At 41.4% G+C, this 102,280-nt stretch overlaps 1 protein-coding gene across 1 annotated transcript; it reads left to right on the top strand.

Moving 5' to 3' along the window:
• Positions 1–11,795: 11,795 nt before the first annotated feature.
• Positions 11,796–78,914, top strand: st6galnac3 (ST6 (alpha-N-acetyl-neuraminyl-2,3-beta-galactosyl-1,3)-N-acetylgalactosaminide alpha-2,6-sialyltransferase 3). The gene is made up of 5 exons (XM_040143986.1): positions 11,796–11,988; positions 38,463–38,657; positions 44,067–44,476; positions 74,949–75,056; positions 77,727–78,914. The coding sequence occupies exons 1-5, from the start codon at positions 11,884–11,886 to the stop codon at positions 77,914–77,916; spliced, it is 1,008 nt and encodes a 335-aa protein (XP_039999920.1). The 5' UTR covers positions 11,796–11,883; the 3' UTR covers positions 77,917–78,914.
• The last annotated feature ends 23,366 nt before the right edge of the window (positions 78,915–102,280 follow it).

The following is a 102,280-nucleotide window of genomic DNA, read 5'->3' as shown; positions in this document are numbered from 1 at the left end:
CCCGCGAGCTGCAGCGACCGTGACAATGGCGCGTCGCGAGGACCGACGCGCGTCCGCCCCGGGGTAATTAGAGGCAGGCGATTCTCTCGTACCTGCCCCCCCCCCCACGTGGTCAAGATAAAGGACTTTCCCCCTGCAACGCACAGCCCCGATAAGAAAACGACACTTCAGCGGGAACAAATTTCCAACAACCGCTTTCATCAAATGTCAGACCGACGATGCGGCGATAACAGTAACTATGTGGAACATTATTATCTCCACGCACTAATTACTGCATCGTGATAGTGAGAGACTCGGTGCGTTTTAATCCTCTGGTGTGGCTCCGGATTCCTGCCTGGGGGGGGTTGAGAAACTTTTAGAAACTAAAGAAAATATAATAATGGCTACCGTCGATCATTCGTGGGAATCAATAAATGATCGACGAGTAAACAATCTGAAATGCTCTGATGTGAGACAGCATCGATAAATGTGTAAGTCCAAATAGCCCGCGGGCACAGACAGATTTGGAGACAGTGGGCTCCTGGACACACACACACACACACACACACACACACGCAAAATGTCGCCCACCCCTCCTGCACCGGAGCAGGACACCCAGCGACTGCATGTGACGCAGGTCTCTTTCCGGGCGTTTTGCATTTCTTCATCTTTTGGCCTTTTACCCCTCTGGTCGTTTTGTCTCTTTCGGGGGCTCACTTGCCGCGTCTTTGTGGCCAGCTCGTGTCTTCGTGTGGCCAGTTTGCTCGTCTTTGTGGCCATTTCGTGGCCCCCTTTGCCATCGTTTTGTGCCGCCTTGTAGTTGTTTAATTGGCTTTTTCCAACATGAAAAGTTAACGGACTTTCACACAGAGGCTCCGGTCCAGGGGCCCCAGGTAGGCCTGATAGTAACAACTAACCACCACGGCACTAACAAGCCAACTGCCCCCCCCCCCCTGGCCAAACCTCTGGTCCTGCTACATGCATTTTTAATCACGTGACGCTCTCGGTGCAGCGTGGACCTGCGAGAAAAATATCCTGGCAGCCTCGCGAGTTCTGTGTTTGTTTGTCTATGTATGTTGCCGATGGGGGAGCAGTAATCCGCGGGCCCCTGGTGTCCGGGGGCACACGCAAACGTGCTGGCTGTTAGGCTGCCGAGAAAAAAAACCCCCACCGGCTCTCATTAGCGAGGAAGAGAGAGATGAAGAGGAAGACAGAAGGTGGAAGAGGGGGGAGTGCGGTGGAGAGATAAAGACGGAGAGCGAGGGGGAAAACCAGAGAGGGAGAAGAGAAGCAGAGAGACAGATGGATAGATCACAGCTTTCACCTCTCGGTCCTGTTTGTTTGCACGGGGAGCCGCAACCCATTCCCCCCCGCTCCTCCTCTCGGTCCCGTCACCCTCCCGTTATCTTTCAGCACAAAATGCCGAGGATTAGTCCCGACCACGGCGGCTGCAGCCAAACGCCGCCGAAGCACGGGCAACGCAGGCAATCACTTAATAGATGCTTAATTAAACCGCCGCACTTGTTGTCTGCGAATGTGCCGATGACTCAGGAGTTTGGTGGAGAGTGGAAATGCTTTTTTAAAAAGTCGAGGCAGGAGGTTCCTCTTAAACTTTGTCACCAGCGACCCGGCGCCACACGTCGTCTATTACCGCCCCCCCCGACCAGCTCCGGCGGGCTCCGATTTTGCAGCTCGACACTCCGGCACGGACCCGGAGACTCTTGTTCGGGAGAGAGGTCGTTTCCGCCGGGTTCATAATTGACCCCCGTGTCACCGTGGAGATTCTTTACCAGAGCTTCCCGTGCGGTTGCTTTGGTCAAACTTGGGATGTCACACCTGTCACACAAAAATATAGGTAGAAAAATATTGAACATTTTGTTTTCAATCCTTTTTTTTTTTTTTACAGCGTTGTATTAGTACTTCTCCTGAAGCAAAGGATCTGAATACTTCCTCCACCACTGAGAAGATACACTATTAGTTAACAGGTGGATATGCTGTCAGAAAGACTGAATAAAATGACTTAAAAGCTGCCTAAGGGCAAATTAAAGTGGAAGAGTTTAACCCGAGGGCCGACGCCCCAACAGGTTATTTATTTCAATCCCGGTTCAACTTACAATATGACTATAAATGAATCTTGTGTTTTAAGATGAAACCATTACACGAGTTTACAGAAACGACGCAGCGTGCGAAAGGACACACGGTAATTAGATTTCAATGTACGCTTCTTCTTCGTTGGCAGCGAGACACAAATCTGTCACCGCGAGTCAAGATGATTCGTCCCCGTAAGCCTTCTCGGAAGCAGAGAGGAACATGGGGACAGGAGCTTATCCTCTGTTTCTGTAGCGGGGGGCGATCTGATGTGCGAGTACGTCCCCCCCTGTGCTGCAACGCTGCACAATAAGTGTGAAAGTGCTGCTTGAATTACCCTTTAGTCAGGTCACTGCCAGACTGCACCTGTGCTAGAAAAGCCAACGTTAGATTACTACTAAATTCTAAATGCTTCATTAAAAGATGATCAAGGAGTTAGTTACACAAGAGAGGGAAACGTAAACCGTCAAATTCAAAGGTCGTTTTATTTTGATCCCTGCAGGCGATTTGGTTGTTTGTCCATGATTTAAGTACAGTTGACTTGAACTGTAGTCGAACATTTAAATTCCCTGACACCTGGAGAAAAACTGCATCTGTTGGAGAAGACTGTGTGATGCCATCGAAAGCTCCAGAACAGCTACTAAATGGACCTTGTGGGGACATTGCAAAAGTTAATTTGTGGTTTTAATGTAGAAAACCTTTGGCGAGATTATTAAATGTTTTTATCGGGTTGATTTGTGTCTTTGAGGAGCTTGGGCACACAAAAAAACAGAAATTATATGACATTACATTACCCACGATGCAACTCCAACAGTTCAGTCAGCGACGCGGGTGTAGCAGTGGCTAGTGGAGCTAAAATGGGAGCCGGTGTCCTTTAAAACCTCAAGTCTCAGGTGAAGTCTCACGGCAGAAAAGTCAAAAATGAGACTTGAGTCTTAGTCTATTTTCTGAGAACAACCCAGGAAATAAGTTCACCGGCTTTTAGCTGTTGATGCTGTATGTGTCTTCACCAAGCATAGCAACAGTTACGACTACCATAGGCTTTCTTTGACTTTGTTTTGCGAGCGAAGTAAAACTAGTTGTAAAACTAGCCAGTTGGATCCGAGGTTATGCCAACAAAGCAAAAATAATAAAGTATCCATAGTGAAAATGTACGGAACAAAGTCTGGAGATGACATGGGTCTGGATCCTGATCAAGGGTTCTTCGCTCAGGATCACAAGAGAGACGATTCACTTTGTGATTCTGATGCGAAATGTTCTTAGTGCCGCACGTCATTAACGGGTCGCAGTGCCAAAAAATGGTTTTCCAACTCGCGAACACCTAAGGAGACCAAGGCCTGCGACGCGCTGCCGGTCTACAGACCTCTGTGTCGGGCTGGAAGAGACTGTGGAGGCTCGTGGTCACGAACAACTAGAGAGACAGATGAACGTTAACAATCCTCATTTGACCTCATTTGGGTTCCGCCATTTCTCCAACGCGGAGTAAAAAAATAAGCTGGTTCTCTGGCTTTGAGATTTACATCCATGGGTAAGATTATTTTTACTTAGTTTTTTTTTTCTTTGGTGCTGGCGTGAGCATTTTATAGACGTTTTTCACGTCTGTGCAGGACAAAAACATTCGGTGAGACTTCCTGTCGTTGCGCCTCATTGTTGTCTCTAAATGTGCCACCTACCGTCTGCCTTTTACTTAGAATGCTTTATTTTATCATTGTTTTCTTGTACACTGTGTATATATTTTTCTTCTTTTGTGTGCGACAGTCTCCTGTTTTACTGATTGTGTTTGTGCTCCCTTATGATTAGCCTGTGACAGATGCTATTTAACTACAGTTTTTGATTTGATATGATTCCCACCTTCCTCTCCATCTCCAAATCTGCCTCTCCACAGACTGACCGACTGGGACTGTGCACTCGTCCCCATCAGCTGGGAGCCTCCTCCGGTGTCTTTGTGTCTGCGTCTGTCAGCAGAGGAAGCGGGTTCCAGGGAGCGGCAGAGGGCCTCCCTCGCTCAGGCATCCTCCTACTGGGTTCACGGGACTCAAGCCTGGGAACCAGACCAGTGCCGACCATTCTCATCAAGGAAATGCACCCAGGTGCTCTGAAACTGAAATCCGAGCTTCGCTTCACAGTGTGGTGTCCGGTGTTTTTAGACAAAAGCTCTGAGAGGAGAAGTTCACGCTGAATTCTCTCTTCCTTTTTACATAAATTACACTCTGTTGATGAAACATTCGTAAATGAGGTGAACCTGAAAGCAGGTTTTTTTTCTTCTAACAGTCTGAATCCGTTATGACTAATAAATCTGCAGTCCACCTGTCTCGCTCTTGTCTGGCATCTTCACACTTCTTACCTCATTAAGTAGACAATATACTTTTAAATAAAGGCACGGCAGTTGTAAAACCAATTATGGTTCGAACTTTTAGCCTTCACGCACTTTTATTTTTACACCTTTTTCATCACATAAAGGATAGAAAGTTTCTGTGGGAACATTTTCTTCTGTGCTGTGTTCAGGTCTGAAGCCTCTCATCTCTCTGCAGGTAATTATTCATCATCTGTTCAGCCGAGACTCTATGAAATGAAGAAGTAGTGTAATTTGTGATGTGTTCCTTTGCAGTTACTCTGAAGATCTCTCTGAATCATGTTTTTAGCCACATTAGCTTGATCGCTCCTGCCACTTTTTTGCCAAGACTGAAGTGTTTCAATGACTCTCTGACGAGTTGAAATGAAATTGTTGTACAGACATTCATGGTTCTCAGAGGACGAAACCTCTCCAGCGCCACTGTGATGTTGACAGTTTTTGATGTGATTGAAATATCTTGATAACCGCTGAACGGACTGACGTGAAATTTGGTGCAGAAACTCAAAGGTCCTAGGGGATAAAATGTAATGACTTTGGTGATCCTCTGACTTTTTCTCCAGCGCCACCGGCAGGTCAAATTTTGTCCTCTCCAGAGAAATAGCTCAAAGTCTAATGGATGGACCGACACTAAATTTTGTTCAGACATTCATGTCTCCTAGACAATAAATCCTTATGGCTTTGGTTCTCTTTCTACTTTTCCTCTAGCGCCACCATGAGGTCGACGGTGAGATGTTAAACACAGTCAACATTGCACTGTATCTGCCAAACATCAGCACGTTAGCATTAACAATTGTGAGCATGTTAGCATAGTGATGTTGGCTTTTAGCTCAGAGCCCTGCTGTCCCTAAGTGCGGCCTCGCGAAGCTACTAGCGCGGCTGTAAGTGACTAAATCTATGCAGGTTTTGAATATAGGGTGTGTTCACGCCGGGGGGATGACATGGGTGGACCCAAAACAGCCAGCATTCATATAAAAAAAAAACCCCTTGATTTTCGATTCTGCTGTCAAGGGACACCACGTTCCCTGATTGTAAAACAGCTTTGTGAAGACCCCGGGAACTAGAAATAGCTATTAAATCCTCGCAAATGGGGCGGCACACATATTGTATCATTTTTCTTGTTAGTCAAAAATGCTCAATAATGGTGATTTCTGTGGTATACTAACGGAGGAAAAACAGTGTACTAAGGGTATAGCATACAGCATTATTTCCAGATTTGGTGTCAGGTGAGGTTTGGAAGAAAACGGCACGCGTTCACATGTGCCGCTAGATGGAAGTAAACCTGTCCGTCACTCGATCTACTGTACAAAGCTGAGACTGCCGTCCGAGGCCTGAAAAAAAAAAGAACCGTTTTTTTTTTTTTTTCAATCTTCCAAGCCTCGTGTCACCTTCCTCAGCTTTCCTGAGCCTGATAGCTCTTTATCACAGCCAAAAAAGTGACGGAGTATCATCCACAGTCTCTTAATCATCCAGAGGTAATTTCAGATGCACAGTCTGCAGATGACCTTGACTTTCTCTTTTTGAATGGGGTGCGCACTCCTGAGGATTTAATCCTTGCTGTGGCACTCTCAGAGTTTGAGGATTAGGTTTTTCATGCTGTGTTTGAAAAGCTTTAAAAGAAGTGAGTCAGAGAGAGAGAGAGAGAGAGAGAAAGAGGGAGATTTGGTGATAACCCGATAGAGCTATTGATTTGGTGAGAGGACCAGTTTCACACATGGCAAGATTCTGGAGAAAATAACTGTGAAGTTTAATCAATGTGCCGACAGCTAATCAAAAGAAGTGAGGTGTACCAGCAGCATGTGGTTACCTGCTTAGAGGGTTTATATATGTGTATGTGTGTGTGTGATTGTGTGTGTGTGTGTGTGTGTGTGTGTGCGTGTGTGCGTGTGTGTGTGTGTGCGTGTGTGTGTGCTGCGTATTCATCATTGTACCTCGGAGATATTTTGCTTGAAAAAAAAAAAAAAGAAAGAAAAAAATGTGTAAAAAAATTTTTAAAAAAAAAAAAAAAAAAAAAAAAAAAAAAAAAAAAACTTTTTTCTTTTTCATGTCATCAGGTGGGAAGGCAGGCTGCAGAATTTTTTCATTTTACTCCCAGGTCACAGTCATCAGAGCAGGATCAGGCAGGCAGCAGGATGGAGTCAGCAGACAGTGAACATCAGCAGATCATCACAGACAGCATCATCTCATCATGACACATGTGATTCCCACGGTTTCTGTTAAATATACAGAAAATCGTATCCATAAACTAAATAATTTCTCCAAATAAATGCTATCAATCTAGGTCAAACTGAAATATGACTTCTGGTTGTCTGTGTGGCCGGACCTTTTGTTTGCGTCTTTGGCATCTTTAAATGGGCTCACACATTTTATTCAAATCGTCTCCTTTTTTTTAAAATGTAAGATTAGTATAACTGGATTTGGTTGTGACTGACCTCCCTTAATAACCGTTTGAAATCCACCACCAGCAATGTGTTTGAACTGAAACACTCGAACATCCCGTACCTCTTCTTTGACACCCTAGCCAACGCTATTCATGTTCCGAAGAGAAACACCTTAAAGGTTTGATCTAACACAAACATTTTAATTTCAAATTCTGGTGACCAGCCACATTTGACGTCTCTTACCCAAACAAACATTTCTGATGCAAATGTTTCCAGGTTTGTGGGGATTTTTGGAAGAATTGGTTCCTGCTCCAAACGTACAATGTACAATCACTGTACAATCAGTACTAATGTTTTTAATCACAGTGCTGTAAAGGGCCCCCTGTATTTGATTGGAGACCAATGTCGTTGCCCCAAGAATGCAGATTGTATGTTATGACAGGTATTTTTATTGACCTCTCTTAAATTTTAGGGGTTGTATACGTGGCCTTCTACAAATCAAGCCCTTCTTTTTCCCTCAGAAAAGGTTAACATATCTGCTTATTAGTTTTTCACTTTCTACTGTCCCTGCCAGTTTAACTACTACAACTGGTTTAACTAAATGAATACTGACAAAAACTTTTAATGTAATCACAATATGGAATTTAATATAAACTGAGAACAATAATAGCTGAGTCTCTTAAGATTTCATCAGCTAATTTAGTGTGAAAAAATCACTCTAGTCCTGCAGATGCAATCAGTCCTGCAAAACATCTGTCACAGGGGAATTAGATTTATAACATTATTTGTTTATTTCTGCGGAAAGTTTTTGAGCAAACTTGAAAACTCATGTCCGAGGGAACAAGGCAATTAGGAAGGTAATTATTGCTTACAAAACCCTGTTGTAAAGCGTGGAGGGATAATACACACAACTGCAATAAAGAGGATAGTTAAAGCACAATAAGGCTACATTAAAACTGTAGTACTCCCGAAAGGAGTATTATGGGAATATTATACTCATACAATGGGCGATAAATATTATAAAGTACAACAAAGTCATTAAACAACCTAATGACCCCACATTGTGGCGATCCACTGGCTCGGTGGTCCACCTGTGACCCTGAACAACACAACCGAGGACCGTATTTATCAAACTTAAGAATTACACTTGAGTGAGTCCCCGTAGCGCCTCAGTCTTTCCTCAGTCCAGCGCGACAATGAAGATTGATGCTGAACCGGCAGTATTTCTTCTTCCACACCGGGAGGTCAACGGCTGCCGATGCTAACGTCGGCTACGCAGCGATGGCAGAAACTTACATATAGCACCTTCAACCGACTTAAAAGACCCCTGCAGCTCTCCGACATTCAAGAGGAATTTTGAGTCAAAGGAAGTTTGATAAATAGTTTTTAATTCTTAAATTTGTGACCAGGTGTAAAAGTGAAAGGTTTTTCCTTTTATGTTTCACTTAAGTGCAGAATTTTACTTTTAGCTGTTTGATAAATATGGGCCCAGTTACAGAAAACTGAAGCACGGCCACAATGGCATCGTTTTGCTCGAAACTCATAATGACTGTTCTTAAGGTTATCCCTGAGATTCAGTTGGGTGAAAGAAATAACTCGGCTCACCGTTTAATATTTCATGATTTAATTTAGATTCCCTATTTCAACCCTGAGTGCAACTCTTCGAGGCAAATAATCTCAACTAATGTCTTTCAGTTTTTCTCACAGGAACCCCGAAAAGGTTTCCAACACATCAGTTTTGTTCACTGCAAACACTTCGGCATTCAGGTGAATTCGGCACTCGAAGGAAACACACCATGTGTCTGCAGACCTGAGTTTGTGTTATATCTCTATACTGTCTCCCCACCAGAGCAGATTCTCAGACAGGGTTCCTAATAAAAACAGAGCTGATATCCTAGTAGCACAGCAGAAAAGTGTTGTGCTCATCAACAGGACTGATTGTGTCTTTTAGTCTAACATGATTATGTCCACTTTAGTGGTACTATAGTAGTAATACTATAGTTACTATATGTTTTGCACAGTATATGGTAGTTTAATACTTCATATGTTTTGTACTACTTGATGTCATGGGATGGCGTATAAGTAGCACGCCACTGTCAAGGACATTTTGCGAGTCGTGTCAGCCCATTTTAAGCTTTTTTTCGCGTTTCTTTTAACGCTGTTTTGGTTGGGGTCGGGGTTAGTCGGTAGAGAAATGACGCGGCGTGAAATGACACGCGAGAAGCCGAAAATGCATAGTGATGACGCGAAATGACTCAAGGAAGTTGGCGTGTTGTTCACACACCATTAAGTGATGGTGTTTTTTTTAAGTGATGGTGGCTGGTTTTGTGTACTCTTTGTGTGCGTCATGTACAAAAACGCTGAGTATGATTTACTGATTTAGAAATATACGGTTTTGTTTACTGCTAATGTTTACTGTTTAATGGAATATAAAATTTGTGTCAAAGTGGCTGAGGAGGACAAAATCTGAAAACAGTATGTTCAAATAAAGTCAAAAATGAGTAAAGGAAGTACTCTAAGACGCTGCTTCCTAAACTGATCACCTGATAAAAACAAGTACAATAAGTAAAAACAGAACAATGAAATTGCAGTGAAGGTGAGTGGAGTCATATGAACTACGGTATTCGTCAGATTTTTTATTCTTGTTGCGAATTTGTATTTATCAGTCAACCCCGTTTTCTGGTGGACTCTGACGCCACACACTGTTTTCTGTTGCCAGGGAACCAAATAACCGACATCAGATCTGCATCACCCACGGGGGAGGAATGAAATTTGCAGCAGTGCGGCTGCAACCCAACAGACTTGCATTATTAGAGTCAGCGGAGTGAGTCACCAGTAAAATTGAATTATTCGGGATTTTTTACATTCCTAGCCATTCCTATAAGGAGCCCCGCTGGTCCAACCCAGCAGCAGTGCCAACAACGTCAAGACAGCCTAGAACCTGGACTTATTCTTTCATATTTGTCGAGGGACTAATTTTCACAAAATATTCTTGTTTCCCTGATCTGATATCCGGTAAATTCTGTTTTTTGTTTTCCACATGATAATAGCTTGTTTTCCCAACATAATGATCTTGTTCTCGCAGGATAACCTGTTTACCTACTGCAAAATCTTGCCTTATCTAACAAGTTAATATCTTGTTCTAAAAACATTAAAAAGTAGTATAATTTGGTACACTGATTTTGCTGTACCATGACTTGTCACCTCATGAAATGTAACTATTACAACTGATAATTTTGTACTTTGTAATCTTCCATAATGTAATAACTTGATATCACAACATGTGGATCTTGTTCCTGCAAGACAACGACTGGATTTCACAAGATAAAAAAGAACAATGTTTTTGGACATTTATCTTGTTCCACCATGACTTGTTCCCACAGCAGTTGGATCAGACACATATGGTGATTTCTTTGGACACAATAACATCCATAATGTATAATTTAATAACTCATAAGCACAACATAAGTGTCTTGTTCCTTTAATTCTTGTTCTCAAAGATTAAAAAAAAAAACAACACATTTTCAGACGCTCATGGATTAACTTGTTTTTAGAGAGTAATATCCTGATCTCACACAAAAAAAAAAAACAAAAACTTCTTATATCAGGTATTAGGAAGATGTTATAACAATTTATGAATCGTATTTCCACAGGGAAGATATTTGTTTTCCTACAATAACATTTCTTATCAGTCAAAGCAGCTGTTATCAATATTTTTAAAAATATATTATATATATTTTTAAAACCTGAGTGAAAACTCCGCGATTTCGAAAAAAATCTCAAAATATTGCGAAAAAATTTTTACTTTCAGATTTGGCTGAGGTGAAAATGTTGGTGTATTGATAAAAGCAAAATGTCCTCTTCTTCTGCAGTAGTTCAATGGCACCCGACTGGAGAGTTAGCGCTTCAAGCTGTGTATCTTGAAAAACCAACTCTTAATATTCACATAACAGTAGTGGAGTGAAATATGAATTAATTTGCATTTTATTTTGCCAAATTTCTTGATATTCGTGTAAAATTGCCCGACATTTGGATGCAAACTCAATTAATGTGAAAGGGGTCGCTCGTATTGATGAACCTACAGAGAATTATCGCCCGAATCTGCAGCTCCTTTCAGTTTTACGGAGCTTTAATAGCGGGTTTCAGTTCGTTGTGTAGTTGACCGGCCGCAACTTTACTGTTTTGTTTCACTCTCACCGCTCTCGCACCATTGTTTTCGGCCTGCTAAAACCCCACTGTGCGCTCAGCACCAAACAGCAGACAGACACAGTTAGCAACTAGCTGGTGAACACAGCCGAAACATGAAGCAGCTAAAGAGCCAAATATTTCCGTCAGGGGTTGGTGGAGACCAAAAGCAGAGATAAAAGAGAGTGGATTTTATATCTAAGCTCACCAGGTGGCCACGAACTCGACTCCAAATGAATGATAATGTTGCTCTGTTAATGCCGAATGAGAAAATGTTCGCTGACAAGTTCGACATATATATACTTAAAAGGTGATGATGTGTGAACGCTCTGTTCACGATTTTTCAGATGCACCAATGTGACAAAAATATCACATTGCAAAAATTGCGAATGAATTGCCATAACTCATAGTATATCCACAACAAATGGCTCTTGTGCTAACAAAACAGAGGACCGACTTCTTATGGGAATTGTTATGGAAATTTTACAACAGTTAATGAATCATATTTAGAAAACTTCTTGTTTCCATAACAACACGTCCTCAAGGCTCGGGTTTTGTCTCGTTTTTATTACACTTTAATAATAAATATCCCAGAATGCGTTTCTTTTAGATTATGAACCAGCTCTCCCCACAGCAGCACGTTGTAAAGGCAGAAGTCAGGAGGAAATCAGCGGCGATCATGTGACTCTTAAGGGGGCGGGACTGCGCGTCTCTGCCGGCCAGTAGCAGCGCGGCGTCGGTCCAGGTCCCAGCAGCTCCGTGGGAGGAAAAAAAAAAAAAAAAAAAAAAAAAAAACCCAGAGAGGGGAGACGAATAACGGCACACTCTGATATTTATGGAGGCGATCCCCGCATTTATCGGCACCGCATCCGCGTCTCCGCCTGTGATGCACGTACATGAATGAACGCGTTTGGAAGCGGACGCGGTGAACGGCGCTTTGGGGCCGACGAAACCAAGCGGTCCACCATTGTTTGCGTAGAAATAAGAATGGCCTGGATGTGGAAGGTAAGTGGGGGTTTCTCTCTCACGTACATCCCAGTCAAAAAAAAAAGGGAGGGGGGGGGATCAAAACAAAACTAAACAAAAACCAAAAAAAAAACCAAAAAAAAAAAAAAAAACCCACATATGGAGCTCCTGACGCGGTTGGCTTTCATGTCAGTGTGCGTTTCAACAGATGAGGTGAAATGTGTGCAGGAAGCTGTGGTGGTGATGCTGCGTGGAGGTGATCCCCCCCCCCCCACACACACACACATCCTCCCCTCTCCTGGTTGCTGGATGTTCGCCTGTGTTTTTTTTTTTTTTTTTTTTTTGGGACTCTTGAATTTGCAATTTTGGTTTGTGCACATGACAGGAAACATGGGGGCAACCGGGCCCGTCGTGTTTGTGTTATGCCTTCAGTCTGTGTGTCGTTGCCCGTGAAGCAGGCAGATGCAGGCCGGCCGGCCAACATCCTGCATGACTTGTACAGGTGTTAACATGATGAGAGGAGTTAAAAAACACACACACACACACACACACACACACACACACACACACACACACACACACACGCACACACACACTCCCCTAAACAGGAGTGTTAACAGATAAGGAGAAAGTTAACAAAAAGTTGCTCTCTGACTCCCACTCTATCCCCCTCTCTCTGTCCTACTGCTCTCAGGTCAGTTCAGTTAATTTCAGCAATTTTCAAACTTACCGATGTTGACATGAGCAACAGTTGCCAGAGCTCAAGGTGTAGTCGGTTTTATATGACACAAAACACTCACACACCTTTGGGATTAGTGAGGGCTGCAGCTGACGTTTATCTTCATTGCTCGCTTAATGAACAATTTCAATAATTTCTTGTTTGTTTCTCTATAAAATGTCAGAAAATAGTGAAAAAAAATGTCCTTCAGAGTTTTCCCGGAGTTCGAGGTGACATCTTCGTGTCGTAAAGCCACAAGATATTCAGCTCACAATGATATAACAGAGAAAAGCAACAAGTCCTCACCATTGAGAAGCTGCGCCGAACAACATTTTTTTTCTTGATAAGTGACTGAAAAGGACTTTCTTAGTCAACCGTTTTGGCTACGTGATGGTGTGATGTCTTCACATTGCTTGTTTTGTTGAACCGACCGTCCAAGACAGTGATATAAAACAGAGAAAAGCAGAAAATCCGCACATTTGAGAAGTTGGAAAGGGCAAATGTTGGCTATTTTTAAGTGAATAGTGACAATCAAAATGGTTGACAGTTAATTTTCCATTGCCCAGTTAATTGATTAATTGACTAAACGTTTGAGCTGTATTACTGATTAATCTGCTGACAGTTTCTCTGATTTTTTTGTCTAAAAAATGTCAGAAAAAAAGTGAGAATATCAACCACAGTAGCAAAGACTTCTTTTGTGGAACCAACGGTCCCAAAGATATTTAGTTTACAACATAAAGAAAAAAATCAAATCCATCAAATTGATTTGATTTGAAGAAGAACGCAGCAGCAGTAGTTTTTTTTAATTGTTTTTTTTTGTTTTAACACAACTCGGACAATTCATTGTTTCAGCTAATCATAATCTCTGAATCTTCTGTTTTTCATCACCATCGCCTAAAACCAACAAAAACTTCTAAAAAGTGAAGATAATAAACAGAGAGTAACAGCCAAGTCTCACAGTAACAGACGGAAAAAAAAAAAGAAAAAATTTATTTTTTTTATAGTGACTCAAACAGTGAGTCAATTATCAAAATTGTTGTCGTCGATACACATCTGCATGCAACGTTTTTTTTTTTCTGACCAACAGTCAAAAGCTCAGAGATATTTAATTTACAATGATATAAAACAGAGAAAAGCGGCAAATCCTTGTTTTAGAGAAGCTTGCTCAAACACACATCATATGACTATCAGGGCACTCCCATATAAAGAGTGTAAACACAGCTTCACCGGTTCTCATTTGTGTATTTTAAGCACTGCGTTGTCTGTTATGAAAGTAAGTGTTTCAGAGTTGCGTCTTTTAACAGAGACATAGAGTACTGGCTCCTCAAATCACTCAAATCATGGCACTTGATCCCACATACACACACACACACACACACACACCATCTACAGTGTAAACACAGCTACAGTTGTTTTCATAGAAAATTCCGTTCTACATTTCATTTGTGTCCTTTCAGCACTATACTGTATTTTAACCTTCCTCGGCTTTTGTAAGTGTTTCCGGTCGCTAGGTTTGTTATCAGATAAACAAAAAAATCAAAGCAGGGCTTGGCGTCATAGTTGGAATCATCATCATGAAAATGAGAGGGATATTTTCTGATACTGATACTCTGCACTACGTGATTACGGTTGGGTATCAAACTACTCTTTGGTCACCAGCTGGAAATGCAGCCTCGAGTATCGAAAACGGTCACGTACTGAATGTTGGCACTGGATGTTTGTTCAGATTCTTAGTCTTGTTTTCTTATTCTTGGGCCAGATATTTCCCCATTAATAGGATGATTTTGCTAATTCAGACAGTATTTTATTCAGGCAAAGTTCTTGTATTGCTGCTTTCTTTTTTGACAAAACTAAACTTTTTTTTGTTGAATCTTTAAAAAGAGTTTTGTAAAAAAAAAAGAAAAAAAGAAAACTGTTCTACAAAATTCTTTAATGTAAAGGTATTAGTAGTATTAATGTAAGTTCTGGGTTTGGTACAGAGGCTGCAACTAACAATTATTTTAATAGTTGATTGATCTGCTGATTTTTTCTTGATTAATTGGTTAATTGTTTGAGGTATAAGATTTGAAAAAACGGGTAAAAAAAAGCTGCGAGTTCCTACGGCCTGAGGTTTCATCATGAGTGTCATTTTTTTGTCCGATCGACAGTCGAAAATCCAGGATTATTTAGTTTACAGTGTCACGCCCCACCCTTGAGCGGCCCCAACACTCCACCGCTGACCCAAATCAATCACAGAGAACACCTTGAAAACAACCAAATCCATGGGATTTATTAATATGAGTATACAAAACCACCAGGGCACTAAATCCAGACTACAAAAGAAGCCAAAGTCAAAAAAAAAAAAAAAAATCTCAGCCCGAGAGGCAGCAAGATCCCCACACGAGAAGCCTCTCTCTTTTGATGCTGGCACGGGAGCTCTCGAGCACTTCGTTCCCAGGCCAGGTGAGCCTTATAGATGACTGACCAGGTAGCACCTGGGCAGAGCTACAGAGAAGACAGGAGAGGAACAGGGACAGACAGAGCACCGGGAACATATACACCCGTAACAATGATCACTTAAGAAAAAGAGAAGGAGGAAAAACCTTGCAAATGAGAAGCTGGAACTCGGGGATGTTTGGCACTTGTGCTTGAAAAGTGACTGAAAATAGTTGCAGGTTATTTTTCTGTCGATTCACACTAATCTACGAATCGACTAGTCGTTTCAGCTTTTAACTGGTACAGAGACGTAGGTATTGTGTTGGCACGGTTGTTGAAAAAAACCGATCCCCAACCCTCATCGTGAAATGGCAAATGCATGCAAAATCGCATAAAATGAAACACAGAAAGCTCAGCAGAAATGTTCAGAGCAACGAGCCGTGCCCCACTCGTGCTTCACCAAACTTTTTATACGTGTAGAACAACTTTAGTTTGCCTTGAACCGTGCATTTGGACAAAAAGTTGCAGAGCGACGGCATAATAAGATCATGTGATCGCAGTAGGATTCTGCTGAAACGTGATAGATGCTAATATTGGATTATCGCCCATCCCTAATCCATAGCACAGTGGTTCTCGGCGCGTGCTGTGGCGGTAATTGCTGTCTTCATTCAGTAAAAGGTTGCTCTCCTCGCCATCCATCCTGCTGGCGCCTGTCACGTATTTATTTTTTCTGCAACATGACAGCAGGAGTCAGACCGTCCGTCACAGGTAACATACAGCCTTAGTTTGGTTTTGTCAGACTTAATGTTTTAGCCATATTTCATCGTGCCAAGGTTGGGGGCTTTTCGTTATTTAACAGCCCTTCGATTCCTGTCAATCCTCCGACAAAGGAAGAAATGAGAGGCTCTGACAGAAAAGCAATCCTTCAGCAACATGTCACTTTAGAAACTTTCGTGTCACATCCTTGTCAGCACATGTGGGCTGTTTTTGTTACCTGAGACAGCAGTTAATTTCACACTAGATTTGAAACCTTAATATTTTAATAAACTGTATTGTAAAAATATATAAAAAAAGGAAAATGTAGTTAAATGGTACAAATTGCAGAAGGGGTTTGAAGGAAATGTAAACTGGAAGTGGAACAAAGTAAATGAGCTGTAACTTTAAATTAAATGACACCAGTATTCCCGTTTCTTGTCGGTTGGGTTGAAAAGTGGTTTTTAGGACATAAATCCTGTGCAACACATTGTCAGACTCCAACCCCCATAATACAAATGAATATATCTTCATGAGGCCACCGCCCGAAAGTGTCGACAAGCCACAGCAAAGTGATTGGCTGTTTTGTAGGCTTGGGCCGTGTGAGAATTTGATCGTAAAATTTCCGACACCGCCCGGATTTCGCCCGCGGGCCGTCTTTGGCTCGCAAAAGCAGCCGGTGGACGCGTGTCCCGGCGCGACCCGTAGGATCAGCGGTCTGGACTGACAACCACATTTTTCTAACGAACGCCAAGTTACATCTCAGCAGCCCAAAATATGGTAGCGCAGTGTAAAGGTGCCTTCAGACAAAGCATGGTGGAGCAGCACTCTATGATTAGGTGATTTGGTTGGTGTAGCGAACAGGGCGGATGTGTGTCGCCTCAGGCTTTGCCTGCTCTGCTTTGTCGTCTTTCTCAACAGTTCAGTTTTTACACGGTGCCTTTTGGAAACTGTTGCTCCCCGCTGTTTTCCGTCTCCTTTGGGCCTAAATAATCCTGGATTTTTGAGGCCAAGAGCGACATCAGTATTTCAGAGTTTAAAGAAAAAGACAATAGTATATCCCCTGGTAACAAAAACTACACTTTTCTGATGAGGGTCCTTTACATTTTGATTATTGAACAATTGTGTAAGATATGTACTGAAAGAGACACTTTTAAAGTGGAAAAATGGACGTGTCGGTGCTTTCTGGTGTTTCTAAATAACCTCAGACATATCTTTGGTGTTTCTTTGCTGCATTTTCTAGTTTGTTATCGGCTGACATGTACAGGTTTGCCAGAAATGATATACTGTATTAGTTATAATAAAATATTGGCTGTCGATATCGGCTCTACTCTGTATCCCCCGAATCCACAACGAGGCACCATATACCATTTGCCACTTTCTTACTGTAAATAAGAACTTGTTTTTAACTTATTTGAAATAAATGTTATTTTATTAAGAATGAGTAAACAAAAAGTGTTGAACCATAGCATAGACATATGGTAGAATATATGCTGTATTTCAGATATGTTGTGAATAGTTTGCTGAAATTTTAAAGTTGATCTTTCATCTATTAAAGCTCATTTTTCTACCAATAAAATGAACAGTTTGTCAGTCGTGTGAACCCACCAACCAGCTTTAGTGTGGTTCATGACACGGAGAGTAGCTTTACTTGCACTCTGCTACTTAGTTCATGTTTTTAATTGGCGAGAGAGGCCAGCAGAGAGAGATCTGACGTGCAGGGGTCCCCCCGCGTTTGTTAGCTTGTGCTTTAATTGGAGTGAGTTCACGCGAGAAGGACTGTGCTCGAGCTGGGAACGGCTGCCGCTGTTACCCTTCCATCGCAACAGTTCAGGATGGGCCTCCCCATCGCTTCGCATCAAAAGATGGCGATGCTGCTGCTACTCCTAACTACGTATGGCAGAACAAGGCCAGAGCAGCGGGTTTCCGTGACGGGTTCGTGCGCGTTCACGCAAGTGGAAAGCACACACACGCGCACACACACACAAAGAAGATTTCCAACTAATTAATGCAGGCTCAGACAAACACACAGTCATTTGTGTGTGTGTCGTATGAGTAAAAGCTTTGGGGAATGCGGTGAGTGTCCCAGTTCTTAAAGAGTTTCAGGGATGAATGGCACTTCTCTGAGTCCCCCTTGTCCCGTGTGGTTGTGCTACAGCAGAAGGCAGGCTGATAAAAAGTGCCCTGCCACAGTTTTAGAGAAAGCACGGCACTGACAGGATGTTGAATCAGGCCGAAGCTCTGGTTTGTATCCAAAGTGTTATCAAATCCGCGCTCAGATTTCCCTTTGTGCCACTGGCTCCTTTTATCTGTTTCCCTTCCTGAGTGTCAAGTTTACATGAGAAATTTTGGAATCCATTGTTTCATACTTTTCAGTCTGGCAGCCTAGGGTCCTAAAGGGAGACTTAAATTCATTTTTAATCCTACAGTAGATACATCAGTTACTTATATTTTAATAGATTCCTTCATACAATAATGATCATTTGAAGTCATGATGCTTATGTAAGGTGCTTTATAGCAGAAGTTTAGTTTTACTACTTATAAATATGTAAAATATAAATCAATGCATGACGAAAAAAATCATATATCAGAATTCAGTGTACAACAGGAAACCAAAAAAATCATTGCAAGTTTTATGGGAAATGTAAAAAATTTGATTATAGCACTTAACACTCTACAAATTCTATAAAGTCAAATATTAAGATTCCTTTTTGCTAAGAAACCAGCATCTGTATCCTGTTTTGTGCTCGTTTTTGCTCAGGCACTTTTTTGGTCTAAATTTTAAATGGAAGAAATATAGATTTTTTTTAGCGAGCCAAAGTGAAATTTGAACCTCTGGGTTCTGTTCCAGATGTAAGAAAAACCTAAAAAATCCAGTTAACATTTGTAACTATCCAAATAACTAGAAATTCAGGCTTGGAGCAGGGCCTAACTCAACAGTACCGTAACTGTTTAAAAAAAGTATCCGATATCCTTTATTTACTATTCCCCGTTTTTTAGCTTTAATGAACAGGATTTGCCATAAGCCCTAGACCTTTGCGGGTGAACGCCGCATTCACGTCATGTGGGAGGGAAGGTGGTGATGGGAAAGATTCCCCTGTTTACGACTTGAGAGCGTTCACGTCATCAGACAAACCAAGATGGCAGCTGTCAGCCTTCTTGTGCTACTGCTTCTCAGGCGTTAATGGAGATCCCGGCTGTTTTAGTGAAGAAACACTGATAAAACAAAACAGAAAATGACAAACTTTAGCTACATTTCTTCAAAGAAGGTCGCACTACCTGGCAAGCAAACAGGTTGCCAAAAAACACAATTGATGGCAACTGAACAGGGGTGAAATTTGAACCAGTTGTAGTAGTTGAGTGACGGTTGTTGTACCGCATAGTGGAACATGTGAGGCTGAAAAATACGGTGCTTGTTCAATATAGCACTATATCTGTTGCATTTCAGCGTTTGATTATCTTTACTTTGCTAGAAATTTTCAGCACCATGTCGGATATATCGGAGCTTTCAGAAAAATTGGACTTTCCCAGCCATAATTATGACCCGGATGTTGACGTCAACGCCATTTACAAGGGGGAAACTGGTAATTACGGAAACTCCGATATGACGTGATATGACGTCACAGCTGGACAAAAGAGTTTGAGTCCATCGGCGAGTCAAGGGGTTACGGTTACTTCACGCGTCTGTAATAAGAGCAGGACAGAGGGGACTGAACGCTGTAGAAATTTGTAGACTGCAGAGATTACGATTGGAAAGTTGAAAAAATGACTTTAGAAGAGAGCGTCAGAAAGTTTTATGAATATGGACGAAACCAAGTTATGCTGACGTAAGCACTGGCCTTGCCGTGCTTGTAGTTTTTTCTTGGGATCCGTAGTTTTTTTCTGTGCTCACAAAGTAATTGTTAAAACCACGAAGTTTTCAATTTGCTGTAGTGGATCGTAATTTGGGTTATGTTAGGGAAAGTAATTTGCAGGAACACGCTTCATTTTTTTCAGAAAGACCAATGGAAAAAATCCTGAATGAGAGATTGCATTGAGTTTTGGGGGCCTTCTGGGGGCCAGTGGAAGCAAGTTGTTGAACGCAGTATTGATGTATCTGTGATGAACTTGTTAGCAAACAGTTCCTCCAGCAGCTATGGAGAGACATTACCATTCAGTTGTGTTTCTGGCCACCTGGTGAATGTAAGTCCAATATTCACTCTTTTAGCGCTTGCTTTGGTCTCTACCAACTCCAGAAAGACAATATCTGGCTTTTTCGTTGCTACGTTTTTCACTGTGTTCACCAGCTAGTTGCTTACTGTGTATGTCTGCTGTTTGGCGCTGAGCCGGTAGGGTACATTGGATATTTATGGCTTTTTTGCTCTAAACAGCTGCGTGCCGGAGTTGAAGAGCAACGCTAAGAGAGCGGTGAGAGCTAAAAACCGAGGTGAAACTCTCTGTAACGCTCTGCAAAGAGGGGGCTTCAGATTCAAATGATGTGACTGCAGAGTTATCACATTATTCAAAGTCAGTTTCCACAAATATGTCCAAAGACCGCTTTAATACTTTTTTTGAAAAATAGAAAAATATGCCCAATAGCTGCAGTATCATCCTAATTGATATTTCGTGACACACATGGTGGGAAGAATTCAAATTTTAGTTTGACTTTAACTGAATCCTCCTCCCGACTGAATGACCTAAAATAGAGTCTTTCGCTCTGCTGTTGCCATCCATTCCTTAAAGCCCTTTGAGCCAACAGGGTACCATTTAAGCGTGTGGCTGCTTTATCATGGTAATGTAACCTACATCTGTTGCTCAGACACACACACACACACACACACACACACACACAGACGCACTCACTGCTGCAGAAGCCAGTGCTAGGGGTTAGCGAATTCGCAGTGAAAAACCGAGGGTGATAACCTCCCTCCAGATCTGGCATTAATCCACGCAGTTGTGGTAACTGGGCCAGCGGGCCGACCCTTCGCTCGCACTGGGAATCTTACCAACATCTGGGGAGACTTAAAGCATTACTTGATCTCACTGCGTGCTGTCAGTCATGTTGTTCAGGTAGTCACTAATCCCGGGCGGTTTAATCATGTGCCACTCTGCCAATTCCGGCTGCTTGATCTCCGCTGACACGAGATCAATTGCCATCGCTTTTCTAGGCAGATTTTTTTTTTTGTCTGTTTTTGTGTCTGTTCTTCACCCAGATTTGGACAAACTACGAAGAAAAGACAGCCCAGACTTTAATGAGAGAGGTGATATTGCAGCCTACGAATAAAGGTTCCACTCTGTAATTGCAGTCACGGTCAGCACCATTAACATTAAGTGTCACTCGGGATATGTAATAATAAGGCCATTGCCTCTAATATTACTGTACTTGCATAATTGAAGCTGTGACGTTGAAGTTGAAGTTTTGTGACTTAAATTCTAAAACAAGAGGACAGAGCCAATATTAGTATAGAAAACAGTTCTACTAATCTTCGTTTGTTCTTCTGGACATCAGGAGGAAGTGCAGAAATTTAACTGGATTTTGTTTTTAAAGTGAAGATTGCCTTAGACCGCATCGATTTAAATGCAACCTCAGCTATCAGAAGTGAAAGGCCTTTACTGGAGTTATTCCTAAAGAGTTCAACTCTCGAAAACAAACCAGTGCCTCCATGTGTTCTGTTGTTTTTGGTGAAAAACAGAGATACTCTTATGTGAATTTTGGTACCAAATGGTGACGTGCACTCTTGTCTGCAGTATTCGTTCTGTAGTGAGAATAGAAATTTTAGTCACAAAGATTACAAAAAATAGTAGCAGATTTTCACATTTGATAAATCATCTCAAGCTGCTCTTAAATTATCTCCTTACGTCCTGCGATGTCCAAACAAGTAAAAACTCTGCTTTCAAAAGCACCTCAACATTAACTAAGCAAAAGTATTTGGCTTTTTGCCTCCCGAAATCAAACCGATTGTCTCTACATCGCCCCTTGTTTTGTGTGAAAAGCATTGATACTGTCAGTGACGTTTTATTAATTTGCAGTATTATGAGGGTATTTAGTGGGTGAGGGAACTTTAATCACCAAGATCAGTAAAATTGTATTTTTTATATCAGCGGTGCAATTTTCAGATTTCATAACTCATCTCAAGCTGCTTCTAAATTATCTTCCGACTCCCTCTGGGATTTTGATTTTCGTTCAGCCGCACTTTCTTCTGCTTCTTGTATTCATTTAAGTGTTTGTCTTGTTGGTCTTAAGTAGGATAATTGTCAGATAATCAGCCACGGTGTTCGTTTTGAACTACACCTGTCTGATCCGTCTGCAGCAACACACGTTCCGCAGCAAGCACTTCATGGATTAAAAGGTCACACACCTTTTTAGGATTAAGACTGGCCTCTTAACACTTCACTCTCCACTCAGATGTGAACTCCTACTTGTAGATAAAGACTGAATGACCGACTGAGTGCCGTCACTACAATCTGCGAGACAGAGCTGCCAAGATGGCAGATCGTTGGCGGTCAGATGGCATCGTTCGGTCCTGATGGGTCCCTGCCCGAAATCTGTTTTGGGTTAGAACGTAATCCAGGAGGTGATCTGCCAATTTACGGCGGTGTGGAAATGACAAATACTGGATGGACTTCACACTGTGAATGTATGAAGGATTTACCAATGGATGGTTAGTCTGTGGAGGGGTGCCGTGGGGGGGGGTCAACAAACGTTCTTATTAGAACTCGACCTTTTCTCTAGTGCCACAATCAGGCCCTTTTCATTTCTGTTTCCTTTTTGTTTTACATTTTCCATTTCCACTTTTACAGCTGCTTATTTTCTAGTTGGTATGTATAGTTAGTTAATAAATCTGCTGCCGATTTTATTATTTTATTTTGTTTTTTTATATCACTTGATGGAGGATAATGTTACTTTATTTTAATTGAAGAGGTTAAGGCATATATAAGTTATATTTATTTCAAATTATTCATTAATTTAAAGAGAATTTTCTTTTCAAGAATTTAACCATTAAAATGACATTTAAAATGTGAAAGATGGTCTTTAGCACATTTCTTATAGAAGGTATCAGTCTTGCATCAGATAGTGAATTTTACTGTTGGCAGAATGTTGCAGGAGCGTCTGCACAGTATTATATTTTCAAGGTTTGGCTTGGCCTGCGGTGGTGGGGCCCCATGTGATATCTTTTCACGGGGCCCAGAATCCCTGGCGGCACATCTGAGTCTGTGTGAGATGTGAGGTAGTGTGATGGCTGTGTTGAACACAGATGTCAGTTCCGAGGTATGTGTGTAGTAGGGAATTGAAATTCTTCCAAGGTGGCAAGAAAACCGACTGAACAAGACATTTTTCATGTTTTATGGTGCAGTAGAAAAAAACATCACAGCTGCAACTAACGATCGGTTGATCTTGATGAAAAATGCTCATCACGTGTTCAGATGTGTTGTTTTGTCCAACCGACGGTCCCAAACCAAAAGATAAGCAGTTTACATTAGTACATTATCTTATTCTGGACTGTTCATCAGACAAAAAAGCAATTTGAAGACGTCATCTAGGCCTTCAGTAAATTTGAATGAGCATTTTTTTTTACTGCTTTCTATTATTTTATAGCATCAGTTATTAATTGATTAATTGAGAAAGTGATCTGTAGATTAATTGATAAGGATAATAACCGTTAGTAGCAACAGCAATCAGTCATTTTTTCCCTAGTAGTTAATCGACCCTTTCGCCAGTCATCCTTTTTGTATCATAGGGGAGAGAATTTTCCACAGAGGGAAGGACAATGATTTTTTTAAGTTTTATGGCAATATTAATGCAATTTTAAAACGTAAATATGACAAACTACCAAATTTAGATCTAATTACGACACTTTGTGGGTATGAAATGTGAAAAATGTGTTCACTTGTTTTCTGTTCCGTCTTTGTCTTCGCTGGCACAATTTCAGCGCTCTGGATCACAAAATACTATGCAATTTGATCAACTTTTAATAGCATTTATGTCCTGTGTTAATTTCCTAACATAAAGTAGTTGCAGAGTCCTGCAACTCCCAGCCAGCTGGCTCCCAGCCAGGTCCCCCCTGGACATTGTACACTTGGCAAAGCCCGAGAGCTTGTTGTACTCCTGGCAAGGCCTTACTGCTTATTGGCACAGGGTTGATCCAAAAGCCCCAGAGGACACAGAGCGGCTGAGGCCATGTTTGATAAGGAGGTATTGTCTCCATGGACTTGGATGTGGCTTAGAAATGTTGTCCAAATGTTGACAAAAAAAAAAAAAAAAGAAGACGCACAGAATCAAAAGAGCAGCAGCGCGCGTCAGAGTGCGCGGAAAGACTGCGCATTAACTTAAAATGAAGCAGTTAACTTAATTAAAGAAATGGCTCAAGTGTTTGCCTCGGTCAGTTGTCTGTGATTGAAACACTGAATCCTACGTGGCTCCAGTGTTACTTGTTTGTACCTGACCATGTCCTTTTAGCTGCTCGTGGGCAGGGGCAGTAGAATCTTAGTTTGGAGTATCAATTTGGTGTAATAGGTTTATAAAGTCCTGTGGTCAAAAACGGTAGACAGATTGCACAAATTGCATCCTTGTTGTCGCTCACAAATGAATTCTTGCCCCAAGAATCCAATCCAGCAAATCCCCATTTGATCCAGGCTGGACACATCAGAAGTGCAGAATACCCTTGATCTCATGGCCACGCCGCTGCAATCCCATATGTACAGTATTTTCTCAACAGCTTTCCCAGACAGTGAGGTGGCAAGATTAGGCCTGGTTGTTACCCTGAGTTACGGCTGATTTTGTGCTGCTCGCCTTGAGCTTTCCGTGCTCCGCCCTTGAACCAAGCCTCTGAGCAAGCAGAAAATCCCTGTAATTGCATTAGTGTTGTTCAACTCCAAACTCCTTGCCACACCCGCTCCCCCCAGACCGGCTTGTTAGTTTAATTTATTGCTTTGACATGTTTTTTTTTTCATCCTGTTGCAAAATTGCGGAAAACACATACAGCATCAGATATCCTTGGCAAATATCCTAGCTCTGATTCACTCTCCTCCTCTCTCTCTTATTGAAGTGTCAGGTTGTGCTATAAAATCAGTGTTGTGTTCAGTGGGAGCCCGGTCTTGTCATAGTATAGGTCCCTTCCTGAGGGCTCTTGACAGAGCCAGCTAATAAAAGGTTTCAGTGCCAGCGTTATTATCCCCGGTGGAAGCCTAGCAGTGCTCTGGGCGCCAGCACTGGGAGGCTGATTGCCTCCGTGAACTGAAGAGGTTGACAGACACAAATAGAGCCTGGCGGTTAAGTGTGGGCATTAAATAAAGTGCAGTCAATTTTTTCATGAAATATAATCCCCCGTCCGCTTTTATGCTCGCCTGTGCCCCAGAACTTTCTGTTGTTGTTGTCATTATGAAAAAAGGAAACGGTCAGGGGTTCAAAATGCCACCGTGTACTCTGGGTAATGTTGTATCTGCTCAGCGAGCCTGCTGTTGTTTTGTAAGGATCCTGCGCTGCTGTGTGTCAGGTCATGCTGTTGCGTTTGAGGTTTCACGGGTAGTTTTGTGATGGTTTTGTCTGTCCAGATTTGTATTTTTGCCTGTTATTGATCTCCCAGGCGACTACAGGTGCTTGCTGCTGTTTTTGATTTTGTTGTTGACTCCAACACTGCTACCACCTCCCAGACCCTCACCCCAACACAAACATTAAATGCCACATTTCGCATCCCTCAGATTTGCCGACACAGCGCAGCAACTCCGCAGAGGCTTTGACGGAATGGACTCTGCAGACTTCATTGTTATTTTCCAGAATGAACACCTGCGTGTGCCACATAGCGGGGCTGTTGGGTTGCCTTCTATTCACCTGGGTGGTATGTTTATCATGTCTTTCACGATGCTGCTGTTCGAGCTCTCGGAGAACCTTCACAATTAGATTAATGAAAAACAAAAAGCTGTGCTGGCAAGTCGTTAGAGAAATTTCTGAAGCTTGGAACAAAGAGGATTCCGGTGACTCAGATTCTCTCGCCCCAAATAAAAAAAAAAACTCTGGACCATGAATTGGGAATGACATGATTTAAAAATATGTCTTAAATGCAACATATCTGTCATCTGATCCGGCATATCCTATTTGTTCTGCAGCTCAGAAAGATTAGAGCCGTCTTTCCTTATGCTTGGCACTCGCTGCCAGTTAGCCTCAGTACAGACATTGTTATTAGAAAAGATTTTTTGTCACGTGTCCTGAGATTCATCATTAATCATGAGGGAAGGAGCATTTTTTTCTTGAAAATGGACCAAAACAGTTAATGAATTATATAAGTCGGTGCCAACTGAAGGGGCACGCCAACAATTTTATAGATCAAGGATGAGTTTAAAAACAACCCGGGTGATGTCGTCAGGGTCATCTCGGGTTGGGTCATGGAGTTTAATAGATATGAAGACACGGGCATTTAACCAGGCACACAAACCACACAATCAAGTTGTGTTCTGGGAATCGTGGGCTCCAACATTTCTGGAGCTTGACCCAAACTAGGGACTAGAAGTCAGGAAATATCAGCCTCTGCAGCTGTAATTTCGACCTTTCCTTTTAGCCGTGCTAGTGGCACGGCTCCAGGAGTGACCGTCGTTCTGTTGGTCTGTTTGTCGGTCCGCCACTTTGGTGCAGACTGAAATATTTCAACAGCGAACAGAATTGACGTGGGGATGATTCCAGTTGACCCTGGTGACCCTTCTGACTTTTCCTCCAGCGCCACCATGATGTTGACATCTGTGGTTTTGAGCGAAATGTCTCAACCACTGTTAAATGGATTACCATGCAGTTTGGTACACACATTGATGTTCTCCTCGGAACGAATTGCAATCGGTTTGTTGATCCTCTGGCTTTTCCGCCGGTGCAACGTCAGAGTTCTAATTTGTCGATTACGGTTTAGCACCAAAACTAACGACATTCCCATCAGCCCCAGCTCCGCTTTGTGTTTTGTGCTAATCAACCAATGTTGGCGTGTTCAAATCTGCTGATAGTGAACAGGGTAAACATTACACCTGTTAAACACCAGCTTAGCATTAGCTTTGTCTCTGGGAGCGTGTTAGCATGCTGACGTTGCCTCGGGGAGCTGCTGGTATGGCTGTAACCTGTCTTTCACATGTTCCCAGACATTATGGAAGTACAATACTAAATACCTGTGGTATCCCTCCAACCTGTTTCAGCTCTAGTAAAGTGTGGGCAGTTTGTTAACTGTTGGTCTTTTTTTTTTTTTTCCGTCTGCCACTTCCGCTTCCTCCCCTTTCTGTTGGATGAAAGGACGGAGTGGTGTTTTTGTTTTTAAAAGCAACTTTTAAAAGTTACAGGAGTCGAAGAAGACACAAATAATCTTTCCAGCCAGAACAGTGCATTTGTAACCTCGAGGTGTCTCAGTCATCATCCCTCTGAGGGCCGAGCTCGGAGCAGGGCAAAATTCCTTTCATTGCCGAGCCACTTGGAAATTCAGTGTGCACGTCTGCTTTCTGTCTCCAGTAGTCTTTAGGAGAAGGCTCCTTGTCAGAGACATCTCTTTAACAAATAACACCTTTAGGAAAATCTCTGCAGAGGCCGGACGTCTGTTTAGTCAAGTAGAGAAGAAAATTGGCAACACTGTTTGTTCCCCGGTCTTGCAGATGATGTACTGCATCTCTCTCTCTCTGTCTGTCTAATCCTCTCAGATTCTATAGTTTGCACTGGTGATATACTGTATAAACTCAGATTTCTCTGTGTGAGCAGTCGTGCTGTGTGTAATCACCATCAATGAGATGAGGCTCTATTATGGAGTTATGGAGGGATACCACAGAATTTCAGTGGAAAGATCAGTTGTTAAATGTCAGTAATCCTGCACTGGCATTTGGCAAATTGAAATGGATTTTCTGCGGTCGATGTTTTTCTCAACAGCGAGCTTCCCCTCCCTGCCTTCGCCCTTCAAACACAAGGAGACCAGGAGAATAATTTGCTATTCTGCTGTAAAGTATATTCATATAAACACTAAAAATGGAAGTGTGGCATCTGCTCTTTATCGCACGTGCCTTTAATTGTGTTTTAGCACCTCACTTCCTCCTGCAAACTGGTCGTCTGCCGTCCTGAGTTGTGGCGTAAAGTTAGGACACCTGTGGTGGATGGAGGGCAGTGCTATACAGTAGCTTTGTCCTTGGCCAACAGTGCGTTCTTCCTGCCCACCGGCCATCTGCGAACTATAAGAGCCAGCACTCGAAAGCTCAGATATTACAGTATGATAAAGCTAAAATTGCTTTTGTCCTGAGTGAGCAGCAGAAGTCATCTTCTGTGACTGGCCGAATGCCGCGGGACATTCTGGCTCCAGGTTCCCTCTGAAGATAACCCACGATGATAGAAATTTTGGATTTTAGAGAATAGGGGACGTTTGCTTTTTGCCACATTCATTCTCCTTTTGGCCGTAAAGCACAAGTGACAGGAGCGGGTGGGCTGATACATGGAGCAACTGCACCTTCATGTTCAGGCTGTCCCTGTCTTCACACTGTGTTTTAGTAGCCTTAGCAGTTTCTAATTCTGCAATGGATGAATTCTGTTATAGGTCTTTTTTTTTTTTTTCATTCAGCTCAGAAGAAATGGGGAAGAAAATCTCAACAGCTAAAAATATTGGTACTCATACAGCTGCTGATAATGATCACATTTTGGCAACATCGGTTCAAGTCAAGTCAAGTCATAAAGCCCAAAGTCACAAAATTGTCTCACAGGTCTGACTAAATTGAACAACATATAGCCCCCCCCCATGTTTAGACATGGGGGGGGCTATGTTGCCTTAAAATAATATGATCATGATGTTTATTTTTATGATAATATTCCCAATACCAAATTAAAATACTGAAAATTATTTATTGTTTATTATCATCTTAGTTTAATTATTTACCCACTTTATTTTAAAAACAAAACTTTTATACTGTCCGACCATGATTTCTGGCTCTTGTCGAATTAAACTGGGTGCTTTTTCTTGAGATAGTGAAATACTATGCACCGGTATAAGCGTGAACGCCTCTCACCTTAAGCCCTGGATTTGGATACAGTTTGGGTCATGCTCTAACAAAGCTAGTTCATACGACGTGCCGTCCAACAACGTCGTAAATCAACCACCTATAGTTGTTCTGAACGGCCACATTTGAAGGTCGGGTTGAAATCCGTCCGTCATTTCATTTTAAAACGAAGATAAAAAGGTTCCAATTTTCAGAGATTTTTCATAGTTTCCTCCATTTTATGTACTTCAGATTTTTTTTTTATATTTAGGTCATGCGATGCTGAAAATCACACTTGTGTATATTTAAGGATTATAAATCTGTAAGTTACCATAAATTCAGCATGAAAAATGTTCCTGGTTGGACGTCAGAGTGAAATATGTCTGTTATGGGGCTGCGACTAACGATTGAATTGATCAGTTAAGGAAAAGACTGAGAAGTGCTCATCACAGATTCCTACAGCCCCAGACACACCCCTCAAAGAGCTTGTTTTGGCCAAACGACAGTCCAGGGGGAAATGGAGAATGCTTGGCCATTCGTTTGAAATACGACGAAATACTTTCAACGATGAATCGATTATCAAAATAGTTGCTGATTATTTCCCTGCCGATTAAGTATTTGTTTGATCGACTGATGGTTGCAGCTGTAGTTTGTTTTAGTCCACTTTGTGTGAGTGATGACTGTGGGAGAAGCTTTGACCATTAGTGGAAAGCACTCAGATCTTTTACTCAAGTAGCCGTACCGCAGTAAAAGTGCTGCATTCAGAATTTTACTTGAGTAAAAGTACAGAAGTGTGAACATCAAAATATACTTGAAATACCAAAAGCGACCCATTTAAGAATATATATTTATGTTATATATATTTTTTCTTATCGGATTATAATTATTGATGCGTTAATCTGTACATTACTTTTGATGTTGAGGCCGGTAAAGGTGGTGCTAATTTTTAAGTACTTTGAAATTGTACCTGAGTAGAGCACTTGAGTAAATGTACTTTGTTACTGTACTATCAACCAGTGGTTTCGTGTGTCGCACTATGTGTGTTATCCACCCGAGGTAATAATAATGATGAGATGAAGCGACGAGCCTTATCATGGGAGAAACAGTTGTTTTGGAGGAAATTGAGAGTGATGTCGGTCTCTCGCTTTGGCAGCAGAGTAACTTCCAGTCCAAACGTAAAATCTCTGTATGCTTTGTTTCCGACAGGTCCGCTCACACAGCTATTCAGGCTGTCATCTTCTTAAAGTGCCAAAAAGAGCAGCTTTTTTCTCATTTGAGCGAGCGTCAACCTGTGCAGCAGCGTGCGGCGCCTCGCCAACCTGTGTCCGTGAACATATGGTGCCGCAGCTTTTTTTTGTTTCCCTCAACCCAAAAGTTTGCTGCAAACAGAAGGGGGAAGTGAATATTGTGGAGTGTTTAATCCTTTATGCTTTTGGGGATTATGTTGCATTTGATATCACATATGCATTAGTCAAATGGGTTCTGACTGCTTGCCCTGACACAGTGTGCTGACACACACTTGCATGCACACACACGTTTATATCCATATCTACTGATTAAGACTTGGATTTGCAGTATTGACGTTTATAGCAATAAAAAAGCAAGTGGATGAAAATGGTGTTTCTTCCTTATTGTTGCCCCCTGCGGAGTCTCATCCACATAAAAACAAACGGATTCCTTTCTGGGTCCAGATTTAGACTCTGTGATGCTCTGTACCATAATGATCCGGTATCATGCCAACGGAGCAGATTAGTGTTCATTTGACCTGGATCGAGGGATTTTCTTTTCATATGTCACAGCTGATAAGGGTGGTATAAAGGGGAAGCAGCGTGAAACCGAGGGGCGGCGGCACTGGGGCATTTTGTTATTGCACCGGAGAAAGGAAGCACTGTGCCACGTATTGGGCATAACTGAAGTTTCATTTGCACTGCATGGACATGCGAAGCTGCGCCCCAAGCAAAAACTTATTTGTAATGAATTATAAAATACACCAAGAGGGACTGCAACAGAGGAAAGCTCCCCACTTGTCCTAATAGACATCTCCTTTCCTACAAATTGATGCCTAAACATGACTTATCAATCCTCCCAAAGGAAGGAAGGACTCATGTCATTGGATCTCAATCATTTGTCGTCCTTTTATATAAAGCATCACAGACTAATCGGGTCTAAATGGTCCATCGCCGTACACGTCATTTAATATTACATTAATGGTATATATATTGCGCTCTAATACACCTTCTGGGAAACTAATTTGGGACCTAAGAAAACAATCTCGCTGTAAGGTCCGCCCACCGGCCGTCGTGGAGCTTTCAGTCATATCACGTGATCTTAATCAGCAGATGGAGTTCGCTCAACTGTAGATGTCCACATTTTTTTTACCGAGCAGTTCAGAAACTATTCAAAATTAAAATAACCAGAATGGAATGTCTTATTTGGGCTAATCCAGCAAATGAAAAGCCTGACAAGATACTTTATCACACTGATACGATAATTATATAAAAATCCAATATCACCATTAAGCTGTTGTGCTAATTTATTTTTGAAATATTGCCCACAATAGTCTAAAACTCTTAGAGATAGAAAGAGGTAGCTGCAATCTCCACTGACAAATTGACTGACAAATTATGTAGGTCTGCAACTAACAATTTTGTTTTCATTATTGATTAGTTGGTTGAGTAATGTGATTAACTTATTAAACATTTAATCTATAAAGTGTCAGAAAATAATGGAAAATGCCCATCACACATGCCCAGAACCCATAGTGACGTATTCAGATGTCTTATTTTGTCCAACAGCCCAACAAAAAAATCCAAAGAAATTCGATTGACGATGATACAAAAACAGAGTAAAGGTTGATGATCATTTTTTTGTAGCTGGGTTAATCACTTAAGTTACCAATAGTTTTAGCGCTACAGTTATATCTTCTCACCGTATATAATGTTTTGTCCCCCTCGCCCTACATTGATGTCTTCTAATATCTTTTGATAGTGTCTGGAAGTGATGCTGAAGAAAACTAGAATTCCTGCACACGGTCGGCAGCTTGTACTCAGTCACTCACTCTGTCACTCACTCACTCACTCAATGGTGTATTTAAATATGTACAAGGGATTGCCGGATTTCGGGCCCTGCCCAGGCACCGAGGTCCTAGGTCTAAGACTTTTTGGTCTTCGAAGCTTTTCGAAGTCTCCGCCTGTTGACATTCGCCGTAGGTGAAAAAATGTCCAGGTCTCGCTGTCACTTTGGATCTGCCAGCAGGCAAATTTAACAAACTAAAACAAAGAGCGATTTGAGTGATGGTAGATTATGACAAATGCAGTATGTTGTTGGCTAACCAGGCGACTGACAAACACTCTGCAAAGTAAATGTAATGTAATGTAAATGAATGAGGTGGATTGTTTGTTTGTGTTTGCAGAGTGAAGGCTTGTCAGGCTTTGCAGGTGGCACCCTCCGTTGCGGTCAGTCAGAAAAGTAAACCTTCCCGCTGCTGGAGTCTGGCTCACTGATGCGCTGTAACTCGTTAAAAAAAAAGGGAGTGAATGTTCAGAAGGTTCCTCGAGAGCTCCACAGATCCTTTTTTTTTTTTTTTTAAAGATGAGGGGTTGTAGCCGGAGCTCCCCTGGTCCCGTCTGAATGCCAAATGACAGCTGTGTGAGGTGACTGCCCCCTCTGCTGGGCTTGATAGGGATCAGCAGGCTACAGACCTCCCAGATGAGTAATGAACTTCGGTGCTGCTTGTTCATTCAAACTGCTGCGACTCTGGCATCCATCCCTCTACCCCCTGAGTGAAAACAGCATGCTTCTGCGCTGCTTTTTCTCAGTGTTATTTACACAGAGAAATGCTGATTTTTGAAATAGTCCTAGTTAACGATTTCCATTTTATGCTATTTTATACTACTACTCGGCGAAAGGTCGCGGAGTAGTACATTTTTTTTCTACTACACTGCATTCATCTGTCAGCTGTAATTCATTTTGCAGATTATTTTTCGTACAATAACAGATGATGAGCTGCTAAATCTTGCAAAAACATTGTTCAGTGAAAAAATATCCTCTTCCCTCTAAGTTTTGTTTTCTTATGAAAAGTGAAAAAAAAAAAAAAAAATCTGCCAGTGTAGTTAGAATATTTCCACACAAATCAGCCTGTTTCACAAAATGTCTTAAGTCATAATTCTACTGCAGCAGTGTTTCCACATACAGACGTATTTCTGCAACATATTTTCAACAAGTTGGTTTAAATTAAAATCAAGTTCAAATGTTCTTGCAAAATAAGGTTTTTAGGACTCAAAGTCACTGATGGATTAAACAGCCCGACATGATACGAAGCTCAACTTTGACCAACTACGACAAAAGATGCTGCTCACACATTCACACAACAGCAATAATAATCCCACAATATACTGTATACAGCACTATGAAAAGGCCCATTTGGCATAACTAGTACTTTAAGCACATTTTGCTGATAATATTGATATACATTTACTTAATCAAGATTTGCGGGACTTTTACTCGGAATTGAATCGTTTTGCAATGAGCTATTACAAATTTTACTGAAGTAAAGGATCTTATTATTTCTTTCCTTTCACTGGAAACTGAAATGGAATGAAAACAAAAATGTGCCCGTGTGATGAATAAAAACCCAAAAGACTTGTGTAAATGGCTCATGAATGGAATTAATCATATTGTCATTAAACCTAATCTAATTGCAATAGCATCCACAAATGGTATTAATTCTCTTTCACAGTTCTTGTGGCAGTCGGAGCTCCTTTGGGCGAAATTTGGAGGGAGAATTTATGCGCGACCGTGTTACCAGCAGCAAAGAGTCAATCCTTCTTCCTCCTGGGATAAGAATAGTTTTTATATCTTGTACTTGGATGACTTTTGAAGTGAAACCTTTGCTGGAAAATATGACACGTATGAAGTAACGTGTCTGGACCCCACTCTCTCGATCTCAAGAGTGGCTCTTTGTTTATGTTCTTGTCTCAGTGTCCTGGAGAGGCGAAGGCTTAAAAAGAGAGGTGGGGAAACGGCTCGGTAAATATTTTCTCAAATGGCTTAATTGAAAATGGATCTAAACTGCTCGCTGGGCCGTGGTGGCAGGAATCAGGTACCAGGGAGGTAGCGCTTTTGCATTGCAAATGTAATTTTCTGGGGTTTTTTTTTTTTTTTTTTGCCCATGCCCAGGAGGCACTCAAAAATAGCTTCCAGATATGTTCTTTCATGAGCCATTTTCTACAGGTTGAGCCTCACATTATTCCAATACCCGTCGCGATTAGCTTTCTGGATTGAACTACAGTGTGGTCCTGTTGTTTACTGAGATGGAGCATTAGTCTTTGTAGGAAATCGTCTTCTCTTCATGCCCAGATGGGGGGGGGGGACTTTGATGGCACATTATATATGAGGAAATAAACAGCTAATGTGCTTTGAGTTTTCATTCATCACGCAAGTGAATGGGGCGCTACTTGTTGATTATTCTGTAATTCACAAATTTATTGCCTATTTGATGTACATTAAGTAGGAAAATTGCTGCAGTGATTGAAACAGAAGGTAATGCCTTGTTGTTTATTTTCAGACTATCCCTGTAGATATCAAATCGTGAGCAGAAAAAAATTCATGTTCTCACTCTAAACATGCTACTGCCGGTGATGGTGGAAGTATTCAGATCTTTTACGTGAGTGGTAGTACCACACTGTAAAAATACATTACAATTAAAAGTCCTGTATTGAAAATGTTACTTTAGTTAAGAGTATTATTAGCAAAAAAGTACTGAGTAAAAATACTCACTGCTGAAAATGTCCCCTCTTGAGTCTTTTATTATTAATATGGCGGTGACTGCTATTGAAGACACTGAGGTCTTGTCATAATTCGTCAATAAAGTGATTAGTCAATGGACAAAACATTAATGATCAACAATTTTGCTAATCAATTAATCGTTTTCGGTCATTTCTAAAGAGAAAATGCCCAAATGTTCTGGTGGCAGCTTTTCAAATGTGAATATTTGCTGGTTTCCTTCATCTTCTACAAAATGACACTGTGTTTTGGACTGTTGGGTCAGACAAAAGAAGATATTTGTCACTATTCACAGTCCTCTGAGCTTTTGTAGACCAAACGATTCATGGAGAAAATAGAAAATAATTGTTAGTTGAAGCCCTAGTTGTCTGCATATTCTCTGGGAATTTGGAGTTTCAAGCAGCCTGGAGGGAGTTTACAGTCTCCAATTAAAAACTTCGACATGATGGGTATTTTGTATATAATATTTCCCTATGGCATGTAGTGGAATAGATATATAAAGGAACATTAAATGGAAATGCTCAAGCAAAATACAAGTTTCCTAAATTTGCACTAAAGTACTGTACTGGAGTAAATGTACTTAGTTACATTCCACCACTGGCTATTGCTCAATCTCTGCACAACTGATGATTCAATTAGGTCATTGCCAAAAATGGACGAGGTGGCCATCAATAACTTTGTGCTAGTTTTCCCTCCTATGTGTAATGTGGTCTCTCAGGCTCACTGCAGGAGAGTCTGGTGCAAAATTGTGGCTGCCTCATGTCCAGGGTTTCAATGATCCCGCGCAGTCTGCGAACTGAGATCAATACCTGCTCAGAGTAGGTTTTAGCACCTTTAAAAATAGCCCCCTCAAAGCTTTTCGGTCTGATGTGTGTTAAATGAAACGTCCCCAGGCTACAACTATAAGTGCAGTTAATGGCCTACCTCCATAACTGCAGTTAATGGCCATCATTGTCTGATTTGATGGTTGCAAACAAGGTCTTTGCAGCAGCATATGGAGTCATATTCCTCAAGGAAAATGTTTTAACATTGACCGACGGCTCTGATGTTGAAACTTTATGGCCGTTCTACTGCCTCTCTGCTGATGTTAATGGTCCTCATTTCCCTTTACTCCAATACTGTACTCCTTCCTCGACGTCAAGCTTTTCAACCTCTCTGTCAAACGGCTCAACAGGCCGACTTATGATCACCCTGATGGATGAGCAAATGAGGAGAGGAGTCGTGAGTCTCGCACTCGAGCTTGCGGAGGTTCAGCGCCCCGCTACGCCCACGCAGAGCCCTCCAATCGCCCCCAGACTTTGACACATCATTTCCCCCGTGATTTGTGGCCAGATCGAGGTTGAAGGAGACAAGGAAATTTTCTGTCCTCATGAAAACAGATGGATGTTGCAGCGCCGCAGCCTGAACCGAGGGTTGTTTTTTTTTGTTTTTTTTCCTCCTCCTGAAGAACCATCTTGCTTTATAAGAGATTGGTTTCATGCTCCATAATGGACTCTTGATGACTAGCTATTACGGCACATTTTACGAAAATGACCCTCAATTTGTTTTCTCTTCTATTTGTTTTGTTTTTCTCTTCTATATTTTATTTTGTAAAATACTTAAAGCACAGAGTGGCAATAGAGAATTTCTCATTTGTCCTCTTTGTTCCGTTTCATTGAAGATCAAAGCTGAGGCCCCTCTGTTTGTGATCAAAGATGGGCAGTAATGCCATGACATGATGCGTGATGTAACATACACGCAACTGGTAAAAAACGATAGGCTTGTCAGGGCAGCAAATGGCGACCTTCTTTTACCCCCCCCCCCCTCATATGTTTGATCTCATCTCTGAGAAGTAAAGCCTGCGGTTGCTGCCCTGGGACGTTTGATGTTGGAGATCTGAGCTGGTGGTGGTGCAGGCACTTTGGCTTTGGGGGCTTCACCATTACGTTGCGCCACATCCAATCTTCTCAGCATCAGATAACTTAAAAGAATCTGTGAAACGCCACCTTCCTAACAATCCAGACTTTCCCACCGGTGTTGTTTGTTAGATTAGCAGCACGTTATTGAAGTTTCCTGGAAAAAAACAAAACAAAACAAAAAACATCACGTCTCTGACTCCTTATCACCTCAAGGCTCCAAGATGTTTTTGCACACCACATTTATTTATTTATTTTTTTTTAATCTCTGTCTCATTTTTGCTCTATCCCGTGCATTGATCTCCAGCCCTGCCCTGCCAATAGCCTCTCCTCTGTGAGACCTCTCCTCGTCCTCCATCTCTTATCCATTATTTATCACTCTCAGCTCCTTCTGCCAGGCGGTAATACCTCTTACCTCTAGATAGTCATTTGGCTGTTTAGCAATGTATGAAGCAATGACGCCCCAGCTGTCGCTTTATTAATTGAGATGCTGCAACAGCGATGCAGACTCTTGTATCTGTGCACAGTGGACGCTTCGACAAAAACAAGACGAGGAATCCATAGCCAGACAGAGCTAATGGCTCTGTGAGGCTGCACTTAAAATGCTGACATCAGCATATTAACCTACTCACAATGACAATGCTAACATGCTGATGGTAAGCAGGTGTAACAGTTACCATACTCACCATCTTAGTTTAGCATGTTAGCATTGCTAACATTTGCTAATTAGCAGTAAAGACAAAGTGCAGCTGAGGCTGATGGGAATGTCAGTAGCTTTGCAGGCATTTGAAAAAAAAAACAAAGTACTTGACAAAATGAAATTTTGAGCCTGAACAAAAGTGGTGGAACGACTGATCGACCCAAATTGCCGTGCCTAGAGCCATTCTGCTAGCGTGGCTAAAAAAAAAGCAACCAAATTAACCAACAAAAAAACAAAAAAAGCCAGCTGACAGAAACATTGTCTCCGGAGGAGAAAACGACCTTCTGAAATCTCTTAAAAGAAGCCTCTCAATTACCCAATTTAGTTACACGAAGAGCACATGTAATGTAACTACTGACAAATAGTACAGTGAGTGAGAGTTTTGACAAACTCACAGAAGAATATATTCAGAAAAAGATGTGTAAGATATGATATACTATTCTATCACCTGTGTACTGCTATACAGTGACACTATATTAGACAGTTTTTTTTTTAACCAAAATACTAGAGCTAAAGTTTTCATTTCTTTCAAGTATTGTCAACTAAAAAAACAAATCACTGAACAAATCACAAAAACAACTTTCACTTTGCCTATAGCATCGAATCACTGTTGGATGCAGTTGTTGCACCAGACATTTCCCCTGCATTGCCTCTCTGTGGCTCTGTCGTATCGAACGTTAAGGATCTTACTTGCTCTGTGACAAATCTTTTCATCACGGTTTATGCAACTCACATTACTGCACTTTGAAGCTTTCCCAAAAGTGTAACACAGTGTGATAATACACGGTGTGTATAATACATTTAGAAACAAATGCATCTTAAAACCTTTAAAATGTGTGTTTCATATATTTTTATAATAATTAAACTTTACATATTATATAAAGAGTGAGCAACGAAAATTTTCTTCAGAATTCTTACTTTTTCTTCCCTGGTTGTTCTATTGTATATTTGCTGTTAGCCACTGTATTTGTTGTTTTTATGCAGTGTATAATTGTTATTATGCAGGAAGTTTCCTGTTTCAGAGTATATTTCCTGCCACACAGTCTGCGGTGTTTGTCAGCCCTAACTGCTGGCAGACTTATGAGGCAGGTGGAAAGCCTCTCCTTTTTTGTTTACTCAATCTATTAAACTGCTGAAATTGCAGCTGGGAAAAAATTAAAATTTGATAAAACATTCAGGTTCATTTTATTATTTATTTTATTTGATTTATTTCTGGTTTATGTCTCTGCATTTCTCAGAGTTGTCCGACGTGCACTCTCTCTCTCTCTCTCTCTCTCTCTCTCTCCCTCCGCAGAGGAAGTCGTTGATCGCCACCAGTCTGATCGTGGCAGTTTCGCTCTTCGTGGTTGTGGTGAACTACTCGGAGAAGCCCTACTTCCTCCTGCAGCCTGTTTTCGGTCAGACGTTCAGCGGCCACTGGATGTTCTCCAAGCAGCCGTACAAGGCCTTCAAGCCTCACCTGGGCTACGTCAGCATCCCCAGGCAGGAGGTGAGGGGGCTTTAAGCACACGTGCACGTACGCGTCAGCAAACACAAGCCCACATGGGCAGATGTGCTGTGTGCTGTTTGATGTTTCTATCTGTAATCTATTTCAAACTGTTTTTTTAAACTGAAATGTGTCACTTTGTTTTTTAAAAGTATTGTAGACTTGTGTTGTCTGCATGGTTGGTCGTTGATATAAGACTAGGCTATGCAGTTTCATCTGCTTTAACCCGTGACTAGAGCTAAATAATGACAACTAAGTGCTGAGAAGGGACGAAGTGGTGAGATTTCAGTGATCGTGGCACGCTGCGAGAAACTTCTGAGTGTTTCAGGTTGTTCCATTTGTAGGATACAAAGTAAAGAAAAGCCGACTGACAGGTGTCTACAACTTCACAGGTGTGATCCTGGAAGCTTTGACTTTAAGCCAGCCAACAGTAACATCATTTCATGTGCTTTTTAATTAAAAATGGAAAAGCTTTTATTTTCACCTACACAGCATCTGACTTTGCGTCTCTGCTGAAATCATTTTTCCACTGTCCACTTAAGATGAAAGTATTAACAGCTCATGTTTTACAATTGACCTTTTTACATTTGTCATATTACATTGTGAGAGTTATAACTTACGCCGCACACGGGTAACCTTTTCTTTAATGTTGCATTCATATTCTGTAACCCTCCATTAACATTAACCTTCCATTACACAGCATAATGAAGGTGTATTCAAATGCACGGCAAAAGCACAGCACCTCCGTGAGGATTTGTTTAATTTATTATATCAGGATCTCTGAGATGGATCTGAAAACGCCTGTTTGGTGCCTCTTGTGTGCATAATTTCTTTGTAATTTCAGACACCCCTGTCCATGATCCTATTCTTCAGCCATCTTTCAAACAGCTCTGTGCTGTATATTCCCCGCTCAGTTTATGGAAATTGAAATATCAAAGCCTTTTAATTCCCACCACATCAAAATGTAAAAAAACCAAGCTGTGTATTTGTTGTTTGGGGAGGCAGCCGGCACAAACTGAAATTGTGCTCATACTGGTGGATGTCAAGTAGTCACGCAGTATATTTCGTATATTTCGCTCGCAGAGTTGCATGCAGCATTTCCGGCTGACAGCGAGTGAGTTTGTGCTTTCATTTTAGGTAGCGATGCATCTAGAGTTGAAGTTGCGATGGATGCGTTGGTCCTTCACGAGAAGTGGATGCCTTATGTTCAGCAGGGTGATATTGGCAGATTAATGCAGAGCGCTCTCCCCTGACTCCGGAGAGTTTCATCTACACACCGAGGGCCCAGAAGCAATCACGTCTTATACCAATCTCTACGTGTGCACCTCCTTCTGCCTCCAGACAAGCCTGCTTAAATCACTGCCCTCTCCTCATGGAGATTTATGCAAATCACAGGAAAAGAATGCTAGTTTCTGCAGCGATAGGCCTCTTTTTGGCTCAAATTACCCCAGCGGTGAGTTCTCTGAAGCCAATCAGAAGGGGGCAGTGATTGGCCCGAACGTGAGCGTCAAAAGTGTTTTGCAAAGCTCCTGAAATTTCTGACAGAGGATGGACGGAATTGTCGGGGTCTGGTCGAGGTGATACTCTTATGCTGGGCGTCGTAAGTGATTACACCCAGAGTGACAACCTGCTGTGTGAGCTGTCAGCATCTGTTGAACACATAGCAACACCTTAAGAAGCAGTAATAGTTCGCAAGGACAGTAAGTCAATCTTACCTGATTCACAGTAAGGTGTCATTTTAGGTGTTATAAACCTCTCGCAAGCATGTATAATGCATAACCCGGTAGCATGGGAATGGGCCGCCTTATTTTCCTCATTTGATTGAGTCTGTCTCCAGGAGTGATAAATTGTTCCCTCTGCTTTTCAGGTGAAATAGAAAACATTTGTCTTGCAGCACTTTACATTCATGCCTCTGGTGTATCACAGTCGGAGACAGAAACTCAATATTTTCATTTAGACCTGAAACCTCACAGGCTCTTTGAAATGTACACAATAATCAACATTGGGGAAAGTGCTCCTGTTTTTGGACAATTTAGATTGGGCTGCACTAGCTGTTCCTTCGCACGAAAATTTAATAATGGATATAAAGTTCCCCCTAAATTCTAGTTAGCCACAGGCTAGTTTCAAACCATGATTCTCAAAATCTGGTCGCACCATCGAAACTCAAGGAGTTTCTCAGCTAGTAGTGGCTATAGTGATGTGTAAATCAGTTGCGGGGAAGCATCTGTAGTGCTTCCTGATCAAAAGCGTTGAACTGTGAACAGAAAATCACTGCGGCATCGTGTGCTGCAACATAACTTCCAAAAACATTTTTTCTTTTTTTGGTGGGGCAAAATGATATACTAAACTAACCTGTAAATGAAAGTACAACTTTGTTTTAATTATGCATGCATAAATTGAGATATGTGCGTGTTTCAGGATTCGTATTCATGCAGATTAGGATGACTGTGAAATATCTGATTAAGCCAATCTGACTGACACTTAGTTTAACTTAATTGTCCACCATGTTTACCTTAATTTAAATGGGTGATACATTAGCAAGCCAGCGTTAGCTTTGTCATTTAGCCAGACAACGGTTACCCCTAGCAGTGACTTAAGTGTAAATATTTACCATCTAATCTCTGATGATATTTAACTCTGGACCTGGACCAACCGACAAACTGACCAGCCATCCCCAGGGCCATGCTGCTAGCGCGGCTAAAAACTAAACAAAAGCCTCAGCTCGTTTAGTTGAAAAAATGTTTTCATTGTTTCCATTTGTTTTCTGAAAATGGCATTTCAGACATAAACTGTATTTTTCTTGGTTAAATGTGCGTGCCCCAGGAGGAGTATTTGGAACGAATCACTTTTCACCTTGCAGATGGCTGCAGCTAATCAATGAATTTTTAAGCAGAAGGATTTCTAGGTCCCCGGGAGGCATCTTACACTGGCACTTGGCACATTAATGTAATAATTATTGCTTATTAATTAATTGTGTTTAGAGCATTTTAATGAACGTCAAGGTTAAGTTCACATCCCAGTGCTATAATTTAATGAAGACCGTGTCCAAGGAATTAAGCCCGCTTTTTTTAAATAACCCACTTTATTTTAACACACTCATGCATTAAAATCTCAGGCTTTGCTGAGTGATTTTGTACTTATCAGAGTGCCAAATTTACAGGGATTATAAAAGTGCTCTCTGTTTGCGATTATGGCACGCCACACTAAAACAGCACCATCATGAACATGAAACTGAAATGTTGAGTGGAGGCCATAACATTTTATTGATTTACAGGATGTAATATTCAGGGATTTGTCGGGAGCTAGATTCCAATCCTACCATATATAATGAATAATAATGCTCCAGCAGGGTTTGTAGTTAGGCTTTATACACTTCCTTAACGCATGTAAATGCGTGTGTTCATTTTTGAGACCGTCAACTATTCAGATGCCTGTTTTCATCTTTGAATAAACCAATTCTCTGCCTCATACAGTTTGTGCACAACCGCAGTTTTCTACCGTTTGTCACCGAGCAGCTCCGCTGCGGCAGTTGTGTGGTAAACGCCTTGCTCGGGTTTTCCTCGGCGGCGGGTCTTTCCAGTCACCAAGCCGTGTGCCTCGCATGCAGTTAGCCGGCCAGGATTCCCGACGGAGACCAGCCAATCTGTGTGTGCTGAGAGGCGTGATGGAGTTATGAGTTGGGCTGAGGGGAGCGGGTGATGATGGACGAGCTGCTGACAGCTCGAGGCTGCTGTGATGTGTGTCTCAACCACCCAGTAAATGGAGAGCTACCAGCCCAGGTCCAGGGATCATTTCGTGACCCATGATTGAATCCGTACATGGGAGAAAAAGCAATAGCAGCTAGCTCTGCTGTAGTGAGTCACGTAAGAATGATGTCTCACAAGAGAGAAAGTAAACTAAGCAGTTGATCTTCTCTTTCTTCTGTATGCCCAAGAATGAGTCATGTGAGCGCTGATTAGCCAAGAAGTTGTACCAGACTTTACTGGATTACCTTGTGGGATTGTGTTCGCACACCAAAACTCTAGTGTGTTGATTAAACGCAAAACATGTGAGGCAACGTTTCACGTTCTCTGCCTGAACAGATGGCCGGCATGCAACACGAATGCAATTTGTATTCAAACCAGTGACATTACAGTTATTCTCCATTAAGCAAATGATCAAACAGGGCTTAGTCATGACACCATGCTTTGTCTTTTCTAACTTTTCTTTGCATTCATTCACTTAAGCAAGTTTAATCTCATCAAAACAAACCAAGCATATTAGCTGCAATTAGGTAAATCTCTCATTTCAGATTCAGAGAGGGGTTTCTTCCTCTCTTGGCAAAGCGTAGCTAAGCACTATTATTGAAGATTCATTACAAATCCCCTTGCTCCCGTTAAGTATAATAAGGAATACAAAAAATATACAGTTAGATGAATGACGCAACTTCCTTGCCTGTCTGCTCTGCATTGTCGCAGTAAGTCTTTTCTTGTCATAACTCTGAGGTCCCGCATTCAATTAACTTAATCAATGTTATTTCTGGGCACAGTGACTTTAATCTTAGGAAATAAAAGAAAATTATGTAGGGCTGTAAAACCCTGATGAAAATTTTTTATTCATAATAACCAAATTTTATTTTATGTTCCGATCACACAACTAGCTTACCAAAACCTCACTTTAATATTATTGCAAACATATGACGTATATCACAAACTAAAACATATTTAGATAAAAATGAAAAACTTATTTAAATAAAAATCTAATTAAGTTAAACTAAAAGACGAAAACACCTTAAAACTGTCTCAAGTTCATTTCAACAGTAAAGGTGTTAATGGGATTCCTATCTTTAAAATAAAAAAATAAAAAAATTAGTGATTCATTTTAGAAGAATATTTATCACTTTTTTTCAAATAATAAAAGAAAAACAATGAGGATTTACATATGTTGTTTGTCTTCATTATGTTTTCTCACGGTAATTTCAAGACTTCTTGCATTTTTTGGCTTCTGAATGATGGAGGATGTTGCTACATACAGGCGGGCTTAAAAGCCTTGTTCTGGAAGCCGTAAAAGAAAATGATTAACAACTGTAGTATTTTACACTGATATATTTCCTTCCTCAAGTCTCTGCTCTAATTATGTATTTTTTCTACGCCTCTGTTGTGTGAGCTGTACCACAGACCTGCTGATGTTCCCTTGGTTACCCATAGAAGTTGATAAAGGTTAAAAAATTACTTATTGTCTCTTTTTAACCACAGCTGTAGCCTCGAGACCTGACTTTGACTCGTGACCCTGGGTCGCTGCTGTTGTTCCTGGCCCTGACCTCTAACCATTACGGCGCAGAGTGAAAATAAAATAAAAGGAAATAAAAAGACTCGCGTACAGGGACTGATAAAGACCTATAGTATTGTAACTGACTGGCTTCCTCTCCTCCAGCCCCTGAAGCTGCACTGTGAGCTCTGCAGCATTGTGTCCAGCTCGGGCCAGATGTTGGGGCAGGCTGCCGGCCCACAGATCGATCGTTCTCCCTGCATCTGGCGGATGAACAATGCACCAACTCGGGGATTTGAGCGTGACGTGGGCCGACGAACCACGCTGAGGGTCGTCTCCCACACCAGCGTCCCCCTGCTGCTGCAGAAGCCCCAGTACTTCTTTGGGCAGGGCAACGACACCATCTATGTCGTGTGGGGGCCGCTGCGAAACATGAGGAAGGATGGGAAGGGCATCGTGTACAACATGCTGCGACAGGCTGCGGAGAACTACCCTCATGCACGCATCTACGTCACCACAGAGGACAGGATGAACTACTGCGACATGGTCTTCAAGAAGGAGACGGGAAAAGACAGGTGAGTCGGGGCTCAGTCTTCTGTTTTTGTTGCTCCTGTTTTTGGCACCGCATCTCTACATTCCCCCGACCAGACCTCCGATGTATCACTCTGACAAATTTACCACTCAGCACTTTGACATTCACTGTTCTCTTCGCTGCTATAATATTGATCTCATTGATGCTGATGGTCCGCTCAGTGCTCTGTGCTTTCCTTGTCTCTCCTTCTCCCTTTCGTGAGGCGTTATCAAAGTGAGCTGCATAGCTTTCCCTTTTGAAGAGGATCAGCACGGCACTGGAGACAGTTTTCTAGAACGAAACTTTTCATGGGGAGCCTCAAAAGCATGCGTTGCCTGGCTTATAGACATCAGCCAAATGCTGGTCTGGGGAGAATCCGGTTAATGAGGTAGTATGATTCTGGCAGTCTTTCTAAACACTCTTGTAGAAGCTGGTCTCAACTTCTCTGACAGTGTCTTGGCACATTCTGAATTTGCAGAAATGGTGAAATTGCTCAAGCTGCAGATGAGTACAGGATGACCTGGAAAGTCTGCAGAGGATTGTTTCTTTGAAATTTATGATTGTTTGTTGGAGATATTTGGCACAATATACGGCACAGTTGCACTCAGTTATTTTAAAGACAGACCCACCTGGTTATTCCTTTCTCTATAAATTCCCCAAAGAGAATCACAGGTTAATGACTGTGACAACCAGGCTCCGGGCCCACTATTGTTTAGTATGAACCTCATTTCTCAGACTAGCCTACGGTCATTTCCATAGAGCTCCACACTCCTGTCTCTCCCACATGTCATCAAGACCTCTTTTAACTTCTTAAGAGGATTAACATGTTAATAGGCACAGCATCTATTCCAACTGAGCTCCATTGTCTCGCTCTTATTCAGGATGGCAGGGTTAACACTGAATTTCATGTAGAGTGTCCATGTTCAGCCTGGCTCAGCTTTTCCGAAGGTCCACGAAGCCCAGATAGAGACGTGGGATTAGGGAGGGATGCTCAGGGAGAAGAATGTCATTACAGGACATAATGCTTATGGGGGTGATGCAGAGCTTCAATCATTACTGATTGGCAACAGGGACCAAAACTCAGGGTATAACAACGAACTGCATCTAATGAATGTGCGATGAGCGCTGAGAGGGTTGTCTATTTTTCTGTGTCTCTGCCTGTCCATAACTGTTTGTGTTTGTCTGAAACCTAGTTGCAGCCTTTACATTAGCCTGAAAGACAGCAGTAGCACAGTATATTTTCATAATATACTAATCAGACAGTTATCATTATGGTGAGCTTATAGTGCATGGTGTTACTCCAGAAATAAAAATACAGCTTTTTATGTCATTCACTTAGTCATGCAAAGTAGTCCAAGTAGTCTTGAAGTCCACAGCAATATAACACACTCAAAAATCAAAAAATAAAGGTTTGTTTTCTTTAATAAACCCATGCAAAATACATTTATTAATGTTCACAACATCATAACACCCAAAACACTCTTACTGGAGCAGCTCATTTGCCCTTACCCCCACACTTGTGTGTTATTTCAGTGGTTTACTGTCAGTGCTTGGTGCATTGTGCAGGGCGTAATCATCAGCTTGGCGGAGATGGAGCAGTGATCAATAGCACAACTCTAATTATCCAGGTTGCCGTGAACTGCCTGCAGGACGTGGCGCCTGAGCCTCCAATCGCAGATCAGGCGAAACACAGCGCCGGCTGACAGACTCGCCAGTCGACCGAGTCTCCGTCTCTCAGCCAGTAATTTAAAACCAAATGTAAAGGGTCTGTCAGGGAGCTTGGTCATTTCTGCACAGAGATGTGGAAATTAAACTTGAGGAGACTCAGAGGTGGAGGAGTTATGATGATCTAAACGGAGGCTACAGAAAAAAGGGGTAAAGACCAAGTCAAGACCGGGACCACAGATGCTTTCAAGACCAAGAATAGCTAACTGACCGAGACCAAGAAGAAGCTATTTTCCAAGATTTTTCAGTAGCTGTCTCACAATGAAAAACCACACATTTTATATAATGCATCCTGACTTCTTTTTGGTGTTCTAAATTTTTCCACTGTTTCACTGAATAAACCAATTCAAAAACGGCTTAAAATTGGCATGTAAAATGGAATAGGGACACAATCACTGACTATTTTTCCACAATGTAGTCCTCAAAGGAAATCGAGGAGCCGCTCACAGCTTCAAGAAAATTTAAATGGATGGTAGTTTCTCTTCGCTAACTGTTACCCCAAAGTCGCGGTGTAACTGACGCATCTTGGGAAAATTTTTACATAATTTTCACAGTAAAGTACATTGATTCCAAAAAGCATACCTTGAAAACTTATATGTGTATTGTCAAACTGGGAATAAGTAGGTCTTGTAAATAACAGTGATGCTTAAGGAGTTTCTTTGATGGCGTACAGAGATGTGGATGAATTTGCACGGGCTCTGTTCTAAGCTTTTTCACATCCAAATGACCGAAAACAGGAAAGGAAAAAAATCCCTGTTTATGTATTTTCAAACAAAGACGAAGGCGTGTCTTGATGCCTCAGCTGTCTGAGGTGCAAACGTCGCTGTGACGTCCTGGATTCAAATTCAGCCAGGGACATTTGTCCCTTGTTGTCTCTGTCTCTCTTCGGTGAGCTACCCAGAAAAAGTAAAAATATCATCCGAAAGAAAAAAAAACTGAAAAAAGTTGAATCAATAACAGAAGCCAAGACAATAAAAAGTCTGACTACAGCCCAGGATGTAAATGAATTTGACAGGCGCTTAAACATAGGATTCATGTAATTGCACACCGCAGCTGGAAGCTGCACGTGCTGAACCTCTCTGTTATCAGCCCTACCTCCTGAGCTGCAGTCGTTGGCTGTCGGACCCCATTGGCGTGGCCCTGTTAGCGGCGGTAGATAACAGACCGTACAATGACACAGGACTTAAATCACACTGTCACTTTACAGCGCTGCCACCTGGGCCTGCGTGACCTGGGTCTAAACTTCCCAGCCAGCTGCTCCCTCATAGCATGTGTATGTACTTGGGTTGGTGTTTAGGTGGAGGTGGATGTGTGTGTGTGCGGTGTGTGTGAGGGTTTTCACCTTTTCTCTGTTTTTGATATTCCAGGTTAGAGTGGGCATTTTATTTATCCCTTTGTGTGCCTCTTCATTCCTGCAGTATGTTCTTTTCCATTGCACAGAATCAGGATTCTTTAACTGCTTTAACCTTTTTTTGAAATTTTCATTGAAAACGAACAGGTAATTTTCTTTCCGTCCTGATTTATTTATTTATTTTTTCGTATTCTTAAACCTTAAAGGCCCTGAAAACCTGAAAAAAATAGTAACGACCTTCCCAATCAACTTAGGTGAACTTTAATTTCAGGAGAATACAAGTGTGATTGACTGTAGTTGAAGCTCATTCACTACATTTCCCCCAATTGTTCTGTAAATCATACAGCATAAAATTAGATGAACATTTTCGTATTTGCATTTACTAAAGTTAATGGTGTCACATCGGTTTCAAAATAAACCCGTGTCCTGCAAACAAAGCCATCTAAATAACAAGACATTGACAACATGTAGCTGTTGCACCCCTTTTACTTTATAGACAAACTTTACACCTAACATCCCCGACACATTACACTGTATATTTGCAGCTGTAGTCGGCAGAAATGTTTGTCATTTCACCCTTGTGCTTATGCTTGTCCTGCACCGCACATCGTTATGTTCATATTTGTGCAGGAGATAAAACAGTATGGGTACCTACTAATCCAAAACATTACTCAAAAGCACAACTCATGGTCATAAACTCCACAGGTGACCTTTAATTTCAAGACAACACAGGTGCCCTTTAGTCATAGCTGATTTACTTCTTTATTCTCCAGTGTACATTTCAAACAGTAGTTGTTATGTATATTTCTTTTAATGGTGTCAAATCTGGCTCCAAGTGAACTCCTGTTGCGCCACAAGAAATAACAAGACACGGATGTGAAGGCAAAACCAGTAAAGGTCATGTTGTTTTCTGACAGTTTCCTTTTGTGGTTGTGCAACTCTTACAATGAAATAAGGATAAAAGAAAGGAACTGTGACTAAATGCTGATCTTCTAATTTGAGTAATAGTCTGTGGAAATTATTTTTCATGCTGGACCAGAATCAGTGGAAACAAACTGGAAGTCAACCTAGAAAACTGACACACAACAAACAAAAACACAGATGTTATCCTTAAATGGATCAGTCAGACGCAGGAACAAAAAATTGATATTTCTTCGACAATTTCTGATTAGGGGTAAGTCCATCTAATCGTAGATTAACTAAATAGCAGACGCTCCACTCTCTTGGGCCTCAGAATATGCGGTGAATTTTATTTTAATCTGTTTTTATTAGTGTGAATGTCACGGCTGTGTAATCATTCTTCATAGTCTCCAGTCGTCCACCTCATATGACTGTACGAACCCCTTGCAGTCAGCGCTTACTCATCTTAAAATAGCTTGGGTTTAAAATGAAACACCATTTATTTAAACAGCTACTGTCTGTTATAATCGCAGTCTAAGAGATTCTGTTCAATATTTGTGAATGTGAAGAGCTCTTTAGCAAAGTCATGTGTTGCAGGTCATTTTTTTTTTGTGATGTTGTCAGTTCAGAAACGCCTGAGGCTGCTCCATACAGAATGAGCTGGAGAAGGCAGAAGTGGGAAGCACCCATAGGGATTTTGTGGGGATGAGGGAGTGTTTTCTCCGGTTAAAACGAAAGTGCAATTCAGTCTTCCGTTCATTGTCTGTGAAAGAGCTCCAGGTTTGAAAAGTTTGAAAGTTTGGGTTTGATTTAGTTTCTTTTTCCACGCCGCAGAACTCATTTTCACATGAGAGCTACTGTTAGTGATGCTGGAGACTTGGGGACATGGGGACATTTTGCAGGTCGTGCAGTGGCTGCCGTCGGTTGTGGCTAGCTGCAGTTGAGGCAAAATGGATTCAAAGAGTGAGCATCGGTTGGCGTTGCTCCTAATTCTAGAGTGCAGGGTTATAAAAGTTGGATGATCACAATGCGACGCTCAAAACTCAGATTTCAGCAATGTCATAATGGTTGGTTCATGTTAGAACCAACCAAAGTTTAACTCCACACGTAAACACAGAGCAAATTTAGTTTTCCGGTCATGCGTAATGATGTGACAGTTTTTGTTCATTGGTGGCTCAAAATTGCCACGAGAAGTAACCCAGAAACCGTGCGTCGTAATGTTGATGAATAATGTTGAAGGGCACGGAAAAGTGAACTGTGGTCGTACAACTGAAGGGACACAGATGGGAATCTACATCATCTAATGCTGGCAAGTCCAGCTTGATGTAGACGGAGATGCTGGTCATAGGAGTATAGGAGACCGTTTTCATCGTTGAAGTTTTATTTTGTTCGGATCATTTTTGCTTTGATTCGTCACTTCTTGTGCAACTGGGCAGTACTGCATTCCTTAGTAACATGTTACAGTAATGTGATTACTTCACGTTTTAGGGATTACAATTTGAAATAAAGTAATTACATCACAGTTAGTAATCCCAGTAATGCTGTGTTACTTTGACATTTGGGGGTCGGCTTGTTCGCTGTCTTACCGTGACTTTGGTAGGTTACCATCAGCTTGGTCTCTGGACTGATCCTACATCTGCTAGCTAGGTTAAAAGGGGCTAACGGAGGGGGGAGGCAGTTAGCATCTACCAAACGGGGAGAAATGTGACTCCTGTTAATTCCAGAGTTGTCTTATTCACGTCCTGCGTGTTCTTACCTGGCTTACTTCGTTCGGAGTTGGAGGGGGTGTGAACCCCGCAGCTGAGTTCAGGACTTTATGGAGAGCTGTGTGCAGTTGCTGAGGCTAAACTAGCCGCTGGATGGTCAGTAAAGCCCCAGCCTGCATAAAACTTTACCTCGATGTTCCACAAAATCCAAAGTGTTTCCAAACAGAGCTTTTTAGATTGCTGACAGCGGCGGTAGTATTGCCACCCCCACAATCGAATATTAATTTTCACAGTCAAATGTCTGTTTTTTATACAATTTGATTATATAATTGAATTTAAAATACTCTTTGACAGCCCTAAAGGGCCCCACTGCCTCATTTGATTAACAAGTAAAGGTTAATGTAAGGCAGTTGCATTTTTAAAAAGGCAGCAAAGAGCCTTGCTTTTATTCATGACTTTTTTGTGTACAGTCTTGAGTCTAAACTGCTCCCACACATCTCTTCTCAGTTGTTTCGGTGTCTCAGTCATCTGTTTGCTTTAACAAGGAGAACAACCGTAGCCTCATTTGCCGAGGGCATTGTGCTTATACACTGTCAATTTCGGTCAGATCTTTGAAGAGAAAATCAGTTGTGCTTAATACATAAACCCGGTTTCACTTCAGAGACATGGGATTCTCTCTTCTCACTGTTGCCTCCTCACTTCATTGTGCTTTTCCGATCAAGAAAAATGGTTCCACTGCAGGTTTGAAATATTTGATATTCCAGACAAAGCAGATGAAAATGGCTGCCTGAACCTGAAATATTCTTACTCGAAGGGAGGGAATTTGGCAGAAAGCAACGGTCACTGATCCAATCTGCGATCCCAATCCCAATATGATTGAGAGCAGACACTGGCTTCAATGTCAAAGGACTCCCCACCTGTGCACAGGCTTGTTTACAGGGTGCGCAGTACGTGACTGTATCTGTAATTGCTTTGTGTATTGGATGTCAAGAGAAGAAACTGCAGATAGTTGGAACATTGCTGTGGGCTCATGTAAGAGATTGAAACAGTGTTTGCAGCATTACCACGTAACTGTGATTTCATGCTTATCACAACGAGCCGTTTAAAGAGAAAAGAGAGTAGGAGTATTCTTTATGTTTCTCTCCACATGGAGCCGTGATTCCCACTGTATACGGCCCTAAAAATAAGCACCGAGTGCGTTGCTCTCCATCAAAACTAAGAGTTTGTCACTGAGCAAGCGTGTAATGACATTACATTTCTGCGCTGAACGCTTGTAATTGCTGTGAAATTATCTTATTAAATGAAGCCACTGGAAACCCTGAAACACAAATAACCCGGCGTTCTGGGCTGTTCAACGGGTCAAAACTGGTTAATTCACAACAACAAGAAAGTCATCACAGTATGCGCTCCCAACGGAAGACCGGATCAGCGACTCGTCATTTTCTGTGTTCTTGTGACCCCGAAGTGAGGCATTTGTCGGCGGGAGAGAAGCAAATTGACAGCTGAGGGCGAAGAGCACTCTTCCTCAAAGCCCATTTGCAATTTATATCCTAATGACGTAATGGTTCCCGGAGGATGTTAAAACCATTAGCGGGGGGAGGGACGTTAGGTTGGTCACTGGATTTCCATTTGGCTTGTCAAAAAGGCAAAGACCCTTTTATCTTTCGTCTGTGTTGGACTGGGGGGGTTTGTCTGTATGTACCTTTAAAAACAAACAAAAAAAAAAACAGCTTGAGATTCATCACTCAGTAGCTATAAAAACTATATTGCAAATCATTTATAAACCAGGGTCTTTGGTCCTTTTTTTTTTTTTTTTAACTTACTTACTTTCCTTATTTACTGGCAATAGTAACACTCGACTGGCCAAAAGTATGTTGACACCTGAACATTACACCTCTAATACAACACAAAGGTTGTGTCCTTGCCACTCATCTAGGGAGGATTTCCACCAGAGATTTGACCCTGTTCAGTCACACGAGCATCAGAGGTTGGGTGCTGATGTTGGGCGATTAAGGGGGGTTTATAGATGTGCCTTAAGGAGCCCACTGCTTCACTGACATTTGCTTCCTCAAAAGTGTAACTACACATCAGGGCTACATTAGCTGATACAATACCATATGGTGACCTTAGAGCAGCTATGATTGATATTTTTATAATAAAAGTGCATCAAATGACAGTGTGAAAACAATGTGAAAGGTGTTGCTCAAATTGGTGAACCTACAGAATTTTTTCAGGTGAATGAGCAGCTCCTCTCGGCTTTACGGCGCCGTATAGTGAGTTTCAGCTCATTGTTTAGCTGTTGGACTGTTTTGGTTCACTCTCATCACTCTCATAGCATCGTTTTTGTCTCAGTTAGAGGTCAGCTGGTGAACATAGTGGAGTATTTAGCAACTAAAGAGCTTGTTATTCCCTAAGGAGTTGGTAGAGACCAAAAACAGAGGTAGAAGAGGTAGAGTGAATATTGGACTTGCATTCATCAGGCAGCCAGAAGCAGGACTCTAAATGAATGATAATGTTGCTCCGTTACTGAAACTGTTTGCTAACAAGTTTGCTAACAACAAAATGGCATGGTGATGGTATGGTATGTCAAGATTGTGTTCCAAACTTGTGCCACCTGCCCCCAAGAGGCCGTCTCCTTGTTGCTGCGTGTGTTGCCAGTGCTGAGAGTGTTGATAGTAAAGTCAACCTTAAGCAAGATGAAGAAAGGCTCGCTCACCTGCTCCTGTGCGGAAACACCGAACACCCAGCAAGCAAAAGCAAGAGTAACGATGTTATGTTACCACAACATTTTCACAGTGGTGGTCTCCTATTCAGAAGTTATTTGCACGTTCTGCTGTATAAGTACATATTTGTGTAGCTCAATGTCACTTTACATAAGTAAATGTAAATATTCTTTCATATGTAAATGAAAGAATGTTACTGTGGAGAATATAATTAAAACACGATACGGCCTGATCATGTACAATACGGCTCTGAACCGTACTTCAAAAGCTGACTACGGTGAGGCTGCCATTAACCCCCAACATCATGTATAAACCAACTTACGGCCTGACTCACAGTGGTGGTTCCAGTTCATCACAAAAAAGGTGTTGGATGTAGGTCAGGGCTCTGCATAAGCCAGTCAAGGTTTTCCACATCAAACAGAGAAAACCATTTCTTTATGGATCTGGCTTTGTGCATCATCATGTTGACACAACTTTCTGTGGCCAAAGGTTTTATTTTCTGCCTTTCTTCATACATTTTATACCTGATTTGATTTGCTGTGAAAATAAATAAATGTTCAAAAGAAAGAAAAAAAAGTTCTGCGGTTGGAGAATGGCAAATTACTTTCATGTCACCAACAATTTTTTCACAAAAATGATACATATTTGTCAGTCTTCATTTTACAGAAGAATGTTTTTGCTGCCTTGCTTTTTGAATAAAATCTCCCCTATGCAGTGGATGCCAAAAAAAAAAAAAAAACTTACATGAACTTACATGAATCGGTCATCCTGCCAGCTGGGCAGTAACGCTGGTAGACATGATGGTTAGCTCACAGCGTCACTGAGCGAAATCCCCCAAAACACACACCTGCATCATGAGACATGTAGCAACCCAGCCATCTAATACGTCTTATTGGATTAAATTCGTCTTTGGCTTCAGAAAAATAACACTCTAAAAGAGATTAAACATCCTCCTAACACGGAGCTCCACAGTGTGTCAGTGTGTATAAAGATTATTTCTGATTCTGTTTCACCAAGACAGTTTCTGGCATATTCATGCTTTTTATAAAGACTTTTGCCTTATAAAAGGGCTTTATTGTCCACATTCAGGCATAAGATGATAAGGTGAAACTTCAGTGGCCCCTATTGAGAAATTATATAACTGTGGCGGCAAAAAGTAATAGCATTCGGTAGGAGAAAAAAAGAGTACTAAAATATGCAGTAGAATAAAAAGTAGGTCATTTGGAACAGTAGACACAACAAGAACAATAATATAATTGACAATAAATTGAATAAAAATGGGTTTCACTGACATCCTACCTGTATATAAAGTAAAATGTTCATAAGCTTGTTTAGAAGAACACATCAGTTAGAGCTAAAACTATTTTTCGATGAGATGAACAACAAAATTAATCAGCAACTATTTTGATAATCAAGTATTTGCTGGGGTCATTTTTTAAACGAAAATCTGCGATTCTCAAATGTGAAAAATTGCTTTTCTCTGTTTTATGTCTTTGTGAAGCGCGATCTTTGGGTTTTGGACTGTTAAAATCAGACATAGCAAGACATTTGAAGGGGTCGTGTTGGCCTTGAGAAAATTGTGAGACATTTTTTTTCAGACATTTTTTTAGACTAAACATTTGTGAAAATAATTGTCAGACCACTCGAGCACGAAAAGAATTGCTAGCTGCAGCCCTAATATCGATACAGTGTTGTATCAAGGATAAAAAATGCAAAATACACGTCATAAATCGTCTGTCTCCAAACAACGAGAGAGTACCAGTATCTGCAGTGTTATGTTAAGTGTAAATGTAACAGTATGTAAAAAGTAATTTGAATTTCCGGTGATACTAATGGTCTGTAAATACCTTCTGTCTGATGCGTTGATCTGGTCTACAGATGGCCGTACGTATGCACAGAAAGTGTTGTTTTGTCCAGACCATTGCAGGGAAAAAGCAATTAATGTGACTTTGATTTTGAGCCAGTAGAGTGTGTGTGCGTGTGTGTGTGTGTGTGTGTGTGTGTGTGTGTGTGTGTAAGAGCTGGGTGTTTTGCCGTGAAGGTTAGAGCCTGAGAGCGCGTGAAACGTGGAGCGCTGTGGTCAGGCATGAGAGTGTTTCACGGGTATACCACTGTAAATTTTTACCCATTGCCCTCCCACTCTCTCTCTCCCTCTTCCTCTTTCCCCGGGCTGGTGTTTGACATTTTAACTGCAGCAGGTGCAGAATTCCAAGTTTCCCCACAGAGCCGATAACTTGATGTGGCTTGATGTCTCATAGATCCTCTAACATCTTCTGGCTTAAACGAGCTTTTCTCTGATGTTTAGGCCGACTAAAGACTTTGTTTCGTTATGCTCACTGTACTGTGGAATCACAATCAAATTATCTGCCCAGTAGGCCAAGACATAAAATGCTTACTGGTGCGAGACGGTCAAAGACGGATCTCCTATCAGTGTCCTCAGAAGGAGGAATGAGTGCAGCCACGAGGCTCAGTGCAGAGTCAGCCATAATGCATCTTGTCAGTGACATTCTGTTAAATGTTCAGCTCTAAACTGGATGTGAACTAGTCACTTCAGATTATAGTAGTACAACGCTTTGTGAAAAGGGAAGCATCACCTCTTGGCAGTAGTATTAAAATTTGCTTGTAAAATTGTCAAGGCAGCTCCCAAAGATTTGGAGCCTTTCAAGTCTCAGTAATGTTGATGCAATTCTTACTACGTTATACTCTGCATCTAGCCACAACTTGAGCCCTGTGTTTTTTTGCCTATATATTTGTTTACATTTTGGTAAATTGGCGCTATTAAAAGTATGCCGAATTAGGAATTAGCGGTTCCTTTTTTTTGCAGTGTTCCCATGGATATGCAGACAACTGTCACTGGATTACTTTGATACTGAAGAAAACTTAAACATGATGATTTTCAGGCAATGACTTATGGACATTGGAGATAATGATATCCTCGGCAAAAATGAAAAAGTCACACCGAACTTAAAAATGTGTGTCATGTCTGTGTGTTCAGATTTGAGAGAGAGATGAATGAATGAATGAATGAATGAATGAATGGGTACAGACAGACCAAGTGTATGAATGGACAAGGAGATCTGGCCTTGTGTAAATGTCTCAAATTACTGACTGAATTATGTGTTAAAGGAAGAATAATCACTGCGTTATTCCATCTGTCACACCTTTCAGATTTCTGATTTGTGTGCAGCATCACTCACCGTCCTCATAATGGGGTGTGATGAACATGAAAATGTGAAATCATGGCAGCATGTGCCGTAAGCCTCCTGTAAAACCAGGAGCTGTGCTGCATTGTCAGAGCGAGAAGGTTTTGCATATTAAAGTTGTAAAGCATTTCTTTGTGAGCCAACCATAAATCTTCTTTACTGTAAGACGGGGGACCCGGTGTTGCTTAAGAGCAGCCTGAGCAGTCGGGGAGATTTTAATAGTACCGTGGTTGTTGGGCTTTTGCATGGGATTACTCCCTACTGTGAAGCTCTTCAAGGTGTATTGCCAGAGAGAGGAGGCTGCTCTAAATTATTGAACAGTACAAGTGAGATTAATTGATTATTGAGCTTTAAAGCAATGATAATCAGTAGTTGTGTGTGTAATCCTGGATCTTAGGTCTATGTCTTTATCTCTGTCCCTGGAGAAATCTCTTAAATTGGTCCTCATCTGTTTTACTAATCCTTGGTTTTTGCTCCCCTGGTCTTGGACAGGCATCCCATTAACATGTTGGATAGCAGAGCTTGGAGAGTCTTACCCCAGACTGTTTTTCTACTCCCTCTGTTTTTGTTGTTGTTTTTTTTCCTGAGTCATAAAAATGACTCACTTACACTGCTTTAATGTGATGGCTGATCGTTGTATACCAAACCTATCCAGACTCCTGCTCACCTCTTCTGACCTTCCACAATTTGTTATTCTGCCTTTTCTACCAAACAAATCTTCATAAATAGTATATGGCTCTTGTGCACAGAGACAATGTTGTTTCTAAGGCTGGTAACGGTTCTCGGATAAGGGACCCAAGAGCATGACTCAGGTTGCAGATGTAAAGGTAAAGAGTCCTTACTCAGAAAAAAAACAAGGATACAAAAATCAGGCTGAGGCAAAATCCAACAAAAAAACACAGGGAAGGTCAAAAACATAGGCAAGGTCACACACATGATCAGGTTCAAAACAGGCAGGCAAAGAACAGATCACTGGAAAACTAAGGCACATGGCACAGAGACAATCTGGCAGAGAGCAAGTGGAAACGGGCGCTAATGAGGGAATGGGGAACAGGTGAACAGGTGAGTGGGGCGGAGGAGCAGGTCAGGTGATTACAAGTGGGACTGGCAGGGTCTGAAATGGAAGCAGAGTTAGGACACGTATGCACAAACAACTAGAATGAATGAATGAAAAGGATGAATGAGCAGACTGAAACACAAAAAACCATGACAGCTGAGTAAAACATGGCACAAACACTGCCACGATTGATGCTTTGAGGGCAAAGCTGTAAGGTGTTATGTAGTAAAGCCTATTCCTTATGCTGCTGACTGAAATTGGTTAAGATAAATGTCTCAACCTGCATGAGGCTTTCATTTCCAAGACACTTTATACTCACTTTTTGAATAATGCATAAATCTCACTCTTCTCTTTCAGCTAAACAAATGCTGTTTACTCCTGTGAAGTGAGTTAAGGTCTCGCCTGGGTCTTGGATAATGATGGGATTCTTTTACTCGGGGCTGTTTGTCAGAGCTTTGATAGGTGGAGCTAATAGGCTTATAAACCGTGATGTCTAGGTTTCTTTTTATCAAGATATTGTTCTATGAACTGCAGAAAACTGTCGCATGAATGACATTTGAAGCTCAGTTTCACAGTGCTGAAGTGAACATCGTATAGAGTATGAGATCTGAATTGGAGCTGCAAGCAACAGTTATTCTCAATTTTTTGTATTAATCTGTTAAGTAGCTTTTTCAGTGATCAATGAATGATTAAAAAAATATATATCCATCACCTTTTCCCAAAGCCCAAGGGGATGTCTTGAAATTGCAAAACCAAACCCAAGATATTCAATAGACCACGATATAAGAGAGAGAAATGCAGGAAATCTTCACTTTTGTGAAGCTGGAAGCAGTGAATCACACTAGTGTCATGGCTGTAGAGATGACAATGTCGGTCCAGCACTTTGATGGATTGCCATGAAATTTTAGAACAAACATTCATCCCCATCAGGTTGATGTAGGTCTGGTCATCAGGGCAAAATTTTGATATCATGGTTCATGACCAAATACCTCTAAAACTACCAAGATTTCCATCAGCCTCGGCTCTGCTTTGTGTTTAGTGCTAATTAGCATGGGAACAAGCTAAGCTAAGCTAAGATGGTAAACATGGTAGCCATTACACCTGCTTAGCATCAACTTGGTGGCATTGTCATTTTGAGCATGTTAGTGGGTTGACATTAGCATTTACCTCAAAGCAACACTGTGCCCTAAGTACAGCCTTAGAGAGCTGCTAGCCTGTCTAGAGACTCTGCAGAAGTTGTAAATTGAACTTAAGAGGAAGCTGGAGCTGTGATCGTTTGCGCTCTCAGGTTATCAGACAGCGCGGCCAAAACCAAACGCAACTCATGTCAGGCTCCAGTTCGCATTCAGTATTCTGCTGCTTTTCATGTCACTTTTATTGTCAAAGGCAAACGCAGAAATAACAGCAGTAAAATACATACAACACTGAAGATTTACTCAGACTCAAGGGAATTGGATGCATATTGTTCAGTGCAATTGACAAAGATACGCGGTAAAATCAATGTCAAATATTGAGTTTTACATTGAAAGGAAATGGGAAATGAAAAATCAAATATTCCCAATATTTAACCAGTATGAGGTACTTCATATTCAGTTTGGGTTTGGTGCAGCAGGGGAGGCTTTTTAAAATTCCTTTTGTTATTGGTGTTGCCGCTTTTTCCTTGTCTCTCTCAGAGACAATTCAGATTCAAACCTGCCATTCACGCTGTCTGTGATTCCGTCTCCCACCCCAAAATGAAACGGTGCAGGTTGTTGACAGGTGACAGGTGGCTTGTGGGAAGGTTGCTGGATGACAGGTGGCCTGTTTCCATGACACCAGAACACAGACTCATTACCGGCCCATGACTGGCCTGTGTGGGATAGCGCATACATGACGTTTGGGCAGTTGGGTAGCTTTGAGTCTGACACTTGCTCTCCATATGATTGGTTTCTATCTTGTTCATGTAGGAGTTTGGATTTTTTTTTTTTTTTTTTAGACTGAACTATCAAAATGGTCAAACAGTGAGTGTTGTCAGCTGTAGATACACACTAATGCAGGTTTTTTTTAATATGACACAGCTGTATAAAATCGGCAGTGGATTTAGATTTTTAGCCACACTAGAGTTCTAGCTCTAGGAACGACAATGTCAGTCTGTTGTTCACTGCTTGGGTCCAGACTGGAATATCTCCTCTACTGTTGGATGAATTGCCGTGAAATTTGGTACAGAGATCCATGTCCCCCCCCTGAACAGGGATTGTAATGACTTTGGTGATCCCCTGACTCTTCGTCTGGCGCCATCATCACATCAAAATATGAATTTTCTAATACTTTGGTTTATGACAAACAGTGTTGGACAGTAATGTGATGCTTAGCAACGGGTAATGTGTTTACTTTTTTTGAGTAATAAGTAGTGTAAGGGATTACAATTTGAAATTCAATTATTACATTACAATTAGTTATCCCAGTAACGTTCTGTTACTTTGACTATTTGGGGTTGATTTGTTCACTTTCTTAACAGGAGCTAAATAGGGCGGGTTTACAAGCTAAACTGAGATGGTGAACATGGTAAACATTATACCTGCTAAACATCTGCATGTTCATGTTCATTTACAGCATGTTAGCATGCTACTATTCACATTTACCCCAAAGCACAGCTAACAGAGCTGCTAGCATGGTTGACGACTCCGTATTTTTTTTATTTTTAATTTTATTTATTTTTTTTGTAGTGTGTAGTTGGCCATCATGGCGGAAGGAACATGAAACCATTTAAAAAAAAAAAAAAATCTTTAACTGGGTCTTCACTGGGGAGATCAAGTGTCCCCTGATGGTCTGAATGTTGTTTCAGAGCTTCTCCTACAATAAGACGATGAGGAAAAATTTAGTGCGGACACTGAATACTGAAAAGTCACTGTTGAGTACTGGCACACAGCTTGCGCTATTGATACCTAAAAATACTAAAATGAGTTGAATCCATGTTCTGTTCCGCTCATCTCGTGGTAAATTGCTGAGGATTAGCACGTCAGCTAATGTGCTAAAATGTAACAGAAATTATGCTTAGCGTTTGTGGTACACTTTGATTCACTGCTCAGCTCTAGTTGACTAATCTGGCTTTGTCTTCTAAAATGAGAGACAAGGTTACATAATCAGTTTGAAATATCTGCCCAGCTGTTCCAGATGGAACGGGAGAGAAATTTGCTTTGAAGTTTTAGCAGGGGTGTGACCGAGGCAGGCAAATTATCTGTGGGTGGTAATTGTGTAAAACAGCTATCAGTGCAGCCAGACTACTTTTGACTTTGACTCACTTTTGAGGCATTGGAGCGCAATCAGTTGAACTCAATTAAAAGAATAACTAGAAACGATATCACAAATCATACACACTTTTTTTTTTCTCCTATGGTAAAAATATTATCTCCTCCTTCCCTGGCTGTAGAAAATCAGGAACATAGTATTTTTATTATGTCCAAATTTGTCATAAAATTTGTCGGACTTTAGATCTTTTCATCAAAGGTAAAGTCACCTGGCAACTGTCTATTTTAGGGATTAAGAAGGATGATTCATTGTCAAAGCTATATGCAGCAGTGTAGTGAATTTAATCTAGCACTGAATGTGTTTAATGGCATTCACGAGTTTTGTTAGACATAATCATACATTTATTTTGCTCTGGGACATAGAGGAAGAAACGTTAGTTGTAAAACAAACAGCTCAGACAAATTCACCTCACACCTAAAAAGGGAAAAAAGAAAAAAAACAACAGAATAAGATGTAAGTGTGTTGTCTGCTCTGCAAGCCTCAGACTCGCTGGGGTGCTGTGAAATTAATGAGAGAAAACTGCTGGGTGGTGGTGGGCATAAAAGCATCAGATACCTTCTTCTGCTCTGAGAGAATTATTAAAGTGCTAGTTGCCAGGCGAAGATGAGCAGATCAGTGGAAGCCCCTTCCCGTCAGCTCCACATGTGTCAGGATGGCGGAAAGATTGCAGAGAGGATAAAGGAGGGAGACTGAAAGGGGGGGAAAAAATGTTGGTTTTTTTGTTTTTTGCTATTTAGCACCATCAGGTAGGTCATTTGGGTGTTTCTGTTTTTTTTTTTTTTGTCTTTAAATGCAACAGGGGACGAATGCGGTGAGTGTAGAGCAAGTAAGGATGATTGATGGTCTCCAGATGCGGTGTGTCAGTGAACACAGCAGCCTGGATCATGCTAACAGCACTGAGAGTCTGCAGGGAACGACATGTCAAGAAATGAGACACAACAGCCCTCCGCCTCGTCCCCGGTCGCAGATTTTAGATTCACAGGAGTAAATAAAGCCACAAGTATCTACTCCACGACGTTTTAAAGTGGTAGTAGATTAAAAAAAACAAATGAACAAAAATAAATCTCAGCCACATTTTTTGAGACCTCAGGCACTGTCACAGTAAACAAACGGTTTATGGGAGACACACAGTCAACATCAGTTATGAAATTACGTCCATCATCGTACTGGAAGCAGTCATCTCAATTGTGAACTGATTTGATGATTCTATTAATACGCCACATGTAATTAGACAGTTATATAGAATATTGACGCTCCATGCTTTCTCCATGCATGGTAGGAATACGATCATAATAATAGATTACATTTTTACATCATTTTTCCAGGTGACTGTCACACCGATGTGCACATTCTTGAAGCGTCCTCATTTCAGTCAGTGTAAACTTCTTAAAATCCGCAGCAGTAAAGTGCCCAATAAAAGCGGCTCATAACTGATAATGCACGAAGCCCCTTCAGAAAGCGACAGGGCACATCAGCAGACATGGACTCAGTGCCTTAGCAAATCCGCCACTTTTCACTTTCACAGCAATAGTGTTAATGAAGGATATTTTACTGTTGCACTCCCAGTTGTATTTTACCCTAAAATATCTCGTTGTGTTTTAGGGTAAAACGTGTCTTTTTACAGCGGATGATTATGACATTTGCCAAACCGAATGGGCAGACACTGTACATAACAATCTAAGTGGGATCTCACTTTAGAAAAGGCTGATAATGGTGACAGTGTAGCAGAGTAAATGTATCATCATCAACCGCACGCTTTGAAGCTCTGACATTTCTCCGGGACACTTCAGGGAATAGATTTCCACTCGACTTTGGTATTTTCGTATTATTGTTGTGTGTTGGCACAGAGTGCTCTGTCCTCTCCCTCCCGGTCTCCGTCATCACTAAAATGGAGCACAATTTGACAGCGCTGGCAGTAAGGTCAGAGTACCCGGGATTATTCAGTGGATACTTCACTTTACAAAATCCTCTGTGCATTATGTGATTGCAGCGTCTCGACTGTTGGCTGTTTGCTGGAGCATCAGCCTCCACACGGGGAGTTCAGAGCCTCGCTGTCTGCTTTTACCAGCCCTCTGCTCTCTGTCCTCTCTCCGCACTCGTATTGGCATCTGCTGTAGGAGCACAACGAGGCCATTAACTCGTGGGAGAGGGGAAGGCAGGGAACAGAGGGTCAGAACAGAGAGTACGGCAGAGAGAGGGATGAACAGAGCGAGAGGGGAAGAAGAAGAAGAGAGTTGAAAGGGTCAGAGGGAGAAACTGTGGATAGAGGGGATAAAAACAGAGTAATAGAGATTGAGTGTGAACAGGAAATAGTGGGGAAAAAAAAAAGGTCATCGGAGGGAGAGAATATTTTTAAAAACAGCAAAAAATGTTGAATCAGAAGCAGAGATTCCCCAGAGGACTAAAATCTGATATCATCAGGCCCTAAAGGCCAAGACCTCTGCCAAGGCCATTGTCAAGGAACATGCACCAGACTTCAGAGAAAAAAAAAAAAAATTCAAATTCATAGTAAATGATCTGGACCTGCCCCAGAATGTAATGGGTTCTTCTATGGCCGTAGGATTACTTTTTCCGTAATCCTGCTGACAAATAAACAAATAGACACGGATGAAAGCATGACCTCCGTGGCAGAGGTAATGACTAGTCACCAAGAAAAAGGCAATAAAAGTTATGGAATCTGGTTATTTCCCAAAGATCTGAAGACATTAGCCTAATTCCCTCATTTGGCTGCAATAATTATGGAGGTGTTTGTTTAAATAACAGCCTGAGGAAGGCTTAAAACATATCAAAGCAAGGGCCTTCCTTACTAACCACAATGCCTTTAGCAAAAATCTGCTCTGCCTTTTACCGAAACAAAAACTTCAGACCACATTTCCACCCGTGTGTATCTACACAAAAAAATAAGAAACAGGAAAACTTCTGCATGTTTGAGTAGACTCTGAGGATTTTTGATTCAATATGGCGCACCGAGCTAAAAATAATCCTATTCAATAGGAGCTAGGGGTAATGTATGCACGAGGGAAACTTGAGTGTGGAGTAAAGACTGAAAACTGAATTCTTGACTGGAAGAACTGGGAGGTGTGCACTTCGACGCTAGCATCAGTGAATAAGTAACTCTAAATTCCTGCTGTATGTATGCTGATTATCTGGTTTAGTTTTTTTTTCTACAGAGCAGTGCTGACAGGATAAGGCTGCTGTTTTGTTCTTCTTTCCCCGTGTCAATAAATCCCATGAAAAGACAATATTTTCACAAATATCACAAATATTTTATTTCATTTAAAAAAAAAAAAAAAAAAAAGGTTCAGTAACTTCCTAAAATAACTTGGCACCTTAGTTTTTAGCAAATGTTAAAGCGGGAGGAAAAAGCACGTTTGTTTTGGACTATTTTCAACTGCAGGTTAACGCGCTTTTGGGGCTCTAGTGAGTGTTTCCAGCAGCAGAGAGGTGTATGTGGGACTGCCTCAAAATAAACTACAGTGCCCATTTTCATAGTAATGAAAGGAACATGTCAGTCTGTGCAACAGTGTGAATCACTGATCGACTGTTTTTACTTACATCTGAACAAAAACGACGCTCTATGGCACAGAGGAATAAGACACAACATATCAGGCTTTGACTATACAGACAAAACTTTTGTTTGTTTTTTTTCATGGGTTTGTGAACAGTAAGAAAAATATAGAATATCATCAGCCATATCTTTTAACGACACTGAGAAGCACAGTCACGAATGAGCACTGCAACTGACAGTTTTTTAGAAGCAGGAGTATACACTATATACTGTATGTAACTTTATTGCGAGAAACTCTAGACTTGAATGAACAGTTTCTTGAATTATTGAAAGGTTGACAGAGCTGTTATGTCAAAATAGTAGTTTGTCTGGGCTTGCATTTAACCATTTAGAACCATCGTGTGTTGCCCTGACGTGAATGCATTTAGGTTGTGCTTAAAATGATTATGCTCTGCGGGAGAGGGTGAAATGTGGGGAGAGATTTGCAATTTTTAAATTTGCATAAAACTTTCCCTGAATGTTAAATCTACGACCAGAGTCCAATAAAAGTTGCAGAAAAGGTTTTTGCAAAATGTTGCAAATTCAGAAAAATTTCAGTTAAATTTTGCCTCAAAGGAAGACATTGGTCTTGTACTCCGATTCCTCTTAAAGATCTTTTCCCCAGAAGCTAAACCGGGCAGATCCTAATACAGTTACATGCAAAAACCTCCTGAGTAATCTGCCTGATGTTGTAGTTGACCCAGCGGAACGAGGTCTGAGAAAGCCAACAGCACAACCAGTAGGCTTGAGAGCCACAAACCTGCTTCATTCCTAACAACATTTAAATGCGGTGAAAGATAAATTCACTGCTAATAGGAAGAGAAGGAAAAAGAATTGTACAACCAGCCAATGTGCTCTTTGTTCGCAGGAATTTACAGCTAGCAAAAATGTCTCAAAATTAAAAGCAGAAAATTTAATCCAAACAAAACGAGGAACCTCGAGATTGAAAGTGGCCGCTTTATAAAAATGGAACAGTGGACCTTGTCTGTAATCAGTGCAACATGAATATTTTACAGTAAGCAGCAAGACATTTTCTGTGTTGAATACCATAATATAATAACGGAATTTCAACGAGGCTTTGAAAAAGTTATTTAAATTATCGTTTAGAAAGTTATTGTTTGGAAAAACAAAATTACTGCAGGGCTGGAAGCTCAGGAGGAAAGAGTAGAAACAGTAGAATCAATTTTTTAATATACATTAGCGGCCTCAATGCTTTACTCTAAGTATATAATAATCATTTTTTGATTTGTCATTTGTCCAAACAAATTAGACTTTTTGGACTGGACTCTGGACTAACTGGTGCTTTGAGCTTCTGCTTAGATGTATCTGTCAATTTACCAATTAAACTGTGATGAGTACATTGGGTCAGATTTATAATGCCAGTAATTTGATCCATTTGATTTATCGTCCAGCCCTAGAACAACATATAGCGTTTATAGTGTGTATATATTTTGTGTCATAGTCACTTTTCAAACTTAACTTTAATTTCATGTGACCCTTTTCTAACAGTCTCCTGAGAGGAGGCGTTGATGCAACTATGATCATTTTATTATTTTGTCCACCCCATTCAAACAGACACATTACCTCTTTGTACAATGTAATACACGTCATCAGCAGCACAAACTACAGGATCCACAATGACCTCACTGGTCAATCAACACCTCTTTAACACAGTTTCAACAAAAGCTGAACATTGAGACCATCATGACGGAGGATTTATTGCAGGACTGTTGTGTTAGACTGTATTAGTCTTTCGCTAGGTATTCCTGATAAACACACACACATATATAATATATACACAATATAAAAAATATACATGTGTTTTACACTAACATGTTATGCCAATAAAGTAGGTTAAAACAAAAGAGGGAGCAAGAGGAGATTGTACTGTAGTTTCAGTTCAGAGTTATTGGAGCTAAGTGAAAGGACAAAAGCGGCTCAGAGGAATACGCAGCGAATTTCTTTCTGACCCGACATCGTTCAAACGAAAGGAGGAGCTTCTATACATCAACAGGCGTCTTTTCTTCAAGGCCATTGTACTCTTCCTGGTTAATAATCGTCTTGCATACTAGTACAATAGTAAACAAAACTGGACCTGAGGAAAGAAAATTGTCTCTTTCATAATGCAGGTTGTGGAGGTCACCCCTCGTTGCCTCATGTTGCCTCTTGGCAGAATTAAGAAATGCCTCAGCAAGCATACGCTGCTGCATTGCTCATTTCCGTCATAAAAATAAATTGCTGTGCTCGGTGTAAAAGAAAAAATGTTACAAAAAAGCCGTTTTCACCCTGCAGCGCTGCTCAGGATTTTGTGGCTGTTTTCGTCCCAGGGGTTCCTCAGCTGGTACAGGGAGACAGGGTGTGTTGTTACTCTACACAGAACTCGCCCATGGGCAAATGCAATGGCTTTTCTTGTGGCCTGCTGTTGCATGAAGTAATCAATTAATAATGAACAGTCCTTAGCGTCGCGCTACAGCCTGCCTGGAGAATAAAATCACATATCTGGAGGAAAAATAGAGAAGAGAGGCGAGTCTGCTGTTCATGTTGCTGATGCTCGGATCACTTTTAAAACAGTGCATCTAGTGAAAAAAACCCCTCTTTAAAATAACATTGTTTGTGTGAAGTGGTTCGATGGTACTTGTGCAAACCCACACAATAGACAACTGAAGCGCCGCTTGAGTGGCAGTTTCTCTGAGGCAGAACAGAAGAGGTAAAAAGAGTCTAAGGTAGAGAGAGATCCTGATATAATGTCCACCCTCTTGTAAGAAAGGACGCAGACTTGGTTCGGTCTGATGAAAGTCTGATGAAATGCTCTAACCTGATGGAGGATGGATGTGTGGGAGGGCCCGGATAACTCCACGTGAAGCACAAGCTGACCTGGCTTAGGAACAGGAGGTACTGCACTGAACCTGCTCTTCAGCACCATAACAACAATAATAATAATATATTCCAAAGACAACAGAACAACAGGTTCTGAGCAGATCCTGAGCAAGAACCATATATTCCATTTCTGCTAGTAGATCCCTTAAATCCTACACAATGGTCCCCTCTTAATACTAGGCAAAATTTTTCTGAAAACTGTTTTTTAAATCTAGGATAATAAAAGCTATTGATTCAGCATCTTTTAAATGAATAAAGCAGGTCCTAAATACAGTTCAGTGAGCATAAATTCCAAAAAAGAAGAAGGGCTTAAGAGTTAATAGGTAATTAGTTGATTTGATGTAGTGAGCACAACAGGAAAAAAAGGAAAGGTTCGGTGAGGAGTCTGAAGAGTTTTCCTCATTGTGACATTATTTTGCTGGTTGCTTTGAAAACATAGTCAGTAAAATGTTTTTCTGTGGTTATATGAAACCTAAATAAATAACTTTTCAGCCAAATATAGCCCAGTTTTGAGGTACGATGTGGTTTTGGCAAATCCCCAAACAAACGCTTACTGAGAGGGCGAATAAGGTTTATTGACATAAAAAACAATTACTGTGAAATAACACAAAAGGGCCGTGGCCCAGGAGGCAGCGTGGGTCGTCCGCTCACCTGAAGGTCGGTGGTTCGATCCCTGGCTCCTCCAGTGTCCTTGGTCCTTGTCAAAGTGTCCTTGGTCAAGATACTGCCCCCGATGTAGCATTGGAGTGTGAGTGTGAGTGTGTGCGCGTGTGCAGATGTATAGAAAGCGCTGTATGTATAGAAGAGTTGTATGAAAGTGTGCGTAAGTAGGTGAATGTGGCATGTGGTGTAAAGCGCTTTGAGAGGCCGATAAGACTAGAAAAGTGCTATTTAAGTACCATAGCGCTGTTCTACCATTTAGTAGCTTTCGATAAAGGAACAATTAAGGCGTAGTCCGGTAATAATATGAAAAACTAGAGCAATATTATCTGATCTTTTTTGGCCACTTGGGGGAAGTGAAACAGGCCGTTAACACAACATTAACATATTATCAGCTAATAAAGCTGATATGGTGAATAGTTTTTTTTTGTCAGCTGTCTATCCACCTGATTGATTTTAAGTCCAATATTCACTCTGATTTTAGCTCTGGTTTTGGCCTCCCCGCCACACTCCTTAAGGAAGCTCTTTAGCTGCTAAATGCTCTGCAGCGTTCACCATTTGGTGTCTAACTGTGTCTCTCTGCTGTTTTGTTTCTGTGCTTGGGTGGGGGGAGCTTTTTAGCCGAAAAACAGTTGCCTGCTGCCGCTGAAAGTGACGCTGATTGGAGCAGCGAGAGCGAACCGAAACAGCAAAGTTACAGGTCAGGAAATCAAAACAATGAGCTGAAAGATGCTTTAAAGCTTCATAACTGAACTGGTGATAATTCTCAATGGGTTATTATGGTGGTATTATGGTTAACATGCTCCAACGCTTCAAAGACCTGAGGGGAGCAGCTGAGTGATAATTCTCTGCGGGTTCATCACTACGAGCGACCATTTTCATTATTTGAGCCATTTTTAATATAAAAATAATGATTAATATTGTGTAAAAAGGAAAACAATACATTTCAAAACATTTTTTTATAACGGCCTCAACCAAATCTGTTCAACTTTTTAGAAGAGTAGTTCAACATTTTTGGGAAATGCTTATTTTCTTCCGTGTTTTTACACTTTGCTTTTTTTTTCTTAAATTTTTTGTCTTAATTAACAAGATATGGTTTAATTAATGCGCTTTAGAGGTACTGGTAGGCAGATTTGGTCAGCTGTTTGTGCCGTGTTTCCAGTCTTTCTTCTAAGCTAAGCTAAATTTGCTGCTGGCAGGAGCTTCATATCTAGCGAGCGTGGTACCGATCTTCTCCTCTAACTCTCGGCAAGAAAGCAAATGAGCCTCAAAATGTCAGACTATTCTTAAATAATATTCTTTATTATTCTTAAAACCATAGTCATGATTTATAAGCTGCCAAAAGTCTCTGGACTTACTAACAAGCTTAGTTTTTCATTTGTTTAGATCAACGTTCAGGCTGAGCTGTTGATGATTGGACCAAGTGCTCCTTTGAAAGACCGGTAAAACAGAGACATTCAGGTTTCCTGCTATGATTATGGGAATATTTACATTTGCCTGATATTACATTATCATTTGATTTTGTTTCTTTTGTCGTGTAAGAGTTTATCACAGTCTAGATGATTTCTTTGCAGAGTAAGGATCAACTTCTCCCAATAGAGCTGAGTTATATCCCACTAAGTGTTTTTGACAGGTGTCGTATCATATTTGTGCAGCTGCAGAGGCACTATAAAGCACATTTCGTCTAAACCGGTCGTCAGCGGGGATTTTCTCACACACCTGGACAGCTCCCCCACTGTGAATGTCAAGTGCGAATTATTGAACAGATTTGTCGGCAGAGGAGTCTCTCGCTGATCCTGGGCAGTTCTCCACCGCTCCTTAGCCTCTGGCGCTCGGCAGGTAAAGCACAACAAGCTCCAGCTCAGTCAGACTTAGGGGATTATTTACTTAGACCTCGCTCAGAGTGTCTGACTTCATTTCTCAAACACCCTTCATTTCCCAGTGCCGATAGCACCGCAGCGTCCTAGCATGTCAGTCCCGATCACTCCTGCCTCACTTGTCTCAGGTTTGTGTTGGAGAGGGCAAAAAAGGATTCAAGACAAGATTTTTAAGTGTGTTTTCTCATATTTTTTCTTTTTATCCAGCTCTCTTTGTGCCCAAACATGATTTATTATGTTTCATTTTTCAACGACGCCGTGGCAGTGGGGACTAAAGGAGAGTTGGTAAAAAGCCAGACGCGTCGAACCAGACCTCCTGACACCTTTGTTTGCTGTCTTTGAGTAAAAGGGCTGTGTTTCTCTGCATTAAAAGAACAAGCAAATTGCATTCTCTCTGTCCTCAGGCTCTGGATGTTATTTGCCGCCCGCCAAAGCAGCTTCCCGCCATGCCTTATCTCTTGGCCGTGCAATAAAAGCATCCCTTCTACAAAGTTGTCCCATTATTATTGTCAGAGGTAAACACATTGCCGGTTGTAGACCTTGACTGCTATCTGTCATTCTCTCCGTGTCGCCACTTCCTGCTTTGAAATGTTAGCTCAGGTCAGCAGATCCCGCCCACTTTTATTTGTTCCATCAAGCTTTTCTTGCTTCAGGACATTCAGCTCTTGACTGGGGATGTGGCGCGTGTGTGAATGTATGCATGTGTGCCTGCGTGTCTACTGCTAAAGTGGCAAATGGCAAATGAATAATGCAGGGTAATAGTGATGTGTTGACAGCTCTGGCAGCTGAGAGCTGCCGAGCTGTGTATCAGTGATAATGTGCCATTTCCCGCCTGTGCTCCTCCACTCCCTTATTATAACAAATTTCATTTTTTTTTTTTTTTTTGTAATTTCACCTCCCCACAACCCTAGTGTCTGTGTGCATGTGTGACTTTGTTGGGCTATCCAAACTCCAAAGTCAAACTGCACTCGGGGCGTCACACGCGCATTGTACAGTCATGATGTCTGACACTCTTTAGTTTGGTGATTGGTTTCAGAATTAATTTCAGCTTGTTTCCGCCATTTGCACTCGGAGTTTGGTTCGGCATTGTGTGGTCACATTCGAGTGCATTTGAGTATTTGGAGTTGGCCCCACTGTATCTACTTAGCCAGTGAGGGAAAAAACATAAACCTTTTTCTTACTCTTCTACAGCCAGTTTGTGTCATAGCAACCACTAAGGATACTGAGGTCAAGTCTTCAGTATCTTACCCTTTTAAATGTGAGGATTTTTATTTTACTGCAGTGCATTTTTACATTGGGTTATTGACTATTATATAGACACACTGAATTTCTTTTTAAAAGCCACTTGGAAACAGACTGTAAACACTACACTTTGTGGCAGACATGTCTGTCTGCCCTTTGGTGCAGGCGCACAGTGGGTTTCAGAGCTTTTTAGAGGAACACGACGTTATTAAGGCAGCGAATGAACCAAAACGGCAAAGTTGTGGACCAGAAAACCAAAACAATGAGTTGAAAGAAGCTCCAAAGCTTCATAGAGGAACTGAAGTTCGGTGGTTATTATAGCTGCTTTTAAATAGGACTATTTTAAGCCGGAAAAACATAACAGGCAATATCCACTTTAGGAAAAAAAAGGTATCTGGTCAGAGTGGTCTGCACTTTAGGTGGAGTGTGGGCTGTTGGGAACAGTTGGACTCTCAGTTTCTAAAATCTTTGCTTCAACCCTGTATCCAGTGATACAGCCGTGATCCATTTTTTTTTTTTTACATGTCTTTAAAAATCACACTGTCAGCTACGTAGGTCTTAAGATCTAATCCTCAGCTGCACAGGAGTGCATGACACATGTCACTTGTTCATCAGCAGCAACACACCGAAGTTAATTCCCGAATAAACCTGAAGGAAAAACACGTAAATGCACCGCCTGCAGAAATCAGACTTCATCTGAAGTGCTGGGGCACCAAGAACACAGACGTCAAGAGTGTCACTCATAGTGTTTGACTGATCTCCAAAGAATGCAGAGTAGAAATGCCACGGCAGTTATTACACCACGGGTAGACATACTTAATGAGGGAAGAAGGAAAGCGGCAAAGAGCAGCGGTGGTATGCAAGGTGCTCATGTGGTTCGAGAGACTGTCCGTCAGCATCAAAGTTTGCAGGTTCATTCCCCGTCAGCACGTTGGTCTCGAAAGAGCTTTGTCACGTCCACGTGTCGTCGAGCAAGAAGCTGCATCCTCCACCTGCTCATTGTTTACCAGCAGCACAAATATAACCATGGGATGCAAAACTGTGGAACCTACAGTATGTAAATGTTTCTCCTGTCTGACCCCCTTGCATTTAATGATGCATGTGTTTGCATAAAATTTTGCAGCAACTCTGGAATATATTAGGATGTCACCGCAGTGTCTGCGTATGTTTGGTAAAGTCTGCTTTTTTGTGAACCCAGTGAACCCAATGTTAAACAATTGTCTTCTTATAATAAAACCTTTTTTTTTTTTAAAACTGTTGTTTGAATCCTAAAAAATATCCCTACTTGGCGGAATTTGATACTGTAACACTGAAAGTTTGAAATGAAAACGAGATAGGAGTCCCTTACCCATTTTTGATGGGCCCAGGGGGCTGCCATACTGATTTGTATCGGGTTTTAAAGATTTATATTGTGCAATTTTCAATGTTTTTTTTTTTTTTTTTTTTTTTGTCTGTCATCTTGGGACCATGTTTCATTCACCCCATATCATGTAGATCCATAGGTAAATCAAACCAAATCAAAAATGTTGAAAGGTAAAAGTATGTATAACTTCCACATTGTCAGTTTGACTCAGAACCTGCTGCACACACTTTATTTAAATGTCAAAATTTCAAACCAAAATGCAGCATTTTGGACAAAGCACGGTAATGGAAATCCATGAAGTCTTCCGCAACTTTCTCTCAGTAGACCCCTTTTTTTTTTTCTTTTTTTCTCCTTTCCCCCTCCCAGCTCAGTGCCATCATCCGCCCCCACCATCTTCCTATCTTTGCTTCAATAAGACCTATGTTCATAATTGCTTGTAATCATATTCCATAATTGTATATCATTTGAAAAACCTGGCATTAATGGACATCTGACGAGAGGCAAGAAATTAGGGGTCTTCTTCGTCGTCATGTTATATGACGCACACAACGAGAAATGTAGGAGAGAGACAATGAGCAGGCTGGACAAAGACTTGTATAGCCCGGGAAATTAACCTCTAGTTATCATTCGTCCCTGCATCGTATGCCAGCTGCTTTCACAGCAAAACCAGATAAGTGTTTTACAGTTAATTATTTGGGAGTCACAACAAAATAAAATATGTTAACCACACAAGAGTGGAAATTGAATCATTTTAATGAGCTCATGTCAAGCTTCTGGAGAGCTTTGTGTCTTAAGTCTTTTGCTTTTTGTAATTTGATTTGCCAGCAGTGCTCGAGTTAATAATGTGAGTTTACTGTACCTGTTTGGAGACCTCTCTAAGGCTTTGGTGGGCTGACATCAATCAGCCTTCATTCTGGATCATCCTACTGCTTTTCCGTCCAAGCAGGTCATTTAGATCATTCATAATGGTTGTTCAGGGTCCCCATGAAGCGGTCACGAGACAAATCTGAGGGGCGAAGGGAAAACACATTTCTGTTATACCAATTTATGCTTAGTCTTCAAAGATTCCCTCTAACGTTTTTTCGCTGCTGAATTAATGGATTTTACCTCTGAAAATTGACATAAAACAAGGAAAGGAAATCCCTCTTTTGTTTAACTGCTGACAGCTGGTAGACACATGCAACTGGTAATAAGAGGTGACAAACAGACATTCCTGTGTTATTTTTTTTAAGGGTTCAGAGGCCAAAAATGTTGTGAACTAAAGATTTAGATCATTCCGAGCCAGCGTATGTGTTGACCGCAGTCCAAGGTGCTGATCCTGGGATAGCCAGGGATGCAGGAGCTGCCAATGGTACTTCATACGACAACGGACAGTATTTGCACCGCTATCTCTGACACGAGGCATCACAGCTAACAGGATTTGCAGTTCCAAGCATTGGTTTTATTTTAGAAAACTTGACAGTAAATTTTGCAGTTTCTTTTTTGTTTGCTGTTTCTGGTCACTGTTTTCACTTCGGTCATCTCTTGTGGAGGACCACTTTCAATTAATCTTTTTTCAAATTGATTTTTAAATTCCATAATTAGTTATGATTATAAGGATGCAGTATTGATTTTTTTCATTTTATTTTTTCTAATCTTGCATTTAACTTATTTATTGATAGATTAATATATTGTAAATTCTTTGAATCCTTCTTATTGTCTATTTAAATATTAATAAATGAAATTTGTAATAATTTATTGGTGGATTTATTTATTCATTTTAGAGCAGCAACAATTAGTCGATTAATTAGTCGATCAGCAAGAAAAACAAAACGTTTTCGTTTCAGTCATTTTTCAGGTAAAAATACCAAACATTTGCTCATGCCGGTTTCCAAAATGTGATGGATTCATGGTCTTTTTGTCTTTTTATGGTAAACTATCTGCGGGTTTGTGGACTGTTGGATGAATAAAACACGTTATCTGAACAAATGTCCTTGGGCAGTGGGAAATTCTCACAGGCACTTTTCACTATTTTCTAACATTTTTCGGACAAAACACTCAGTTAATAGATTAGAACGTTTTTATAACCATTTACTTGACACCTGTGGTCCTCAACAATCTCTCTGCTGATACTGGCTCACACTCTTTTTTTTTTTTTTTTTCCCCCCCACATCATTATCAGTGTCATGCTTTGCACTTCACTTCTAAGCCTTTTTATAGTATTTTTTTGCATCGCTGGGAGGCAGGGGAGGCCTCAGGGAGCGTGGAGCCCCCTACCTTGCGGGGCTGGCGGTTTATACTTTATGACCCACTTCAGATGCCACTGGCAAAACCTTGATGCATCTCAGCTGTGTGTTCAACGTTTGAAAATGATCAAAGCTTACATTTTTTTTAACTTAGGTCATATAATTCATACACTATGAGTCTGATGCCGATGAAAGGATTTATACGTGTCGTCATTGATTGGCCTGCATCATTCACAGGGGACAACGTGCGTACTGCTGTCGGCTTGTTGTGTTGAGCTGTTCAACAACCCAAGAAAGTGTTTCTCTCTCATACTGAGGGCCGAATTTTACACCTTTTCTCAATGCACACAACCTCTTCAACTATTAATGTTCACAATAGTAAATGGGTCTTGAGAATGAGTGAAATGACGCATGTTAAAACTAAAGAGTATGACAGACGTATGGTTGTACATCTGAGGGCTGTCTTCCTCCTCTGTAGAAACGTTTACATTTAAATTTGCATTTTTGATCCCTAGCTGAGGCTTTTATCCAGAACACCCTACAATAAGAACATGTGTTAGTATAATTTCAACTCTCAGATCAACTGCATCACAAGCACACCAGAGTGAAGAGTACAGAGGTCAGAGAAAGAGCATTCTGGGAACTCTGTAGATAATGCAAATGATTTTCTTAAAGATTTTTTCATGCAATTGAATATTACAGTAAAGAAAATCTGTATTTGTGTGTTTGCAGGATCCAGTCCGGCTCCTACCTCAGCACCGGCTGGTTCACCCTCATCCTCGCCATGGACATGTGCAAAGAGATCCATATCTACGGCATGATAAATGACACCTACTGCAAGTAAGACACCAGCCAACACACACACACACACACACACACACACACACACACACACCACAGCCCCCACCCTTCATAGTGGGATGAAAAATGAACACATTCTGTCATAACTTGGAAAACTAGATTCACATTCATAGCACTGCCGGCCAATTGCAGCCTCCCGGAGCCGCGGACTGCCCTGTTGGAATCCATTTCCCATGCCTCAGTTTGGATTTAATGGCTGAATTTCTATGCTGAAATCCATATTGGGTTCTCTGTGCCGTGAATACCATTATGTTTCCTGCCTAGAATACCCAGCAGGCTTGCAGGGTCTCCGTCGCTGCGGGTAGCTGGGCTGCAGCACCCAATTCCTCCTCTGGTTAGAGTTTTATTTGTGTATCGGCCAGTCGTTTTCTCTCTGACTATCGGGTGAGCGATTACTGTCTGGCTGCGAGGCCATAGAAGGGATGACAAACAAGATGCTGTTGCTCCGGGCATGGTTGCTCAATCTCAAGTCATCTCAGCCTTGGACTCCCCCCTTTTCTCTCCTCATGTCTCCCCTTCGCTCTCACAGCTCAACGTGAGCTCTCTCAATCCCCCGAATCAAACACTTTTACTTAATGCACAATGAAAATCCTGCCTTTTATCCTCTTCCGTCTTCCCCGTGCACAGTAGGAGTTGAAATAAAACAGCCCCAGACACATGGCAGAAAGGAGTGATAATTCAACCAGCACAAAGGATTTTATGATTCAGTGAGACAGTTAAGGGCCAGCGTTCTCTGCCTGCCCGTCACTCACTTGTTTCCTTCCTTCCTGCGTGAGGCGGGAGGATATTGTTTCCCCGAGTTTCTGAATGAACAATTCAGTGTCACACAAAGTACTGTTGGCAGCCGAGTGCTCCACTACAATAAGAAGAAGTGATGTTTTGTGTGATGATGCTCGAAGATTTAGTCCGAATTGACCTCAGCAGTTGTGTGGTACCGGGACTTCAACAGGTGCTGCAGCGAGGGGGAAATTGAATTTATTTGTTAACGCTAGGGCGCACCACGGTGTGACACAAAGAGTGGAGAGGCAGTGATTGGGCTGTGTATTACTGTAAGCTGGCAGACAGCCACAGTCGCCTTCCCTCTGTGGACTCGCCGGCTGGCTGTTGTGATGGCTGTTTCTCCTCTGCCTGTGTTCCTTCTCCCAAAGAAATTGTCACACAAGTCATCCCCTCATAAAGCTGTCACTCGCTATTAGAAACCAGCTGCAGAATACACAGTGAAACTACTCCGCTGCACCTGTTTTTATTAATTCTGTGAATTCTCTTAACGATTTTAAGATGTAAACCGTAAACAGAGAGACTCATAATGAAATTCAGGTTCAGAATGGCTTTAACTATCCTTCTGTACATTACTGGATGTCTGGATGTTGTCAGATTTACTCCGGCTCAGTTCTACAAATAAATGCAGTTTAGTTAAAAGAGTATTTATTGTATATATTTTGCCGCCAACAGCAGCTTTTAAAATGAAAAAACCTTCTCCTGAGTGGAGAATTTTTCCTGGGGCAGCTTAGGTTCAAATTGCTGAACGCTTTCCTGAAGGATTTTCAGTTCAGTAGTTTAATAATTTAGTTTGCTTATTTTTTCACATAATAGTTTGTGAAGCTGAGCCAATCGAAACCAAGGACACTTGAAAGGTGCTTACAGGAATTTGTCCCAAACTGTCTGGACGAAAAAATTTTGAGAATGTCAAATATTACTTTCGATAACTTTTTAAGGTCTACTTTGGCAGGAAGCTTCTCTAGATATATTATGTCTTTTACCAAAAAGACCTGGCCAAAATGAAAGCATGAAATATACCATATGGCCAAAAAATATGTGGACACGTCAACATTACACCCAAATAGAACAGAGCAGAATAGAATAGAATAGATTGCTTTTATTGTCATTGCACATTGTTGTGCAAGAAAATTTGGTGTGTTGGAAGTGTCATTCCAAAACCATTGGTATTAATCTGCTGCTGCGACAGCCTCCACTGTTCTGAGAAGATTTTCCCACAAGATCTTGGAACCAGGCAGCAGGAATTTGCTACCATTCAGCCACAGGTCCAGCACTGATGTTGGACGATAAGGCCTGGCTCAAAGTCAGCATTCCAGTTCATCCCAGAGGTGCTGGATGGGGTTTTTCAGTCAGGGCTCTGTGCAGGCCAGTCAAGTGCTTCCACACTAAACTCAGAGAAACATTTCTTTTTGGACTTTGGGCTTTGTGCAGGAAGCATTTCATCACTTAGAAATAATGTCTCCATTACATAGTTGGTTCACCAGTATTTTTCGTCTCTCCTTGTTAAAAAGCATGTATCAGCCAACTTCTTCTGCGTTGCCAAAACCCGGCGCCTACATCACCCACAATGCAACTCGGTCGCCGACAATTTGGTCAGAGATTCAGGTGTGCTCTGCTAGTAAGCAGCTAATGTAACCTCTAACCTCCGTAACCCTCTAGCTGGGTTGAGGAGCGAGCGACAGAGGTCTGGTAACATCACTTCTTTCTAACTCCACACATCCCCAGATTTGTTTCATTTTCAGACTTGTAGTCTTCAGACCAAGCCGTCGATGCTTTATCAGATTTCTCACAGCTCCCTCAGGAGCAACAAAAGGCTTTTCCCTTTTAATAAACTGGGTTCAATAATGTTTTTCTTTCCTCTCTCCCCTTTAGGACAGAGGGTTACAGAAAGGTCCCCTACCACTACTACGAGGCTGGCAGCCGCGACGAGTGTGCAGAGTATCTGCTCCATGAGAGTGCCCCCTACGGTGGACATCGCTTCATCACGGAGAAGTCTGTGTTCGCCAAGTGGGCCAAGACTCACGCCATCAAGTTCTTCAACCCGCCGTGGCAGCTGTCGTGACCCTGGCCGAACCAGCATGGAAATACCACACCGTCGTCGTCGTCGCCGTCATCACTCAAGGACCCGCTGAATATCTACACAGACAGAAAGCGTGTTCCCTAACGTGCGCAAACATCCGTTTCTGCACAAATTCCACTCCGTATCCATAGAAAAAAAGTCGGTTTAGGGTTGTTTGTCAAGTCCTGGTTGGTTAGGGGTGTCGCCTCCAAAATCCAGGCACTTGTTCATTTGACAATGGCCACTCAATCAGACAAAGTCCATTAAGGTTTGACCAACCCGGACAGCACAAGCGTATCTCCTGCTCTTTGAATATTAAGTCGTCTTCTCCTGAATCTGAAAGCTGAAGGATGTGCGCAGCGCACTGCTCCGCACTGACCAGTCGATCCATTCGCTGCTCTGTGAGTTTAGCAAAGGATGGCTCGAAGATTAACTTTAAAAAAAAAAAAAAAAAAAAGAGAAAACAGAAGAAACAACCATCCCTCAGCTTGCAGTGACCTCAGTAGCTCAGATGTCTGCGGGCGCTGTACATTGCAAAGGCTGAATTTCAATTTTTTACAGGAGTGTAGCTGAAGACGAGCTCAGCCGCCGCAGAGGCAAGTCACGTTGCCATGGACGTCTGACGAGCTCGCCTGCTCTGTTTCCTCTGCGTGACTGTCTTCTGTCAGGCTGTAATTAATCTATAACGAGTATCATTCATGCCTTCATCTCTGACTGAGGGGAGTATCGAAGGCAGATGCTCTGTCAGTTTCAATTTTCTCTGCTCTGTTTAAAGACGCCTCGACAAACAAGGTCATTTGAAAAAGCAAACACAGGCGAGCAAAAAACAGATTTCAGTCCCACTAAACCAGAGGTGTAGATGTAAATCTGTTTTTTATCGTTATGCTTGGCTGTTATTCTGTGTGTTGACTCACACAACTTAAAGATGTCAACTTTTTTTCTTTTTTTCTTTTTTTTTAGTAATGCTGTGAAATTGAATTATAGGAGACATGCTCTGGCGTTGGCTTGATGTCCGGATGGTTTGGTTTATTTATTCTGCAGAGATAAGTGTCTAACGCTCTTTAACAGTGTGCCAGTGACTCTATGAGCATCACAGCATATAGAGCAGTGTGCAATTAAAAAACCCCATCCTTATGGAAGGAGTAAAGTCATTTGTGACCCCGCAGAGGGAGAGATTTATGTGTGCAGTGAAACCATTTGAAGTTAATTGTATTCTATTATCATTTTGTGCCTGCAATATACTCTGCAGTCCGTTGTATAGAGACAGGGGGAGATGCCGACTCTCCCTCTCTCTCGATCATCTTCTCGTCCAGCTTTGTGCCTCTTTGTGTACAGTATCACTGTGTGAACACATCTTCCCATTTGTCTTTGGACACAGCGTGCGTGTCTCCTGGTTCAGGCTATTACATTTGAATGCATCTGTTCCAGGACAGTGCAGAATAATCAGTGAAGTGTTGAGGTGTGTTGGGGCGGGGGGGGGCTGTGATTAGTGTCACGGTCAGAGTCGCAGCCCAGAGGGAGAGGGGAGGACTGCAAGGACTCAGACTTCTAATTTAGGCGACTTGATGCACAGGGTCCCTGACAACTGTAATATACTGCAGCTGAACTTCACAATCTTACTCCTACTGCAATGTACTTTTTACTATCACACTGGGCACTCCATTTTAAGGCCATTTCTCTGAAGGGATTGATTAAAACTTAAGCACGAAAGTTCCTTTTTGGACCTTGGAAACAGTAGTTTGACAAAATTCGCTTTTTCCAGAGCTTTCAATTAAAAAAGACTAACTAAAACTACAACTGGGCTAAATTTGTTTGCTGCAGTTTTTACATATAAACATTGTTTCAGCAACACTTCACTGACTACATTTCAATGTGAAGTATATACAACTGAAACAGTGAAATATATTCTTTGAAATGCCTTTTGAAGCAATGGTTCTTTGTAACATACACGTCTAGAAAACCAGCCTTTCTCCACTGCAGGAAGTTTTCCGAGAACCTTTTGAGAAACTCAGAAACTTAACTTTCGACCAAACTATTTCAACCAGAGGAACACGGCTTTGAAATTAGTTCAAATTAGTTTAGTGTATTCAACCACGGGTGAATACCATTATTTGTGGTCGAAAGTCCCCGGAAACCCCGTGGGTTTCCAGGCTCCCTTTCCACCTCTGCACGTCTTCTTGGCAACATTCATCCAAACCTCAGTTGCACGACAGAAAATTACAAAGAAAAACTTAACTCTTGTAGTGTGTCATCCATTCTCTCCACTTTATAATAAAGTGCTATGGATGAAATGATAACAGCTGCAGGGCTTGCATATCAACAAATACATCTCCATGGCAACTAAGCAAATTCCTTCTCCTGAAAAAAACAGTGTGACATGGTTGAAAGCTCCAGAAAGAGCTGTTATGTAGAAGATTTGGGATCGTTTTGTCAAATTCAGCCCAGTATTAACTCAGACATCTCGACATATTTCGACCTGCAAATCACCAGAATCCTGCTCACTGGGGTTTTGCGCGTCAGCTGCACGTTTGGAAACATGTTCGGCATCAGGAACAGAAAAATCTGATCTCTCCCCGTTTCCCCTGCGCTCACAAAGACTGTCGTACAACTCAGAACTCGATACTCGTCTGCCCTCTTGTCACCTTTTCACTCACTGTAACTCAACCTGGCTGACGAGAGCATCAGCAAAATGTAAAAACGCCCCATTTTAAATTCCTCCCGGTGTTGCTCAGCAGATAGGAGACGGCCGTAACATGGGGGGGGGGGGGGTGTCACGGGTCAGAGAGCACGAGAGGTATTCAGTCTCAGCTGTGGATCAAAGTATACACCACATGATGTATGTAAAGCAGAAACATCTTCCACTATTATTTTTCCTGTTCAGAAAGCCTGAGGATGAGATCGGGGCCTCGGGAAGAGTTTGAAATTATACTTCTTTCTGTTCCTGTGGGAAGACGTACCTACATACTGAAGCGTGAATTCATACAATATGCCATGCATGCGACATGATTGACGCACATCTTGTATACATTTCCACTCAGCCTGTGATTGTGCAGTCATCTGGCAGCTTCCCACCGAGCAGTTTTACCTCTACTGTAAAGTATGTCCACCATAAATTGTAAAGCACTTTTCACACCAAGATAAGAATTAGACTTTTGCTGGGAAACATGTTTTGTTAGGTGTGTTTTTGTGTGGCATTTAAAGATTTGTTTAAGATTGTTTACTCACAACTGGAAGAAGAGCACTGTGTTCCTTCGGTTCATCTTCCATCCTACTTTTTTTGGGGGGGGGTAAATAACAGTCTCTTTTTTTTGTTGATGCAGTGGTTTGTGTGCAGCTTTTTTTTTTTTTTTTCTGCTGCAGGTCGCGTGTTGCCAACATTTTCTGCTGCTTCAGGCTGTGCACTCAGTTATTTTCTGATCAACAAACACTCCATTGTTCTCGGCCAGAACACACTGCAAGAATACCCACGGATGTATTATACTGAATATTATGGAGATTACGCCCTCTTATAGCCTCCCATGAATCATTTATGGCTCACAGGAAGAGGACTGCAGGCACGTTCGCTCTGTAATACCATGAATAAAAGTATGGGTAGAGTGGGAGGCAAAAAAATAGGATGCTTTTACGTTTCAGAGATCATTTGTGATTGGCAGATTTTGTACATTTGGACAGAGCCAGGTTAGCTCTTTCCCTGTTTCCACTCTTTATGCTAAGCTAGGCTAACTGGCCGCTGGCATTAGTTTCATATTTACCGTACAGACGTAAGAGTATCAAGAGTATCAACTGTCCGCCAGTACGCAAATAAACATATTTCCCAAAATGTCAAACTATTCTTTTAAAGTAAAAAAAAAAATCTCCCTGAAATAAAAAAAGCTCTTACACGTATTCGTGGAGTTATTTATTCACAGCAAACATGTTAACAGTCCTCTATATAAAAAAAACGTATTTCTTAAAGTGCCCTGCCCTGAATTCTTGTTAATATCAGATTTTGGCTCTTTTTTTTTTTTCATCCACAGTTTTAGCTGATTATTTATTGGCCTATTGTCACGCTCTGAGTATTTGCTTGGAAATAGTTTTAGCCATTCTCAATCCTGAAGCAGAGACTTCACTCTTTGTACCTCGCTTTTTTTATATGCAAATGGGGAAAAAAAAAAAAAAAAAACACAAACACTGCTTGTCCTCAAATGCTTGGCAACAGAAGTGGCAGTGGAATGAGCTCTGACCGTTCATCATATAATACAAAGTTAAAAAGCAAATTGAAGGTCACTTCCCATAAAACAGAGCTAGCTGTAAAAAAAAACAACAACAGAATCCTGAATTAAAATGTCTGGGTCTCGAGGTCTTTGGAACAAAGATGCAAATTTCATTTTTCCTCCACATTTAAAATTCTCTTATTTTGGCTCTTTTTCCTGCTGTGACGAGTTGAGATAGTTACTGTCTGTTCTGGAGAAGAGAGTTCAGATTTTAAAGAACTTTTGATTGTCTAAATCCACTCTGAAACCTCTTCAGGTCGCTATGTAGCACTGGACTCATTCCCTTCTGACTGTTGTATTTGTTGCCATTTTCTCAAATGCCTCAAGTGCTTTCTTACATTGAGAACTTCATTATATTCTATGTCTTTTCCCGTGTGCATGTCTTACTATTATTTTTGTGTTGTAAAGCACTTTCCTTTTTCATTTTCAGGTCAAGTGTCCTTGTGAAATGTGTAACTTTGGGTGTGTTTAAGTTACATAGAATGTAATATAACACTGAAGTTGTTATAATGAAAAAAAAGTTGTTTTTGCTAACACAGCTAACACACTCCTTTTATTGGTGGTAGAATAACATTCAAACGCTGCATGGATTATTGCAGGTTATTGAAATGTGCATTTTGTTGAAAAACAAGTAGTGATTATATGTATTATTCTGTCATTTGCTGTCTCCGCTAGCTAAAATTAGATATATTGTGAATGTTCTTAATTTTACCAATGTGGATTCTGTCTTCTGTGTCTTTTATTCACTGTGGGGATTAAAGAAAACCTAAAACCCCTTTATATGATTAAGTTCCTTTTCAAAACAAGCAGCGTAAGCAGCATCAGAATGTAAGAAATGTTATATGAATGGAGCCCGAACAGAGCTTTCGTCTCAAATCTGGTGTCTCATGAGATTTTCAAAGCATCAGTAGAGGAGCAGAGATGTGCTGAGTTCAGACAGTTCTTGGGAGTTTTGGTTTTTATGTAACCTCTGTATAAATAAACATGAGTTTGAAATAATACCTACATTCTTGGTTTTTATGCTACAGTAATGAATAAAGTATCAAGATAGAAAATTAAAGGGGCATTCCAACAACTTAGTGTTGCACTTTCATAAATTCTGGGGACTCCTAAGACATATGTTTAAAAAAAAAAAAAATTGAAACAGTATAAGCTGAGCATTTCTTTCAACACTCCTCTCCCAGGTTGTAACATAGGCTTTCAGTTAGAAAATTTATTTTCTCCACTCTCCTGAAAACTGCATTTGTATACTATTAATTTGCAACAGGAAATACGTTTGGGAGATATAAAGATGCCACCCTAATTATTTATTTATTTTTACGCAGTGGGCAATATAAGGAACTGTTTTTAATAAATGGCTCTGACTGGAAAAAACATCACTAGTGAGTATATTCCACAAAGCAATTATATTTCCTTCAAAACATATCTAGCAAAACTATTTAGTTGTATGTAAGCATAATTTCTCCAAGCCCAGATAACCCTAATTATGTAATCAGGGACTTTTTCTTACACTTGTCTAAGCTCCTCCAGAAAAACACAGGACTTTATAGAATTGCTTTCACAGGATGAATAGTACTATGTGTAAAATCCTGGGAGTTCCCCTTTAAATGTGGGTTGGCTGAGGCCTGACGCCAGACGTTTTCAGCTTAATCACTAACTGAAGATGTAGCTGGACGTGGTTTGTTTAAATAGCGTATCATTCTTCTCTCATTTAGAGCAGGACTAGGTCGTAACCTAGCATATGACTGGACCGCGTATGGTCAATGTGCGAAAATGAGGATGTAGTTGAAAATTGTTGCGGAACCACTGTAAACAACTACTTTCAATGGAAAGTAGCTAAAGCTTGATGATGTAATATGATAATTAGCATATTCATGATGTCATTGCATCGTACTCGCATTCTGGCTAGTGTCAGCCAGTTTCTGCCCTTTAACTGTTAGCTTCTCTCCTACTCCTAAATTCCCAATAAAGCCGTTCTCATTTACATGTTTTTCTATTTCTGTTGTCAGACAATGGAACAAGAATGAAATAGTGACTGAAACACGGCCCATTACAACTACATGTTAGCCAGCAGTCACCTCCAAGTCGTCTGACGAAATCACCACGCACGAGTTAAAGAAAACGGTACTGCTTTAATTTCAGTTGTAATTACCAATAAAATGATCACTCAGGGAGAAAGTTGGAAGCTCATTCACGTCCGTGTCAGCTGCCGTGCGGTCTGTTGAATGAGACACACAGAGAGCCCCGCCTGCGATGGGAAAGCCCAGGTGCTTTTTCGAAAAAGAGTTGCTAAAGGGGTGTGAAAAGTCAGTAAATCTAGCAACAAAGGCGCTAAGTTGGCAACATGCGCCTGTAAACACCCCCCCGATGACACAATAGAAAAACTGCTTGCGCCAATTCATTTTGAAAGAGCAACGGCCAATGGGGAAACATCAACATTCAGCCGGACGACCAATGGTATAAGTTCATCACCAACTCAACTCAATCACTCCCTCACTCAGTCATGGACATCCAGGGATGTAGCATGGATTGTGGTCGGTCCAGCAAAAAATATTAGTCTCCAACTGTCATGCAGTTCGCCTCAGGACGCCAAGCCTTGCCTTTTGTGGTATTCATCAAAATGTTTCACAGCACGGGGAAAGTATGCTTTGATAATGCTGTTACACCCCCTTTGAGTTTAGTTTAATTAATTGACAGTTTGAGTTGTTGTCTGCCTGAGCTGACCAGCATAAACACAATGTCCTCAGCCCTGGAGGGGTGATGCAGTTAGAGCAGCAGAGTCATTTCAGTCCAAACATAAACATACATTAACACAGCTTCATTCCACTCATCCGTGAACAGCGTGCCAGTAACATCTTATAAGATAATAAACCAAGGTGTTGGGCATCTGTGTGCTGAGCTGACCACATCAAATCAGCAGGCTCTTCTGTCTTCTTTATGAAAGCCTGAGACAGTACAATGACATGGCTGATGTATTAACTAATAACTAAATAGCTGCAAGCGCGGCTCCAAAGCCCATTCATTTCTCAGAAGTGCTGGGTGGAACCGTAAAGGGAGCTCCATGTCTGAGCAATGGGAGTAATGGACATGATGTAATTTGCACAAGCTTACAACAGCAGAGAAACTAATGAGCCATTGGATAAATGGAAAAAAAAAAGTTTTCAGTTTTTCAGTCTACCTAAACTTGAAGAGAGAGAAACCACATGGATTTTCATTTCAGTTAAATAAGTTAAGTAAATTTCAGCCTGACCCCATATTTACTTTTTTTTTCTCCTGCCTTGTTCTGTTTTGGTGGCAGTTGGCGAGCGTTAGCGTCTGTTATGAGCACAGCTTAACGAGCAAGGTCACTGAGAATCTTTTCGATTCAATGTTTGCAAATTTGTTCTTGCAGAGTGTTTGACCTCTGGGACCTATTTGAAAGAGGATGTGCTCTCCGGGGACCAGCTGGTGCTACAATATGTAAAATTATTTTAGCATAAGGGACAAAGGAAAGGGAAATAAATAAGGTAAATGGGGGAAAGTGCAAAATTTTAGTTTTCTCTACACTCTCCAAAACAGCAGTTTGAGGCACATTTCTGTTATTTTTCAGTCCTAAAAGCTCATACCGTCATATCTTTGAATCCTTTTACACCTGGTATAGAAATGCGTGTCATATCAAGATTGTATCTAGATATGATTTTAACCTGATTACATTTACACCTGGTATTGATACGATCCGAGATACGATACGATACGAACGCTCGTTCCAGCTCACGTCACATACTCTTGTTTGCGTGGGTCCAAGAAAACAACAAACAACTAAAAAAAAAAGAAGAAGGGGAAGAAGAAGAAGAATAGAAGATAATCTCCACCATTTGTTTAGCCATTTCTTCATAAATGGCTCGGTTGTGATATGAATTGCCAAGTTTTGCTTGTATATATGCATACCCAGTTGAAAGCAGACACTTGGTCTCGTCTTCACTCCATCATCGAGTGTCCTGAATAACGTCCATGGTTGAGGACTGAACGCTGTTCCGGAACAATTGCACGCGATTAGGTATTTGCAACACGTAGTTTTTTCTATGTGGATAGACACCACAACTGCATTTTACACTTGTGTTAACAATGTGTCCCTGACCACCTCCCCTCCGGCCGATCGGATCACAGTCTTTCCTCAATGTGTCTTGGGTGCATTTACACCTGTACTTTCATGTGGTCAAGCACTATCCGACTGCAATCCGATCACCCAAATCAGATTTTAATTCCAGCTGTAAATGGCGTATTTTTTGTTTTAAAAAAACACATTAGCTGTAGCCCAGTTCCATACAACATACTAATTCTAAGCTGTTTTTTGGCTGGACTGCAACAGTGGGGCCAGCCCTATATACAAATAAATGTCTGTGACTCACTGACTGAGTTACACCATTGGTCAGCCGAATGCAATGTGACTGAGTTTTGGAGTTTCCCCATTGGACATTGCTCTTTCAAAATGAATTCTGGAAAACAGTTTCTATTGCATCATCTGGGGGTTGTTTACAGGCAGTGTAGCCAACCTAGCACCTTGGGAACTAGATCTACCAACTTTTTTGCACCCCTTAAGCAACTTTTCTTTTCTTTTTCTTTTCTTCACTAAAGCACCTAGCAAAACATCTATGATGTACCGAGATTCCTCTGATGCTAAAGTCGCCTCACTGGCAGGCACAGGAAGCTGTTGACAGAGAGGAAGCATGGCTGCGTCACAGCATTTTGCTCGGCAATGTCGCAGTGGGACGGGCAGGACTGGGCAGTTTTCCCAACCTATGCTACGACAAAGCCCATGCGAAGGATAAACGTCAACTGGCTCAGGATGAGATACGAGCAGAAGTGGAGGAAGAGTGCTGCAGCAAGATTGTCAGCATGTACAAACAAGGCAACTGGACCAGGTGTGAGCATACGGAACATCGTAAGATCACCTGGTCAGAGCTCTGGAGAGCACCACTGCGAATCAAGTTTCTCATCCAATCAGTCTGTGATGTTTTCCTAAGCCCAGCCAATCGGCATTGCTGGGTCATGACGGACACTCCAGCCTGCCAACTGTGCCAGAAGAGAGGCACCTTGGAGCGTATCCTCAGTTGCTGCCCGAAGGCATTGGGGGTGGACACTGCTGGCGCCATGACCAAGTTATAAGGTCTTTGGCGGATACGATCAGCACAGTGATTCAAAACGATAAGAATCAGCACACCCCCAAACAGTCCATCACCCTCGTCATAGCTGGGGAGAGGGCACAACATTGGCCTAGCTCCTTGGGAGGGCTTCTTGCCACTGCATGGGACCTGCAGCTCCAAGTCAACCTAGGAAGGCAGTTCAAGTTCCCCGAGACATAGCAACCACTTCACTCTGCCCAGATGTGGTGTTAACATTGGACTCCACAAAGCAAGCGGTCCTGCTGGGACTTACTGTCCCCTGGGAAGACCGGATTGAAGAGGCAAAAGAGTGCAAAAGAGCTAATTTCGCACAGCTGGTGATGAGAGCATGAGCAATGGCCGGAGAATCCGCAGTCAGTTTAAGTCGGGCGCCAGGGCTTTGCTTGCCAGTTGTTGCAGCAAATTCTCAAACTCCTTTGAGTTAGAGGACTGCAGTGCAGAAGAGCCATCAAGAACATCCTGGAGGCTGCTGAAAAGGCGTCACTGTGGCTGTGGATCCGGCGGGGGGAACTGTGGAGTAGTGCGCCACTTGAACACAACTTGGGGACTGATCACCCCCGGCTGGGGGGGTATCTGATGATTAATGACCTGAAACACCCTGTGAACCTGGGTTTAACATTGTTGACGTGTCCAATTAGCATTTGAAGGTGTATTCCAGAAAGAACAACTTTTTAGACCAACCTTAGCTAAGAGAGTCCCCAGTGTTGCCCCACGTGTGCGAGGTCAGGCTTTCCCTCCACAGGCACACCTCTCTTACATTATGATTGACTGCACAGCAACTGAAACCGCCGTGAATGAGCTTCTAACTTTCTCTCTGACTGATAATTTTTAAAAATCACAGGACAGACGTTGACTTAAACTTCTTTGTTTGTCAGACGACCTAACGTTTATAAAATCAGGATTTTAGCAGTGCAGAGCAGCAACTTGGAAATGGCCTGGAAGTGATTAATTTAGTGATTAACAAGTAGTCTTAATAGGCTGTTTCAGTCACTATTTCCTACTTGTTCCGTTGTCTGACACCAGAAACAGAAAAGCATGAGAACAGCTTTATTAACTTTCTGTATATGTGAGCACAGAGAGTAGGCAAGAGGCAAACAGATGAAGGGAGGTCCAGCCACATACTAGGTTTTGACCTAGTCTTGTTTAGTATGTAAAATGTTCACACTGGAAAAGTTGCAAAATGCCATATATTCAAATATGTCAGCATGCATACTACAAATGCTTGTTTTTTGAGTGTTATCTATGTACAGTACTTTATTGTCCCACAGTGTAATAGAAGAGGAAGCAGTGCTGCAAAATTTTAAAAACAAACTCTGAATGTTAACAACACAGTTGAATGTGCTTAGAAAGTCTTCAAAAACAAACAAACAAACAAAGAAACAACTGCCCTAAAAACTTTGGTAAAACACCTTGCTGTAGTTTAATTTGTGAGTTACTGTATGTTTTTTACAATTTCCTATTAGTTCAAAATTATAATGTACATTAATTTCTTGTATACTGTAACGGTAAAAACAGTTTATTATGACAATTAGTATGTTGTAGGCTACATGGATTTGGGACACAGCAAATCTGTGTTTTGTAGATTAGAGAATCTCTCACATATCTAAGTCTCGCAGCAGCCATGTTTCCTGGTGTTGCGGCAGTAAACAAGGCCACGAACCTCTACATGCTCTCACGTTGGAAAGTATTGGTTCAGTGTCTGTATGCTAGATACGAAGCTTGGCTAGAAAGCAGTTAAAAAGCAGTAAACGCAAACAGCTAGCCTGACTCTGCCTAACGTTGAAAGATATGCCTGCCCACACCTCTAAAGATCACTTATTAACATGCTATATTTAATTAATTTAAATAATATTTAGATAACTTTTAAAGTTTTGAAATGGTGACTGGAAAGTGTTGGTCAAATGTCTAAATCATAAAACTCGATTGATTGTGTGGAGGTGAATTAAACGGTTGGTGCTAGCAAGTTAAATCCCAGCACTCAGGTCGTCTTGTTACGCACTTTCTGTCTTCGGCAAATCATCTGTTTGTTTTTTAGCCACACAATCGCAGTTGCAGAGCAAAAACATCCATGTTACTGTTGTACTTTTTGCATTATCGGTTGTGGTCTCGTGGAGAAAAATGTTGATTCTCCCTTGTGTTCATGCTCCAGGCTTGTTGTTGGCTGTAGCTAAGGTTTGCTGCCTTACTGTGCTGTGCAATGTTTTATCATTCAGGTCATTTTCTAGCCAACAGGCAATGATATCATTCAGTCCAAGTCGTCTGTCTGCTCTCTTAAATGAAAACTTACGTCTCCCACGTCTTTTTTCTGATCTGTTGCACTAATGACTGTTTTGTTGTTTTTCGACAGAGGCAGTCAATTAGTCAGGTGTATGTGGGATACATAAAGTCAGCACACATCATAACATATCACCTTCCCCAGAAAAATGATCTCCAGCTGCGTACGAGGCTCAAACAGTGTGTTTATGTTTGTTTGGTTTTTTTTTTATGTTTGTTTGCGCCTTTGAATGTTTGCCTCCCTGTTTCAGTTCATTTGCATGTTTCCAGAGGACCGTGGACGAAATGAGCGCCGACATAACACTTTTTGGACTCTGTCCTGTCCACTTGGCGCGGCACTTGTGCTTGCCGCCAGATCCTGTAAATTAGTGCATTTCACTGGTTTCAAAGTGGCCGACCGGTCCAGAAACTGCCTCCATTCTCAGTTTCTAGCAGAAATAAATGATTGAGTCCATGTGGGAGTGAGAAGCCAGTCCTATTTTTTTTTTCCCCCTGTCTGGTAACTTTTTAAATTATCTATAACATTGTAAAGTGCATCAAAGATGGAGGAGCGAATTGTGCTATAATTAATTCCGTGCAGGTTTCTTAAAGGCTCTTTAACAATATATGCCTGTAGTTGCTCTGGTGCCTCATTAATGGCTTGCGTGGAGTAGATATCACTTTGATCGCCACATTTTTACACCCACCTCCCTAAAGAAATATGAGCGCTACACTAATTGCCTCATGTTTATATTGATTACGTTCACCTCCTCCAGTAGTCACTCATCCTCTCATCTTCACTTTCTCTGAGCATATCCAGCCCTGTCAGGAATCAGGAGCCTTCGAAGGATAACGTTCGCAGCCTGGCACTAAGTGTCAACAATTGTCAGATTATCTGAGGCAACAGAAAACATTCAACTGTGACTAATTGCAGCCGTAGTTGCGACAAAGTAAATCTTGGTCTCGGTGCGGTCATGGATGGTTACAGTATATTCTTTTGGAGTCTGTGTTTTTCTATAAATTTTCCACAATAAATCAACCGCTTAATAGCAGAAATAAGTGTATTGCATCGACTTGAGCTCGGACTGTGTAATATATCACCATAGGTTGAATAATGTCTCAGTTAATGTCCCTGTTTACAACCTTCTCCTCCCATCCTTTCATCAACTTTGATGTAATCAAAGTCCATAACGTCCTACATTTTCTGTGGGCCAGAAGGTAATTGAATTGCTCTGAAAGGTCTTATCTCCTGAAAGCCTCCCTTCGCTCATCTCGATCAATCACCCCCTCTGATGATGCCTGTTTATATTCTTCCAAATACATTAGCTGCAGGTTTTTCTCTATTCATTTCCAGTGCATTTCATTTTTACGCCAGTGACGTCCAGGTGGGTGTGACAGCAGACAGAAGTGATTGACTGCTCTGTCAAATACACTTCTGGGAGGTGTCAGCTGCCTTCGAGGCGCATGAGGATCAAGGGGGAGCGCTCAGTGACTGGGAAAGTTTTCTGGCAGTAAACACTTTTTCTTAAAAAACAACCCTGCTTCACATTCATACTGTTACACACAGTCTCCCCTGGGAGCTTCCCAGTATACTCACAAACTTCTTCTGTTGGCAACTGAGCGGCTCCACTAAACCCGGTGGGCGGTAAGCTCTTACTCAAGTACTGCACGTATACAGTTTTGAGATACTTTACTTACTTTTACTACTTTTACCGTACTTTTTTTACTCCGCTACATTTATTTGGAAACTATAGCAACTAGTTACTTTGCAAATACATTTTGTTAAGTGCCTAAATCTGCGTAAAGTGATATTTTTCTGCCCGAGCTGAAAACACAGCACTGACATTAGTAGTAAAGACACAGAGCATCAGGAACATTCACTCGGGTGCCATGTCTGTCTTGTCCCGCTGAAGCTATTGAGAGCAGATCTGCAGACCACAACAATGATTCAAAACAGACTAAAATACCCTGAGAAGCTAAAAGGTCTTTGTGGGTTCATCACTACGAGCAATCCCTTGTTTTCCCTCATTTCAAGTCACTTTAGACAAAAGCATGTTTGAAATGAATGTGGTGTTGTTTCAAAAGCCAGTACCACTTGGGCTGTTCCGCCCCTCCCCTCTCAGTCTCCCCAGTGTAAGGCACAAAGACCCTGTTCGGGGGGGAGGTTCTGAAATCCGGTAGACGCTAATTAAATTCAAAAACGGGTGTACTGCCTTTGTTTTGACTGTTGTGTGCGTCCATTGAACCGTAATTACTTTAAGTCACATATTAATATAATTTAATGAATGCTGATTCCCTTTTAAGCTGATTCTTTCTCTCTTTTTTTCATGTCTGCTACTGCTGGCCATGTTAATTAATCCCAATTAAGGGCAACTATACTTTGGTGGTGTTAGGTACCACAAGTGCAGAGCCTTTGCTTTAATGTTACTATCTCTGAAATGCACTTTTCCCTCATGTATCATTTGAAAGTGTGTTGTATGTTTGCATCCATATTTCATGTGTAAGTGGATTAGTAGGCGCAGGCGGCCAGTAGGCCTGTGCATCAATATTAGCTTTATTCCCTGTCATTTCTGATCATACACATATCAGTAGCCCTGTATCAGTTTTGCTCATCGCAGAGGTGGGTTTTTTTTTATGCGTTTCTGTCTGCTTTTAGAAATGAGTGATGGCTCTCTGGTATCCAGGCAACCTGCTTGTCATTTTAACCCTTATGGTTACTGGGTTTAAGGATTATGTCGTTCTTAATCTGTTTTAGTTCCCCCTTTTTCGGAAACCGTATACACGCACGCACGCACGCACGCACGCACGCACGCACGCACACACACACACACACACACACACACACACACAGTCAAGCCATTGATTAGCTATAATGTTTTTCCTAACTGGAACTTCTGGACTTTTTGTGATTTGACCAGCTGTCCGAGTGTATGAGAGAAGCCACTGTCAGCCTTTCTCTTTCCTTTAGGTGTAATGTAATGTAAATTGTTAATATAAAACATTGATGAGTGCAGTTTTAAGGTCATACACACCCAAGTAGGTGGACAGTGATGAGACCTGATCCAACTTCCCTGCAGGTCTGTGTGGGCAGACTGTGCTTGATTGGCATTTCCCTCACACCCTGTGAGCTTTGTTGCACTTGTTACACCTTTCACCTTTTATAATTCTTATGGGCACATGTAGATTTCATGACCTCACATATTTCCGAGCATAGCTCCAACAAACTTTAACTTGAACAGAGGTCTAATTAACCAGAATGACTGAAAACCCCTGTCACTGACTGAAAAAAGCTCTCTGATTGGCTATCACCTGGCATGTCATATGCAGACGTATCACGTGGGTGTGGGACGGAGACAGTCAGGGTGGGTGCCCAAGTTGAGGGCGTCTCCATCCGTGCAGCAGACTGAGGATCGGAGCTCCAATTCACTGGCAATGTCCATTAAAATTCTTGTTATATTTTAAGAGAGTGAAAGCCAAGGCAAAATGCCCTGCTAGCTAGGGTATGAGGGAGGCGTGGCTCTCTAACCAATCCGAGAGCTTGTCACTCCCCATGGCCAAATTTGCAGTGTTTTACCTCGTTATACCAGCCCAAGGCCCAAAGTGTCATGGGAAGTTTAAATGGAGAGACTAAAAGGAGAAGCTAAATGACTAATTGGCAAAGGAAAAGCAGCGGGGGGAATGGAAATGCAAATGCCTGATTAAAATCTGTATTCTTAATTCACTTTACGGATCCAGTTATTTATTTCTCTTTTTAAACTGTATTTTCAAATGGATTTATAAATTCCATTATTTACTTATGAATTCATTGATTCAATTCATTGTATTTTTAAATTATGTACTTACTGGCTGTTATATGTTGTTTATATAAATTCCTTTTTAATTTGAACAATTTATTGATGGATTCATATTTCATTTGTAAATTCTTTTTATAATTCTTCTTTTTATTGCCCATTAAAATATCAGAAAAATGAATTACTTGAAATTTTCTTTATTTTTTCATAGATTAATAAATTAATCTGTAAACAAATTTATTAATGCATATTTTTTATTGTACAGTTACTTACGAATTAATGAAATGCTTTTGTACTATTTTCGTGACACTTGTGGTCCCATAAAAACGACTCCATAGGTCACTGGAGGAAGTGGGTTATTACGATCTATAGTTACGTTTCATTGTTAAGCGACCTCTGGCAGTCGTGTGAGACAGCCTCAGTCTTATCAGCAAATGCCCCAAAAACGACATGTTTAAAGTGACAAAGCTCTTCAGGGGCCATAGTGATAATGACGGAGGACGCCAGGGGATGCTGTTATGGTGCGACAAAGTCTGCGTAGGCAGGAAGTCGGGGTGGATTGGTCCAACAAAAACACTGGAACATAACTGTCAACGCTGTTTCTTTTAACCATGACCACAACTGTTCTATAACCCACATATTTATCATTGTAACCATGACGAAAATGGTCCTCCAACCTTAACGAAGGGCTTATTTGACCCAAACAACGATCTTTTCGTAAACCTAACCGAACCGTGACTGTTCCACAACCTTAACCACACCTTTATTATTGTTAATATGACAATGAAGGTCGGGTGTGACTGCCGCTGATACGCTCCTATGGGTCGTATCACAGATAAGGGACAAATGACTTATATGGACCTGCAGGTTCGAGGCCCTGTGGGCAGGAGTGCAGGGTCTTCATCTCCAGTGGGTGTGTGAAGTAGCTACGTCTCGGTGTCTTCAGACTCGGATGCCTGAAAATCTCATTAACCACTTTTTAATATTAAATACAAGAAGTGTATACATTTTAGAAGAATACACACATCCGCAAAACTACAATATATACAGATTATGTGACCTTATGTCCTGCTCCAGTAGGAGTTGTAGAAGGACAAAAGGGACGTTAGGTAGCCATTTGGTACACCTGCTGGTGTTGACCTGATTGACACTCGCAACTGGCAACAGGTTAGACTTAAATGGCATTCTGATATATTGGGTGTGCAAACTCTTTTTGTACTTGCTCAACTTTGAATATAGTTTGATGCAGCCCAGCTCTATTATTCTCTTTAGCTGAGTGCAATGTTTTTCTTCCTTTAATTAAAGACTCACGTTTAAGACCATTCCTCATACTGTAAATTCGCTGGCAAAGTTCCAGTCTCACAAACCAGCTTTGCTAACCATTAAACTACAGCCGCTCACGGTTTATCTGAGATTGGAAAAGCACTGCCTCCAATCACCTGAGTGATGAGTATGATTTTACAAGCAGTGAGAGGAAATATTCACAGTGCATTTGTAGCCACGCGAGGCAGCTGAAGACATGGGAGATTTTACTGGTCTGCTTGCCAACTCAGTGAAATTTTTTTGGAATCCATTAACAGTTTGATGAATCCCTAGTCTGCTGGAAATATGCTACCAGATACAGCAGCTTTTTGGCCCTGAAGCAAAGCAAAATTGCGGTACATCCCCACATGGCCGTTGTCCTTCTAACCAAACATTATATGAGCACAGTTATCATCTCTGCCTTAGAAAGCCTGCGAGTAGCCAATGTTGAGCAGTTTGCTCGTCTGTCAAATCCTCTGAAGCACCACTGATCTCTCTGGGGATTCTTGCACTACAGAGACAAAGACGCTTTTAAAAGCCTCTCAAAAATTAGATCTGTCCAAACCAATGACATATTGCGCAGGGATACTTCCACAAAAAAGCTTGTGCGGAGCGATTAAAGGATTCGTGGTTCTTAAACTGTCTATATGTCTCCCTGCTTCCTGCAGATATCTGAACATTCGTGACAAGCCATGGTTCATCTGAACTGTGATCTCGGACAACAGAACCTAGGAAACATCATCAAAATATGATAAAAAAAGAGACCTATATGTAATATATAATTGTTCTCTTTTGTTAGGACAAGTAAGAAGTGATATTTACAGATTTAGCTTTAAGAGCAGGTTTCATTGCATTACTTTCAACAGTCTTTTTCTTTGGATTTTTAAGACTAGCAAGGACACTGTTTCTGGAAAGAAATGCACCCGCTTAATTTTGTTAATGTAATTTTTCGCAAATGAAATTCTGTATTACTGTACTCAAGTTAAACTTAAAATAATAAACTCTGACTCAGATGATAGTTACTGTTGGAGGTGTAAAAATGAAGCAGGTGCTTTCCTTCATTTTATGTAGGAACTGTTTTCTTATCTCTCCTTTTTGGAAACATGAGTAATCAAGTCTTACAGCGCGTCTGTATAAATCAATTCCCGAATCTCCCTAGCTCTGCTCATTAAAAGACAAGTCTGCGCTACCACTGAGCATGTTCAATGATAATGATAATACTTTTTATTTATAAGCGCCTTTCAAGACACCCAAGGACACTTTACAAATCCAATAAGACATTCAATACATAAAACGAGATAAAAACAACAGCAGCAACAATGGAATATATTTAGAAAAAAGAATACAATTCATAGTCTACACTTCACAAAGCACCAGGAAAGGCCAGTCTAAACAGGTGAGGTTTTAGTTGTGGCTTAAAGAAGCAACAGATGTCAACTGACGCAGACCCTGAGGGAGAGTCTTCCAGAGGTTAGGGCCAGCTACAGTGAAGGCCGTGGTGCAGAGCCTGGAGGGGGTTATGGAGAGTAGATGGGTATCAGAGGAACGTAGAGATTGAGTAGGTGTGTCGGGATGGAGAAGATTGGATAAGTAGGGAGGCGCCAAGCCAAGGCGAGATTTGTACACAAGGAGAAGTACTCCAAACAAGAATTTGGACGTCTCCACTAGTGGAAAACTCAGACAAAGCGTGATTTTGCTGAATGGTTAAAATTAATGGCATACATTTGCTATTTCAATCCCTAATGGCAAGGACCAATTATTGTCCACCAACTCTTCCAAACTGAACGACAAAATACATCGTTTGGAAGGTGCCTTTTAAGAACGAAACTTGGTGTTCTCTGATCTGACGCCTATCAGCAGGACAAAATCATTAATGGGATCTTTCCAAAATCATTACAAATCATGAAAAATAAATCAGTTACATGATGTGACTACACTGTGGTTAAGGTTTGCTTAAGTATAGACAAAAACGACTTGGATACGTTATGGAAAAGATCATGGTTTGGGTTAAAATTACTTCTTTGTGAAGGTTAGGGGAGCTTTGTTGCAATGGTTATGATAACAAACACTTGGCCAAGGCTTAGGAACGACTGTGGTTGTGATCAAAAGAAACCAACACTGACTGTCAGTAGGAAACAGGAAACAAACAGGGATGTCCAGTGTTTAAAAGTCAGATGTTTAATAACGTCACCGGATTTTCTCCTGCCATAATTACGACGGTTGCCAGAGGGCTTTGTCACTTGAACGTAAACATTTTTCCGTTTTGGGGGCCTTTTCTGAAATGGCTGATTCTGTCATTTTTCAGTACAGTCTCTAATTATCACTGGGATTTCTAGTATGGTTTTTGGATTTTTAACATCTGTACAGGGGAAAACATAATTGGAAGTAAACATTCATGTTTTTACTGTGAAAACGTTTTGCCCAATTTTTTATTGTATTTATGTTGTAATGTATTTGTACCTTTTTTATGCTCATTGGATTGTATTATTCTATTTGCACAAATTACTTTTATGTGCCAAGATTAATTCTGTTATCTGTTCTTCTATGATGACCTATAACAATGTTGTCTTCTGTTGTATTATGGTCTTCGTGTGTTGGAAAAATTGAAAAAATATGGACACACCATCATCCCTAATCACAAATTGCTTTTCCCTCTAACTGATAAGTATGATCACTGCCAAGAAATATTCTCCAACTTCTTGTAACGTCTCCTGAGCAACAGAGAACAAGGACGTCATCCAAACAAAGCTAGGTTCATCACTTATCCCCAAACATTCTGCCATTTAGAGGAAGGAATTAGTCAAGGGGAGAGCTGCACTGTTTAGTTTACTGAAATTAGAGGGTTTCTCTTGTTGCCACTGAAAGTATAATAAGAGATGTACAAAAGTGCTAAGCAAAGAAAACGTTGGCAAAAAAGGTTTTAAATTTTAGAAATATTGAATGACACATTTCAGTACTATATATTCCTGAATGAATGAATGCCATTTTAAAAAGGCAGGACTACCTTGGCTTTTGGACTCTCAGATAGCATTACACATGGTTCCAGGCTCCCTGTTTTGCAGTCCTTCACTCCTGACCTCTGATAGCTCCCTTGTCACCCAGGAAAAGTTCCCAAGCATCTGGCCCGCTTGCTCCCCCCCGCAAGAATGAGCATGTCGGGGCAGACGAGTGTGCCTCTCTCGGGGCCTGAATGATGAGATGGTGCATTTACATTAGACTAGTGAAGCAGGAGCAGTGGCACGCTGCCAGCACTGAAGCACAGAGCATGCAGCCCGAGCATCTGGTGAGTTTGTGGTAACGCAGGAGCAGCTCGGTCTGCCCTCAGACAGATTCACCGACGAAGGACAGGCAGACGGGTAGACAAACTGGCACACAGTCAGATCATAAAGTCAGATAAACAATCATATCCAGGAAGTTAATTAGCCATTACTCTTTCAGCCAAACCATTTTTCAGCCAAAGAGGCAGACAGACACCTGGCCTGTGCCTCAGTCAGTTATAACCAGGGAGTGGAATTGCAGAGAAGACAGGACGGCTTCATTTATGGGCATCTGGCCTCCAAACTCTTGGCTTGGAAGGCGAGGAGACCAGGTTGTTCTGTTCACAGGGAAATTGGGGTAGAGAGACAGTCACTCGATGCTGAAATTACCTTGGACACAAACCGTAATCTGCCTCGCAACCACTGACCATTGAGGGGCAATTTTCTTTGGATTTCAGCATGACATTCAATGAAGATTAAAATGGAGGGGGCTGAGAATGGGACATTAGAGCGGCACTTTGAGAGAGGCACTTAGGTACACCAAAAGTGAATTTCCATTAGCCCGAATGGAGAATGGACAAGTTAATGGCAGCAAGCACAGCAACATTTTGGAAAGGGTTGCATTACTCCTAGATTTGATGTAACATAGAAGAGGAATAAGGCAGTTCTTAAGCTGAATTGGGTATAAAAAAAAATAAAAGTAGCACCAATAAGCATTTATTACATCCCACAATGTGGCCGGAGCAGCAAAATGCAGCAAAAAAACTGTATATTCCAAAGCAGAACAGAAAAGGAAAAAGACTTTTGAAACAGTGCTTTTTAGGGCTCACCCCCAGATGAAAAGCAAATTGACATGATTTTCTTAATTATAACTATTAGAAATGCGTTTTCAAACCATGCTGATATAAATTGGAAGCACTGAGGCAATTGTTCCACCAGATAAACATATCACAGTGTCGTCTGCATACATTTGAGAACCTGCTCCTTGACATGATTCTGGCAAATAATTTATGTACAACCTGACCAGAAGTGGACAAAGAACAGAACCCTGTGGAACTATTTTTTGTCGCAAGTCAGGAAAAAAAGTACTTAAAAAATAACGAATACTTTTCTGTTGTTTTTAACTGTATTTTACCTAAATTAGTTACCTGGCTGCAAACCAAATTTCCCTGTGAGGACATTAGAGATAAAAGAAAAGGATGAGTGATTTCGTTCTCTTTTTCTCTAGGTTGGGAAGCACTGCTATAGAGTGGCATATAAACTACATATGTGTATCTTGAGGTTGGTTGGTTACATGAGTGGTGGGCGGACACCGATGCATCACCACCGAGCTGCTTTCCCATTTAGTCGAAGTCAAGACTCTGAGTACTTGTCTCACCTCCAGCAGAGAAACGCAGCAAAGCCGGGGCTTCGCTAAGGGTTGGATCTCCCTCTGTACTCGTGGCCCAGTCACCCCTGAAACTAGACTTCCTCTTCCCTTACGCCTGAGGGAACAATTTAATTAAAGGGCAGCTCAGAGAAAAGCACACCCATCACCATATTCTTGACGTGTCCACAGTCGACAAATATGGAGAGCAAATAAATCCCCTATTGGACAATGTCCTGGCCTTGCTACGCTAACTGTAAATACACACCAAGTGAACAGATTGTGCTGTAGTGTCTGCAGTTTTCTGGGTAAAGGGGCAGAAATAAATGTTGTTTGGGCTTTGAATTATTTTCATGAGAATGGTCCTGATGATTGATGTTATTTAACTGAATCCAGTCCTGTAAATCCTATCTGTTTTCTAATTTACCTGCAGTCCAACCTGAACGGGCTTCGTTTTTTTCATCCCATCTGGTAATACAATCCATTAACTTCCCCCCTGATGACCTGTCAGCTATTATCATGTTAACAATGCGTTTATTACACAAAGAGCTTACAGTGTGTCATATTCCTGCAGAGACGAAAGGGGTCAAACTGTATGTGAGTGTTTTAGTTTCAACTGCCACAACAGACACCTTGTCCAACCAGTACCAGAATTTTTGCAAGTTTTGGTGATGATGGTGATATTTTTTTAATCATGGGTGTGTGGGTGGAATGATAATGGCTGGATGTACACCAGGTTTTATGTTATGCTGTCACTGATGTGCATTGTTTTACGTAAGTATGTGTGTGTGTGTGTGTGTGTGTGTGTGTGTGTGTGTGTGTGTGTGTGTGTGTGTGTGTGTGTGTGTGTGTGTGAGACTCTCCTTTTACCTCTGATTCTGTCATTAAAAACTCCCGAGTAGAATCTGGCTCTTCAGTTATATGCTCCACTTTCTTCACCAGCTAGTTGCTTATTTTCTGTCTGATATTTGGTGCAGTACAGATAGTACTCGGTGGGTTTATCAAAGCTTTTTCACTGAAAAGAGTTGCAAACTGTAAAACGATGAGCTGAAAGACAATAAAATGCACCATAGAGCTGAGGGGAGTTGATTTGACCCACTGTGGAATACAAAATGATTGATTAGTGCAGCGTTTTGTTTTTAGAAAAATTCGGACTTGAGATTCACTTTGATGGATTCAGTCAAGTTTCAAGCAACTAATAACTAATTTACCCGAAATAGAAACTAAGCAAATGGCATGAATGGAAATCAATGGTTATCTAGAAGGTAAAAAAATATTTATAAAAATCCAAAAGACAATAAAATGTTTGGCAAAATGCTTAGAGTAAATGTAAAGTATACATGATATACAGTAAATGGGTTAATGCATTCAGGGACAGTAGTCAGTCCTCTGGTGAAACATGCGGATGTTGTCTAAGCAAAATTTGCAAAACAAACAAAAATAATTTTCCCTTTTGTGAAATACAGTTTGAAAATTAAAATACTGTGAGTGCGTCTCCAGTCCCCCTTTCCTTTGTATGCACTGTTGCCCATTCACCCCGAACGGGAAAGTCAGTGAGCCTGCATTAAAACAGTCCTACTCATCATTTGTCACTGGGCCCAGGGGTAATGAACGGGGTGAACTGGATGTACTCTCTAATTATGGAAAGGACAAAAAGCCAGTCACACTCCCTTGTCAAGGTCCCCCTCCTGCAGCACCCCAGGGAGCAGCTTTCATTCATAAATCAGACGTGGAATACAGATCTGCAGAAGATTAGAGAAAACATAAACGGGAGAAATATAGGCCCATGCGGACCCGAGACAATCAACCATGCAACAACCTACGACAGGCAGTTAGTAGGGGCCTGGTATAGGCATCATAAACACCTGCTGATCAGCACCCGACGCTGTCCATGTGCTCAGCAGCAGCAATCTTTCACCGTAACCTCACCACCATCATCATTATCATCATCATCATCATCATGCTCGTCGAGTTGGCCCTCGCGATCAGGCACTGCTCTGAGGGCACCGTAACCTCAGTGTTACGAGATCCATTTACATCACTCAACATGCTACTGCTGGCATGTTAGGTTGCCTGAACGGCAATTGCATTTTAAATTTGCATGACTGCTCATGACCTGATTGTCATGGTAGGATTATAAGCCGCCCACGCAGCTGTGAACCGCACTGGCCCCTCATGAATACTCATACTGAAACTTGTTTTAAAATGACTTGGGTCAAAGTTAACTAAAACTGTAGTTATTTTGAGATTTTCTGCTCAATGTTCCCCCTTGGGTCTTTTGATATTTAAAAAGCAGCGGTAAGCAGAATTGCAGGCGAAGACTTGTAATAGCACATGGAAAAAACGTAGGGTTTTTTCTACTTTAACTCAAGCAGCTGCGACTACGGACTTCTCTGTCTCTGGGTTCACAAACGGTTTCCACAGACTCACAATAGAGGTTTAATCCTTTTATTATACAACAGTGTCATGTACAGCATAATGAATAAACACCAGCATAACATTAGAGCTGTAGTAATCGTGGTCGTGGTATTTCCGCGACACCAGAAAAAAGCCTTTGATTTATATCCTTTTTGAAGTATTAAACGGCACAATATACCACTGTAATCATCAAAATGTAGAAGCATTCAGTAAATCTGAGGATGTATCCGGCACAGCTACCTCACGATGTTACTATGTTGCAAATTTGGGTTATTTTCCAGTTTCCAACTTTATTCTTTACTCCTGTCGAGGGACTGTAGATAAAAACCAGTACTTTATCAACTATGGGGGAAATAAAGTACAGGTGTTTCCATTTAGAAGCCCAGTTTTCCACTAAGTGCTTGTTGAAACTTTGTTACACTTGAGTCCTGTTTCCCAAGAGGAACTGTGAACATAACAAGAGGCTGTTCTCTCTTTTAAACCCTTGCAGGTTACACTGAACGGTCTGCTCATCGGGTAGTTGGGGGGATATTACAGTTTCGTGTCACAAATATCAACCGGGTTT

Source organism: Xiphias gladius, chromosome 14, assembly GCF_016859285.1.
Source record: "Xiphias gladius isolate SHS-SW01 ecotype Sanya breed wild chromosome 14, ASM1685928v1, whole genome shotgun sequence".
NCBI classification, from domain to species: Eukaryota; Metazoa; Chordata; class Actinopteri; order Istiophoriformes; family Xiphiidae; genus Xiphias; species Xiphias gladius.
The sequence above is the reverse complement of the archived record's forward strand: the minus strand, read 5'-3'. Positions and strand labels throughout refer to the sequence as shown.

Bases quoted from the DNA above. Each gene is read 5' to 3' on its own strand.
- st6galnac3 (XM_040143986.1), top strand. From the start codon at position 11,884: ATGAACGCGTTTGGAAGCGGACGCGGTGAACGGCGCTTTGGGGCCGAC. The intron at 44,477-74,948 runs GTGAGTCGGGGC...GTGTGTTTGCAG, and splicing joins AAGGAGACGGGAAAAGACAG to GATCCAGTCCGGCTCCTACC. The intron at 75,057-77,726 runs GTAAGACACCAG...TCTCCCCTTTAG, and splicing joins ATAAATGACACCTACTGCAA to GACAGAGGGTTACAGAAAGG.